Raw genomic sequence first — 144,179 nt, 5'->3', positions numbered from 1 at the left:
CAATGCCATATAGGTCAGGACTACTTTTATTGTAATAGCTATAGTAACAGAATCTTGCAAGTCTGAATGTGCTTCCCTCTCCCTCACTTGATCTTAGTGTGAAGTAGAGAGGGGCCCGCCTGAGGTATTTACTCAAAGTAGTATCTTGGAATGAGCTTGTCTGATTGTTGCCTTGGTACTGACTCTTCCTCTCTCCTTAAGGGCCATTCCCTCTGCCCTCCACACCCATGGAGCCCTCTCTTTTTTTGTATTTTGGTGTGCGTCAAACTTGCAGGTGCTACTGTGTGATTGAGAAGCTGGAAAAGGGTTTCTGCATATGTACTAAAGCTCTGTCTTTACATGTTCTGTCTAGATGACTACTTATATTGGGAGCTATTATGCCACAGAGAGAATATTATGTAACCAGTGCCAGATTTTTTCCCGACCAGACATTATTTAAATTGATTATGAAACAGAATTTGCTTAGTGAACTCAGAAGAAGAGGCAAGAGTAAACAAAAGCTATTTTGGAGGACATAAAGAGAAAAGAAGAAGAATTAAAGAAACTTCCAGAGAAAATAAGTATTTCTCAACAAATTAAGCTTTTATGATGACAGTTATCTATGTTAACAGTAAGAGAAATGGAAATAAACATGAACTATGTAAAGCAAAAAAAATTTGAGTTTGCAAAGAAACCAGGGAAATGGTTGTCATAAATTGGAACAATTGGAAATTGTTCATAAATTATGAAAAGAAAAAGAAAAGAAAATGATATTGAAACGACAAGAGGGAGACACCGTATTAACGGATAGCGGGCCATGCAAAAAGCATTTCATCAATATTATTATCAATATTATTCTAACTTATATTAAGCAAGTGACTGAAGAAAATAGATGAATACCCAAAGAAACAAAATTTACAGAGGATTACAGAGGGACAGATTATGAATGGACCTGTAATGATAAGGGAAGTTTCTGAAGCTGTAAAAAAGATTAAACCAGGAAAGGTGCCTGGACCAGATGGATTATCAGGTTCTTATTATAAATGTTTTAAGGCATGAACGTTTACAACCTTTACAGAATACGAGGAATTCTGTTTTACAGGGTGGAAAGATGCCAGAGAGTTGGAAAGTGGCCAATATAGCACTAATACCTAAAGAGGGACAAGATTTGGCTTTAACAAGAAACTATAACTATAGGCCGATATCATTATTGAATAATGACTACAAGTTATTTACATGATTCTGACTGATAGACTGAAAATAATTTTGCAAGAATTTATTCATGAGGATCAATGTTTGTTCTTACCTAAAAGACAGTTAAAGGATCATCTTAGAAATGTGTTGGAATATTTGGAGCAACATAAGCCACATTGATTTTCTTAGATGTGGTGAAGGCCTTTGACAATTTGAACTGGGCTTTCCTAGTCAATGTTTTGGAAGATATGAACTTCGGAGAGAATTTTATAAAATGGGTAAGATCAATTTATACTCCACAAAAGGCACAAACAATTGTTAATGGAGACTTAACAAAGCCTTGTGAGATACAAAAAAGAACGAGACCAAGATGCCCACTGTCTCCTCCCTTATTTATTTGGTTCTTGAAATACTGAATAGAGATATAACACAAGATGAGAGGCTTGTGGGAGTAAAGATCAAAAAAGAAACTTGTAAGTTATGGGCTTTTGTAGATGACTTAGTGTTGGTTTTGGAAGATCATTTAAAGAGAATTGAAACATTAATGGGAAAACTAAAAGAATTTGATACATTAACAGATTCTATCAACAAACAGAAGACAAAGTTGTTAACAAAAAACATGAAAATAGAAAATCAGACAGAATTTATGAATAAAACGGGTTTTAAGATTGAGAAGAAGGTAAAATATCTGGGTATCACTATGACAAATATGAACTGTGTGTTATTTCAAAATAGCTATGTTAAAACATGGAATGAAGCTGTCAACACAAGAAGCATTTTATAGATGAGAAATAATAGGCAAATACAACTGGCTAACTTATCATTTTTTATTTTTTTATTTTTTATCTGCGCTCAGTTGTTACCGACTCTGCAGTGACTGCTTTGGACAAGTCCTTTGCAGTTTTCAAGGCAAGGTGTTTCGGAAGTGGTTTGCCAGTGCCTCCTTCCTAGGGCAGGAAGCTGGAGAGCGCAGGAGGCGGGGTTTCCGTTGCTTTGCGCCCTTTTTTGGCGCGCGCTGTTTTTCACGCTTACCGGCAACTGCTCCCGACTCCTTTTTGCAAGGCGCCGCCAGCATTTTTCCTCCCACCAGAGTGAGAGTACCCATTTATCTACTCACGTGAGTTTTCGAACTGTTAGGTTGACAGGAACTGGGGAGGAAACAGGAGCTCACCCTGTTAATGCGAAGGCTGGACTCGAACCACTGAAGCGTCGACCATTTCTGGCCGGCAACATATAGAATAAAACCAAGAGAAGCACTGATGGCAGAGGGACATAGTTGCCAATGGTTTTCTTATTTACAGTTATTAGAAAGATTTAAAGTAGACAAAAGAGCTTATGGTTTTGAACATTGTAAGACTGAGTTTGAAACAGAATTATGTACAAATGATGAACATGCAATTGCTAAAATGTATAAGCTTCTATTGAAATTTGAAATAGAAGAAGAAGAAGTAAAAGAATGTATGATAATGTATGAATGTAGGATTTATGAATGTATGAATGTAGGATTTAGCTCCTAGGTTAAGATTACAGATTAGCAGCCTAGATTTATGCATCATACATTCTATTTCATTTAAACATTACTTATTCCCAGCTGTGCAAGAATAGGATTACAGGTTGCCCTGTGGCAAAAACAGAATGGCTAGGTTTTAATTAGAGATATAGGACTAGAGGTGGAAAAATATTTTGGGGAACTAATATGAAGAGAGCCAGTTTGGTGTAGTGGTTAAGGCATCAGGCTAGAAACTGGGAGTCTGTGAGTCTCTCCCACTTTAGGATGAAGCCAGCTGGGTGACTTTGGACCAGTCACTCTTTCTCAACTCTAGGAGGGAGGCAATGGCAAACCACTTCCAAAAAACCTTGCCAAGAAAACTGCAGGGACTTGTCTAGACAGTCGCCAGGAGTCAACATTGACTTGAAGGCACACAGACAACATGCAACAAATATGGAGAACTTTGTTGTTGTTGTTTATTTATTTTTATTGCATTTTAACTGATATGGATAACTTTGCTAATGCTAAATTGTTATTACTAACACAAAACTTTCCTTCCTATCCTATTTTTCTATGCCTCTCTCCTATTCACAGTGGCAATCTTCTGTATGCAAAGTTGATAGGAAGGAAAGCAAGGAAGCTGCAATGATTGATAATAATCTGTGGTCTTCGGGATATCCATTCCATTGGCTATGTTACCTAGAGCTAGAGGAATGAAGCCCATTCATTCCTCTAGGGCAGTGTTGTCCAAACTTGGCCACTTTAAGATGAGTGGACCAACTCCCAGAATGGCTGGCTGGGGAATTCTGGGAGTTGAAGTCCACTCATCTTAAAGTGGCCAAGTTTGGACAACACTGCTCTAGGGTAAATCTGGGCAGCTTACAATTAAAATCCAAAATGTTCAACGTTCTCTTTCATAATCCTGTACATGGATTATAACCATCATCTTGAATCACCCCCAGAAACAAACTGCCAAACTGGCAACCAGTACAGCTTGCAGAGCAGAGGTGTCATGTCCATCATAGTGACATGCCCATCATAGCTCACACTGCTGCATTCTGGACCAATTAAAGCTTTGAGGGCAGCCCCATGTAGATTATTTTGCAATAGTTGAGCTATGAGGTAACTAGGGCATGGGTGACTGTCTAAAGGTCCTCCCTATCTAGGATATGGCTCACCTGGTGCAACAGATGAAAGGCCCTCTTGGCCACAGCTGTCACCCGCTCAATGAGCAGGAGCTGTGAGTCCAGGAACATCCCCAAATTGCAAACCACCCTTGAATGGAGAGGTGCAATCCCAACAAAGGTCTAAGATGGAATGTCCCCAGAACCAGGTGGCCCCAATACCCATAGCCATTCAGTCTTGGTAGGATTGGCACCTGGACAGGACCTCAACAGCCTCACTTGACTAGTCTGGGGTTGAAAGATATAATTGGGTAACATCAGCATACTGATGATACTAAATAACAAATTGGCAGAGGACCTCACCCAGTGGTTTCATGTAAAGTCTGAGTGACTTAACCACTAGAATATGGTCCTGCAGATGGTCCTGTGGCCTGTCCCTACTTAATAGAGACTGGGTCACCCTAAACAGGGTGGCTGGATGGCTATCAATGAATGCAACAATTTCAGTGTCAATGTAGAACTGTTTTTAATGGTTAAGTCTGTACAGTTAGCCTTGCAGGCCCTACTTTGTAAAAAAAAAAAAAAAAAAGGGCGGGGGGAGGGGGACAACCACTTCTGAAAGTAGATTACCAAAAGAAAAAAGAAAAATCAACTTACTTACAAAAAAGGAAGGATGGATTTTGAAAAAGTAAAGATTTTGAATCCATTCTGATGGGAAGATTATAACTCTCATCACTCGCTAGAATTCATTTACTACAAGAAATGAGTTGACCCTACCTATATCCCCTAAGTATGAACTCATCTTCAGTTTGTGGAATTGTACACTGAAACATTCCTTGGCATGTTTCCATACACCATTCTCAGAACCTTCACTGATCATTTTGGGTGGTTATTTTACCAATATCAAGTCAGCAGAACCCCCAGTTTTTTGTTTTTTTAAAAAAAATCAATTCAGTTTAGATTGCTTGAGAGATTAACCTTCTAGGATAGACATTTCTCACAGTTTTGGGTCCATTTAGGTGATGATCTTTTCCTGTGGAACAAAAGATTAAAATAACAAGTACTACAGCCCCTTTTTGTCGTTCTAAACTACAATTATACATGCAAAATTTGAGCCATTTATTTCTACACCTTATATAGGGACCTCTGAACATGTCCAGGGTGGAAAATTAAATGTCAGCTTCTTTGGTTCAGTGGTATTTAAAGGAGTGGGAAATTGCTTGGCTTAAAAAATGAACATGACAGCAAAACGCTTTGAAGAATCCTAGAATTAGTCACCATTTCTTAGTTCTATGAACAAAGTTTTTCCTACTGTATTTCCCTCATTTATCCTCATGTATGCAAATTTAATGTTTGCCTATGTGATCTAAAGGGGAAATGTAAATAATTTAAACATCCACATTTAATTTTGCTTTCCAGAATGGCACTCATATAGATGAGCGCAATCTATTAGGACACACACACACACACACAAAAACACACATACAAGGTTCTTTTCAGTTTTCTCCTTTTCATTTGCTCCTGATTATCTTCCTTTTAAAAAACTCAGTGTTCTTAGGTTTTGCCCTGATGTTTTGTTTGTTCATTAAACAATAATTTAAAAAGAAGTGTCCAGAGTAACTGCACTTCACCTTCATTAATGCCACTGTTTGACCTGTCCTTGTGGGCCCAACCAACAGATGTATCTAAAATTACAGTGTCGGGGAAGTCTCTGATCGTTTTCTCCTTGTATGTACAGAAAGATCAGATAAACAGGCAGTTACAGCTAAAAGAAAGGGGAACAAGGAAGGAGGCTTTAAGAGTCAGGGGTGAGATCTTACAGGGGTGGAATCTTGGCGGATGCCTGACCCCTGATGGGATTGTAGTCTTAATTGAAAAACAGAGCAATGCTGTTTAATCTTCTGCCTTGGCTGATTTTCTTGAGATACTTCCCCATCTCTAGTGCTCTTTTCTAAGCAGCACATCCCAGTGAGCCTAGCAAGAATCATTGACATCCTATCATGGTCTATTATGGCATAAATGTATTTCTGTTTGTAAATGTTACTTGTTATATGTTTCTTCTGTGAGCCATAGAAAGAGGAGGCTTTTTTTGGTTTCCTCGTTTGTTTGGCTAGGTTTGCAAAATCTGCTTCTGTTCCCTTCATCGATTCAAAACATGCTTTTGTCAGGAATTTTGGAAATATGTATCTGTACAGGGTCAGTTAATTTCTGACAAAACTGCTTCGGTTCTTCACAAAAGTAAAGTTTACTCTTGTATCCACCTTTGAAAATGCTGGGTTTGCTATCTGCAAGTCTAGTTTGCCATGCTGAAAAATACCTTGACATTTTGGGGAAGTGGTGATTTAGTCTTTAAGAGCTATATAAGAACACTGTAAGTTTTAGGATCGGCTAGGAAGTAAAAAAAATAAAACGTTGAAGGCAATGATATACCACTTCTATATTGTTGGTAAGAAAACAACATGAGTGTGTCCATATAATTTCCAGGAATTCAGCTCAACTGGAGAGAATCTTTATCTTTTTATCGTGCTAGCATTCCTTGGTGTGGGCCAACATGAATATGTGACATTTTCTAAGAGAGCCTTTGCTAACACAGGTTGCTCCCTGAAGGAGAGCACTCTGAACAGATCTGTTCTCTGCCACAGACTCTGGAGTTATATCCTGCATTATAGACCTTGCTTTTAACAGAAGGTTGAACTAAATGACTTCCAAGATTGTTTCGAACTCAAATATCATATTATTCTTCACTGTATCATCAGAATGGACTTGAAACTTATAGCTTGATTCTGACAGAGCAGAGAAAAAAATGTAGGGGGCAGGTCAAATAATGCTAGCTAATCTCACAGCAATTGAGTTTGTGATTAAAGGGAGCATAGCAAATATCACAGGACCACTAAAACCAGAATCTATGGATGCCTATGACGGGAGCCGGTTTGGTTCTAAAGGATTTTGGGGCTCTGCATGGCCCTGAGTTCTTAGGCTTTGGAGTTTGGCTATACAGTATTACGCTGGCTATCAGTCAGTAATAAAGCATGTGTGTTGCATGGAGAAGGTGCTATTTTCATTCCTGTTATCTGCAACTTTAACATACCAGAGGAAAAGCTGGAGGAAAAGTCAGTGGACTGGTCGTTGGGACATGGGTCAATGTGTTTGTACAGACTCTATGACTCCATGAGTCTTTCCAGACTTTTCATCTGGAAGGGCCAGCCAGGATTTTGGGGTGTTGGAGAATTGGCAGTGGCTGGGTGAGGGGATAGCAGCAGAGTGGCAGTCTGCTGTGGATACTCCCCCCCTCCCCCACAGAGCCTTTCTCTCTGTTAGCTCCAAAGAGAGGGAGAGGAGTATCTTTCTCCTGACTTTGTCACCCAAGTGCTTTGTTTGCGTGTCTCCCTTCTCAGGGTGAGAGCCAGAGAAGGGAGTTGATTTGGTGGGGTGGATGAAAAGGGAACAACTACCAGAGGGTGAGAGTGGCTGGGGCGGGGGGGGGGGCTTGGGTGTTAGGTTGGGTGTTTCTGTGTATATGTGTGTGTGCTCTTGTTCCTGAGTGGGTGGAAGTGGGCGCCAAGTGCCGGTAGAGCTGAAGTACCTCAGGGTGCTTGGTTTCTCCCTCTTGGGGGATGGATGCAATTAATTGTTATGGAGCCCTCAGGCCTTTGGAAAGATGATGTGGCCACCGGGGAGATCTATGCAGGCCATAATATTATGGTGGTGGTGGGAGATGAGGAGCAGGCCACCCCCGGGGAACATGGAACCAATGTTTTATACCTGTTCCATGTCCCAGCTCCTTGGTCTCAACCCCTATACCTGGTCAGCAGACCATCAGAGGCCCTGGCTTCCGGCTGTTGCTCTTAAATGCTGGGTCAGTCTGTAATGAGGCCTCCCTCATCTGTGATTTGATCATGGATGAGAGGGCCAAAGGAATTCTGGACACGATAATCCAATATACTGGAAAGCTCTAGACTGGGGAAAGCTGATCTACCCCATAACACAATGCAATCTGTGATGGAATGGACTTATGAAGGCCAGGCCTAAGCGTGTTCTTAGCCCCCAACAGGAGCGTGGGAAGTTCAAGAAGATGAGGCTGGCACCTCCCTAAGGAATTCACGGTGTTGTGGCTGGCTGGCTTGGGAAGTAGGGTTCAGTCTGGTGAGATTTCTGTCTTGAGTTTGAAGCTAATAAACGCAGCAGAACTGTATTTGCATTGTCTCTTGGAGTTCTTTGGGCTGAACCTGACACAATCAGAGTTCTCGGGCATGTTATTACAAGCGTGTTTTTTTAGACTAGACAGACTTGCATCCAGGTTCCTCATTCAACCATGTTGTTTGTTGGAGTACCTTAAGCCTAGAAATATCTTCCAATTTACCAAGCTATGCTCAGTTTATGGCCTTAAATACAATGTAGCTTCGAAAAATCCACATGTTATTGTAACTTTCACTTGTTCAAAGAAACCTGATTGGTCACAGTTTAGTACCAGCACAGGGAGATGAAGGTAAGTATATGTATGTATGTATGTAACCACTCAATCAATTTATAAGCCACTTCAAGTGCTATAACAATTCTGAAAGGCAGTTTTTGTGTCATACAGTTCCTTTTCCCTGAACATCCATACTACTGTATTGCATTTCCCCCATACCCACAGCACCTGTTATAGGTGAAATTGCTATAACAGGAATATTCAGTAGCCCTTTGTAATTATCTGACTTTCTGACTTCACATTTGGGCCATAAGTTCAAATAATATCTCATACAACCTGTTAATTCAGTTGTCCTTCTCAATCCCCAAAGTTAAAAAGGCTAAAGTAGAAGAAGTGATTAATGCTGTATTTCCTCATTCAGTAAGTCTTAGAGGAAATATCTTCATTTCTTCTAGATTCCAACATACTGAAACATTTGTATAATTCTTGCAAACAAAAGTTAGCAATTATAACCTGTAAAGAAAGCCAACTAATTGTAAACCTTTAAAATAAAACTGCCAAGGAGTAGTTTTCAAAAGTCAAAACATTTCAAAAGATTATTTTTAAAATCCTTGGTTATAGAATTAGTTCTATAATTTCCCTGTACTCTACATGCCTTAAAATTCTTTTTTGTTGATTCTTTTAGCATTTCTTTCATTAGTTTGACTAGCAGTTGAATTTAGTCATAGGGACAGGTATAAGAGATCAGGATCAAATTTCTTTAATTTGTTTATAGATACTGTTATAGATTTTCTGCTATTATCTTCCTCAGTGGCTAAGAAATTGAGTTAATTGAAGATATATTTCAGTATAAATTTTATATAAAGATGTCATTGAGTGGTGGAGATAGCAATGAATGATCTGGCAAATTTGCAGCCTACCAGGGTCTTTGCAGGACCCAATACTGCATCAAAGCTGTTCTAGATGTTTTGTACCATGTAAATTGAAGTCACTATTTGACTTTTCCACAACGATTCAGAATGTTATACTACTAGTAGTAGTTGTAGTAGTACTGTGTAATGTTTTGAAGGTATGCTTTAATGTGATGAAGCTTCAAGCTTTATCTTCAAAACACCTAATTGGAGCATAACCCATTAAATGTTAAAAGGGGCTTCTACATGTACTTTCTATTGGGTGAACTTTCCACTGGATCAAAATAGTTGGCCAAATCAAATTGACTCATCTTAATTCATTGGACTGACTTCATTTTTCTGTGCTGAGATGATATATCAAATTGGATCACTGTAACAGTTTGATTCAAAGCAACAACTCCAATTGGAACAGAGTCACTCTGCATGAGTGCTAAACTTAACAGACCACCCCCTTATATTTTGCTATCTCACCATAGAGTTTTCAGATACACTGAAAAAATAGTATTTCCCCTGATCAAATTGCCAGAAATGTAGCATCTGCCAACTTTACCCTTTCTTTGCAATTGGTAAAGTGTAGATGGGTAGGTCAGCAGAGGAGAACACTCATCTTCAGAAGAAGTAAAGTTCAGTCTCCTCTGCTAATGTATCAAAACCCTAAACTGACAGCCTTGTTAGGGGCAACACTTAGCTCTAATTGGCCCTAGCTCATGAGAAAGTAGGACAAAGGATAGGTTCCCGGTAGGCTTTCAGCAATCTCTCAGAGGTGCATTTGCTGAAGATGTTGAAGCAGAACTAAATTAACAGCTCTCAGATAGTAAATCCCCTAATGTAACAAAGGCAACTGAATGACACATAATCCACATTGACTTCATTCTGAGATCAGCAGGGCAGCATCATCATGTGCAAACAGCTCTCAAATTGTCAGCTTGGCATCTTATGGTGTATTTGACTAGGCAATGATTCAGATGACCACTTAGGTGTTGCAAACTTTTGCCATGAAGATGCAATAACCTCCACCCCCAACAAAATCAACATTTTGCTTAACTTCCCATATGCTAATGCACATTTATAGAGAATTATATGTGGATGGAAACATAAACCATCTCATTATAGTCAGGAAGATATTGGCATGGCTTTCTGTGCGTCTGCCTGGCTTGCGATCCAGGTTAATAATTCAGAGGCAATGAGAGTTCATATCTTTAAAGTGGGAATTGTCCTAGCTGAAGGCCGCCAAGGAGTCTAGTGACCAGTAGAACATTCATCCCCACACAGCACTGGTAATGTTGGGAGGAAAACATGGCAACAGAAGGAACAGTATTCCACATGCTTCAGCAACAAGGCCACTAGTGTTGCTGTTTATGTATAATTAAAGGTGTGACAATTTCAGGGCAGTTAGTTATACCTCATGATTCTGTCCTTCCACCTCCTTCTCTTCCCAGGCAGATACATCCTAAAGATGTCCATGGTTGCTCCTGGGTTGCCAACTGGGGAGGCAGCTGCTCGGCCTCAAACCAGCCCCATTAATTAATTAATATCCTCTACTTTTCTACTTCATCCCCTGCATGTCTGACTTGTGCTATATGTAGGATATCTGTCTCCGCCCCATTGGTTCTTTTTCCCAAAGTCTTAGCACAGGAGGGCTTGTTTGAAGAATTCTTCTTCTGGCAATCCTAATTGCTACTGACTTGGTGTTTTTTCAACCTTTTAAATGCACTTCTTCCCCCAGGCAAGGCATGACAACAGTCTGCTCCAAGCTTGATATGCAAGTAGCTCAGTCCAAGGGCACAAGATCAAACTTGAGGCTTTGAAGCCAGGTTTTGGAATGAGGCCTTCAAATCCAGCCTTGTTTTAATTAATTAGGCTTTACAAGATCATAGCATCAGGATTTAGGATGGGACCACCTCTCTGGTTTAAACAAATTCTGAACTGGCAGCGCCGGTAAGCACACACATATGCATAGCTTTTCCTGCACAAGCCCATTGCCCTTCTTTTTCATAGCTGACTTTTTAGAAACAGATTGTAATGCAGCAAAAAAAAAAAAAAAAAATACTCACATAATGGGAGGTGAGATTACTGGCTGCCTGGGCAAGAGGTGACAAAGAGGGGATTAATATGTTAGTTAGCCAAAGAGTTCCTCCCCTTGCTTGAAAGTTCTTAAGAAGTTCAGGGGAGGAAGCCTTCTTTGACTTAGTCCCTCATTGCTTGCGTTTAACACCTCTGCTTTGAAAAGATGCCTGGGCGTATCAGCCTGTGGTTGTGGACCTTCCTCAATAAAAGCTTAGTAAGAAAAAAACATTGCTTTTAAAGGCTGGACCATGGGATGTCCTCAAAATGCACCAGAGGGAAAAATAATAATAAGGTGCAGCCCTTGAGCACATATCTGTCTTTCACAGTGGTACCTGAAAAGAAAATGCAGCCTGCAGCTGCTTCCCCCCACTCCATCTGGGGAAAAGTGTTACTTTCTGCTTAACAATGAGCATCAGTCAGCCTCATAGAAGACCTGCATTTGATCTTCAGTGTGATTGATAGCTCTCCTGATCAAACCAATAGATGCGCGAAAGAAGTCTTGTTTCTCAGCAATAATACAAATAGCAATAGATTCACTGAGTTCCGTGGCCAGATGGGAGGGGCACTTTTGCAGTAGGTCAATTGGAGCCAAGTGATCTCTGAAGATTGTTCCTCCATGTGACCTAGAAAGTACAGATGGAGATCTTCTGCTGCAATAGCTGAGAAAACAATGATCTCCTGGAACATCTGGGCTGGCTTCAGCCTCCATTAACAGTGGGCTGTCTATGAAATGGAGTGTTTGTTATGGGGGTCTTTGTGCTGGGGCAAGGAGTCTATGTAGGGAGTAATAGAGGCCCCAACAGATGTAAGCCTGGCAGATCTAGGGAATATTAGGAGTCTGGACAATTATTCTCAGCAAGGGAGGTATTGATCCAGCACTTGATATAATTGAAGCTTCAAGAAAACTGACATGGTTAGATGATTTTTTAGTTCCATCCTAATTGCTCTTTAACCTTTCTGAAGTCTCACACTCCTTACTGTCCGCAGGAAATGCTGGATATGAACAAAATAGGATGAAGACTGGTAACCTAGCATACACTTTCTCTATATTATTAAGAAGCATTATATGAAAGCTTTGACTGATCAGAATAATGATGTGTGGCAGAGGTCGATATCTGTGGACCCACTTGGTGACAACATAGCTTATGGAGGATTACAATTTGTAATGTAAGAGGAGTATGTGTCAAAGAACATGAGTTAACAAAAGAAATGAAAGAAAATAAAGATATATTGTATGTTTGTGAAACTAAGAGAAAGGGGGAGGATGTACTAAATCTGCATAGAAGCATTTTGATATTATGGAATGGAGCTGATGAATACATGCAGGGTAAGTTTAATTGTGAATGAAAGGGCTAAAATATATGTCAGAAAGCATGAATTAGTGTCATCAAGTTTGTTATGGTGTTTATGAAAGTAAGAATACATAGGTTGGCATTAGTTGCATATTACGCTCCAGTGAATGGTGATAATAGAAGAACCAGATAGTTTGGGAGAAAATTGTGCAATAGACTGAATGAATGTGATTTAAGAGAAAAATAATTATTCTGCTAGATGATATGAATAGATGGTTGGGAATGATGAGACACTACAGAAAAACTAATTGGGCCATTAGAATGAATGAATGAATGAATGAATGAATGAATGAATGAATGAATGAATGAATGAATATGAATGAATATGAATGAATATGAATGAATGAATATGGTAACTGGCAAAGATCTGCTTAGACAAAAATCCATTTGTCTCAGATAAGAGGTTTAAATGTAAATATATTCACACATACACATGGCAAAAGAATCTATAAGAACATACATATAAAGAACATAAATCTATAAGTATTATTGATTTAATTGTTTATGATGAAAGACTGAGAGAATTAGTGAAGGTTACAAAGACAATGAGAGGCTCTAATATGGAACAGACCATTTTTGTAGTGCCAAGTGTGGATCTTGGGGTAAATGGATAGGGAAGAAAAGAAAAGAAGTGAATGAATGTAGAATGACAGTAAGAAGAGAAGTCTTAGAATATAGATTAAACTCCCAACAGAATGAATAGATAGTTGGTTTAAAGACAGAGAATTTGAAAGCTACTTGGAACAGAATGAAAAAGAGTTATATTACAGAGTGTCACAGTGGTGTGTGAAGTTACATTAATAGTACATATAAAAAGATGCTTGGTGGAATGATGAATTGAAAGAAGCTGTGGATGAGAAAAAGCATGAGAAGATGCTTGTTGCAAAAATGATAATGAAAAAAGATGGATAATATGTATAAAGAGAAAATAATAATTTTGAAAAATGGTAAGGCTGTAGATGTAGATGGTGTCACTGAAAAAGTGTTAAAAGGTGTGTTTGCTTACGATATGGTTGTGCAACTTGTTTAACAAGTATGTGATGACTGCACCACTGCCTAATGATTGGAATAATTCTGTTGCCATTCCCCTCTATAAACTGAAAAATAGCAAGAACGAATGCAAAAACTGCAGTGGAATTAGTTGTTAAGCTTGTCTGGGAAGGTGTTTGGCAGAATTCTGACTGCAAAGGTATGAGAAGTGACAGCCTTATACTGCAGCCTTATGCTGAGCAGAGGGCATGCAGACCCAATTCTGCTCTTCAAAAGAACACTGAAAAATGTGTGAATGTGAATGAGAAAGTTGTTGTTAAATAGGTCTGAATGAAATAGGCCTGAATTTTGTAACATTTTGCATGAATATAGAATTGATGCAAAATGTTGGTGGTAAGAGTGGCATATAATGGAAGTCAAGTATACCTCAGACTAAATAGAATACTTAGTGAATGGTTGAACACTGAGCAGCAAGGAAGATAGGAATGTGTGATGTCTCCTTGGTCTTGAATGTGTTTATAGATAAAAATATAATGAATGCTTGTGGTGACATTAGAAGTGTGTTGCTCAGGGATGTGCATGAGCATGTATATTTGTATGCAGGTTGTGGCATGTTATTGGCTAAGAATCTGAATGATTTGTAGTGAATGTTAGATAAATTGTATGATGCAACAAGGCATATGGATCTGAAAATTAGGGTATCAAAGTCCAAGGCAGCCGTGCTTGACAGAGAAATGAATGGCTGCAAATTATACATAGCTGGAGCAAGTAAGTAACTTTGTGTATCTCCACAACATGGGAAAATGGATAGGAAAATTTTAAAATGTGCAAACACTGGAGGAAAGACTGGATTGTGTGTGGTCTATTGCAAGGAATGCATGTTTGTTTAAAGAAGCAAAATGGCTATATATTAGGGGAATCTTCTGCCCACTTTATCATGAAGTGAGAATTGGGTATGTCAGGAAAACAAAAAACCAGGTTGTGAGAAGGGATAGAGTCACGAATGAATGGCTGCTGAATGAATGTTGACTCAATACAAAAATAATGGACCAGTATGAAAGAAGTACTTCATAATGCCATGGTCATTATAGAGGGAATGAATAAAGATCAAATGGCAAAACAAATATATGAAGGAAGAGTAAATGGGCTGAGAAGGTGAAGAGCGAAGAAATCATGATGGAATAGAATTGGTGAGATCCTGAAAAAGAGAGAAAAATGAGAAATATAAGGTAATCATGGATGACAGGGTATATGGTTGTGACAGAAACTAGGATGACATGCCAGGTTAGAAAGGTATAAAACAGCAGAGTAAATAGTGTTGGTCTTTTATTTTTCTTATTACGTGCCTTTAATTTCTTTGGGTTATTAATTCTTACTCACTTCTGTGCTCTGAATCACTTCCTGAAAGGGAAGAATATTCTGCAGGTCTCTGCAGAATCCTGCGTGGCTAAGAAACTGCAGAGGCTATGGAAAGATCATCCTATAAATTTGAACTATCTACTAATGGGAAAAGGCAAATTTTCTCAAAGTGAGAAGGCACATAGTCTCCTATGAGGATAGTGGTAACACTGGGACAAAAGATATGCATTCATATGTCATAGATGGTAATGCCTCCACCTAATAATTCTTTAAACCTAGGGTAAGCAAACCTCTCTTGGCTTAGTACAATAGGTCCTGGTGTCCCACACAAACTGCAGATGTATGTATGTATGTATGTATGTATGTATGTATGTATGTATGTATAGAACTTGTATGGCTTATATTGAATTTATATTTTATTCTTTATAAAACTTATACAACAATCCCAAGCAGCCTACAGCAAGAGCATGTTTGGGGAGATGTAAGGGTAATTTTGCTAAATTAAGATTATCTTGCTTGATATTACTAAACTATTATGAGCCTTTTGGCAATATTAGGGTAAATGAATATCCTGCTGCTAGGAACATCATGTTGCCAATCCCTGTTTTAAGATACTGTCTGTCTCTCCTAATTGTCCGTAGATAAAGAGTAAAAACAGTTTTTAAAAACTGGGTGGATCTGGAGTTCAATGTACAGTGGTACCTCGGGTTACGAACGCCTCTGCTAACGAACTTTTCGGGTTGCGACCAGGTCCGGCCGCAAAAATTTACCTCGGGTTACGAACTGGATCCGCGGCCATTTTCCGCCGTGACACGTGGTCCACGGCCATTTTCCACCCATTCCACATGGTCCACGGCCGTTTTTCCGCCCTGCCGCGTGATCTGCGGCCATTTTTCTGCCCTGACGCGTGGTCCACGGATGCCAGAACGGATTAATGGTAATTACATTGAACCTTATGGGAAAATTTGCTTCGGGTTGCGACCAAATCGGGTTGCGACCAGAGTCACGGAACGGATTAAGATCATAACCCGAGGTACCACTGTATTTTATTTTCGAAGAATACCTCCAGGGTATACAGTAGACGAGGTCTAGAAACATTCTTGAAAATAAAGATCATGCCTAAGGCTGGTACTTTGCTTTAGCATGCTTTACTTTAAAAAGTAAACTGGAAAAAAAAATGAAATCATACTGGGAATGGATTATTGGATTATTGGGGTGGACAACAAGGGAAGTGTTTGCAGGCACATAGGGGTCTGTGGGCATCAAGCTGGGATCCAGCTACTAAAGAAGGTTGGGTATTGTAGGAATGATCGACTCAGTTATTAGTTCACACATTTCTCCACAAATGGAAATGTGCTAATCACTAGACATTTTATTCAAAGAATGGGAACAGATTGCCAAGTCACTCAGGCATCCTTTTTCTTCCTGCTTCTTCCTGTAATACACAAAGCCAGTCATGTACCATGGAACAAAAAGGTACTTCAGACCTGATGAGATTATCTCCAAAGCAGAGGCCTGCTTTACATTGCAACCTGAGAACTGAGCCATCTGAATCAATGCAACACTTACACCGATGCTCTAAATGAAACTAAGGACACCATCGCTCATGCAATTTTTTGAAAGCTTGTGATTATAGGACCTGCCAACTATTCTCCAAAGAGAGAAGGCAGGGAAGAGCCTGGAAGCCCATGTCGGTATACTTTCTCTATATTATATTGGCAAAGAATCTGTATATATTATAATTCTTTTTTTAAAGGAAGCCTTTGTCTAGTGCCAAGGGAAAGTAAACTGTAAAAAGTAGAATTTGTCCTGGCAATAATATTCACTGATGGGAAGGGGAGGGCATGTTCTATGTGCCCAGAGATGTTTTATTACTTTTTCATAAATTTGAGGGATGTTTCTTAGCAACGCACTGCAAATACAAGATGACATCCTTTTTGAGCAATGTTTCAAACTCAACTCTGTCAATCTGAATGTTAGTATTGGAGAAAGTCTTATAAGTCATTAACGGAGGAAATCAAGAACTAGAGAACCCCCCAGCAGATGGCTGTCCAGCCTCTGTTTAAGAAATCTTTGTAAAGGATAGCTCACATTCCCCTCATTAACTGTCACACTGCTTTTAATTCAGGAAATATCCCTAAAGTTTAACTACAATCCAACTTTGTGTAATTTATGCTTATTTATTAGATTTAGCCCTGCTCTTTGGGGTAGCAGAGAAGTAGGAGAGCCTCTTACAAAATGGGCAACAAAGAAGAAACACATCAGGAAAAATGAGAACAAAAGAAGTCATGGATTTGCATGTTCTTAGGAAGAATTACTGTAATTTCTGTGCAACCCATCTGTCCATGGCAAAGACTGTGACTGGATGACTGGTGTCATGCCTTCTATTTGCTGTCCAGGCCCTGAGAGATCATGGTAACTTAAAAGCTACTGCTGGTCCCTCCCTTTCTAGTATAGTTATTTGCCTTTGAATCCAATTCTTCAAACAGAAGACACCTTCAAACAGTCCTGTGTAAATAAGACTCATGGACCCGCTGAGAAAAAATGTTCTCTTTTCTGTGTGACACCCTCTCACATATCTGAAAAATAGTACCATGTGCTGCAAAGATAGGTGGTCCTCCAGATGTTCCTGAACTACAACTCACAACTTCTCATATGTTTGTCTATGCTGGCTGGGGCTAAAACTAGCTAAAGTCCTATAATATTTGAACAACCACATACTCTCTATCCCTAATACATTGGCTGAACAATGACATCTATTTTTGTGATGTCCTTTCTGTGGAGAACAAGAATCTATGGATATGTAGATTCAATCCAGTTGGTGGTTCTTTGATCCCCATATGCAAAACAAACTTTCTTAAGATCCTTTTATCCAGTTGATGCAAAAAGACCATAGTGCAAAACAGGTGTTTTAAGTTCATTGGTTTCTATGAACGTAATTGTAATTTTTTGTGTACAAGTACAGTAAGCACTCTCCTGCCCCATATAGTGCAATATAAAGGAGCAAGGGGGCTGACTTCTCAAGATTGCTTAATAGATGCTAAATACCCACAATAATACAGCTATGTGTCTCCCTTTTACCTCCTTATGTTAAGCACCTGATCTTGATGTGAAGCCATTGCCAGCTTTTTTCTCCATAAATCTAATTCTCTCTTTTAAAGATGGCTATTTTGACATCTTACAACAGTAAATTTTATGCTTTAATTATATTTCTTTTTTGCCAGTTTTCAATCTCTCACAAGTTATTCTACAAAAATCCTGCTCAGCTACAGATTCTTTATTGACAAGAAGGAGAACACAAAGTCAAGCGTCCACACTCTTAATCATTTACCTTTTTTTTTAATAAGAAATTTATTGCAAATATAGAAATTGATTTTCTCCATACAGGAATCTCCGATTCAAGGAAAAAAATGTCGTGCCATTCAGTTTAAAACATGGAGTGGCGAGAAACAAAAAAATATCAAATCAAAATTAAACCTAAAATAAAACAAATTTCAAAAATAAATCTCCATACACAACCAAGGTTCACAGGATTGTAACAGGAGGAGGGAACCCAAGTGGCTGGTGAGGACCCAAACCGGCAGCTGCCTTGAATTGTGTATTACATTCAAGGGGAGCAGAAGTGGGACTCAAGAAAGAAACTGGGGGAGGGGTTACCCCCACTCTTGTACCCCAATTCTGTGCTTGTGGGTGGCAGGGCAAAGCTGAGATTCCATCCCTTTTACAAATGTCTCTTTTTCCACATATTGTGGTATAATAGACTTTCCCAATCTGTTGTTCTCCAGATATATTGGACTCCAAATCCCTGAATTCCCAACAATTGGGAATTGTAGGAATTGCAGTCCAAGTTGGGACCAAGCTGGGGAAGGCTTTATTACAGAATTAGTTGTGTAGGAGACACCTGAAAGCAAGGCCTTATATAGGAATCAAAGGCCAAGAATGGAGGAAGTAGGGACTGGGAGAGATAAGGATCTAGGGCAATGTTTCTCAACCTTGGCAACTTTAAGATGTGTGAAAACTCCCAGAATTCCCCAGCCAGTGTGCTGGATGGGGAAATTCTTGGAGTTGAAGTCCACACATTTTCAACTTGCCAAGGTTGAGAAACACTGGTCTAGAGAAATTCATCCATCCAGATGATGAAACAAGAATGTGTATTTGTATTTGGGAAGGAAGAACATCCCATTTGCAGTCCATTTTCAAGATAGGGTTGCTGCCCTGGAGCTTGTGAAGTTAAATCTTCATTGTGAATGAGATACAACAGATAGATGCTGATTTTTTTCTCCCAGTTTGCGATAGAAAGGACTATCCATGAAGAGGCTTCAAGGTAGTTAAGATCCATTTCATGGAATAAAACATCACAAAGTACCTAAAAGCAAAGATTTTAAGAGCATGGTGGGGGGTGAAATTTTCCTCAAACTCTGGAAAAATCCCCCCACGGGAAAAAAAAAAAAAAGTCCAGTACAAAATACTTCACAGTGAAATTCATTAAAGAACAACTTCCCAATGTTGTAGTTCATACACTGTGACTCTAGGGAGGCTGTTGTCCCTGATCCTGGAAGGATTGCACTTCTATTTATGCGCAGTGTCATGGCTGTTGAACAATGGATTGTGGCCTCCATATAAACATGGGACTTTCCACATGGAAAAATGGACTTACTGTACACTATCTTTGCTACTTCTTTACATCTTAGGCCAAGGAACCTGGAGCAGATGTCACAGTTCTTGATTTACTTTCTTCTGCAGCTGCATTCTTCTCAAGTAGCTTTGGCTGAATTAATGGTGCTGAACTCAGGGAAAATTCTTCTTGCCATATTGTCTGTATACCGTACTGCATTGTGTTATGCTTTTTCCATCTATCAGGTTATATTTAAGGGGAATGCCCACAATTGGCCACTGAGTTTCAAGAACCCTCCAACTTGCTCCACATCTCTTCCCAAGGCACTTCCCTATTCATATCTGCTTTTTCATCCAGACCTCTTTTTCAGCAGTTTAGCACTCCATCTGTGCTAATTTTCCAGTGGAGCTCTCACAAAAATATTTCTTCTCACTGCTAACTTGAAACTTAATCTGATTATTTTTTCAGATATAACATTTTCCTCTTCTCCCTTCTGTATTTTTATTTTTATCCCACCCATAAACTGTTCTTTCTTTTCATCTCTTCTATTTATTTTTTTTCTTTTTTTCTGAAATCGGCCTTAGAAATTAATTATTAGGACTCATTGAAGAAGAGATGAAAATCTCTATCACTGAACTTTTGGTCTGCCTCAGGCTAAAATAAAGCCAGTGAAGATTCCCTGGTTCCTTGTGCCTATTTCACCAATCTCCACAGTCACCAAATGCTCACCCCATAATCCCCCATTATTCTTAACACATTTCTGCATTTGCTTGACTCATCTTTCAATAGCACCAAGAGCAACAATGCTTTGCAGGGGTAAGGGGGGGGGGGGAGCTGTCCCCTCTATTGCCCTGATATGCGGATTAATAAGGTATTGGGATGAAAAGCCTTCTCCCAAAGCCTGTTGCAGTTGGGACGAAGTATCAACATCTACAACAAGAAAGTTGAGAGGAGTGAGAAAGTCTCTTTTCAATCCTCTTGCCATCTGCCACACTTGAAAGTAAGCAGTGGCAAAGAGGAAGTGTGAGTGGGGGTGGGCAGTTTAGGGATGGCTTTTAAGGACAGCAAGGGCTGGCAGGCATTTATTTGAATACTTAAGATTGGCTTGGGGAAATGATGCAAAAGGTACAGTTTTTGTTTTTTGTTTTATAAGATGTGAGAATTTCTGAGTATCCAAGGGAATTGTGGCAGATCTTGAAACAATTAAGCTAGATAATTGAGGTTCTTTGCAGCTACTGCTCTCAGGACTTATTTTTTTATTTATTTAATTGTATGATAACTATTCAGGCTCATGACAGTATGCATGGAAATTTAATCACCACCACATCTGCTTTATCTTTTCTCTCTTCCTAAGATGTTTTTCTATATTTTCCAGTCAGAAATGGACAGGAATTTATCCTGGCTTCTCAGGGAATGGAGTTTATTTCTTTAAAACTGACTTTCTCCATTAACATAACTGTGTGTACTACTTTGTGCCCAGAGGTTAGGGCAAAACTCTCTAAATTCTGTTCTGGGTTTGTATTTGGCCCAGTAGCACAGAAGGTAGAATAAAAGAAATGATGAAATAGAGGGAAACAGAAATGACTCTTGGGGTGGCTTTGGATCCAGACAGAAATTTCAGGCTAGACTACAGCAGATTCTAAAACAGACATTTTCAATAGAAAAGAATATATGTAGCTCAGGGTTGAACTGTGTACACAAGTGAGAGGTGAGGCAGCTGAGATTTTTCTTTTTAGGGACAGCTTAAAATTGTTGTCAACCTGTGAAGTCCTTGGTGTTCTCTGAGCTTGGTAGTTTGCTTGCAGACATTTCATTACCCAACTAGGTAACATTATCACTAGGTTCTAAGAACTACCAAGGAGAAAACCACACCCCCACCAAAACTGGCAAGGCAAGCTACTGTATATGAATAGGGAGCAAACCCCACACTCACTGGCATTGATGTTACCTAGTTGGGTAATGAAACATCTGCAAGCAAACAACCAAGCTCAGAGAGCACCAAGGACTCCACAGACATTTTCATAGTGAAAAGATTCTGGCCTACCAATCAGCTTCTATACTGGATGGTAACTATGCCATAATTTTAGAAAAATATACTTGAATTTTGTTTCGTATTTTTCTACCATTTTTTGTATGGTAGAAGCCACCTGAACCACCTGTCTTAGTAAAGTAAATTTTGATTTACTATGACGGGCAGCCCAAAATTATGTGGATAAACAGCTGATGCCCACATCAGGATACGTGAAAGTTTTCTTGTAGTTTTGGAAAGCAGAGGGATTAACCTGGATTTGAATAGTGAAGAACATGAAGCAGCTCCACATCTACTCTTGCTCCTTTTGTCTGGAGGTTGAGTCATGGCAACTGAACTTTTTTTCTTTTTGGTTAGAGACGTTTTGCTACTTGTCCAAGCAGCTTCTTCAGTCCAAAAAAGTTGGTTAGGGGGACCCCATAAAAGTCTTCCAGGGTGGCTGCGTTTCTTACTAGCATGATAGGCTCGTTGAAGAGACAATAGGAGATGTGATTAGTAGACACAGGACCAGTAGTAGACCACATTAGTAGACCACAGGACACAACACAGGACCAGAATCAGCAGTTTACCTTCATCTAAAGGAAAAAGGACACTCATTTGAGCACAATAATGTTCACATTTTATACAGAGAAGATAGGTGGTTTGAGAGAGAAGTGAAGGAATCAATTTATGCCAAAGTGGAAAATCCTTCCCTCAATAGAGGTGGAGGCCTCAGACACAACTTGTCTCCCATTTTCCAGGCTGCCCTTTCAACAGTCAGGAAGCTGTTGAAGCCAGGAAGATTAAGAACAGTTCAAAAGTTCACCAGGAAGGCAACACTTAACATCTCCCTGGGGATGAGTGAGGGACTAGGAGTAAGACATCTATATCTCAAAGACTCTACTAATCACATCTCCTATTGTCCCTTCAATCATGCTAGTAAGAAACATAGCCACCCTGGAAGACTTTTATGGGGTCCCCCTAACCAATTTTTTTAGACTGAAGAAACTGCTTGGACAAGTAGTGAAATGCCTCTAACCAAAAAGAAAATAAGTCCAGTTGCCATGACTCAACCTCCAGACAATTCCACCTGGATGACTGAGAATCTTCATAAACATCTTGCTCCTCTTGTTGATTAAATACACACTTTTCTTTACCTATATTTAGTCCTGTCCCCAAACCCCTATGTTTCTTTGCCTCTACTTCTATTACTATTGTAGACTTTGCCCCAACCGATCTCCTTCTCCCCCACCATGTTTTTGTGGAGGGCCCTCTTTCCCATTACCTCCTATCTGCTCCATGCTGCTGTTTTTGAGAACTTCTAGTATTTTAGCTGCTCAGCATTGCAAGCACATCAATGTTGCCTCAGCCAACATTCTTTGACATAAATTTTCAATTGTCATTCATGAATATTTCACGCCCACCTCAGGAAGAATTATCTGGCAAATGAAGCTGGGAGAACACTGCAGTATTTACAAGAGTTAGGATCTAGTGTCTTCCAATTGGATCAAAACTTCAGCAGTGTCCTTTTTGCAGGCCAAGGTTCAGTGTGGAAAGACCACTTCTTTGTTGTTCCCTTATTCTTCTCCAAATCAAACACAGGAAGACAGACTGCATCCAGAATCTGTTCCATGAAACACTAGAGTTCACACTTCCAAAATGCTATATTCAGTCTTTGACTCTTCTGTTCCAGTGAAGTAAGAGGTCCTAGCAAAGGGGAGCAGAATCCAACTCTGGCCTTCCCTCTTTTTTCACCAGGATGAACAAAATGTCCATTGCCCCATAATGTTTACATTATGGACAATGAAAGCAAGCTGGAAGCCCTCAAGAAGAAATATCAAGTTTCTTCTCCAGTTTCCTCCAGGAGAAATTCTCTCCTCAGAAAGATTTCAGGACTTGAAGGGAAGAACTATACTAGTGGGAAACTAAATGAGGGATGCTCATTTAGTGCATTTCTCCACTATAAAGGGCCCATCAAGAAGGTCATGTACACCATGGCCTTATTTAGTCATATGCAAGCAGAACAGGAAGTGTAATCTACAAAGTTTACTGTGTTCAAGGGGAGACTTTCATTGTAAACAAATTGCTTTAAATTCCCAAGGTGCTCTTAAAGTTGAAGTCTTTTCATTTCCAAGGCACCCTTAAAACTTGAGTTTTTAATCTATTCCTGAACAGCAAATCTGGCTCTGCATCAGAACAGCCAACTAGTGAACTAATATTAAATGTTTGGCCAAAAACCAGGAGTCCTCTTGACCCAAAAGCCCTTGCTATACAAACATTTCTAAAGGCTCATGAAAGTTAATCATCACTGGATGAGCACCAATTATAGGATTGTGGCCATTGTTTATGCCACTGAAAATTAACCAAGCTGAAACCAACTCAGAGTTCTGCAAAGGCAGCATACCCACAGGGGTGAACTAGACTGGGAGGTGCTGTGTTTTGTTTTGGCACCAGGTTTGGGTTCTCTTTGGAGTCCACTCCCTCCCAAAGTTTTCAAATCACAATGGTGGTCAGGGAATATGGGGAAGTTAGGGGCAAGGTAAAAGGAAAGAGCAAAGGAGCATGATTAGGTTTAGTCTTGACAAACCAGCACATACACAAAAGATGTTTTTGCTCAGAAAAATACAATAAAATCATCATGCAGATATAATGCTTAAATCTCTTTTCCAACTGTGGGTGTACTTTGTAATTATTCCAAGTCTCAAAATAGTGGCAGGAAAGGGGTGGATACTAAAGCCAAGGGAAAACATTATTTCCCTATTATCTCCCCTTTCTACTCCTATCCCCTGCTGGTACAATCTCAACTTGTGCAAACTTTACCCAGAGACTAAGGCTTTCATTATAGGGCATAAAAAGGGCATGGGTCACTTGTGCCCTATAAATGTCCATCCCCTGGAAGATGCTGGGCTTGTTATGGTCCCAATACCAACTCTCATCTGAATCTTGAATTCTATTCCTTTCCAGAGAGGTGTCAGAGAAGCTGAAATCAGTAACAAATAAATCCCTGCCTCTTACAGATATTTTTATCCCACAGTAGGGATCATAGGACGACAGAAGGAGGCTGGAGTGAAGCAGTATAGGTGGAAAACAGGGTTTGTTTGCACCATTCATCCACCATCACCGCTCTTTACCCTGATTCCGAGTCAAAAGGCAAATTATCTCACTGCCCAAGGATTGCAAAAATCTATCTGGAATGGCATTTATATGCCTTTTAGTAGTTAGAGAAAATGAGATAATTTTTGGTTGTGCAGTTTCTACTCCTATCAGTGGAAGCTGCCATTTGTGGAAAAAATAGGAATATTCTCCCATCCACTCAAATATGAAACGCAACCTGCACACTATCTAAGATAGATCTGGACAATCCTATGACACTGGGATGATCCAGGAGTCATATTCTGACTCTACATGAGTCAGTGTTCCTCAGCAACCCAGAAAATCCAGCACACATCCTTTGCCACAACTGAAGTATTCTAAAAATGTCCTTGATGACCCTACTTCCACTTCCCTGCCTCTTTTTCCCTAGAGTGCTTTGTGGGAGTCATAAACTGTGCTTGGTCCTGCTCAGTGTCTATCTAGGATCAGGCAAGCATGGAAGGAATACACAGCAACAAGGAGGATGTCCCACTCACTTTAGGATGGGTTCTCCTACCAACTGATGTCCTACAATCCTCAGTGTGCTTGCCTATAGCCAACCCATCCAACATTCTGAAAAGAATCCCCTAGTCTGTGATCAATGTGTGACAAAACAGCACACAATACAAGGAACATGCTGGCATGCAAAGAGGCTGTGAAAAATGTCATCAATTTCTTAATAAATTCACTGAGACCAGGATGGATTTTAGTATCCTTCCAACTGCATACCTCCTGAATTTTCAGAGAATCCTAAAGTATTCCTTTTGTTTAGGATTCATCAAGTTTCTCTCACAGCCCACGTTTTTAGTATTTCCCCTCAAAGTATTCATGTGTGGGATCCCAGATAGACCTTAAAAGAACATGCTCCATACATTTAACCTAGTATACTACAAAGGATTTACTTTTAGAGTTCATCTCACTGACAGAGAGGATAGCTGCATCCCATATAAGCATTAGTTCCTAGAATTTGTGTTCTGAAATCCTCTACCATTATCTACTTTCACCTCATGAAATGCTTTTCTCAGGGTCTTTCACTGGATTCCTTAGAAAAGATCTGAACATCCCTATTTAATTTCTAACACAAGAATTCATTTCTAGGATCACAGTCCTCACTTGGTTTCATTGTAAATGAATCCCTGAGATTTAATACAAACCAACAAAAGGCTGGCAATTCCATTTGTGAACTACATTTTCTGTCCTGTTTGGGTAAGAAAAGTGTTCTCTTCTATGGTTGCTGGAGGAAGCACAGTGTCTATCAGAAGTGAGGCTAGGATGAGGGAAAGATATCTGCCCATGACCTCTCAGGAATAGAATAATCCCTGGCTATTCAACTTGTTGACTTTTTACAAGAAATAACTTTCCCAAGAAAGGTTGTGGATCCCTTTACCCATCTACACTAGACTGTTGGCTTCTTAGTTCACTTCTCAGAGGCCACCTGGTGTCACATATTATTCCTGCTGCTGTTTCTTTCTGCAGGAGACAAATGGGAAGAGGAAATGTTGCAAGATGCAGACAGGTTGTCAAGGCACCCATCCATTCTCAGTCTGAGTATGTAACTCTGTGGCCCCTTTAGGGAAGCATATTTCTTTTCTTGCAGTGAAAAGGTGGCGGATCAATTGGAGTCTTGAATCTCTTCTCAGAGGGCAATATTGCCAACATAAATATTTTGAGAAGAGTTTTCTCCTGTGAAGATCCTCGCCCAGTGGGGTTAATCTTTGAAAACAAATAGCTAGCATATTCCGTGGCTGTAGTAGCTTGTGCTTTGTTGGTGTGTTCTGAGATAGGCTGGCACTGGGGAGGAAGATACTCTACTAATGATGCGTTTTTGCTGCACCTATGGATCCTTGTTGCAAGGGAAAGGTGTGAGTAGTGGAAAGAGGATATGCCATATCCATTGTCATGATAAAGCTTATCAAATCACAGAGACAAAAGGTTGTAGAAACTTTTAGAAACATGGAGTCTCTTTTCTCTTCATACAAGAAAATAGATTGCCTCTAGCCTGTTAGATCATTTTGACACCATAGAAATCAGTGGGATGTGTTAGCCATGACTTAAGTCCCAGTGAATTCATTGGGAGCCAAGTGCACCTTACCTGAACTGGATTTTACTCCAATTTATTCCTAGCAAAATACCTAATAATTTCATTCTTTGTCATAAAACAGAGCTCCACAGAATGGTTCCCTCTCTGTATGAGTATGTCAGAATGTATATGTATACACACACACACACCTTTACTTATCTGTGCCAGCTCCTTAGTTAATCAAGCCTAACTAAGGTGGCTGAAGTTCACATCAGAACTGCTGAGTAACTCCACTCACTCCTTCATCACTGCCTTTGAACCATTTTCTGCTGTATCTTTCCCCTAAGATTATAAGGAAATATAATGGTCAGAACTGGAATAGCAGCAGCAGCAAATCATGGCGAAAAGATGATGGCAGCAAGATGGCAGGTCAATGGGTGAAGCTGCCCTGACAGCCAATGCAACCAACTGGTATCTATACCTTCCTCCCACCCATATGCCAATTGGATGTCTAAGTTTGTTGGCAAGTCTAAGTTAGTCTACTATACCTTGCCTTGTCTAGTTTAACCACTGAATGTTTTCTTGAAGAATTCCACTCTTTCTCCTTTTCCCCCAGGGCCATCTTTCATTGCTCTGTTGCAAGATCACCCTAAACTGTATCCTTCCAGCCTCTTTAGCATTCTATTGTTTTCCTTCTCATTGCCACATAGGTCCAGTTCTGGCATTGAGGTGTAAAATTTTCCTCATGGAATGTCATGGATCACATCCAGTTTTTTTCAGGGTAAGAGCCAAAGATGGACTCAGCCCTGTAAGGGTGCACAGTATATCCTGGGAGGGAGTTGTGTGCTATTCCCTAAGTCATTATGCTGAGGTTTCTTTGGAGTTAGAACTCCTTGAGATCTTAGAGGGTTTGTAGTTACTGTTCTCCTCTCTTGTCTCTTATTTTGGCATCCCCTCTTTGCCAGGGCCAGACTGTACAAATCACTTTTCTTGGAAGACAACTGAAATTCTACTAAAATGTGGGGAAACTCCTTGAGAACTAATGTTCTCTCCCTTCCAGACAAACAGTGCAGGGTATAGAAAATACAGAAACTCTGTAATACGTTTGCTTCATCTGATAACCCTTTCCCCAGTGAAGGAAAGAGTATGTCCTACATCAGCCTACAGTAATTGACAATCCTGAGCACGTGAGGATAGGCAAAGAAAGCTTTAGATGTTGTTCTTGCTTTTGCATGCACAAATCTCAACAAACACATGACAGAGTAGGGAGCACAGAAGATCCTGAGTGAAACCTTAATGTGTGTTACACTACATCTTTGACTTGACTTTGGGATCTTTTAAATGCTGCCATAAGTGCACAAGCATCAGTGAGTTGAATCCCAATATAGTCATGCTTCAAATATATCCACTTGGTCTGCTCCATCATGACTAAGTCTGGATTCAACCCGTTCCATGATCAGTGTTAATGCAGCTGAGATAATATTTCAGTGGCCTATCCATGTTGAGAGTATGTAGATCTTTCCCACATATCAAGTATCCCTACTCTCAGGAGAGGGCTGACCTTTACAAATGCTCCCTGACCACAAAATTAGATGACTGAAATGCTACTCCAGCTTTATGTGAACTTCTCACAGAAAAGTATCTCCCATGCACTAGAGCATTGTTTGAAAGAATCCTGGCAAGCACAGGAAAGGGAAGGATATAGAAGCAGAGTGATAACCCTCCCCCTCACTTTCATCAGGGAATGAGCAAAATCACTCCCCTTTCTGGAACAAAATAAAACTAACTGAAAAGTGATGGTTAGTGTCTTAGTCTATGCCTGGTAAGCATCCTTCCCCTCCTGCCTCTGCTACCTACAAGTCCAGTAGCTCCCTTAACAGTCATCCCCTTCTCTTCACCACAGTATAAAAGGAAAGATCTCCTCCCCACCATCTGAAGGAGTAACAATGGTCCCCATAACACAATAGAGACACTTCATTTCACTTGGGGTTTTTTCCTGTTGTTTTTTGTAAACTTTAAGAAATGGTTTCAGTTTCTTTTGTCAGATTTTTTTTCCACAGTCAGGTGGAGGGGGGGTTAATTTGTTTGCAAGGTTGGTTTATCTTCCTTTTAATAAGGGAGTCACAACTTCTGTTGGGCAGACACACCTTTCCAATAATCCAAGATATCATGCAGATCTTCATCCTTGGCAAACTGGACTTTCTTTCTCAGGGCATGACCAGCTGCCATATAAACCTCCTCTCGGTGGTGTTTCTTGTAAGGTCGGAAACGCTCCCAGATCTTATGGGTGCTCTCTGAAGAGTACTCTGGGCTGGAGGAATAGCCCGAGAAGTAATGTCTAGGTGAGAGCTGAGAATATGTAGAGTCCCGCTTGGAACGGGAGAGTGGCTTAAGAAAGGACACCCGTTGGCTTAAAGTGTCACCACTCTCTTCATAGTACAGGGCTGGGAAGGAATGCCGGTGTTCACTGCAATGGTAAGAAGGTTTCACCTCCAAGTGGTGGATGGCACCTGGGGACACAAGGGGAAGACGATCCAAGGGGCTGTTGAGTGGACTTCCTTTCTCAATGTATTTGGAATCTGCTTTGCTCAGTGGAGGATGATCGGGTACATCAAGACTGAAAACCTTAGCACTTTTGATAGAGCCACTGGATGAGACACTGCAGGTTTTCCTTGTCACAGCAGCATCTGCACTAAGCTGGCGCTGCAGGGGATGGTGGGAACTCTCCTTATAGGGTGGGGAGAGAAAACTTGGTCGCTCCAGCCCACCAGAAGAACTGGCTGGTATGGACTGGCATTCAAAAGCCATGTCAGAATCAACACCACCCCCTCCCCCCAAGAAGGAAGCTGAGTCCAGCTTGAGGGCATCAATGCAATTGTTGATTATCTGATTCACTTTGTCTACTTCCTTGGCAATTGTTGATATTTCAGCTGCTGAACCTTGGCCATTATCCAGTTCATGCAGATCATCATCCCGCTGTGACCTGTCCAGCCCATCCCCACCACCGGTCCTAACCTCAATGTAATTGCCTTTTGTGGTGACCTTGGGAGTCTCCATGCCAGCCTCCATAGATTTGGATGAAGGCATCTTCTCTCCTATCATGGATGGAAGAGAGGACATCCGTGAGACAGGGATGACTGGTGGCTCTCCTAATTTCTGTGATGGATGTACAATTGAACTGGTATCAATATCTGAGCCATAGCGCATCTCCAAAATAGTTTTCTTGACATTGAGAGATTTTTGTTTTTCCTCTTGCATCCTACGCTTCCTCAAGCAATAATAGACAATGCCAAGGATAATAACCATCCCAAAAAGGCAGCCTAAAATGGTCATGATGTAGTGGGTAGTGGTGGATGTACTGGGTATTGGCTCTTCCCTCCCTTTACTCCTTGTGGCAAAGGAGAGGCAAGTGTGGTTATAACGTTTGGAGTTGCGGATTGAAGCCACACAGAATGTATAATCTGTGTGAGCCTTCAAGTGGGTGAGAGTGACTGATTCCTTCTTCTTCTTTAGAGTCATTACATCAGATATGTAGCTATTATTGTACTGAACCAGGACATACATCTTGCTAAAAGGGAATGGGATGGTCACCACCAAAGCAGCAGAGTTGATAGACACCTGCTGGAGCTTTATGCTGGGATTGGAGGAAGAATCAGTGGTGGAAGACGCTGGAGGTTCAACAGACAGGAAGTCCCCTGGGCTAATGCCTGAGTTTTCAGCATTGTCATCTGGATCCCTTTGAGGATCTGTTATGAACTGGGTAGGTCTGATCCTGGAGATGGGTGGAAAGGTTCCATCCCCACACATTGACTTGAAAATGGTGATGGCATTGCGGCTGTGGTGTGGCCGAGGCATCAGAAGTGGATAACCAGCAAACTCTCGGGGAGTCTCACACTGCAGACGATCATAGTTTTTTGTGACATTGTTGAAGGCTACCAACCACATGAGGAAGCCATAGAGGTTGCAGTCACAGTTGAAGGGGTTCCCAGCTAGCTCACACACCATCAGGTTGTTCAGGCTGGTGAAGGTGCTTCCATCTAGCCGGCTGAGACGATTGGAAGATAAGTCGATACTGATGAGGCTAGGGCATTCCATGAAGGCATTGGGGGTAACCACCTCAATCAGATTATGCTGCACAAAGAGGAATTGGAGCCGCCCCATGCCACGCAGCATGCCCTCAGTCAGATTGGTGAGCTTATTGTAGCCCAGCTGCAGCACCTGCAGATTTGTTTGGCCCATGAAAGCTCCATCCTCAATGTAGGAGATCTCATTTTTTGTTAGATTCAGATCTGTCAAATTACCAAAGCGGTTCAGAGAGGAGTAGAGCACCACCTTGAGTTTGTTCTCATTCAGCCTCAGGTCATGCACAGTGCTGTTGATATGCTGGGGAATAGTTTCATATGGTGGTTGGTTCTGGCTGCAGATAGCAAGCCACACATAGCCTTTGTCTCCTTCGATCAGCCAGCAGTCACAGTGGACTATCTTGGGAGCAAAAATGAAGAGCAGGGTAGCCACCCAGAATCCCAGACGGAGCATGTTGGGCTACAGTGCCCCCGGTAGGCAAAAAGGAGCAAAATCACAGCCAAAATTAAGATAAAAAAATTAAGACAGCAACTAATGCCCTTGAAGTTTAACAATTGAAGGGTGTGAACACCCCAGTTCTGTTTGATGCCACCATCATCCTATGTGCCTGGTGTCATAGACAGATGTCAATGAAACTGAATGGCTCTTGCAGTCAATCAGGATGAACGCTGAACTCCGAGATGGAAAATATATTTGGGTGTGAGTATATTCTCAAAGCCAAACAAAAGCCAAATGTTCAACAACAAATCTTCTTTGTCTGATTCCTCTATACCCTCCTTTCAACAACAGCATGATGTGATTAAACATACAAGGCAGGGCTGCCCTGGTGTCAGGAACATTTCTGGCTGGACGCAGCTGCTTCCTCCACTTTCTCACAGTCCTCCTTCGAAGTGCTTCAGAACTTCACATCAAATGTGTTAAAAACATAGTAAGAACAAGAGGAGAAGAAAGTAGGGAGAGAGAGGGGGAGAGAGGGGGAGAGAGGGGAAGAAAAAGGGAGAAGGAAAGAGATAAATCCATCTGTCGCTGAAATCTGGAAAGGAAACACACAAGAAATAAGGGTTATCAGTTAGAAGGAAAGCTTTGAAATATCAAAAAAGGCACCTAGACTTAGTTCCACAGGGACAGGGAGAAGCTGAGTGGAGAGCACTGAAGGCAGGAAAGAGGGTGAATTGAATTAATATTATCTGCTATGTTGATAAGCTTTGGCAAAAGGAATCCTGGTAACATAATTATGTGTGCCACTGATAGGCAGGAGGTCCTTGGGTTCCATGGTGCAATCATTCACTGGCAGTCCAGTGAAAAGCAGAGAAGGTGGACAACAGAAAGACATGGGAAGAAAAAAAAGAGGATCCACAGTTGTATTTTGAGTGCTTGATTTGCCAACTCTGAAAAGGATTTTCAGCTGTTCCTAAAAAGAAAAATCTCAGCTGCCTCATCTCTCAGTTGTGTGCACATGCACACATACACACACACAAACATACAAAATATATAAATCAGGCTCCTATCTAAATATTTTTTTTCTTCTTTGATGCACAGAGATAAACAATTCATTTGTTGTATAACTGCTCTTGTTCCAAAAATAATTCTCTCACTTTAACAAACATCGGGGGGAGGGGAGATATGTTTCTGGTAAGTGTTGACTATAGAGAAGAAGTAGGACCTTAATTGGTAGACAGGAACATATAGCTGTGATGGTCACAGCAGGACTGGATGCACACTGAGGCTCAGAGTAGATGTGTTAACACAGACAATTAGTTATCCTTCGGGCTAACCTTCCCCTTCAAAGGAAGACTAACACTGTCATTAATGGGTGTGTGCTTTATCCATGTGAACCACAGAAGTGTTTCTGCACTCATTAGCTTTGGATTGTGTATACTTTCATACCTTTATGTACGTTCTTACTTTTGTGATAATCAGACCACAGCAGTGTAGATTGTTGGTGCTAGGTTTGACATGTGGAGGGCCTGAATATTTTTATCTAGCAAACAAACAAACAAATCTGTTTCCAGTCCACAAGATGCAGAAATAGGTTGGAAATTATGTCGATCAGAAATGGCCATTCATGAGGTTTACCGGATATATTGTATGTAGGGGTGGCGGTGATAGGACCCTGGTGACCATCAACTGGAACACAGTGGCTCAACATGGAAAATGGTTACATTGTAAAATAAGAGGAACACAAGATATCTAAGAATTTGTTTTTGATGGAAGCTCCCAAAACATTTTTTCAAAAGAAATCTACCCTTATTTTACCTTTAAATTTCTTGAACTCAGTTGCCTGGTTTCATGAAGCTGTGGAGAAGGCTTTTGGCTGTCATAACAAATTTCTGAGTCAGAGTCCCTTGCTGTGATATTACATATTACCAAAAATCTAACCAGCAAACTCACTACATTTCCATCTATCTCTGGTATAAGCATAGCATAGTAAGAATTGGAAGTAGAAATGCACGAGTTGAGCAGGATTCATTCAGAGCTTTTGCTGCTTTGCTATTCCTTGCTTCTCTGACCACAGAATTTAAGTTCCTTTGGCGTAGAACTTTGATTTCTCTTTCCATCACTGTGGAACACACATAGGCCGTGCTATTTTTGACTATAACTTTGTACGAGGCCTATAAGAGAAATGATATCAACACAAAAGCATTTCTAGACCACACGTTTGGCTGGGGGGAAGTGTTTTCACTACTTTTTGCAATTTGTAATGTTTTAAAAGGATATTCAGCTGCCATGTGTTTAAAATTCAATATTTTCTTGCATTTTAATTTATTGAATAAAACAAAAACAAAACACCATCACTACTAAATATCAGTCCAGGGAAATCAGGGAAGGGCTCTAATAGATATTTCTTTTACTTCTTTAACTGGTTCCAATCAAAATTTTCAGCAATTCTGCTCCTTCCTCATATTTTTTATCTCCTCACCAAGTTCCTGCAGCAGTGCTTGAATTCCCATTCCATTCTTTTAGATCTCCCTAAAGACTCCGAGTGGGTCAGGAGACTAACTTCCCACTTAAAACACACACACACACAAAGAGAGACAGAGTGAGAGACAGACAAAGCTGTTTTTAAAATTGTAATCTTACTGATGTTCAAATTGGATTAGACAACTAAGAAGCATATTCTTTCATTTTAGACAATGCACATGTGTGGTATTAGGCATTATCGCAAAAGAAGCATTCTTTCTGCATGAGAGAAAAGATAAATGCCCCTTTTAAGAAGGTGTTTCCTTCAGCTGTTTTCTAAGTATTTGTATTTATAAAAATAATTTTTAGAAAATATTCTGCCTGCTTAATTAGAAGCATCTTTTTAATTGATTGCATTTTTAATTTAACCAATTAACTGATGGAACATGTCAGACATGGTATTTTTAATCATTATAAGACCTAGGAACATTGGATCAGATCTACAGAATGCCTTAAAATGCATCAGGTTGGGATCATAACAAAGGGGAGGCCCAACAATCTTGAGGATAAATTGGTGAACAGTAGTAAAAGCCATCAGCCTGGGCCTGTCTCTTGAATATGAATAAATGAACAATTTTTACAAAAAAATGATATGAAAAATGGGGTTCCCCAAGTTTCCTTATTGTTTATAAATGATCAGGTATTAAAAGTGATCAGCAAGGTGCCCACTTTTGCTGAAAAAATTAAAATATTCAGTGCAGTAAAATGGATTTTTGCTGTCAGTGGGGTGAACAGGCTTTAAAATGGCAAATACGTAATAATATACACTGAATATATGCGTGTGTACATGCACGTGCACATGCCTTTGAGTCAATCTTGACTCCTGGCAACTGCCTGAACAAGTTCCTGCAGTTTTCTTGATGAGATTTCAGAAGTGGTTTTCCATTGCCTGCTTCCTAGGGCACAGAGAGATTGACTGGCCCAAGGTCACCCAGATGCCTTTATGACTAAGGTGGGACTAGAACTCACAGTCTCTCAGTTTCTAGCCTGGTGCCTTAATCAGTAACCAGACTGGTGCTGACTCTCTTTCTCTCTCTCTCTTTCTGGTCTGAATTGGTCATTACTAAAAAGGAAAGAAATCTTGCAGTTGTGGATAGCGTAATGCAAATGTCAACCCAATATGTAAGTGACGAGAAAAAAGCAACTTTAGTGCTAGATATTATTAGGAAGAAAATTAAAAATACAATAGTAATGCTCTTATATAAATGTAACATATAATATATTTAGAATACTGTACACAGTTCTGGACACTATCCCTTAAGAAGGATATTGTAGACTTAACAAAAAAATTGCAGTAAACCCACCAAAATAATTAAGGGGCCAAAAGTTTCATGGCAGAACTACACTACCATGAAAAGGGGGGAAAGATATGGCATGGAAAATGAGATCAAAGAGATGGGTTTTTTTTCCTTTCCCTCCCACAATGCTCGAATTATGGACCAGCCACTGAAAGTAAAAACAGAGAGATTCAGAACTAATAAAAGGAAGTGCAGCTTTACTACAAAGTGCATCATTAAACCATGGAATCAATTGCTAACAGAGATCTGGTTGGCCATCTATTTAAATTTAATGGCGGGTGAAGCTATCGAAGGCTTGACGGCTATATATTACCTTCATAAGCACCAAACTACTTGTTAGGAGCAACTGGAAGAGTGCCTTCACCCTCATGTCTTGTTTATGAGCTTCCTGGATGCTCCTGGTTGCCCCTGTGTGACCCAGAATGTTGAACTTGATTCGCCTTTGTGTTTGTCCAGGTGAAATTTTCTGCTGTTCTTATTTAACTACCTATTCTAAGGTCATCTTTGTCCTCGGAAAGTCACAAGGGTTTATGAATCTAATCAAATATGGGGGCATTTACAACCAATTTCCTTGTAGAATGAGCCCAAACGTGACTGCTTCCCCAGGGTTTCTATGGACATCTCTATGCTGCTAACTGTTAGAGACAGAAAAAAATGTATTGCATCATCAACAATGTGTGAGCAGCAGAATCCACAGAGTAAGGATGCCCAAGGGCACGATCAAGTTACTCTCTAAAGTGTTTCTACTAGGCCTGTGTATTTGATTTTGTAAACAGAATCACATGGTTCAGGATAATGATACAGTGCCTGCAGATTTTCTAAGGAACGATTTGAATGATGCCTAGAGGGAATGTTATTTAAAATATTCCAGAGAGGATGCAAAAATGTAATGAACATAAACAGAAAAGGGGAAATATTGTTTCAATCAAGTAAATTCATAATACAGTGTGAATAATGTTGGTTTGCCCTTGTTCATACCACACCCATGAAATATTGCTGTAATTTGTAATATGTATATGCAACATTAGTAATTAGTATATGCAACAATTAATACAGAGAAGTACACCCCTTCATTGTGTCCCATTTATCAACAGATAATGCTCCCAAAAAACCTTGTCTATGATATTTTATTTAAAACTGGCTATTTTAACGTTTTTAATTCAAAAAGAAAAGGTAGATCAAGATACAAAATTTAGGAGAAGGCGCAATGAACATTGGGCAGGAAAAGAATGAGATTTAAAATACTGTTTAACTAGATCTCTTATAGTACTGAGGTAGCTCTACTGGACAAGCAAACTCTTTGCTGATTATAGGAATATATTGTCAATCTAAACTAGGGGAAATTTATATTAAGGAAACAAATTTGTTCCTTAATATAAACCTTATGACATTTACTGGGACTCCTTTGCCTCCATTTGTTTCACAGAGGCTTGTACGAAACTTCTCATGAAATTATTTACTGCCATAGAAACAAACAAATAAATAAAACCTAACATAATTGTTCAAAAGGGTAAAAATAGGACAAAGAAAAGAGGGTCGAAAAAGAAGGATGCAAACCTTTCAGAAATTTAACTTAATCTGTGCACAGAGGGATCTGAGCTGATCTGGGTCGGTAAAATTTCTAGGGCAGCTGGATTAAAGGATCACAGATCAAGCTGGTGAAAGAGGCAGCTGAATATTCAATAACCAGGAAGAGAGTCAAGATGAGGAGGAGGGAGCAAGAGAGAATTGCAAGAGCAGAGACAAGGTGACAGAATTCTTCCACTTGCAATGGAAATGGAGATGCACATTTGCATAGCCTTTGCATATGTTAATTTAGTGCAGAGATTCAAAACAGAAATAATTACTTTAATTTCCATAGGCATATATTACGATTCAACCACATGGGAAAGATTATGACTAGATGACCTGAGTGCTTTGTTAATCTGCTGTCCCAGCGCTTGCTGTTGATGGGCAACTAGTGTACTTTAAACTGGATCTGGATGGGACAATCTTTCAGACAGAAGTGCAGTGTACATCCATCATTTTGGTCTGTAAAATGGTCCGAAGTCATGTGATTCAATTGTCTTATTGATTCTAAAAGATACGGAGGAGTTGGACCCAAAAGGTGCTCATTAGGCATATACTGAATAACTACCAGAAATGATAAATCTATTAAACAACTAATGCCAAAGCAGGGAATAGAGTTCTAAGAATAATCACCACATTTAAAAACCTTACTGGCTTTAATTTTGTTAATTTGCCCATGTAGTTCCTCTGTCAATGCACATTTTTTTCTGCTTTCGCTTGGTTTTTGTTCCCCCCCCCCTTTCTTTCTCCACTGTATTTGCAGCTGTTTTACACCCTTTTGGTTCATCGTGCACTTTGTCCAGTTTACAACCTTTCAAACCCACCAGCATTACAGAAAATAATGTACTGTGACAGCCTGGCTTCTCCCTCATTAAAACTATTCATTTTATCTCCATGGAATGAATGAATGAATGAATGAATGAATGAATGAATGAATGAATGAATGAATGAATGAATGGAATATATATATATATATATATATATATATATATATATATTTGCATTCATGACTATATGTGTTGGAGCTTTATGCAATTTTTTCCCCTTATAGTTTTCTTTTTTAGTACATATTTCATGGTATACCTTGACAATGGCTAGCCCTTGTCCTTCGCATCACATTTAAGACTTGGCTAAATTTCTCAGTGCTATCCTGTAGCTCAGGAACACAGTTGTCTGTGCTTTGAAGAGTGTGCTGCAAAGATTCCTGAACATTTTAAGGATAAGTATATATAATTATAATAGTGTAAGGGATTGTTAGACTAACTGCTTATTTTGCTTCTGTACTTCAAGCTTTTGCTGACTTTGACTGTGTGGCTAAGGGTCAGTCTAAGTGCTATTAAGGAAACTAGAAAGGCTTTTGCAAATAGGGAACTCGTGAAAGTTACAAGACACTGAGCATGTAAAAGTTATGCTGATGGTAATTTCCCTAACCACAAAGGAACCATGCTAGCTCCGAAAATAAGGAAGTGCCTCCCATGATGACCCAGAACAGGGGTCTACAGGGACTTATAAGGAATAAAAGTTAGGGGCTTTTATGGGAGGGAACTCATTTGAATTAATGTAAGCAAACGGGGAGGGGAATAATATATTCTGGAATTAATATAAACAAACAAGGGCGGAGAATAAAGTATTCTGTTCAAGTTTCTTTGATTGGCTGTAAAAACTCATCTTTATTATGCTTCCTGATAACAAAAAGGTATAAAAGCTGTTGTAAACTGTTCTGGGTACGGCTGTTCTCTGTCTTTTCTCCGCCAGCCGGACAGAGAGTGGTCCACCCTGCTTTTCTCTTGGCCAACAATAAAAGCTGAACTTTCTTTGGAAAAACCTCAGTCTAGAGTTTCATTTGAACTTATGGATTCTGGGCTAGAAAACCCTTACAATAGGATTTTTTTGGTTTGGTTGGTTCTTTTTAAGATATCTTTTTTTCTGTAATAGTGATTCTGTGAGAGTTCTTTGTTTTCCAAGGACGGGATACACCACAGTGTAGCTGATAGCTGTACACAACATTTTATTGTGGCACACACCTTCCCCAACAATAGGCTGTTGTCCTGGGTTAACTCCACTCTCTTAGGCTTTGCAAGTTGATGTAGCCATATAAATAAGTCTTTGATGGTTAGTCCTTATAACAAATAAAAGTCTTAATGTTTGTAAAGTGGCCTACAACCTTTGCCTCCCTCCAGATGTTCTCTCCCTTGCTGGGATGAGGGGCTGCCTCAGTATGGTTGCTCCTCTTCGGGTTGCTGCTGAGATCCAGGCCAAGCTCTAAGCCAAGCTCCAGGCAGGAACCACACCACAATGGGCTGCTTACTTAGCTTGTGGTCCTAGCAATGGATTGATAGCCCTCTTGCTTGCTTGTACATTCTCAGAACGTTGCTTCCTGCTTCCTTGTCTGCCTGTTGTCTTCTTCTCCTTTTCTCCTACACACCCACACTTTTGTAGACCCAGGGCCTGGGTGCGGTGGGGCTGCCTATGGATGTCAGCACATTCCTAAAAATGCCAGGATGTGGCTCAATTACCCAGACACCTGGAATGCCAGCGTGGATGCTTGTGAGTAAACTGTGACCTCGGTGGGGGTGGAGGGTGGCTGTGAGTGAATGAATGAGCCCATCTCCTTTCACGTTTCCAGGACTATAAACCTTTACTGCCCTTTGGGAGAAAAAGCATGAGCTTAGCCTTGGTGAATTGGGGGTGGGAAGCGTTTCTGCCTGGCGGCAGCTACTTTTCTAAAATACAAACAGCAACCCTAGCTTCATTCCCTCGCACATAGAGAGGTACCGTCAGTATAATCTCTGCACTGCCTAACAACGGCTCAAGTCATGAAAAGGTTCCTGGAAAATGAACTGCTTCTCAGAGACCTGCACACTGCGATGTGCATTATTTGCATGCAGCTTTCAATGTCTGCCCCACAGAAAATGTGGGCATTAGAAAGCAGGCACTTATTCTATTGCATAAATGGTGCTAAGAGCTTCCTCGTTAGGCACTGATGGTTATAAAACTTGCCTAATCTCAACAGAAGTCAAAGCCAGGGAGATTGCAAGGCTCCGTCATGTTTCCTGCTGCTCAAAAGTCATATCTGCCTTCTTTGTTAAAGGACAGCATAGCTATCTACTTTGAGCAATAATTGTCCGGAAATGCCAGGGTTTTGACTATAACTCTCAGCTTTAACTATAACAGATGGGATGGGCAGAGTGAGAATTCTAGTTTGGTGCATTTGGAAATCACCAGGCCTTGATAGGCTGCAGTGTTACAAGGGTGAGTAGTGCTCATTTCTGTTTCCGGGAGACTTTTACAGCCATGGCAAATAAGCTGATTGCCTTGCTCTGAAGAAATGGAATTCTGATCATCTAAGGCAGTGTTGTCCAAACTTGGCCACTTTAAGATGAGTGGACTTCAACTCCCAGAATTCCCCAGCCAGCCATACATGCTGGCTGGGGAATTCTGGGAGTTGAAGTCCACTCATCTTAAAGTGGCCAAGTTTGGACAACACTGATCTAAGGAACGGTGCAGACTTATTTAAAAAAAAAAAAAAACTTGAGTGCATGAAGTACCCTTTGCTTAGTCAGTGTTTGTTTCTTCCTGTTCATCACTGCACTCAGCTCAAGTGCCAACACCTATCCCCTATTGCCTTCTCTCAAAAAAGGACCTGGAGGAGAGACAACCAGGAAATCCTGTGGTTATAAGCTAGACTGAGAAGGTCAATCAATCAATCCATCAATCTCTCCCAGAGGAAAACAATGGACATCACTTCAAAGTTGTGGCCAACTGCTCATGTAGTTACCAGGAGCTCAACTTGAGGCAATTTTCTTCTTTATTCCTTCTGCAGAAGCAGTTTACTACTAAAGGACAGTGAAATGCATTTTTGAGTTCTAGTGCTTAAAGCTACAACCCTAAACACTGGTCTTTCTTTACTTAGTGGTCTTCAGATGTACTGGATGTCTACTCCTAAAATCTCCCAGACAGCATGGCTGAGACCCAGTGAGGCTTGAAACATCATGCTTCTCTGGATGGTTTCCAGCATGGGAAGTGCTGCTATATACCCTAAACAGGGATTAAGCTCTCCTGAATACAGTTTTGAGTCAACTTGCACCAAAGACCATTGGATTGGAGAGCATTCTGGGCAAAAATGTTCAGTAGAATGAGCAGCTAAGGGGCACAATGGAAGAATTGTTACAATATATTGGTTGCTATTCTAAGGAAGGGGAGAGGAGACTAAATAGCTCTTCCATGGGTTTTAATTTGGAAGAATGGTGCTGAGATTACACTTTGCTCTATGCATATTTGTATGAGGAATCTTTGAATTCAGGGGCTGCACTGTTTACAAGTTAATAAGAATAATTAAGGATTACATGGTTTACAAATTAATGAAAATACTTACGGATTTTGAGGGGCACAAAGTGCAGAAGACTTATTAAATTTAGGATAATGTGATTTTATAAAATATTTAAAAATCTACATTAATTCATTACCTTTGTATTATTTGCAATCAATGTAACTAGTAGTCCATCAAGCCAGAATTCTACCCTTTGTTTTATATCTCGGCTTCTCTTCTGTCATTTGCCAGTTCATAATGCACTTACCAGGAATTCATTATCATTCACATTGTTTATTATTAATCAATTCCCAATTTTATACGAATTGTAAATTAATTCATCATTTTTGTAATTTGCTTATCACTCTTCTACTCTTAACAAAGTAGATAGAATAAGCTATGCATAATCCTACCCATGGACAATTTTCTTTTTCTCTTTTCTCTGTTTCCCTTCTGTCAATCCCAATTACGTCATAATTCTGTTTTCTTTAAAAAAAATCATATAAACTTGATTTTTAACAGCCATTTTAGATATAGCTTTTTTATACCTACACTAAATATCTGAGATGAGAGAAATTCTGAGGTGGACACTATTTGTGGGTACTTTCATATACACAGATGGGTATGAAAACTATGAATGTGCTCCTAACCTGCAGATTATCTGACTGGGCTTAAAATGGTCCTCCCCAAAGTACCAAAGCTCTCTCAGTAGGTGTATGGGTATCATGTCTGTCCTGGAGGCTGATTTTAGCATATGAAGAATTCTATCGGGATAAGTCTATTGTTGATAATAACCCACCAAATAGGGCATCAGAAGGTGGAAAAACGATAGTCTCCCAACCCCCACTTTTTTGGACCATTGGCCATACCTGTGAGAACAATGGCTTCCATTTATAAAAATGAGACTATGGGAGATGTGATCAGTCAAATGCACATTTTTGTCAAAAGGCAAAATAGGGAAGATACTCAATATTAGTTGTTCCAGCCTCCCAGTATCTGCAATCTCCTGCTTATCTTTTATTCTCAACTACCTATGATTTGGAGCCACAGAATTGTTCTGGGAAATAACGATGAGATGGGTGACTAGAGTTTTGCTCTGCAGCACTTTAGCTTGAAAAGGTGAGGGGACTAAATTAAATGTCATACAAAGCAAGGGACTGGGAACACAAAATATGTGTTCCTAAGCAGAAATGGGAAGTCAAGTAATTTCTATTCTCCATCAAACCCTCAGGTTTGAGACTCTTCCCTATGGCAGTCTAGGTGTACAAATATTGTCCTTCCCATTAAAAACTGAACTCATGAGAAAGGCAGAGAGAGAGAGAGACAGAGAGAATCTGCTGGAGGCCTCCTCCCACTTGACCTGAGTTCCTATGAATTGAAAGACCTCTATGATGGTTCCATGAAAATCTCCCCTTCCACAGTACTTAGGACTACCTTGCCCAACATCAAGGTATATCTTAGAGAATTAAACAAAAACTATTGCCATAAAACATTAAACCAATTGAACCAGTCCATGGAAGACAACTATAACAAAGAGTATATAAATAAGAGCCATGCTTCCAGTGACCTCCTAGGAATATAACTATTGGAAGAGGAGCTGAATAATCACAGCTGATCACATCTGCTTCCAAATGTTTTGATTTTTTTGGCCCTAGTCACCCCCAGCTACAGGCCTGCTTGACAGAGAACTTGTATATTCAGCCCATTGTGGAGTGACCATGGTTTATTCTGTTAAACTATTTTATATTATGTCCTTTGTGTTATTTCTTTTTCCAGAGTCCACCCAGAGTCCTGCTGATTGGGACATCAATAAATAAACTTCAAGATCAATCTGTCTGAATTCAGCTGGTTCCAAAGAAGGAGCCAAGAACATAGACCTACCCGAATCCTCCCAGAGCAGGCCAAAAATCAAATTAGACTTATTTCAGCTACACCTACAAAGAATGCCCTCTTTCTGAGTTGATTCTGAACACCATTTCTTGACCACAGCTGGTGTAAAAAGTAGTAGGCTTATTAAATAGCCACCTGGTCATAGCTTCAAGATATTAGTTTAGAAAGATATTGCAGTTCCCAGATATTCAACAACTGAAATATAGGGTATCATCAATATAGAGATGGAGGAAAGAAAAGCACTGACACTGGTGTTTCAAGAAAATGAAATTACCACTCCAGATTCCCCTGATTACTGTTCTTTAATTGGCATTCCCATTTCTTCAAGGAATCCGATCTCCAGGTTTGAGCAGCAGGTTATGCAGGAATAGCAGCCATGACTGGAGAGCTGGGCCTCTACAACTGGACTGCCACGAACACATACATTTCTATTGCCCAGTTTTCAATGACATACATCACTAGCTGAAATGGCAGGCCAGTGCTCTTTCCAAGGGTGGGCCAATAAAAAAGAAAAGGGCCTATTCTAGGCTCAGTTGGGATCAGCAGCACTAAATCCTGCTCAGGCCATAGGCTCCTCACATTAGCCATAGTCTCCCATGCACTGGTATCAAACCTGGCAAGAAGACCAAGAATTGGTATGGCTGGGGTACATGTTCACGGTCACTCCTAGCATTAGAATTCATAGTGCATAAGCCAGGTGCTGCAGTGACTTTCACATTGTCACCTTGCTGCAAGGATAATCTTCAGAGCAGAAATGAGTGTGAGGAAAAAAAATAAAATGAAAATAAAATGACATTCAAAACATCAACATTTGCATGGTATGATGCAAGCACACACCCCCAACAAAATTTATCCTGCAGCTTCTGAATTAGCATTATATTATTTGGCACAAAATTCTAGTCCCTCTGGCATTGAGACAAAGAGTAGAAAATGGGATAGGAAGACCCATTTTTTGCCACTTGGGAAAAAACAGCTTTGCTCCTGGGGCTTTACGTCCCAGAAATATCACATCCTCCGGAAGCCTACATTCACTGAAAAGAAAATTTGACTAGGATTACCAAAACCTGGTGTCTGTGGGATTTCCTTTGGTCTTGAATTGCAAAGTGCTAATTAAGAGCGTAGTAGCATACATTTTGAAATAATAAAAAAACCCACCTAATTAAAAATGTGGTGATTTAGCCATACATACAAGGATTGTCTATCATTGCTATTCATTTAATTTCTGTTCTAAACTGAGTAAGACTTTATTCTTTTTTATATTTGCCTTTACAACAATCTTTCCATGTTATTTTGTTCCAGGTAAATAATTGGCATTGACCTGAGCGTCCCCACCAAGGGACCCATATTCTGAATTAGGGTATAGTTATTTAAACTCCTTCTGTAAATAGGAATATGAGCAGCCTTCTTCAAAGGATTATTCCAAAAGCAAATAGATTTAAAGATGCTAAAGCAAAGCACATATTAAAAAGAAGCTCTAATTGAGTAACATAGCAGGTATGATGCATATACTGATTGCTAAATTGGTACATTTTTAATTAGGCTGAATTTTGACTTCAGATCTAATAACACTTTGCCTGTAATTAATGACTAGCAAATTAAAGTCAAAAGATCACAGTTCAGGTGTACAGGTTTCACTCACACCCCCCCCCCTTATGTATTTATTGCATTTATAACCCATCTCATCTACAGTTCAAGGTGATGTGATTATTTTCCCCATCCTATTCTTCTCTTCACAATCCACCTGTGAGGTAGGTCACATTAAGAGCCACAGACTTGCCAAAAGTCATCCAGTCAGTTTCATGTTTAGTTAGCATTTGAACCGGGATCTCTCCAGTACCAGTCCAGCACAATTATACCATGTTGGCTCTCCACCCAGAAGCAATTATGGGCAGGGGCAAACAGTGGTCCAGCAATAGGAACTGCTTGCAATCCAATGCGAGAGAGAGAGAGAGGCTTGGGCCCTATATCTATCTTCTAAACAAACTTCTGATCAAATGTGTTGATGACTGAAGGAATCTTTCTCACATCATGTACACGCTCATGTGCCTGCACACCCAAGCACCTGGCCTTCCCTGGGGCATAGCAAGAAATGCTCATTCCACCATTGAGCCCTCAAGGAAATCTTTGCTAAGCCAGGGCCTTTGAAGTTGAAAGTAACCACACAGAAAACAACACAGTTGTGTAAATAAGCTCCTTGCAGTGATTAGGTCCTGAATTCATTAGACAGCAAGTGTAAGAGAAAGGAAGTGCTGGTCCAAAGCAAATAGTGGAGGTAGAACAGGAGCCATGGAACAAAGGAGAAAGCTGTAGAAGGGACGATTCTGTCCTGCTAAGCACTGGGGGGCAGGGTGGAGGGAAAGCTCTTCTTTCATGTTCCAGCCCTTCCAGGCAGGGCAGAGGAAGGCCTCCTTTTGTTTTAGAAAGCAACAGGGGAAATGCTTTAGTGTCATTATTAAAGATTAAAGGGGATTTATATTTGTCTCGGTCCAATCAGGGAGTCTGCAGAGACTACCAGCAGGGAATGCAATGGCAGAGCAGGAGAACGGGTGGAAAGGATCAGAAGGAATTACTAAATCCATCCAAAGAGTTATCAGAAATAAATGTGCATCACTTCTTCCCCAGAGGGAGCAATATATTCAGCAAGAACCTCTGTCCTCACAGCAGCCCCCACCAAGACTGGTGAAGGGATTAGTAAACTGCAAGGACAGGAGATCCTTACCGTATATACTTGCGTATAAGTCCATCCCTGGATAACCCAAACCTAGAATTTTTAACCAAAACACCATGAAAAATGCACCATCTGAGGATAAACCAAGCTGCATTTTTCATGGTTAAAAATTCGAGGATCATATTATCCATGGATGGGCTCATCTGCGAGTATATACAGGGAATACAGGTACTTTAAGAAAGTATTACAGTATATGCTCATGGATGAGCCCACCTGTGAATAAGCTGAGCCTGATTTTTTTGGGTGCATTTTGGCTCCTAAAATTCTCCACACATCCTTGAGTATATACGGTACATAGGGAAGTTAGAGGAATGAGGCAAGAGAAAAGGCTGAAATTTCAGGTGGAAAGAGTATTGGGGAGAGGAGATGTGCTTGTGTGTAAGCTTCCTATACTCTTGATATTTCATTTCGGTGCCACACTTGAAGTATAAAGGCAATATCTACCAAAGGAGTCATCCCAATTGAACTTTTGAGAAATGTGTTCCATTGCCCGTATGGAGCTCCTCCATTTTCAGAGGCTCCAATGACAGTAGAAGCTCCAGTCTACAAGCAGAAGGGCATATGCATACACGAGCTCTCTTTCCTAGTTAGAATGGGAGGCCTCAGTCATTCACAGGAGTGATGCAGTTTGGGTAGGAGGGCAGCAGAGCGGTTTGGACCCTGGATAAGTTTTATGTACCCTACAGTGATCAAGAGCAACAACAAATCAAAACTTTCCTAGTAGAAAATACTTTGAAGGAGGCTTGCAGTGAACAGGTGTAAAAAGAAGCCATAACAGTGGCCATGGAAGGCAGGAGACTAACAAGCAAAGTTGATTTATAGCCCAATCCTATGCCTGTCTCTTCAAATGAGTTGAAAGGGTTTTATCCCCAGGTAAATGAGAACATGATTGGTTCCTAAGTTAAGCAATATACATTTTGTAATTTAAAGTTTCAAATTGGAAAGCGAAGTAAAATGTTGAGAAACTTAGGTTATGACCTATTATTTATTAAATGTATGGACTGTTTTCCATTTGGAATGATCACTCAATGCATCTTACAATAAAAATAATACCAACACAAAAATGAAGTAAAAATAAACAGAATAAAATTATAAAACTGGACAGATGAAAAGAAATACTTGTGCATTTATTTATTACAATTATTTATATCCTCTTTTCAGGTTAACAAAATTCCAAAAAGCAATTTAAGCAATATAAATAATTGCAAATTAAAATACAATCAACACTATTTGTTAGAAAAAAATCTAGGATTGATACTAGGATACCTGTGGGAGGTATGAAGGGTGAGTCTAAAAGGCTCCATTCATGATTTTGTTCGGCCTCCTTCTTGTTCTCTTAAGAGAGCCTTCTCACATGGCATGAATGTTTCCATGTCTCTTTTTTGAAGGCTTTTGTTTTCGTTTTTGCATACAAGGAAAAAAAAAGTCCAAACACAGAACTGCATCTCCGCCTTGGCCAGACATAAAATGTGAAAATTAGAATCTTTTCTCTCTATGGGAGAAAAAGCGGTTGGGACTGGTTTCATTCTAAATGGATTAAAAAAAAGAAAATCTGGAAAGGAACAATTCACTTCTGGCTCTCTGACCAAATTAAAGCCACCTACAGTTACTTGACATTTTTTTAAAGCAGCCAGGGAGCCACAAAAGGAAAAAGAAAAGCAACCACTGTATGTACATACTTAAGCTTAGGTAGGGAAAGGTCTTGTAAAAGAGAGGGACTGCAGGAGACATTGGAAAACAGTCTCGTGTCAAGTGCCTTTCCAGTATATTAGGCTATAACACCCATCACAAATATCAATCATGCGACTACATGGTCTGGGAACAATGAAATTTTAGACCACAAGTCTGCTGGGCCTTTGGATGGGAAAGTCTGTTTTTATGAACTTGTCCAGCTGTTTGGATCTGCAGTGAGGTCTTTTTGAAGATGCCTGAGCTGTCAGGGCCTTCTCTTTCTGGTGTGTAGGACAGAGCCTTGCCCTATTGCTCCCAGCCTATGGAACACACACCTTTGGGTGCACTTTCTCAGTGTTTGCAAAACCTGAAAAAGAACATCTCTTTCACCAGACTTCAACTGATAAATGATTAGCTGTCAGTTTTAGTACGAATTTTAATTTATGTTTTTACCTTTTTATATTCTTTGTTCTTCAAATTTTATTAGCCTCCTTGAGTACTCACTAGAGTAGAAAGGTGGGGTGTAAATCAAATGAGAGACATACCAGAAAGGATTAGAATCTGTGAACCTGTTCTAAACTGCAGCATTCAGTCTTCCCTTGCAAGATATGACTTGGCTTTTGCTCACCTGAGTTATCTCGAACCATTTCTTCTGCATGAACCTTTCTGTGATATATTTGCAAACCAGTCACAGCTTGGTCTGGGCAGGTGAAAAATCTGCTAGAATCACCTATTCTTTCTAGTTTGATGCAAAAGAATTAAAACCCTGGGCTAAGCCCGAAAAGACAAATTGTTGCACTAATATGCACTAAGGGATGACAGTGTAGATAATTCAAGAATGCATCAATGCTCCTTTTATTTAAGCAAATTTCTCAAAAGCTGAATTTTTGGATCTCGCTTAAGAAATGACAGAAAACCACACTTTTAGCTTGAATTCCAGTTAGGGCAAACTTGTATGACAGATCCAATTTTGTCTTGCTTCTAGGGATGAACAACTTTTTACCTCATTCACCTAGAGTTATTTACACTGATCCTATGCTTACTCATTGGCAAATATTAAATTCAATGGAACTCACTCCCAAGTATCCAAAGGATCACAACAGATGGTTATGAATTGGGAGAATTCTGAGGTTGTAAGCTCTTCATCTTCATCTAGCTGGCCCACATGTTACATCTATCCAAACTTCCATCTGTGCTCCACACTAATGCTATTAATGTTTTTAGTCATAGCACATTTTCTCTGTGTTTTCCTTGTCATCTTCAACACCTGGATCACAAAAGCATATGAAACTTTCAAGGACTCCCCATTGTGCCCTCTCCCACCACCCACCAGAAAGTGAACACCTGACATATGCTTTGACATAGTCCTGCTTCCCCCCACACACCTCAACTTGCTTTACAGCCTGTTTTTCCCCCCCTTCTTTCCATTGCCAAAACACAATGACTGTTATAATTAACAGATTATCTCAGTGCGACAGCTGCAGTCCTTTGAAAATTAGGTTGAATAACAGGATCCTGGCGTATGGTAATTTCTTTTCATCTCTAGAATATTTCACTCACTAGCATTCTTTCTCTCTCCCTCTCTCTGGTTTTCCATCCTCTTCCTAATTTTTCCATCTCCTCTTTTAGTTAGTTCTTTGCAGCTACAGAGGCATTATGGGTGCTTTCTATCTTTGCTGGCATCTTCAGTTCTGTTCTCTTCTTAAAAAATAAAATCTGATTTTTCATTATGCAAAAGAGAGACGGTTGCTAATTGGAAAGTTGGCGCAGCAGTTTAACATAAGCACAAATGAAGCCAGAGTGATACTGCCAGGAGCGTCTGAATAAGCTGTATTCCAGAGTGTACAACTTCTATGGAAAGCAATAAGGGGATCCCACTTGCCACTTGGAGACATATTGTTAGTCCAGCAGAGAGACATCAATACCTGATCTCAGTCCTACATAAGCAGAGATATTATTCCATTAAAAGTTGGTGTTTTCACTCAGTCTACCTGCCCCTGAATATATTCTGGATTCCTACTGATCCAGTGCTTTGTGCATGCTGAAAGAACAGATATGCCACTTAATACCTTTATCAGTGAGGTTCCACTTCTTTCTCCTTTCCTTGCTCCCTCAGACCTTTCTGCCATGTTCCCAAACTCCATAGGGGATATACAGTCTTAGGGCAGGAGTGCCTGTGGGGGATAGGGGAGTCGAAATGACATGTACAACCATGCAATCAAAGCCCTGCCCTTTTTTTACATGCAAAGGACAGGACTTCAATCACAAGGTTGTGGCTGCCATGCTGATTTTTTTGACTCCCTGTCTGCAGACACCCGTCTTAGGACAAGCCTTTACAAGAACAGTTCTGCTAGAGCAAGAGTATACTGCTGACTTAACACATGCCAGCACAGAGGCAGAGGTGTTGGTCTGTACAGCTCCATCATTCCACAAAAGCAAAGACAAGTGGCTCCAACTCTCTAAGGCTGCTTTTTGCCACCAAGTTGCAAAACTGAGGGTCCTCCTTCTTTATTGGTGCTGATCGATATTGATACTGATTATGCTTCAACTAAACAGCTTTCTTCAATCCATGCCATTCTCTACTACTGTGTAGGAATAATTCTGCAAGTCATCAAAAGTCATTAAGGAAGCACCTTTTGTTGTGCACACTAATGAAAAAGCTTCAAAAGAACATCATTTTGCGTGTCCCAGAACATGTTTGCAGCAGTATTTGGACATCCACCTACAGACTGGACAACTTGGCCTCTGCCTGTTAAAAAAATACAAGAGTGCTGCCATCAATACTTAACGATTATCCATAGCTTTATCTAGCTCTTGTTCCATCAAACAATTTTTTCCCAATTTCTCAATTAACTGAAATGTATCAAATGCCTCATTATTCTATTTCAAGAAATTTCAGTAGTCTTCTTTTTTCATATGTTTCTTTTTAGATAGAGAGAGAGAGAGAGAGAGAGAGAGAGAGAGAGAGAGAGAGAGAGAAAGAGAGACTAAGCTTTGTCTTTGCTTGATTCAAATGATTCCAAATTTGGGTTATATTAATGTAGGATTTGTTCACCTCTCTTAAAGACAGAACACATATATAAACAACTATGTCACCTACTTTGGAGGAAATATTACTGAATTAAATATTGAATGTCTCCCCAAAAAAGACTTGCTCAAACACAAGATGGTATTCTAGGAGGAAAAAGCTAACAACTGGCTTGACAGAAGGCAGTCAACATTCCCTACTTGTCCTTGCCTGTCATCTAATGACACCTGATCAACAACACAAGAAAGGACAATAAAATGTGGAGTGTTAAGCCATAATATGATGGCCTATTTTCTAGCTAATTTGACCTTTCAGATGGTGACAGTGAGAGGATACTGCACATGAAATTCCTGTCAGTAATACCATTTACCTCAGAAATTATAAAGATGCTTGAGATCACAATATTTTACAATTTAGAAGTGAAAGGGGTGTTATGTAAAGTTATTGGTTTCTAAATTTCTGTCAAATATGAGATATTAATTACTATGTAAAAAGTATAAAATACAGAAGAATAAGTACAAGAATAGAACTTGGGAGCCTGAAAACTCAGTTTTCCTCTTAACCATAGATTGTGTCTCCCAGTTAGATTTATTAATTCTTTGATGTAGAAATGTATCAGTGATGTGACTGTATGATTTTGATGCCATCTTTAACTATGTCTTCAGTTACTCTTTTAGCCTGTATAGATTAAGGGAAGCTGGATTGGAAGATGAATGTGGTTTTAAAATTGGAGGAAGAAACATCAATAACCTGTGTCATGCTGATGACACTACTCAGGTAGCTGAAAATGCAAAGAATCTACAAGCTCTAGTAATGAAAATCATGGTGCACTGTGAAAAAATAAAACTAACATTAAATATAAAGAAGGTGAAACTAATGACAACAGGTACAACAAACAGCCTTAGAATTGACAGTGAAGATAATGAAGCAGTGGATGGCTTCTGCCTTTTAGGATCAACCATCAACACTAAAGGAATAGGCAGTCAAGAAATATGCTGTAGACTAGTATTGGTAGAGCAGCCATGAAGGCCTTGGAAAAGATATTCAAATGCCATACTGTGTCTATACCTACAAGGATCAGAATTGTGCAAGCCATGCTATTCCCTGTGACAATCTATGGAAGTGAAACTTTGAGGAACAGACTTTGAGGAAGCAGGACAGGAAAAATATTGACATTTTTTTAACTCTGGTGTGGGAGAAGACTTCTGAGAATACTGTGGACAGCCAAGAAAACAAACCAACGAATTATCGAACAAATCAACCCAGAGTTCTCATTTGAGGCACAAATGACCAGGCTCAAATTATCCCACTTTGGACACATTATGCAAAGATCTAGCTTTCTGGAGAAGTTTCTAATGCTGGGAAAGGTGGAAGAAAAAAGAAGAGGATGACCAGCAGCAAGGTGGATGGACTCAGTTACAGATTGATAGGTGCACCGTTAGAAGACATGAAAGACCAGGTTAGGGATAGATCATCATGGAGAAAATCTATGGGGTCATTAGAAGTTGACAATGACTTGATAGCACATAATCAATCAATCAATCAATCAGAAAATTTAATTTAATGTATTCAGTTCAGGCACTGCCCAACTCTGAACTAACTCTGGGCGATGTACAATAAAATCAAACAGAATGAAAATGCAATACAATAATTATGAAAGAAATTAAAACAAAAAAACAAAAACAAGAACTGATGGAAGTTCTGGCTAACCACACCCACACACAATCTGGCGGGGGTCCCAACCACCCTAACCCAAGGCCTGGGAGAACAGCCAGGTCTTTAAGTCTTTCCAGAATCCCAGCAGGGTGGAATCCACATGGATATCAGGGAGAATCTCGTTCCAGAGGGTAGGCACTGCCACAGAGAAGACATACCTCCTGGGTCCCAATAGATGACATTGTGTAATTTAAGGGACGCAGAGTGCGTCAATCGTGTCAGATTGAATCAGTTGGGCTGATACCACAGGAGATAAGTCGTCCCTCAAGTAACCAGGCCCTATGCCATGAAGGACTTTATGGATCACAACCGGCATCTTGAATCCCACCTAAAAGGATACCAGTAACCAGTGCAGCTTGCTTTGCTTAGCTCTCATTTCTATCCAGGTTTTACAGAACGATCTTTTAATCTTTTTCATGATCCCAGGAACCTATGGCTAACTAAATATATTACAGCAATTCCCCCGACTTCCCTCCTTCCTGCATTCAACTGGGATACCAGTATAATATTGCTGCAGTAACAACTATCATACCCAAGTTTGCAAAAACTCAGCAGCTTTTCTGTCAAGATATCTTATCTCTTGACCCATTTATGTGCTGGCTCAGCATCTGCCTGTTCCTTCAGTTCTGTTGTGTGCTAGTAGCTGCAGGGAAGGCCTTGCCTGATTTGGCAAACTCAGTCCAACCAATCTGCTATGCTCAAAGCCAGATACTTATTGGGGTATCTTGCTTTACCAGCTACAATGCCTCAGGCATGCCACTTTTCCCTGTTACTTTGGACCCATTCTATTTCAAGGGGGATCAAACTGTTTAGTTTAGTGTTGTTGGGGTGTTGTTGCAGGTATTCTCTCTCTCCCCTCAATTATACAACTCCTTTAATTCAGCAAAGTTCTCAATTCAGGATTTTTTGCTATCCTTCTCATTCATCTAGTTAACACTAATTTCCTCAGGAATGATTCATACAGTACACCATTCTCCAGCACCGGGAAGTTTCTTTTATTCACCAAAACATAGGCTTATTCATTTCTTCCTCCTCCTTACAATAAAGTCTCTCTAGCTGTTGAGCTGCATTACCTTCTGCAGGCCTCTGACTTTATTCTTCTGATTCTCTAGGACGCTATGTTCTAAAAGGAGAGTATGTAAGAAAACTGGGAAACTGAACATATGCTTAATATCTGAACACCCTTGGTCTATCTAACCCAGACCACATTCCTTAATCTGACTGATAGCAGCACTTCAGGATTTCAAACAGAGGTTTCCAATTGCTAGCCTCTGAGGTCTTTTTAACAGAGACCCCAATGATTAAACTCAAGACCTCTGATTCATGAAACAAGAGATCTCCCATATCTGGCAATATGCTACTTACAGGTAATCAAATCTCTGGCAACAGAAACCTGACCTTCTCCTAACAGCCCACTGGGCATGGAGGAAAGAGAGCAAAAGAGAGGGAGAGAAAGTGTGGTCAAACCTCATTTTTTATACTGAACCCACCCACCAACAGCATGCAGCCCAACATTTTTATATAAACCACTGACTCGTCTTGTTGCTAACAAAAGAGGACAACTGGTACCACCAGACTACCATTCTGAGAAGGGAAATTAACTTGTTTAGTCTAGGTTGCTTGCTCTTCTCCAACCATGTGGTTTGCTTTCCTGATAGGCTTACAGATTATACAGTGATGGATATCTCAAGAGATTGTCAGTGAACATACCAGAAAGCCAATCTTTTTGAGTGGAAATTGTACATGTACCCAAACTGCTATGGGAAAGCTGTTCTTCTCTAGATAGATTGGCTTTATAATCTTACTTTTGTAATCCTAAAGCAGAATGCTGAAGGATACCACATTGGAGAAGGCTGGTGTGAAGTCTTCTAGTAGTAAATCTCTTACAGCTTACAGCTGTTAGGCCTTCTGAAATATTGGAAGAATGAAAGGGATGGGACTGAGATAGCTGTATTCCTAGACTTTTTCTCCACAGCTGCTCTTTCTGTATTGTTGTTACTGTGCTGGCAGTGACGTCAGCCTGATTCCTGAGGATATTTGTGCTGGGTTATTAATTTAGAGTAGGCTGCCATTTCTTGCAGAATGCAAACAAGAGCATAGAATGGAAATGGCAGTTTAAACTTATTTGTAATGTAACAATAAATGAACATGTATGCATGTAAAGTGCATCTTTTACATAGAACATGACAGTAAGCCTCTCAACTCATAGCTTGTCCTTCTCTCTCAATGATGCTTTTCTTTAACCCCCACCCCCCAAAAGCCAGGTGGCAATTAACAGAGATTGCTGTCAGAGAAGGAAAAATAAACCTCTTCCCTCCATACCACATTTTCTATGATGTCCCACATTAGTAATCTCTAACGAAGTCTGAATATGTGTGTATGTGAATCAATGAGCACTTTTGCTATGTCTGAGAATGAAAATATACCTTTTGTGCTGATGTACATGAATTAGTGTGGCGTGTGCACTCTTGTTCTGTGCATAAATCTGTGGATGTGGATATGGTGTTAGGTTAACAAGTATGTGTGGATGCCTACCAGAGATACAAAAAATTTTGAGGCCATACTTGGTCTTTCATACTTGCTCTTTCAAAGGTACATTGGAGGGGTCAGAAACTCAAATGTCTATGGAAAATGATTCAATCTTATTTGCATTTAAATTAAGCCAATTCATGATTACTCCCAGTGAATATAATTGTTTTTTTCCTTCTGCCATTTTAGAGGTTACAATTCAGTGGCATCTGTTGGAAGGCTCTATAAGCCACATCCAAGGCTATCAGGGAATTGCTCAGGGCCCTCAGTTTAAGTCCATGATTGAAAGTCACAGACATTCACCTGAAGGCCCAATCGGAATACTGAAAATCTCTATACAATGGGCTTGCAGATGAGTTGTGGGTTTCAATTTACATCATTTTGAACTGGCTATAGTATAAATCTAGTATTATGTGTATTGAAAGAGAAGCATAACCACAGACTCTCATGTAGCCCCTAAAGGGCTAAGTAGGAGAGAAGGGGAGATCTCTGCTACTGGACGTTCCCCAGGAACAATCTCTGTGCTCTGGAATCTTTGATACTCTTTCATCCAAATCAGTATTCTCTTTCTGCACTGTAGCTCAGTCTAAACTTTTACATGAAGGCCAGATCCAGATCACATCCACTTTAAAGAAGGGAAGTTCTTTATGTGCATCCCCACAATCTTCAAAACTGTTTATGCATTTCATCTCTTTTGACCGCAGTTATAAGATCTGAAAAACTGTTTCTAGGAGCAAAAAAACACCACCATGAGAACTCTGTGTTTCATTTTTAATAGCATTTTAAAGTTCCTTCTTTTCCTCTGATGAAGAAATCTGAAGGGTTGGTCTAGTTAAAATATAGTCCTCATGTGGATTGTGGAAGTTTTAATATAGCAATTGTGGCTACTTTTGAATATAGAGGGTGTGTGTGTGTGTGTGTGCGTGCGTGTTTTGCTACTTAGTCCATTCAACAAGCTGTTAACAACTCCATACTTCTGTTGAAAAAGACTGGGCTATATTTCCATCTTCCTGCTCTTAAGGTCCTGAGATCTATGAAATATTGATGTTTCCATTCCCTTGGTTATACTGAAAATACAGACTGTTCTCTCAAAATGGGCTGCTGTGTCAAGACAACATTGCCCATGGTGCTGCAACACAGTAGTGCTATATGAAGTCTACTAGTGTTCAGGTCTCCAGGGGTGTAAGGTACACTCAGTAATAGCCAGAAACATGAATCACCACTAAGAATGACAACTTCTTCTCTTTGATGTTTATTCCCTTAGCAGCCTTTTCTGGTATCAATGCTGTGTTACAAGTCAAAATGAGATTTTACTTTCTATCCCAGCTACCAGCATGGCTGCCTGAAAACTGAAATTTACACATCACCAGCAACAATACAGAGTGGGATAGTCCTGCTGCTTTTGCAAAAAGGCAAAACAGAGGGGTGCACATGTTTACTTTCACTGTGAGGTTACTTATGCAGGGCTGAGAAAAGAATAGGATTTATTTTAAAATGTGTTGATCTTGAATGTAATCCAAGCAGGTGGCATTTGGGAGGCCAAGTATAGAAAAGCAATAAATGGGATAAATATTCATGGCTTTGTTGGACAGCTTGACCTCAGCTAGAAGAGAAAATTTCTTCCATAACAGCTCAGTATGGTTGGGAAACACAGTATGTGTAAAAGATGTGGGGAAAGGAAGTTGTTTAAAAACCCTTCACTGGTTGAATGCATTTATCCCCATCTCCCTAGATAGTTATCTTAATGTTTTTCTTCTTCTGCCTCTCTCTCTCTCTTTTCCTCATTCCTTCTCTGTATTCAAAAGCAATCTAAGTGGTAGATAAACAACCTGGCTGTTCAACTGAAGATTTGTTTCTTGCCTCACTGGGCTACCTGTAGTATGGAAAATGCATAATTGAAAATTGGTAGTGTTGTGTATACATTACTAAGCTGAATACCTGTAGAATCTGGTACCTGTAGAATCAGAAGAGAGAGAGACAGAGTGGAAGAAAGGGTAGAGAAAGGGAGCGTCATTCCTCATACAACATCTATAACCAGCAGAATCAAGGAAAAAATGGCAGGTTGGAGAAACAAGGGAGCTACATTCATAAAAATCAAAATGTATCCTCAACATAGCACATTCTATCAATATAAGAATTCCTAGTGCTGTTAACGAATCAGAAGTCATTTTGCAGCTACTGTATTCTGCCTTTCCCTTGATTTGGGGTGGTGGTGGTGGTGGTGGTGGTGGTGGTGGTGGTGGTAGTGGTGATAAGCAACAATGGAGGAAGCAGTGGGAAAATAAAGAAAAGTTACAAAAGGAAGATGTCATCATCTGATCCAATTGAACGCTGTGTCTGAGGCAGGAAGATTCCATGCACATACATATTCATACAAAAGCTCACCTGAAAGCACCCAACATAATTCTAGGTGTAGATAAAATAATAAAATATAGTTAACCTAAACTGGAAGCTACACCTTCCAAGTTTCTTTTCTTAACCATGCAGGAGGAAAATTATGAAAGGAGAGCACATGAAACTAGGAGGAGCTCAAGCTCAATCACATCTCACAAAGCCATAACTCAAAATGACATCCAGTCTTTGCCACTATTTAGTAACACACTATCTAAAGCAGAGGTGCACAATGGGAGTTCCCAGGGTCCATGCAAACTCTGAAAAGCTTTAAGAGACTGGTTGCCTCCAAAGGCCTCCAGAAGCAGTTATTAAATTCTAATTTTGGCAGTGTGCATTCAGTCACAGCTTCCTGATGGCTATTCATCCATCCACACAAATAGCTAAACAAATACTTTGTTGTACTGAGTAGGTAAGTTGAAACTGAGACTAGAACAGAGAGCTTTATTTCTCATAGGAAAATGTTCCCATAGGAAAAAGAGGGGCTAATGAGTTGGTATCATATATGTAGTCTTAAGAAAGTCAGAGAAGAATTTGGGAAGAAGAACTGGAAGGAGGACTTTGATGGAGGGTGCATAAGTGTCAGCACAAATTAAGATGGATCTAGACAGGGTCACACTGTTGAAATGTTGTGGTTAGTTTCAGTAAAGACCAATGTTGGTTGGTGGACCTAAATAGGACTTCTGAAAGTTTGTTTGTTTGAGAGCAATTCCAGAGAAGATTGCTGAAAAGAAATGTTGGGTGAGATCTGGAAAAAGATAATTGAAAACAAGGAGAAGGATGTGCTGCAGGACCTTCTCTGTCCTTCAGAGATGATCCCTCTGGGACTGAAGATGACGAAAGATAAGACATTTTATCAGACAGAGCTGAGGGAGGCAGCCTACAGCAATCCGAGAGAGAAAAACTGTCACCAGTATATTTGGTTCTTCTTTGTGTCTAAAGGACAGTGTTACTAATTAGGAATACTCATATGTACATTTTATTTTTCATTCTTTTTGTTCAACTTATAGGACTGCCCGCTTACCAAGTGACTCTTGCCACTGAACAAGAGATAAGTGTTATATATATGCTAGAGCAATATTACAGCTTTAAAACGTATGAAGTTAGAGCACATTTAGGGGGAAAAGGTTATGTTGCAGTATCATTTTAATTTCAAGCCTTTGCAGATGAGAAGAAAAAGAAGAAGGAGAAGCAGAGAGGGTGGAGATGGCCTCACTTTGTCTAGCAGTAAATAATTCTTGGTAACTCTTGCTAAGGAATGTGGTGAAATCAAAAATAGCTTGCTTACTCTGATGTATTTTCTTAATAGAGAAGGATCTAAATGAGATGTTTTTGTACTGTTTTCTTCCTTAAATCCTATGAACCCACAGGTAGCCCCAGTTATGGTAATGTTTAATGTGACAGAATATGAAAATTATATATATACCTAGAGAATAATCATATCAAGTACATTTAATTCTCATTAAATATGCTTATGAATGAGATGAAATCAAATGCTTTTGTTGTGGCTCCATTCACTGTTGTTGTTGTTGCTGGGGTGGGGGGGAACAGAGCTCACAACACTTTATATTTTTAAATGTAATCTTAAGACAGTGAAAAGTTACACTTTCCTAACCTAGAGACATTCACAGCTACAATAGTCTCACCCGAGAGTTTTCAGGAGTATAGCCTACAGATACAGCCTTGAATTTTACTGATCAGTTATCCAAACAGCACAGCAAGCTACAGTTCTTAGCTGTCGTCTGAGTCATCTGAGTCACAAAACAATATTGCTTGGCCCAAGAAATTATTTATTTGCTCCTGAGCTCAGATGCCCCAGACCCTGAGGCAGAGAGATTTGTAACTCCACTCAGTGGTGGCCTTTTTTTTTTTTTTAAATTGCTTCCCAATGAGTCCTGTTCCCCAATCTGTTTCTTATCATACTGTTATTTCTGTTTTTAATCTTTTTTCTTTTTCCTTTTGTATGTTGCCTCTACTTACTTCAATAATTGAGGCAGCAAATACATTGGAAGAAAGGCAGGAAGGCAGGTCTTCAAGCAACTATCTTATTAAGAGTGGTATTTTCCATTGATGCACATTCACTGACCACTTGGACTGGTGGCTTTTTGCAGGTAAAATGACACTGTGCGTTGTGATTGAAAGATTTGGTTAAATGGATTACAGCATTTATACAGACATGTTGTATCAATATTAAATTGAAATATCCCCACCCCCACCCCAAATAATGAAAACTTTCAGGGACATGCAGCCTAGCTTCGGCTTGCTTTGAGCAGAAACTGCTGGAGGCATCTTCTCCCAACTCTTGATTATTTACAGATATACAAATAAAGCATAATTACACAGGCTACGTAGGCACAGGCCATGTTTCCTTACATCAGAAGGGGACACCTTGTTTCCAGATTACTGCTAAGCCACTGTTCTCCCTTTTGCATCTGTGTATGGATTATAATTGCTCCTTTTGTCCCTTCACACACATATACACCCACCCACCCACACACCTTTTATTCAATCTTATCTCAGGGAGCGCTGGGGGGGAAGAGGATTGTATCACCTTCCATGCTGAAATAAGTCCTCCATTCAAACACTCAGGAGAGATTGCCAATTATTTCTTAACCATATACCCCCACTGAGAAAATATCCACCAACCAGTCTATTAGCCAGTAATCAGACTGTTACAAATAACTAGATCCATCATTGTCATTCAGTGAGATCACATTAAACGTTTTCTGTATCTCTTTGCTTCCATCTAATGGTCATCCAGGTTTTAACAGGCCAGATATTGTATTCCTAACTATATTAACAGTTCAGTAAGAAAGTATTCATCTTTTTTTTTAATTTTTTGAATGTTTGCATATCTCTGCTACTGGATGTTTTCAGAACTTCATGTGGGTCCTACTGACCTATAAAGAGAGTCTGAGTGAAAACACCAGAGTTTGGTGCTGTTACATTTATTTCATAAACAATCATGCAACCTGAAATATGCCAATGTAAAATTGTCCTCTAAGAGTCAGTTACTGGTTTTAACACCTTTAAAGGTAATAACTACAACCAAATGCTCCCTGTAATTGGTCACCACTCTCTCACTTCACAGTGCTGGCAGTTGAGTCCATTTCAATTTAGTGAATTCCTTCAGTACAGTAAGATCTGAAGGCTTTTTAGCATGAATTGTTGGTTTCAAGTCCTGCCACATTTTCATGGGGCTTATGTCTAGGCTTTGACTTGGCCATTCCAAAACACTGAATTTGTTCCTAGACATTCTCTTGTAGACTTGCTTTTATCTCAGAGCTAATTGTCTTGCTGCATGATCTACTTGTACTTCAGCTGACCAACAGATTGCCTGATACCCTTCTGAAAAAACTTCTGATACAAAGCAAAATTCATGCTTCCTGCAATGATGGCAAGCCCTGAGATAGCAAAGTATCCCTGAACTATGATACCCACATCTTGATGCTTGATGCTTGATATGAGGTTCTTATTGTGGCATGTAATTCCTGGTGTCCATCAGACATAACAGCACACATATAAACCACATGAAGCTCTGATACCATTCAGGGACAATTTTAAATAATCATATAGCCCTTATTCATGCCTGGTTCCACACCTTTTGTGTAACTACCATAGGCAGTTATCAACATGAGATCCTGCCATCAGTTAAGCTTTAAATATCCTTATGTGTAGATGTCTAGATCCAAGCTTGCATTGTCATCTTCTGGCATGGAGGAAATGCAATAAGCCTCTATCTTATCATTGTATTTGGCAGTTAAGAGTTAAGTGGCTGCAGACCATCCAAACCGTCAGACTGTCATGCTGAGATACATTATGTATGTGTGTGTATTGCACACACACATAAACACACATACTGCAAGTGTTAATTAATACCAGGGAAAAAGGGAAACACACACACATTTGCAAAAAATCCACAGAAACTATAAACCAGTGGCAGTGAAAAGAAACTTAATATATGCAAATTAATGGCATAAATTTAGGTTTTATTTTGCAAATGCTAACAAGCTCAATAAAACTGATTCTTTCTGCAGTTGCTGTATGATTCTTTTTTGCCAAAATAATTGCATTTTTAAATATTTTTGTTGCTAAATTAATTTTTGCTCCTTCTTTCACACATACTTTTTTCACTTTATTTCTTCCCAGGGAAATTCAAGTCATATTGTTTTATATTTTGTGAACAGATTTCATTTCAGGGGACAGTGAAGCTGCACTGAAAATTCTCATCGACAAATATTTACATTTAGAAAAATGTTTCTGAAGGGACCTTCTTGGCTGCATATAGATCAGGAGTGACTCAGTACTGCAGACCAAACTGGAATCTTTGCCATCACTGCAAGAATAAAGGGTAGAAATTATTTGAAAGGGGACACCTTGCATTCTTAACATTCTAAAATAGAACCAGGGTCATTGATGCAGCTCTATAACTTGCAGAGTGCATTGCAGTCTTTCTTTTATGTGCCCTCACAATAACACTGACCAGCTGAAACAGAGATGTCACTAAGGAAATGTGTTGTTCAAGATTGTAGCCATACTGTTTAATGCATTGGTTATTGCCAGATGGTAGACTGATAACACTTACCATGGAAGAACTGTAATCTAGTAGAAGAGCATATGCTTTGTGTGTAGATGGTCCAAGCTATATCCTGTAGTGCCACCAAGTTGACTGCAAAAGCTCTTGCTGAAATCCCCAGAGAACTGTTGCCATTAGATGCCGATGTCAGATTCAATAGAAATGCTATATTTCTATCTTCTCACCTGGCATTTACTCAGACTTAAGCTATGTATAATACATGTAGGAGTTTTATAAGTGATTGATAATTGAGTTCAAAAACTGTAGGTGTCATTTCGGTGGGTCATAGGTTTAAAACAAGTTATATTACAATGTAACGGGAAAAGTCAAAGTTAAATTGGTAACCATTTTTGAATGTTGGTTCCTCTAGATAAATGAGATTCACCAGTAGGTTCTCTTTTAATTTGTTCTAATATCAAGTGTACAGTTTTGTGAAACAGAAAAGTTACGTTTTCTAGGATAGACTACCGCAAAGTGCTTCATATGGAGTTGCCTTTGGAGACTACTTGGAAACTGCAGATAGTGCAAAATGCAATGGCCTATGCTTGTTGGCAGGTAAGAGCTAGTACAGCCTTGTAACCCTTGTGTTAAGGGCACGGTGGAGATGCCCCAGGAACCTTCTGTTTATGGGATTAGGGGAAGAGGGTTAAGTTAGTGGAAAACATGTTTTCTATTGATGTCCCACTCCTTCAGAATAGTTTCCTCCTAGAAATCCAGATGGTGTTTTCCTTGCTTGCATTTAAGAAGGCTAATGCAATGGCATCGCAAAGCATTTGCTGTGTAAGAGACGTTGCCAATAATTACAAACACGAGCTTGGCTTTCTTGATTTGATTGTTTTAAGTCATTATACTGTAAACCATCATGGGTCACCTAAAGGATGGCAGTATATAAAAATTATACTATATATATATATATATATATATACACACACACACACACACACACACACACACACACACATTAGCCCCTTTAAAAATATTTTGCATTTATTTGCCTGTGAATCTTATCAGAGCTTCATGTTGGTCCTGCTGATTTATAAAGGAAGTCTGAATAAAAAACAATCAGAATTTTTTATTTACTGATCTTACCAATAAAGTAATCTCAGACATGATCTTCTAGTATGAAAAATAATCCCCCCTCACTCCATTTATTCAATTTGGTTAAAGGAATATCTAGGACAAGTTATATCAGTAATTTATTAAACCATCAGATCTGACTTGGGTTAGACTTCCCCAATAAAAATCTGACAAACTCTGGTTCAATCATCATGATGACATTCTCACAACACAAATTCCAATGGTACATCATATCCCCCTCAAAATACATTTCAGAAGACCTTTTTAAAAGAGTCATTAATATCTACCAGTCTTGAAAAGGTTACAAACCCATTTCTAAAGCTCTGGGGCTCCATTGATCCATGGAGTAGTCAGAGACATAGTCTTGAAATGGGGAAATTTGGGACAAGAGTGAATTTTCCCAGATTGGCTGTCCTGTCAAAATCACACCCAGTGCACAGGATAAAATTGCTCAACAAGCATAAAGGGACCCTGAACAACACACAGGGGCCATTTGATGGATTTAAAGAACACACAACCATATGTGTATGTATATGTGCATAATACACACACACACAAATACACACACATGTACACACACATTTAATTACATAAATCATCAAATGACCCCTACCCATGTTTGGTACCACACCTTTGTATAACCATCATAGACAGGGAACTCTTGTTAAGGTGAGATCCTGCCATGAGCTAAGCCTTAACTGTGCATCTGTGTGGATGTCTAGGCCCAATCTGGCACACAGGAAATGCAATCAGACTTTGTCCTATCATTATATTTGGCAATGAAGAGTTAAGCAGCTGCAGACCATCCAGACTGTCAGACAGCCATGCTGAGATACACTGTGTTTACACGTAAGCAGCCACTGGAAAGCCAAGAATTGGATTCCTGGCTGAAAGCCAAGCAAAGATATTCTGAATTCTGATACCAGGCCTGCAGCTGGAATTTGGATTGTAGTAACTTTAAAGTGGGAAAAAAATCATTTTTAAACAGGCTTAGAAATACATAGATAGCATATGAGGAATATAAACCTGGGCCTGAGGGGCTGTGAAAAAGGAGTTTTCTCAAGCTTGACTTTCATCTATGCAATTACTGTATCTTGACAATATTATGCAGGTGGTTTGTTATGGCCTTTCTTCAGTATGTCTCTCCCCCTCCCCTCAAATTCCCAGTCTAGTCTACAGCCCTGAATTTTTGTGATGGTTTCTCACACAAATTCTAACCAAGACCAATCCTACTTTGCTTCCTCTAGTTAAACTCTACATCACCAGCGTGTCTCTTGTGGCCCTTGGAGCCAAGAAAAAAAGAGGAAGATGCAGCCCTCAGTTGCAACAAAATTGAAGTATGGGAACCCAAGGCCCTTTAAGAAACAAAGAGAGCTTTTATGTACCTTCCTACTATCAATAATATACATGTTCAAATTCTTGCCTCCAGCCACCTGCCAAGGAAGAAATGCGCATCTCAGCCATTAAGTTGCTGAACAGGGAGCCATTATAGGTCTTCTCCCAACTGCCAGCATCAGAATTAACAACATAGTTTGCTGCCAAAGCAATGCATTTTAGGAATAAAAGGAATGAAATGAGAAGCAGTTCCAGTGGATTAATTTTGCCACTCCTTTTTTTCTCATGCAAGGCAGCACTGCTGGCCACAGGGGGCAAGAGTTGTGGCAGATGTATATCCTATTTTCTAGCTGCTGTTCACAGACCTCTCACAATTATGAGTTGTTAATTTAAAACTTAATTCAAAACTAGATGTTTTAAAACCAGGTTCCACCAGTAAATCAGGACATGCAGCATTTCTAGCCCACTGTTAGCAAAGAGTAGCCTATCCCAGCTCTACAAAGATGAGGGAAGTCAGAATATTGATTTCCCAAAAGCTCCAGAAAAGGGCCCTGTTTGTTGTTGTTTAAAAGTGAGGCACAGGAATCAAAGGCTGTGATTTTTAGGTGTTTACTCTGTAATGAGGAAATGACATCCTGCAGATGCTTCAAGGGACCGTTTGCTTATATTATTATGTTAACATGTTTCAAGTCAGAAGAGTTCTGAGGCTCTGCAGCCTAGCTGGTTGATGGCATAGAAAAGGGTGGGACATTTTTTCTGGCTGTTTTTCAGAATTTCAGGGTGGAATTAAGAGTGAGAATGAAAAGAGTCTGCCTCCTGTTTCCATTCCAACTCTTAATGTTACAAAGAGAAATGAAAAAAAAATGTATCATTGAAAATTAGGGGTGTGATCTTGGAATGCTGAATGGCTGCCTGTGCCTGTATGCATGAGTGACCTACTACTTACTTAGTTACTTGTTGGTAATGGAGTGAATGTCCTGACTTTTATTGTACAATCATCTCCCAAATGATCTGGAGCTTCCCTTGTTTCCCACAATTCAACTGCGATAGAAGCCTTCCTTATGGGATTTTTCAGTTTAAGAAAGGTAGTTAACCAGGAAGGTATGAAAGTCATGAAAAGAGATATCATATAAAACAACATCTCTGTTTCATAAACAATAAAGTAGATGCAAAAGCACCACCAGAAGAAATTATTGAGAATAAGTCACTTTCATAGGAGAAGAAAACTTCTGAAAAATTGCAAGGTAGATTTAAGGTCAACATTAGTACCCACATCATCCTGGGGTCACTCCAAGTTGCAAGCCCTATACATGATCTCAATTGTCCACCCCAAATACCTGCACTGCAGCTTCCAAAATAAGCATTTTATAGTTCAAATTAAAAAAAAAATAAACCTGTCCCCTGGGGTTCCCCCCCCCCAAAAAAAAACCCTGCTTCCATCATCATCAGAACTTAAAAAATAAAAACAGGTCTGACTTCTGGGTCTTTAAAAACCATTAGACTTGTAAAAATCATCTAAATGAAACCTTTTTATCACAACATTACAAAGGGATGAAAAACATTGTACCAGCTCAGTTTGGAAATGCTAGTTAAACTGAGAACAAGACTCAATTCTGGTATCAAAGTCATGGCATGTAAACGTGTGACTGAGCCTTAACCATTCATGTTAAAAAGAATTAGCACTCTGACGTTCTGTGTGTTGGTCAAGTGAAATTATAGTTGCCCTATTAGTGAACTCAAATCAACATTTTATCCCCACTACTGCAGTCTAACTCTCTGCTTTTTATTAATCTGTTAGATAGTTTAACTTAATTGGAAGCGGTGGAGTAAGTTAGATGGTTGTCATTCTTATTCTTATTGATTTGAGTGTGTTGCTTAGGCTCATCAATTGCTATCATTTTTCTTTACTTGCTGGTTTGTCCATCCCCTTTGCAATATGCACAATAAATTTAGATGAAGACCCATCTCTGGAGTTATATACATTGGAGGTTGGAGTTCTTACATTCATAGTTTGGTGACACAAGGAAAGCAATCAGTATTCAGTGTCTAAACTATGGAATTTGCTATCACAAGATTAGATGTGGCTTTAATTCAAGTGACTTTAAAGGGATATTAAAGAGATATTAAAGGGATATTATCAAGAATGAGAAGGCTATAAGCAGCTACTAATCATGATGATTATATGCTATCTCAAGATTTAGAGGTCAGATTTCTCTGTGTGTAAGTTATTGGGGTTCAACGCTGAGAGAAAGCCATTGTCTCCAATCTCCTGCTTGTGGACTTTCAAAGGCAACTGGCTGACCACAACAGAAAACAGAATGCTGGACTACCCAGCCTTTGGTGAGTTTTGCTTATATTCTTATCAATATGAACAGGAAATTATACAAGAACCTAGAAAGCAGTTGCTTTATACCGAGACAGACCATTTGTCCATCAAACTCAGTGTTGCCTAAACAAATCTTCTGCAACTTGTTACTTTCCAAATATATTGGATTAAACTCCCATATATGCTTGCTAGACATAGGAGAAGTTGTAGTCCCAAAACATCTGCAGAGCATCATCATGGGAAAGTTATTTTACACTGATTGGCAGCAGTATTCTCTGGACAAAAACATGGGATACAAATCAAATAAACAATATTTTAATAATAACTTCAGACAGGATTTTTTCCCAGTTCTACAGTGAACAGCTAGAAATTAAATCTAAAATCTTTTGCATGCATCACAGATGCTCCACCACTGAGCTATGGCTTTCCTCCTAAATTTATGTGTGTTGTTTGATCAATATGCATAACCTCCAAATACTGATGGAGGATGTGAGAACTTCACACGTTCAATATGCAACAGATCTAACTGCACACATTCCGCAACATTGGTTGAAGAATACCCATAAGGAGCAGAATCCCATTCATTGTGTTCATTTGTGCCCAATGTCCAATAGCCATGTTATCCCCCATTCTTCATTCATGTTATATGAGTACAATATATGCACACATATGGGGTCATCTTCCCACCCCATTACACACATATTATATATCATGCCAATTGCACAGTTGTTATCCACATGCTGCATAGGATTTACCTGCCATTCCTCAAAGCATGCTTCTATTGTGACAGCAACACATTTCTCTAACATTCACATTCTCAATTACCGTGATTCATAAAATGGTATAACTCAAGCTGCCCAAGTAGGCAGCATACAAATAATTGTAATAAGTAAATAAAAAACCACTGTATTGCAATCCCAGATGCCACAAGTATTGTGACTGAGGACCATGTGGAACATGAGCAACCCTTGGATAGTCCCTGAGGCAAAGCACCACTGTTCTTTTAGATAGAATTTAGGGGACTTTCAAAAAGTTGCATTTAGCACTTCCCACTTTTTCAGCTTAAGCAGAGGAATGCTCTCATCATTCTTCAAAGAGAAAAAAGCATTTCAGCAATTTTACTTCTTCCTTTACTTATGTGCCATCATGTAATTGACCTTTCTGTTTTGCTTCATAATTTAATGAGATACTATAAATATTATGTTATTGTTTTCCCTCTCCAGTACTAGAACATATATCAATTATGCTTTCAAAAAACAAAAACAAGAATATTGCTCTTATATTACCTACCACAAGGAAACTTCCCCAGCTTTCTGTTTTTAGGAGGAACTGCAATATTAGCTGATGATGTGAGCTGAGCATTAGCATGAGGGTTCCCAGATGGTTGAATGAACAGTGATGAACTTTGATTCAAATTCAAGCTTTGCAATGGGCCAAATGAATTGCTTTGGACAAGTCATCCTTTTAATTTTAGCTCTCCATCTGCACAATGTAATAATAATGGCCAACCTCACTAGGGAATTGCATGGATGGCCCTAAGAAATGGAAAAGACTTAACAACTACGTGCTGGGTCTTGCCATGATTTATATTCTTCTTTCTCAGTTATTCTTTCTTTTTCTGCACATAAGCAATGCCAAGTCCCTACGGTGTAGCTTATCCAGAGGGCATCCCCATTGTTCTGCCAGAAACAGTGCCCGGTGTATGCCAAAAGAGCTGACGATAGTGTGCTTCACACACAAATCCTTGATACTGACTCTCAAAGGAGATAAAGAAACCTGCAGCTTAGCCCCCCCTTTCTCCTGTTTTAGGCAGATGGTGCCACAGCAGCACCTTCAGGACCTGCAAATATTAAGTTAGCTTGTTTGAGTGGCAGGTCTTCTCTCAAAATGCTCAGCCTATGTGCGTAAAAAGAAACCCTCAGTTGCCCTAGAAGTGATTTCAGAGAAGCTACACAAAAATATTAAATTTGATGACTGACCTTTCCTCTAGTTGCACAGCAAAGCAAGGTAGTTAAATAGCAATTAGAAAAGGAGAATTTTCAATAACGTTTCAAGGGTATTTAAAAAGTTGAGTGGTGATGGTGATCTGTCATTATACTGAATGGTGCAAACAGTGCACTATTTATATTTGTTCAAAATACGTCTTGCTGTATTTTATCAGCATACCTCTGTATGTTGAGTCCCAACTTTCAAAGTTTCCTCCAAGTATCAATAGCATGGTTTATCACCATTTTGAGGCATAAAAATAAAGACTTGTCCATAAAAAAAAAAAAATGGAAATAAACAGAAAAATATCTGGCCTCTTTGCCACACCTACTACAGTCTAATTCTCCTCAATAAAACAATAAATAAGGAACTCAATCAACTAAAAATTGCATACCCGTGCCCTGTGTTGTTAATTCTATTGTCTTCATGTACTAAAGCTTGAATCTTATTTTGATTACTTAACTACAGTATCCTGAAACCAAAGCCACAGAGCAACAAAAATGATTAGGTGAATCCTCCCACAAATGCACATGGAAAGAGACAAGCAAAAAAAATATTTTTTTTTGCCAATGTACCGTGTCAAATGTATAATAAAGAAAATTTAAAATGTTGCAATGTTTGATCTTGAGAAATTAATCCACATTTCTAGCTGACCAGCTGGATTAATTTATTTAAAGTAAGACTGTTATGAATCAAACTCTGAAATGAAATTTTACCTGATGCAAATCCTGAGGAAATAAAATAGAATTTGAAACATTTGCCAATTGTGCTTTAAACAAGATGACACTGATATTGATTAGTCTTAAGGTAATATTGTTACAGTTTCTAGAACTGAACATTTTGCATAATGCTTTACCCCAAATTCAAACATTTATGGGGAGGGGACTGATCTCAGTGGTGAAACACTTGTTTTTATGTAGAAAGTGCCAGGTTCTCTGTTTTAAAAATTGGGCAGAAACAGACAACCTGGTCCCTTCTGAATGTTTGGATTTCAGTTCCCATCGATCGTTGCCAACATAGCCAATGTCAAGGATTGTGGGATGTGATCCAATAATCCAGAGGGCACCACGTTGCCTATCCTTAAAGGCAGAAGGTGACTTAAGACTATTTCCATGAGTCCTGGAGAACTGCTGTCAATCAACATGGATAGTACTGAAATTAATGGAGAACTAGTCTAACCCAGGATAAGACAGCTTCCTTATTTTTTTGGGGGGGGGTTCTATACAGCATTGTCTCTTGTCATGTAAACTTCCTTTGCCAACCATCCCCAAAGTTGGAAGTTATTTTGATGGTAACTGACCTAGTCAGCAATATTACTTCCCCCCCCCCCCCCCGCCAAAAAGACCAAAATGGAATTTTGCCATTTTTGTTCTTCGCTGATTGTTGATTTTGCAACAAGAGGAGCATTCAAAGATGGGATTTCTCACCCCCCCCATCCAGAACAGCACTCTCCTGTGTATTGCTCATTCTGCCACATGGAAAGGCATCCTACATATCTGAGCAGATCCCTGCCCTATACCTAAGCCTGCAAGAGATTGCTGCAACCAGAATCATGTATCTTCCCAGGAATGTGTTCTGTGTAGACACAGGAGAACTCCAGTTTGCAGCTCTCTGTCTGCTGCCTGACTTGCACCAAAAGGCCGAAAGGATTTTCCATTCCCAATTAGGTTTTTGGCTGCCTGTCATCCCAAGACTCCAGAGTCTCCATCTGCTCAATTATGAATACCAGAAGAAGAGAAAACAAACATTTAATGTCTAATCTAATCAGCCCTCCTCTCATTAATTAATACCCTCTGAGTGCACATGCAGGCTTCCAGAGGTATTGGTGGGGATGGTAATGACCCCCAACCTGTGAGCACATATGCTCCAAGATTAGGAAGGGAGAAAAACTGTCTCCCCAAATATTCTACGCTACAGTGAAAGTGAAAGGAGCAAAGAGGCAGCATCATTTCCAAGGTATTGATCATTTCTTGAGTTTGTCTTTCTGAAATTATGTTCTTTCTTTCCTTGCCAGAAAATGGAATTGTGGGGCAAAGTTTTTTTGTGGCAGGATCCCCACCCCTGCCATGAAGAGGAGAGGGCCTGCCACCAATCTTACCCTGAAACACCGGCTACATATGCGCCTACTGAGCATTCCTGCATCATAATAAAGGGCTCTATTCAGGGCACGTGAGAGGTTAATTAGGGGTCTTCAAAGCCAGCATTCTGTAGTCTGCCTTCTTAGAGGGAGGTCTGGGGAGAAGAAGTCAAGAGGAGGTATTCTTTCTTCAACTGAGAGCTGGGGTTTCTATCACCACCACGGCTGCAAAGGTTCTTCCTCCCTCCCCTCCTAGTTCTCCCATGGCAACTCTAATAAGGTTTCAAAAAAGTCCCAGGCATTTGGCAGTATTGCAGATCCCTCTCCTCTAGCCCAGAGTGTGAAGCAAGGGGTGGTACTTTGATCTCAGGAGTTGACAGATCTGGTTGTGATTATAGGGCCAAGGAGATGGACAATAGAGGACAGGGAGGTTGCTGAAGGGGCTCACTGAAAATGGCTGAGGAGCTGAGGGTGCAAGGTTGGATCAAGGAGTCTTGGTACCTTAATGTGCATTTCTGCTTGCTTCTTCTGCACTCTGGATTTGGAGGTGGCAGAGAAAACCATGGTGGGTTTTCAGAGCTAGGCACTTCAGAGCTAGGCACACAAATGGTCTTTCAATTTTTTCTACCCCATTTTGGGGAAGAGAAATTGGGAAGGTGTTTTCTTTCAACTTCTCCAGGGGAAGGAGAAAATTTTACATAATTCAACCAGGGCAGTTTCTCCACCCATAATAATGCATTTCTGAAAAAGCCTAAAAAGAGGAGGTCTCTCATGATGTGTTCTGTTGGGATTTAACAGAAGCATGGAAAGTCAGGGAGGATGCAGATTATTGGGGAGATGATTGTACAATGATGGACAGGAGATACACCCACACACACACGAAATGTTGTTGCTAAATAAATGCAACATCACCATAGTCAAGCCATGAGAATTTCACCAAACCTCTTTTCGCCTTTGGAAACATTGATAAAGGAAATTCTCTTCCATCAAACTGATAGAGAACTGGAATAATAATATTAAAAAAAAAAAACACGGAGGAGAATTTCTCTGCCTTGTTCAGGTATTAATCTGAACAATGGAGCAGAAAGTGCAAAGTCCCCTACCACAACCAGTCTAAAACTTTTGTGCAATGTTGTATCTTTCATTTTCTTCTTCTAAATAAAAACGGAGGAATGGTGGAGATACCTGGACAAGTTTCAAATATAAGATGATAACATCTGCCCCCTCACAACATTCTGTGAATGAGGAAAGGTAATTGTACAATTCAAGGCTTCCCCAAAGCATGCAGAGATATAGCTAATACTTGGTGTGGTCATAAATTGGACCTGAGGAAACTTCAAATATAGTTGCTTCACAATATGGTTTTCTCAATCCCAGCTTGTTGGGGAGGGAACTGTCTCACAGGACAAAATATATAAGAATGCACAACAGAGTTTCAGTTGAGAGATATTTGGCAACACGGATTGAATGTTTTTCTGCATGGTATTGCAGTGAAAGCTCTTTGGCTACCAGCAAGTAACCATGGGGTAAAGTGACTCACGTTTAATCAAAATTAATCAAAATTTTAGAAGTATGTTAACACAAGGTAGCAAATGTGTTAGTGGCTTACTTCTGATCTAAACCTCAAGTGTCCCATGGGAATTGCCCCCTTACCAGTGCAATCTCCTGATTATGACCAAGGTATTCTACAAAGGATTTAGGGGGAAGATTTTTAATAGATCAGAAGGATCTATCAAAGAACAGAAGGATCTTACCAACAAGTCTCTTGGGACTATTCATCACTTTGGTGTTTCTTCACAATGCAGACCTTGCTTCTGGAGCATTCATTTGGAAGAACACTGTGTACATGGTGTGCTGAGATGTGACTAAGCCTCCTCATCCCTAATCATGAAACCCAGTGAACACAGGCATAGCGTTCCTTGGGAAGAGATCAAATATATAAATTAGACACAGGACCTCTAAGCAAAAGCCATGCCAAGCCTAGGGATGAGAGCTATTGAGCCGAGAGGAAGTACACCCTGGTCTTGATCTCTAGTGACCAGAGGACAATAAGAACTCCTGGGAGAGAGAAAGAATGTTGATCGTGCCGGATTGGTTGATTGGTTGTTTAAAATTTATCTCTGCAGCCGGGCATTCTCAAGTTTACTTCACCATTCTGCTTCCCTTGTACATCTAGCAAGTCTGTAAGTTTGGAGGCAGACCTTGCATTATATTTTGTTTTATGTACCATACTTACTTGCCACCCAGAAGGGTGGCAGCACCTTAGCTAAACTTCAGTTAGTCTCAAAAAACTAAACAGGGTCAAGTCTAGTTAGTCCTTAAAAGAAAATCTACCCCAGGGCTGGACTGCAGAGAGTAAAGAAGATTACCTTAATGGAAATATGCAGGAACCGCTACATAGGCCAAGGGGGCTGAAATATTGTTAAGCCCCAAGAAACAAGTTATTAGAATCAGCTCTGGCAAACCCCTCCCTGAGTCACTGGGATATAAGAAGGCTGGGGAGGGGAGGAGTTGCAGCACAGTCAGACCTGCAATATTCTACTACTATAGCCAATCTCAGTAAAGATAGTTCTAATCTTCCAGTGGTGTTGATTTCCTGGTCTGATCTACTTAGTGGGGCTGACGCAGCCTGGGAATGAAAAACAAAAAACACCTCAGAGGTAGGCAATGGCAAACCATTAGCAGGAAATAAGCTTGATCTGAAGGAAACCAGCAGCATCTATGGACTTGGATTAGGGTCAAAGAAGTCAAGAAAGCAGTAGGGACAATGCAGTGAAACCCCCCCCCCCTTTCCTACTTCTGTCAACATCACAAGCATGAACAAAGGTGCAGGTCTTTAATCGTGCTTCTGTGACTTTCATCTTGACTCTTCTAACCATCCCTACCCTATCTTAAGACATGGGAGGAGATCTTTTTCTGCAGCTTAACTGCTGCTGTTGATGCTCTTCAGGAGCCTACAGGTGTAAATACATTACGCCACAGAAAAGAAGCACTGTAACAGTTAGGATATGCAAAGGCTGGTGTATTTCATGACTTCCAGCATCTGAAGGACTGTCATGAATTAAATGGAACATACTTGTTTTCTACTGTTCCAGATGGCTAGGTTAGAGCCAAATGGATGGAAGTGTCAACCAGGCAGATTTCAACTAAACATTAAGCTAAGCTCCTGAGTGGTAATTGATATTCAAAAGTAGAATGAGCTGCCTCAGGAGATGGTGGTCTCTCTTTAGCTGAAGATATTTAAGCAGAGGATAGACAGCCATCTGGCAAGCACGCTGTAAGTGCAAGACTAGTGAACTGAGCAGGTGGTCTAGATGACCTCCAAATTCTGTTTCAATCCTAAAACAGCATGATTCAAGTGAAATATTTGCATTTGTGAAACATACAGATTTCTAGAATATGTGGTTTTGAGTTGCTGGATTTCACAAGTTAATTCAAACAACCCTGTTACCCAAAGGTGAGTCTGCAACTGTTATCTCCTCAAGAGATTTCCTTCATAAACCTGGGTTTCTTTAAAGTTATGGCATCATCTTTTACAAATCTGCCACAGATAGTTGTTCAAAGATACAGCAACACTGATCACATACTGCTCTTAAGTTCCTTTGTTGGATGATACTGAAATGTTTTGATTCCGACAAAATAAACCATATGTCAAACATCATACTCTTTAGAATGAAATTTTAGTGTGTGCCCATGTGTGTGCTTCGAGAGGAAGTCTGTGAATCTTTTGGAATTTACAGATTTTTTAAAAAAATCTGATACTAGTAGCCCATAACATGAACTGGTAAATAATGAAGACTACAAGGAGAACAGTCAAAGAATGAGAAATAAGTACAGGTATCCAAGAATCCCAGTGAAAGGCAGCTATTTATTTTCTAAATAAATATTTATTTAAGTTCTTTATTTTATGGAGGAAAGCTACAAAATTGTAAAGTGGTACAGTAATCAGGAAGTATGTAACTTCACATGGAATATATTTTCATGAAGGAGATGAGGTTCTCTAGAAGACTGGTAAACTACTGACAAGCTGGATACCAGACCATAGAGGGGAAAAAAATCAAGTTTCAAAGAATATCTGAAACATGTAAGTTCCTGGGCAACTCCAAGGTTCAGGGGGTTGAGGGGAATGACTAAGCAAATTCTCAGCACAGTGTGAAGCAGCAGGAAAAAAAAAAACCCAATTAATTAGACAAAAGGAATCAAAAGAGGTGAAAAGAATGTTATATTTCACAAAGAAGCAAAACAGAATCTAAAGAGCAGTGAGCTGGTGAACCAGCCAACAAAGAAAATGAATAACGAGAAAAGACAGAAATAAAAAGGTAATTGATTTTCACAAAATACAACAGTTTTGGTCACTATATGAACAAGAGATGTTTGAATTCACCCAAAATATATATGGCTAGGGCCCCAGGTTTTTCCCCACCCTTTTACTAGTGTCAAGATTGCATTGCACAGCCTTCTCCAATCTGGCACACCCCAATTGTTTTTGACTAAAACATCCATCATCCCTACTCAACATGGTGATGCTGGCTGCTATATTTATGGCCATATAAAGACTTTAATGTTCTCTGGGCTTATTTATTTATTTTATTTTTATCTTGTCTTTATTTTTCATGGACTCCAGGGAGTGTCCGCACCTAATGCTTCTGCCTCCAATTTTCCCCACAAGAATAACATGGTGAGGTGAGGTGAGGTGAGGTGAGGTAATCCCCACTCATCTGTTCTTGTTCTCTAGTCGATAATTCACTTCAAATTTTGCAATTTCTTTTTCCACACTAATCCCAGATTCTTCTGGAAAGTATGGAAAGTATATACAATGGAATGGAAGGTATATACAATGCATGTACAAGAGTCACTACTGTTACTATCCTTACCATTAGCAGAAAATGCTACATGTGGCATGAGTACTGCATTATACAAGATTGTGACTTGGCATGGAAGAGGAGTAAATGGTACAGTGTGAATTAACAAATTAAATGAATGAAAAAAAAATAGATACATCGTGAGTAGATCTAGTTGTGAATGAAAGAGCTAGATTATATGTCAGAAAGTATGAACTGATATAATCCAAGTTTTTATGAGTACATAAGAAAGTAGGAATTCATACCATGATGATAGTTGCACATTCATGTTACATTCCAGTGATGGTGATAAAGGAAGAATCTGGGATTAGTGTGGGAAAAGAAATTGCAAAATTTGAAGTGAATTATCGACTAGAGAACAAGAACAGATGAGTGGGGATTAAATGAAATAGCCCAAGGGGGAAAAATGGGTCACTCAGAGACCCAAGAATGAATGAAACTGGTGACCAGGGAGCATCTGTTTCAAATATGTAATTTAGCAGTAGGTCTGTTCATGCATGCACATGGAAAATGAATTAATCCAAAAATGATTATTATTTTGGTTGTTTATTATGAAAAATCAAAAGAATAATGAAGGATACAGAGTGAAGAGAAAATCTGAAGGGGCAGAACATTTCTTGGTAATGTCAAGAGTAGACCTTGGAGAAAAATGGACATGGAAGAAAAGGAATATGTAGAGTGAAAGTTGAAGAGAAAGTACTAGTCATGCATGAAAAAAGTATTAATAGGATTATATTGATCTTCCAACAGAATGAATGGAAAATGGATGTGAGAAAGGATGTAAGAAAGAAAATTCCTTAGAAAAGACTGAAAAAAAATATGCTACAGAAGACCACAGAAGTGTGTGAAATCATGCTAATGCAAGAGGATGCCTAGTGGAATGATGAAGTGAACAAAGCTGTGGATGAGAAAGAAACGCATAAAAGAATAATTGCTACAAAAATGGGGATAAGAAAAAGCTATTATTCAACAGCAAAAGAAAAGATAATTGCAAAGAATGCAACAAAACAGAACAACAAACAAATAAAATTAAAAGAGGCACAGAATATGAAGAATAATTTTGTTGGAAATTAAAAAATATATATTTGGGAAGTACAGTAGAGTCTCATTTATCCGACATAAACGGGCCGGCAGAACGTCGGATAAGCGAAAATGTCGGATAACACACAGTAACGATTGAGTGCGGTTAAAAAAAAAAACAAACCGATCCGCTGCGCCTGTTGCAATCGATTTTTGCGTTGCGGCGCTGCACCGTCAGGAGCAACAAGAAAGAGTACACTCACGCTCGCAAACAAGCGGCACACTTTTCTTGTCGCCGATTTATGCACGTTCTTGTGTTTTTTTTAGGGGCGTCAGATAAGACGGAATGTCGGATAAGTGAAGGTCCGTTAAACGAGACTCTACTGTAAGTGAAAAAAGTCTAAACAAGGAACCTCCAACAAAATGAATGGTATTTGGAATAAAAGTGATAAACTATTTTGGATGAAACTAAGGTGAGGATATGTTGGAAGAAGTATTTTAGAGATGTTTATGACAATGATATGTACAAAAGTGGAACTGAAACAAATGCAATCTTTGTGTCACCCCCACTCAAAATAGCTCCTGAAAAAGAAGTCACAAATGCAAAGCAAATATTGAAAATCAAAAGGCTGCAGATGTTGATGGCATAACTGGAAAAATGTTAAAATATGGACATGGTTTGTTTATGGAGTGGCTGAGCAACTTGTTTAACAGGAGTATGACATACAGGGAGATGTATTTGTTCATCATACTAAGGAAGAAGCAGACAGCCAGTCTGGTGTAGTGGTTAAGGCACCAGGCTAGAAATCAGGAGACTGTGAATTCTAGGCCCACCTCAGGCACAAAGCTAACTGAGTGATCTTGGGCAAGCATGAAAGGGTATGAGAAGAACTGGGAAGTTCAGTGGGAACTTCAGTACTATGTAGATCAGATTTTTATTTTTTAGCTGGTCATTGAAAAATGTATTAGTGTGATAAGGAAAGTTTATTGTACGCTGAATAGGCTTGAATTATGGAACATTTTGTATAAATATTTATATAGAAATTTATATTACTACCCATCTTGAGTACATAATTCTGAGCAGTGAATAATACATGCAAAGACAATATAAAAACCTATAACCCATTAAAATAAAAACCATCCCAGGAAAAAAACTGTCATAACAATTCCATAAGGCATACCCAGAGATAATGGGCTCCGCTAATATCCTGGTCCTAGAGCTTGGGAGAAAAGCCCAAGTATAACAGCCTTCCAGAAGGCCAAGAAGGTCAAGGCCATCCAAATTTCAGGGGGGAGGGTCTTCCATAGGGCAGGTGCTGTGACAGAGAAGGCATACCTTCTTGATCCTGCAAAATGGTAAATCAATTTCAAATATGGAATTGAAGGTTGATTGCTGAATGAGACAAGAGTGGTACATAATGGAAGTCAAGCATGCATCAGAATGGAACACTTAGTGAATAGTTGAATGGTGAAAAGGATGAGTGAAGTTGCCTTGGATGTTTAATGTATTTAGGGATAAATGTGTAAGAAATACTTTGGTGAAATTAAATGGCGTAGGGACTGGTTACTTGAACGACAGTCTGTCTCCCATAATATCTGCCTGACTGATTCAGTCCTACAGGGTTGCTGCATTCTGGGTTCTTAGATTAAACAATGTCATCCTTCAGGACCCCGGAAGTACACCTTCTCTGTAGCCAGCACCTACCCTCTGGAACAAAGTTCCCCGTGAGATCTGGATGGCCCCCAATCTGCTGCTGTTTAGAAGAACCACAAAAACCTGGCTCTTCACCCAGGCTTTTGGTGAGGGAGAGTGAGACCCCTTGCTTCATCGTGCTTGCCATCTTTTTGTCTTTACTTTTTATGTTTTATTGTAATTTCTTTGTTCGACTGTTGTGAGCCACCCACAGTTGTTGAGAGTTGGGCAGCATGCAAGCCGACGACGATGATGATAGAAATAGGTTGATCAGGGACATAAATGTGTCTGTACTTTTGTATTTGGAAATGCCATATCATTGGCTGAGAACCCAAATTATTTTCTATGAATGTTAGATTGTAATGGCAAAATGAAGAGCATGGATCTGTACTGAAATGTACTGAATGTATTGAAAACCAAGGTAGTTATGTTTGACAGGAAAAAAGGAATGAACGATTACTAGCCTTCTGAAAAGCCTTAAAGATCTGACTTTTCCAGTAAGTGAGTCTGGAGCCCAGTACAGGTAGTCCTTGACTTACAACCATTCATTCAGTGACCATTCAAAGTTGTGACAGCACTGAATGAGGGGGACGTACGACAGGTCCTTGGAGTTCCAGCCATCACAGTGTCCCTGTGATCACATGATTGTGATTTCTGACGTCTCTGCCAGCTTTCCACAAGTAAAATCAATGGGAAAGCTGGAAGGAAGTTGGAAGTCATGATCATGTGAGATCCTGGCTTAACAACCTGCATGGTCCTAGCTTAAGGACGGCAACTGGGATTGCCAGAATTGCCACTGCTAAGCAGCATGGTCATATGATATTGCATTTTACAATTGTTGCTTAGTGACAGCAATTCCAGTCCTAATCACTGTTGTAAGCTGAGGACTAACTGTAAAGTTCTTTGTGAATGTTGTTTTTGGGGGTGCCAACAGTTTCTGTGTTGGTTTTTATGCTTTTATGGTTGTTTGTGAGCTGTTCAGGGTTATGTTGTATAAGATGGGCAGCTATATAAATCTTTTCAATATGTACATACTTACATAGTTACATACATAACAGTAAAAAATTTAAGCAAGTAGATGAATATGTGTACATTGATAGAATGTTTACTAAAGAGGAAAATGTGAAGCAATATTAAGCAAATGTTGGTAAAAAAAATCAGGGTGAGGTATATGGTCTGTTATGAGAAATAAATGTCTGTAAAAAGAAGAAAAAATGGCTGACTATAGGAGTATGCTTCTGCTCATATCGTTATATGAAGTTGGGTATGTCAGGAGAAATACAAAAGTAAGTTGAATGCACTGGGAATGTGTGCCTGTATAACAAGAAGAAATAGGGTCAAGAATGAACGTGGACTGAATATAAACATGAGTGACCAGTACAATAGAGGTATGTCAAAGTTATTAAATCATGTAGTAAGAAAGAATGAGGATTGCATTGTAAAAGAAATATATGAAGGAAGGACGAAGTCTGAGAAAGTCATGGTTGGATGGAGTTGATGAGATCCTGAAAAAGAGTGATACGAAAAATTTAAAGAAGAAAAGCAAGGATGGTCTGCAAGGACAGAAAGATAAGATGTACACTGAATGGGGTTACCATAAACTAAATCTATCTAGATCTCCTTTTCTTTTTCTTATCTCATACATTTACTTACTCCTTTCTGTGCTTTTCATAATACTGTTCATCTCAAAAGGGAACTGCACGATAGACATACATGTATGCCACATCAATAGGAAACCAAATGCAGCAAATGGAATGTGGCATTCATTTCCTATCTTGAATTAGCAGGACCCAGTTATGATAAGTTGTGTTTTGCTGGGCAAAGCAATCCTAAGACCAACCCAAGTCCAAGTAAGGGATTCATGTAGTGGATGTACAATTCTGCCACTCTGCAAAATCTCTGATACTTCCATGGACATCTTATAGGAACGAGTGGTATGAAAGCTTCTGATTATGGCAGGAACTGAAATGGATTTGCAGGATCCCAAACTTGTTCATTTCTCTAGCACCAACACCGTACAGTATCATGGAGTTGGTATAGTTATTATCCCTCCCTTTGGTGTGAATGGGAGGGAAAATAGAAAATGAAAAATTAATGGAGAAGAGAACTAAAAGTGAATGCCTCCTCCCCAACTGTTTTATGACCACCTTCTGGCCCATCTTAAGAGAGCTAACACCACAGCATGTGAGACAGGTACTACAGATAAATATATGCCAGCTTTCAAGCACATTCTAATTATGACTTATTAAAATTGATCAATAGGTATGAAATGCCAAAACTTTTATGGATATGCCAATGCAGGTAAACAGAGGAGAATTTTAGGTAACCAGTTGCTTTTACCTCTTCAATACCTGTGCATAAAGCAAACTGTTTGTAAAATCAAGATCACTCACTAGAATAATGCTATAAATGGGGCTCACTTGGGGAGGGCATAACACTGCCTTTGTCCACTTGTCTTGATTACATCTGGAAGGAACCGTGACACTTTGTGAGCATCAGTGAAAGGAAGGCAGAACTCAGATGGAAACTACAGAATGAAAAGAGTTCTCTGCTCTAGAAAAATCTTTCTTTTTAGGTTGAATCTTCCAGCATGAAGAAGGGCTAAAACAACTGAAAAGGGATTTGAACTACTTGTCCCTTTGAGGTCACCCCGCTTAAAGCAAAGCTTGAGTTTATTATGCTGCAGCATCTCTGCGCAGTACAGAGCAATGGCAACAGGACAGGTGGAGAAATGAGAGCTGAAAGTAGGAAAATGGTACCAATACCGATGCTCTTTCAACAAGGAGCAGCTCTTTCAAACCTGAAGAAAGTCACAGAAGAAATCTTCATTTGCTCCTCCATTTAACAGTCAGCAATGAAGTACTGATACCTTTACTATATACAATGGTGGCGCCCTATTTATTTTATTTATTATTTATTTATTTATTAAATTTGTATACCGCCCATCTCCCCTAGCATAGCAAAGGAAACCCTAGACCACCTGAGCTACACTTTCAAAGCCTGTATCTTGAAAATGGGCCAGCCCTTTCCTTCTGGGTTGGAGAGCTTTTAGAAAGGATGTTAACTAAGCAGACATACAAACCACATTTAAAATGCAAGTATGCCTGCTCATGATTTATTGGCCCAAACATATTTCACATCCCATCATATAATCATAACTTCCAAGCTTCTAGTGAAAACCATCTGATCCCTCTTATTCAAGACTAAAAATTCACAGTAGTGCATCTAAGTGTTGGTGGCTGCCTAGATCAAAAAGAATAACATTGAATATGTGAGTAACAACTAATGCATGTATAAATGCATACAATTATTTTAGACTGAGCCATCCACACTGATCCTGCTAGTCTCCAATCTTCTAAGTGGAAGTTCTTTGGTAAAACAAGAATTGTGGGTACAGGTAGGGGCCATCCTCCAATCCAATAAAGTCCTACATCCAGAAACAGCACTAGATCAGTTTTGTAACATACACAGAGAAAGAATCTGTACAAGCATTGCCTATGATCTGTTGGGAACAATAAACCTGTAATTCTAATGTGTTGTAAAGGTGCGTTTCAGATCATTAAGCAGAGACTGGGGGGGACGGGACTCTAAATTGAGGGGTTTCTGCCTTCATGTACGTGTTGCACAGCTTTCTTCAACCTATCACACTCCATGTAGATTGACAACAACTCCCAGAATTCCCAGCTAAGGTGGGTGGGAATTTTAGGACTTTTTGTCCAACATACTAGAAGACTGACAGCATATAGATTTATACGTATATATATGTGTGTGTATGGATGATAGAGAGAGAGAAAGAGAGATAATTGATAGATATTGCATGTCCTGCCACATCTCATGGCTCTTAGCAGTTCACACCAGAATTAAACAAGAATAAACTTCTGTGATAAATACAATTTAAAAATAGATTAAATTAAAAATCAAATCAAAGGACACCATCCTGAGTGTGTCAAATTCTCCCCAGGGCCCTCCAAAATAGCTCAGTCTTATTAAGCTTCTGGAAGGCTACTGTCGACAATCATAATCTCTTTTCTGGAGAAGGCTATTTCAGAGGATCTGGGCCAGCACCGAGAAAGAACACCTCCAGGGTCAGTCCTCCTCACTTCCCCGAAATGGAGCACCAGCACCACCAGTTTCTCCCAGGAGAGATGCCTTAGACAAGTCAAATCTGATTGGAGGAGTGGTAGCAAAGATACCCAGGAACCAAGCCATAAAGGGTTGCATAGGTTAAACAGTATATGAATATGTGTCTCTTTAATGAAAGGTGAGGTGAATGGAGAGATAGCTTCACAGGCAAATACTGTGTGCATTTGTGCATGAATCTGGACTTTACCTACCTACAAAAGTACAGTCTATCCAGAATCAACACAGTATAAAACAGCATAAAAAACTACAAACCAAATGAAATATAAATTTAAAAAAACCCTTAACTAAAACAAAACAAACAACAGTTAAAAATAAATAGCAGTTCTAAAGCAGATCAGATAATAAAAATAACAAAAGCATTGAACCATTAAGTTCCTTAACTAAAATCTCTTTTTACCCATAATTTTAATCCTGTATCTGAGGCTGCTTCCATAGTTAAGAGGCTACCTGGTAAACATTAACCATAGTTAAACATGGGAATAAGGACTATCTACACGATTTCTGTCCTCTGTCTGCAATCACATAACCATCATTAAGATACCAAAACTGCTACTCTATTTGTATTATTATTTATTATATAAATTTACTCAGTATATGTATTGGTTAACCAAAAATGCTGCCATTAAAGAAATTTTCAACTGCCTGCATGGAGAAATCAGCACAGATGTGCATTCACGTGCAAGCATGTCTGAAATCGTGGGATCACTAGGGATCACATGGATACAGTACTGAACTAGAATATTATGAGATATTCCAAGGAATCTCTGAACAACTGATCCCTTGAGTCTCTCAGACACCATTTTTTTCTTCCCATTTCTAATCTCTGTGATGTAAATCCATTTGCAGAGAGTGCCTAGGGACTTTTAATTCCATGGGCATTAAATGCATTAAACCTCTATTATCAAAAGCTTTTCGGATTTTCTCTGGAATCTACAATCAGGTTTGTAACATGGCAAACTCCAGTTCATGCGTGCTTACAAAAATCCTTTGGATTTCTTCTATTCCAGAATGGGATCCCCACTTTTCACCAAAAGCTCCCTCCATTACTGTAACTGAAAGAGGTCTTGTAGGCATTGCCTGCAGATGCTACACCACAATTCTGTTGCCAGCCTCTGTGCCAGCAGTTTGCTGAGGCTGAAGCACAGGACAACAGATGTGGTGCCATCATATATGGGAGCTGGAGATTCCCAAATGCCATAATGTAGCGGAAATGATGCACTGCACCGTTCCATGCCAGAGATTTCTGTTAGACTTGTTTCTAGCAGAAGCAGATAGGATGACATTATTGCGTCACAACCTTTCAGTATTGCAGACATAAATTTATGGGAAGGGTGATGCAGCCTTGTCCTGCCACTGCAGATTTTCAGCTATGGTAACAGCGCAGAGACTCCGGGCAGAGCCCTTTGTTAAGGAAGATTCCTAGACAGTGTCGGATACAAAGGAAGTAGAAGGGGGAAATAAAGACAGATTACCAATTAGTGTATTAATTCAGAAATGATGCAGATGTACCTTCACCCTGGAGGAGACAAGTGTTGTAACCTACAGGAAGCAATGCAGTTGCATTTCTGCTCCAGCTGCTTCTAAGTGCTGCAATATAAATTACCGAAGGCTGCAATCTACAAATTACAGAGGCAGTCCTGTGGCTTTCAATGTAGTTCTTTATCAAGAAGTGATTTGTGGTTCACAATTAAGGACGTTATTCTCAAAAAAAGAAAGAAAGATCACACTAGAACATGTACCCCTCCCAAACCAACAGAAGGTTCAAGAAAGCTGCAGAAGAAAAGTACTATTTTTAAGGGCTCATCCAGGAAACAGGAAAGGCTGAAAATAGGACCTACCAGCTTCAAAACAGCAATGCCATCATGCTTAGTACAAGATAAATCTCCTTTATACTGCTGGAGTGGCAAGAGAAGCTACAACTGACAAAATGGTCTCCTTCATCCAACCACTGAATGTAGGAGAATCTTCTTGCATGGCATCAACAGACTGAAGATCAATGCCACCTGATGTGATAACCTGGAAATGTTTTCAAATGGTGTGGGTGCTAGGCAGGGGTATGACTCCCTGATCCCATAGACACTGGCTCTTGTTCATGGCAAGAATGGATATTCAAAAGCTGGGTGGTTTCAGAGAGTAGAAAGTGTCCTTCAAAAAACTGTTGTTGCTTTTTAAAAACAGATACTAATCAGTGTCCCAAATGGAACACAGAATTTCGCAAATGAAATTAAAAAAGAAAAAATAGGGGGTGCCAAAAGGATTGAAGGAACATACTGCCATCTGCAATAGGACCACCAATAAAAATAAAAATTTAAATACTCCAGAAGCAGAAAATACAATAGAGAGGTAATAAGGAGGATTAGAAACTAAATTTCTTTGTGTCCATCTTAACAAATACTCATGCCTGAACTTTTTGCATTCAGGAATGATGAAAAGAGGTGAAGTCCCAGAAATGTACTGACAAACCAAGCCAGCAGAAACTCCAAGCAGAGATCTCATATATCAATTCTGTGGGCCTTCAGACTGCTTTGCTTCTAGTTCTTATGCACACTAAACATTAGATGTCCATGACCCAGTCCACCTAGCCCTCATAAAAGAAAAAAGTTACTACCAGTGAGGAAGAGAAGCAGCAGCCAGTATTTCTCTATCCACATAATATAAGAAAATGCATTTTCATCACCATGGTCATGTCAGTGGGTAAAATGTTGCCAGGATTGTTCTCAATCACAGAGTGTAAAATAACATGTCTCTTCCTTCACTAAAAATGGAAGTGGGGGGGGGGGGAAGAACCTTAAGACTCATAGCTACCTTATTAAAAAGAAGTTGCCAAGAAAGGCCTGTGCTTGACATCTGTAGGGCAACTGACTCTAGTCTTAAGCCTTGGAGAAAGCCCAGCAAAAGTTAAATGTGACTAAGTTTCATGGACAATAACAGAATGAGACTCTGTCTCAACTCATTAAGTTCTATTGATTTCCAATACCTTAGCCATGATTAATCTCTGCTAGTTTATATCCACTGTGCTATAACAAACAATTTGAATAACCTGTTTTTAATATGTGATTGTTGCTAGTGTACTGGTGCTCTTATTGGGTATGTAGCAACTTTTGCAACTGTCATATTTATTTTGAAGCAGCAAATTTAAAGATAAATGTAAATATTATGAACAGTGACCATCAGCCTCTTTGATGCAACAATGGTGTGTGAATGTGTGAGTGTGTGAGGGAGGGAGGGAGGGCGAGCAATTGACATCAGAATAGCATTATGACAATGTAATGACAAACTCCCCTCCATTGCTGTAGCCTTTTTCTAGGATGAAATTTCAAGGCCGGAGCCCTTCCAATACACTCAGAACTGTCACTTCAAAAGTCAGAGCAGCCGTTCCAAGACCCTCTAATTTTATATGAAGGCAAACATTTATAATAATTACAGTTACAAGTATAATTGTTAAAAAAATGGGTCCAATATCTTTGACCATACTACTTGCTTACTCCTGACCAAGCTGCTAACTTCTTCCTGGACAACTTTATGATGGCCCTTTCTTGCTATTACATTGGTTTTGGGCTTGACAGTCCTCCAAACAGTCTTTCAAATGTAGAAATGCATTCTATGAAGTTAGAAACGTGATCTACGTTAGATATGGCTTTAGTGCATCTCTAATATCTACAGTAGGCCCATATCTGTTCCCAATTTCAATTCCAGAATGGTTGTGCTAGTTGGGAATTATCCCCAAACTTCCAGATATTGAGGAAGCCTGATACAAGTTCTGCATACAGGATGAAAAAATATCCTTTTTAAATGGCATCATCCATACAACCTTGCTATTCTACATACAAGGATTCCCTTCTCAGAACACCTACACATGATATTTATCTCTGTTCCTGAAATATTTCCTGAAAATCCTTCCCCCGCCCCCACCCCAACCTTATGTCTTACAACTTCTGAGAGTCCAATTATTCAGGAACCTTAAAATATCTTCATGCAAATTTGAAGGATGCAAATTATATCAGCTGGGAGTTGGCTGATTTTAAAAAATGGGATCAGAGCAAGAATAGAGCATATCCCTTTCATCACATATGTGGCCATCAGAGGCAAGCCCACTGAAGGACCAACACTCACTCACAAGACAGAATCTGCTTCTTTCCCAACTTATGGACAGTTAACTAGAAAAGGCTCATGGACGACAGGTTCTATACATGGTAACTGCAGCAAGGCTATTATATGCACAAAGATGGAAGAATACAGAAGCACCCATAATGGAGGAATGGATTGTGAAGACGGCTGAGTTTGCAGAAATAGCTAAATTGACTTGCTTGATTAAGGAGGAACTATAATTACTTTGATAAAAGACTGGAAACCCTTTATGGTCTTTTTGCTGAAAACAGATGAACTGGTGATTTCAGGAGTTATTGATTAAAAAGGTCTGTTTATGGGAAGAAGGGAACCATGATGTATAATTTGGGAGGGTGAAGATGGCAATTATTAGATTTGTAACTTCTGCAAAGAAGATTGGAAGTCACTTTAGATATCTGTCTTTTCTTTTTCTTTTTCTCTTGTTACCATTCACTTTTTCTTTTCTTTTCTTTTCCTACTTTTTCTTTTATGTTTCTGCAGTTTTTTTTTAAACTTATGTAAAATCTTATAAAAATTACTTTTAAAAAAGAGAATCTGCTTCTGTTCCCTCCCTACATAATTCAAACCTCATGGGATATTCCTGTCAGGAAATCAAATCTGCTTTGAGGAAAGGATAATTAAAGAGCGACTGAAGAACCTTTTGTGCATTTATTTCCAATCTGTTATTTCTCTTTTATGTATCCCCACTGCTTTCTTCCTAGTTTCTACCCACTCTGATCAGGTGGAGACCAGGTGCAAAGTTCTTCTTGGGAAGGGAGGTGTGGTGATACACATTAGATTGTAAACTCCTGAGGCAGAGACCTGAAGGCAGGAGCTTATATTGAATACCAAATACATGGATTATGTGCATACAACAGAGTTTTACCATATGGGTTAGGATTAATATATCATAAAACTGGGAATCCTGGAGCTGTGATCCAGCACATTTGGAGAGCTACATGCAAGGGTAAAAGGAAAAAAAAAAAAATCAAGATGGCAGCTCTAATGGTACAGTTGAAGCTCTGCCAATTTTTACCCTCATTGTGACACAGATTAAAAACAGGCAGGGCTTTGATTGCATCATTGTGGCCTCCATTTTCTTTTTTTGACCACCCACTGTAGACACCCCTAGTTACATGTTAGGGATGCAAAAGAGACATAGAGGCAGTCAGAGAGGCAGTCAGAGAATCACTGCAGGTTCTGAGCCTGAATCTGAGGGAATCTGAAGTGAAAAAGGGGAAAAGCTGACATTTTTTGCTGTTCAATGATTTTATTTTTCAGGAGGAAAGCAACACATTTTGTGGGTAGTTTGTACTTCTGTGAGCTCTTTGATGCTTGCAACCACTGTTAGTTTTTCCTTCAAATGTCTTAGAAGATGCTACATCATAATTTAGCAGCATCAGTGGTACTTGTAGAATGAGGGGGGTGCCCTGAAGAATACAATCATCCCCCACCCATTATTTGGGATATTATGATGTGATTACAAATTTTGGAAGGGGGACAAAGGGAACAGGAGTAACAGTGTCTTGTGAACAGTTATTCCCCCTCAAAATTCTGCATGCATGCATGTATGCATCTCTCTGTGTGTATATGCAATGGGAATGGTATGTGCAGCCTAGGCAACGGTTCTTTGTCCTGTCTCTCAAGGTCATTCCCACATACCATTACAGTGTAAATAATGTCAAGTATCTGTTGGTTTGGTCTTTCACTCAGTTACACAAAATAATGGAAGAAACAATGAAGCCTACAAACTTTTCTCTAAGCATGAAATAATATGTACAAAATGACCAGATGATTCAAGAGCAGGAACAGATATCCAAGCTCCCTGTTATCTTTGCTCACCCATCATTGTCCATCCACGCTCTGGTTATGAAGAACCCTTAATGGCTCCATAGTGCCTTGGAGCAGTGATCAGACCTAAAAAACACCCACAAAATTATCATGGAACAGGTCTAACATGTGTGTGAAATCCAGAATTTTCAACAGCTTCTCCAGTTTTGGTTTTTTATCTTTCCTTCCTTTTATATTTTTTTCTGGCACTATGAGGTAGTAGTGCTAGGATACATTTCACGAACAGTAGCTCTTCCACTCCGCAGAGTACAAGCTTGTCTCCAGAGAGAAATTTTAGAAGCCATACAAAAAGTTAACAAGTAACCTCTGGACTCTGATGTCCAGCTCAGGTGCTAGTTCCTGCAGAGTAGAAAATGTACATGCAAATCCAATTTATTTTCAATAATCATATAATTAAATTTGCAGGCCTTTAAACCTCAGCAGGTATAAAATTAGCACTAACTTCCCCCAACAGAAAATGTGCTCCTTGACATTTTTTGCTGTTCAATGACTAATATTGAAGGAGGAAGAAAGATGTCCGCACTAAAAATTTCCATATTCTGCAGCCAAAAATCAAAAGTTCTTCGTGCTCACATTTTGGGTTTTTTTTTTCCCACCCTAATTTATTCTACTTGCAAAATCAACTGGAACAGAAGGAGATGCAGTTTGAGTGTTGGGGGGGATGGCGGAAGAAATATGCATTCATGCCTAAGAGAAATAATGAAATGAACATACAGAGGGAGAAAGAGCAATGTAGGTGGCTTGTCATTGTGATTATAGGTAACCTTGTAAAGCTTTCCCATTTCTAAGCTTTGTCAAGCAGTAGCCTCAAGCTCTCTAGATTTTCTCACTTGGAAATATGAACTTGGAGCACAGTAATGATTAGAGTGGATCAAGCTGAACACCATAGACTCATTTTTGATCTTCCCGAAATGAAGATTGATTGATTGATTGATTGATTGATTGATTATACCTATTGCAGAAGAGTATGTGCTAGATGGCAAATCAGATGTAACTAAAGGTTCAGGCTCTTCTGTTGCTGTATGTTTTCATTGGCATAATCTTTAAACAATGGGAAAGGGGGGGAAGGTTGAATTTTTTACTTCTGAAATATACAGCCTGAGGCAAGTCACCACGAGCCTTCAGCCTTGGGTTCCTCTATCATAAAATGGTGATAATATGATTCATGCTGAAGGCAATAATGCATTTTCACACTCCTAAATGCATAATAGAGGGGACATGGCTCTATACTGGAGATTAAACATTTTAATTGAGGATAATTCTAGCCCTGTTTATTAGGTACATGAGTTTAGCATTAGTTGCTGGGGTAGGTTTATCTTGTTTCTCTCTCACTCAGACTCTGCCTGTGAGCCTTACAGAAGTCTAACTGGCAGCTGCTGGACTAAATGGACTTTTAGCCTGACCTAGTACGGAAATGTGTATTATTTTTTTCTCATGCTACTCCCGTGATTTTGATTTTAATTTTTAATGATTTTTTGTGGTTTTGCACTGAGAAAACAAAGATTGTGATAAGCAGCTCACTGAATAATGCACCAGTACTCAGCCTCAATTGGGAACAACGTGAGCCAAACTAGATGTTATGGAGGCAGCCAGTCTGTTTGCTCAGTCTAAAACTGGAGTGAAAACACTATTTTCACAGCAAAAAGATTGCACAGGTAAGAAGAGGTGATTCTCCTTCACACTTTACCTTCCCACACTCCTTCATTTCTGGCATATTTCTCTCCATCTTGCATCAGAGTAGAATAGGGAAGACAGAGAAAACACACACACACACACACACAGATACAGTTTAGATATGAGTGGAGCAAACATTGGGCTAATGTATACATTTGTGAGAGCAAAGTTAAAATGTTTTGCCTCTGACTCTCAATATTTATCAGTATTTTACCCCTAGTTAGCACTGAGCATTGATGTTGTTGAGTGACTGAACTAGCTAGCTTTGAGGCTATGCCACAATGAATCCAAGCCAAAAGCAGAACAAAAACTGTCCTATTGGCAACAAATTATAAACACTCTGTGTGTGGGCATGTGGACATATCAGCTGGGATGAAGGAATCTCTTTGTTTTGCTTTCTGTAATATTTACCTTTTATTTCAAACTCACTTCCATGCCATCCAATATCCACCCCATTTTGAATACTTTTACTTCATCAACTCTGCATGATTTTCACATGGTTTGTGTGTATGTGTGTATAAGTGTGTGTGTCTATTTCATCAATCCTATGTACACATTTTCATATTCATTTTCTGAATGCTTTTCCTCTAATAGACCCAATTTTTTCAAGCCATTTTTTCTTATATGCCTTTTCATATTCAAGTTCCCTTAACCTATGCCTCATTGCACTCAGTTTTCTTGAATGTATCCTTCTTTTTAAATCTGAGAACTGCATAGCACAATTCAAATACTAAACAATAATTGTCTTCCAATTCATATATGAATGTAGGAAGTGCAACTTAGATAAGATGGGGGCAGTAGATCATGTTCATGATCATGTAGAAAAGCCCACCATACATATACACCCACACATGTATCTATTTTAAGTTCACAGCCTACAAACTTGACTCTTCCTTGCAACTCAGTAAGAACCAGCATAAAGTTGCAACCCTACCTTTCAATCTGCACATTAAAGTTGACTAAAAGAGATCAGAGAATCAAGCCAATTAGACCTGGAACTCGGCTTGTCCAGCTTCAGCTTTAATCCACAGAAACAATATATCATGTATCTTCTGCTTCACTGTCAAAATCATGCTCCTCCTCAAGATTGCTTTTCAATAGCTTTGGGTGAAGGTGGGGTTCGGTGTCTCTAGGATAACAGTTACTTGACCTCTACTCTGTGCCTGGAATATTTAGAGGAAATTGGCAGGAGGGTTGATGCTTATATATACTTCACTGACCTGAATTTTACAGGCTGTGGTGAACAGTGAAAATGAAAATGAGTAAATCTGAGCTTTGGGGTGAACAATGTGGAGCCATTACCTCCACTGATTGTCTTTCAGCGCTGAATCAGTGGCAGATATAAAGTGGGAAGAAAACTCTCAGGAATTCTAGCATATAGTTCCTTTCAAAAACAAGCAATGGATCTTTCAGTCCCCTTTGTGACACTGTCAGAATTAAGATCAGGCCTGCAAAGGCGGGCAAAGTCATTCATATATTAAGCAGGCCAAAACCAAACCATGATTTAAAAACTAGGGTTAAAGCAGGGTTAAAGCAAACAAACAAAATGCCTCCATGTGTTGGACTGGGGGTTCAAAGGCAAAGATTATTTATTGCTTGTTTGATTTAGATCTTGCCTTTCCTCCAAGGGTTCCTAGAAGCTTACATGAAGATTCCCCTCCCCCCTTCATTTTGTCCCCACAAGAGCAGGGCTGTTGAAATAGGTTGGGCCATGAAAAAGTGGTCACCCAGTGAGTTTCCATGGCTGAGGATGAACTTGAACCTGGGCTTCCCTGACACTAATTTTGCCTAATAAAAAGATATTATTTTAGTGGATTTTTTAAATGGAAGTGAATGTTAAACATACTTACTATTTCATCAGTTACTATCCTACTTGGTTATTATGCAACTTCCATTTCTTTCTGAAATTGCCCTTTTTTTTTTTTTTTTTGTCTTTCAGCATAATGTCTTTCAGATTCTAAGTTATTCTGGCAATGTTACATTATAGTATTGTATAACAGTGTTAGCTGAATTTTAATCAGGATGTAGCTGTTTTCTAATCTTAGAGAATTTTTACTCTCTCTCCTTACTTGCCCTCATGCCTTCTATTCAACACTCCCGGCACCTAGAACATTTTTCTTCTCTGTCATCCATTCCCCTGACAACTTTAAAGGCATAATTAAAACCTCTATTTCCCATGAAGTCTTTCCTAAATTTGCAATACTGGATTTCCGTATCAAGGTGAGATACAGAGATATAGATATAGATGGATATAGATAGATAATAGATAAATAGACACATACACAAAGTAACTTCATTAGTTGAGAGCTAACAAGGAATGTAACTACCAATTTGGAGTCCCAGATTTAACATCAACTGTCATACGCAGCAGCTGTCACACAGCTCTTGAAGATTCTGTTTCTCGAAAATAAAAACTACGCTACTAATAACATCAGAAAATCAACAAAGCCTCATCCTACTGTGCATCCTGCTGCCAGCAAACCTTCCATTCCACATCTTCACTTGCTTTATTATTCTCTTTTCTATCCTGCTGAGATCTGGCTCATGACATTTTCCCACCTGAGGCACAGAAGCATATGGCATCTTCTACCCAAAAGTCAAAGTGTGTAATACCCAAACCAGTTAAGTTATTTTGGGACCTGAGGCAGAAAACTTCACAAGCACTCTTCTCCTTCCTTGATAGTAGAAATACAATAACAATATGTTAAATAACCCAAAAATTCCTCCTCTTTCATAATACCCCCGAACAGCTGCCTGAGGCTCTTGTCTCATTCTGTCTATTGCTAAGACTGAAACTCTATCCTGTGTTTCTACTCTACATTACAATCACAGATAGCTCATATGTCTGGGCTGCTGGTATTTTCAACCATGAACATTGCTTTATGACCCCCAGATTTATTTATTCCATCTGAATCTCTCTCTTTCTCAAGGAGTTAATTTCTGTCTCAAACAAAACTGAAGGAAAGGGGGAAGAGAAAAGCAAAACTTCCTATCTGAGGAGGAACTACCTTCTTGGATTCCTACATCTCATCCCTGTTTTCACTCACTGACTCTCTTCCTGGCTAGCCTGGAATTTGACCCTCCTGGGTATCATTAATGCCATCTTCCTAAAAGCTGTTCATGCTTGAATCTAGATAATTGATCTATGATAAATATAACCAGTTCCAACCATCCTGGCAATTCAGGATGGTTGCACAACTGAAACACAATAAAAGGACCCAAAATAAATAAATATTTCCTGTTTTTCCCTTATCAACAATCAGTGGCTATTGAGCATTCGTGAGTGGGAATCGCCTTCTTCTTTTTTTTTTTTTGTCTGCGCTCAGTCATTGCTAACCCTGCAGTGACTGCTTGGACGAGTCCTTGCAGTTTTCAAGGCAACTGTTTTTCGGAAGTGGTTTGCCAGAGCCTCCTTCCTAGGCCAAAGCCCAGCTGGCGAGCGCAGGAGGCGGGGTTTCCATTGCTTCGCGCCCTTTTCGGGCGCGCGCAGTTTTTCGCGCTTACCGGCAACTGCTCCCAACTCCTTTTTTGCAAGGCGCCGCCAGCATTTTTCCTCCCACTGGAGTGAGAGTCCCCATTTATCTACTCACGTAAGTTTTCGACCTGTTGGGTTGACAGGAACTGGGGAGGAAACAGGAGCTCACCCTGTTTAATGTGAAGGCTGGACTCGAACCGCTGAAGTGTCAACCATTTCTGGCCGGCAACTTTCAGTGTCACTAAGCCGCTGCGCCACCGCGTCCCCCTAATCGCCTTCTACTGTTTGACTTATAACGGTCAGCAAAACATAGACATTCCCCAACACTGCTGATATTTTCCTCTTCTGCATGGGTGCTGCTGCTTGGTACATTTAAACCCACACTTGAAAACAAGTCTTGCTGTTAGTGTATGGGATGAAAGCTCTACCCCTGTGATGTACTCTCTTATTTTAGGAGTAAGCAGAATTTAGGCGTCTGAACTGTTTATTAGTTTTAGTTGGTTGTTTTAGTAGAATCTTAAGATATTCTGCCTGGAACTGGGTCCAAAATACATTTCTTAGAACTAGGGAATTCTGAACCAAGGAATCTATTTTCACTATCAGACGTGAGCAGAGTTCACTATACTTTTACATGAATATCTACTTCTGGTTGCCTCAAACCAATGATCAAAACAATGGTGTAATGGACAGTAACTTGCCCACAGACAACTCCCTTAGTGTCCATCACAATTTCAGTGTGCTGAGCATTTATTTACAAGTATTTTTATACCACCCAGCTCAATAAGTTGAGCACTGTTGGATGTTCAAAATACACAAATACCCAACTTCCTTCTGGCGCATGATTGCCATTCTGAAAGGGTGTAATGAAACTAGAACTGCGGAGTTTAAATATCATCATCATCACCATCACCACCTTCATCATCAATATTACTCATCCACTTAACACTATTACATTAGTGGAATCATCTGAAGACAAGGAGGCTGGCAACATCTATATAGGATTATTGTGGAAAAATCAGGCTGTCCTAGGACTTGATAGTTACCACCAGGTAGCAGACAGTGCTGAGTCAGAATTTCACAGTGACAGTTGGCCAGAATTGAAAATCTGATGCAAGATTTTATGATGTCTCCAGTTTTGAGATAAGATATCATTTTTGGAGACTGCTGATAGGTGAAAGGGAAGGGTTTTTTTTTCTCAGAACTGGACCCAAACTGTTTTTCAGAGGGTAGAAGGTAATTGAGTTATCTTTTATTCCGTGGCTATCTCTAAAGAAGCAGATTTTTTTTCCAGTTTTCTTTTATTACTGGTTTGTTTGAAGCACTGTACTGAGGCTCTTATCTCAGGGATGGACAGAGGTAAACCCCAGGGTGTTAAGTAGACTGGCAAAGCTTTTTGATGCCCAGTTAGTTTAACAATGGCAATAGCATCATTACTGCCACCTGCAAATTTATACTGGAGAAATAAATACACAGATGGAGGTTGTATAGAAGGACTACAAAATCAATATCGGTACTTGAATCAAGTCCACATGCTCTGAATTTTTAATTCTGAATATATAGAATCTCATGGATCTCACGATTTTAGTAAAACACAAAATAAACATAAGCTCCCTCCCTCTGAGATCCTCCAGAGAAAAAAGGGGTGCCAGAACGGAATGCAGCTTTGCTGCATGCCATAGCTAATTCTTGTAAAGTTAAAAGAAATGTAAAATGCTGGTGCCAATATCTGGTCAAAGGGGGAGTGGGGGAGAGAAAAAATGGAAAAAGAAACAAAAAGGGAGTGAGTATAAGGGGGAGAAAGAGAAATAAGAAGGGAGAAAGAATTGGAGGAAATGGCTAAGAAATGGGGGAGGGTAGAACACTCAGGAATATGTGGTACCCCTAAAGTGTGTCTGTTCTTCCTTCCTCCCTCCCTCCCTCTTGTTCATCCTGTCAATTCCACTAGGAAGGCACATTACTGCCTCTTAATGTACCCGCTTTCGTCCCATTATTAAATGGCTGTGCAGATAGTTCTGCCTTGCTCCTTTCCTCTGCTAAGTTCACCACAAAGACATGGGGCTGGGAATGGTGCTGGGCTTCCCTTTGCACTTCTGGCATGCCTATTCCATGGCTGCTCTGTTGAGGAACATCTAAGAATCCCTCCCCGTCCTTCCTACTGAATCCTCACTCTGTTTTTAGAATGGAAAACCACAAGCTCCCTTTCTCTTTGCAAACAAACAGTGTCTTGAGGCAGAACAGTTGCCTCAGTCCTGGCACGCAGAAGCCTTACTGAGCCATGGCCCTCCTGCTATTCATATTATTTACAAGGCTTGCTATATCACTAGCTAACCCAGGCATCAACATCACACAAGTCAATCCCGAGCCACTTCAGCTCCTGCTAAAACAAGTGACCCATCCGAGACAGAAACAGCTTTATAGATTTAGGTTTATTCTGGTCATGTATATATAGCAAAAGACAGCATTAAATTCTATCCAGGAATATAAAAGAAATATCCTGAAAATCTCTCTCTTTTTCCTTTACATTAAGAATGTTTCTAGGGCTTATTGGTTATGAAGCTAAAAGAGTTAGGGAGAAAGCTTTTAGCTGTCAAGTGGTGAGGCTTCTGTTCTGTAGAGCTACCTTCTCCAACCTGGCCCTGTTCAAATATGATATATGGTATATGGTAACTTTCATAATATTAACATGCTAGGTGGTGGACTTGTATCAAAAATTTCTGGTGGCACCATTTAGGGAAGATTGCCATACCACTTTTTACCTTCTGCCCTAACAGAAGTAAAATGAGGGGTTTTTTACAGAAAAATATCCAAGGGACTGTTTTGCTAAGGTTGTGGAAGATCTTCATATGCCCTCAGCAACAAACTATGACAGCTTTTATCCTACTCCCCATCCTCTTCAATATCTGTGTGAAGCCACTGGAGGCAATTGTCAGGAAATGCAGAGCTGGGTTCCATCTATAGGTGGATGATCTAGTTCTCTTTTCCATCTGTGACATTGGCCTCTGTGGACAAAACCAGCTTGGACAAGCTTGTAGATGAGATATAACAAACTAAACTGAATCCAGAAAAGTCTAAGGATTTGGTTGTTATCAATAACTCTACCTATTTGAAGGGGTGGGTCTTTTCCTGTTCTGGTTAGCGTTGCACTCCTCCTGAAAGAGCAGGTTCATAGCTGGCAGGTACTTTTCAGTCCCCTGCTGTCCCTAAATTCTGAGGTGAGCATTGTGGTGAGAAGTGCCTTCTTTCAGTTGCACATGTTTTACCAACTTTGCCCCTTCCTAGACAGAATTTACTTGGCTTCTGTGCTCCATGGGTTGGTTACCTCCTGAACAGATTATTATAATGCACTTTACATGGGGATGCCTTTGAAGAAAACCCAGAAAGTGCAACAGATCCAGAATGTGATGTCTATGTCCTGTCTGGTATTTCCCACTGGGAGCACATGACACCTGGCCTGGCCTGGTTGCTCCTTGCCTTTCGTACACCAAATTCAGATGGCTTGTTTTAACATATAAATCCCTTTATTGCTTAGCTCTTGCCTACCTAAAGATGGGACTCCACCATTATGTGATCAACTGGGATTTCTCCTCCTCCTCTGTAGGTATATTATAGGCACAGCCTATAAAGGAAGCCCAGGTAGAAACAACCAGGACCAGGGCATTCTAAGCAGAGCTACCAACTCTGTGGAATTCCCTTCCCTTGAGAAATGGACATTGTTCCTACTGAGTGATTTTAAGAGAACCCTAAAGTCCTCTTGAATAAGGAAGCATCCCCTTCCTAATTTTACACTTGTATAACTTTGTACGATGGCTGGTTTGGATTTTATGTCTATTTTAGTGGCATAATTTATTGTTTTATTATTGTATTAATGCTGTTTTAACGGATGTAACTTGTTGTGACTTAACAGTATTTATTGCTGTATGGTAAAGCACCACAGGCTAGCTTGCCAGGAGTGTGAGAGTATAAATTTAATGATAAATAAATAAATGCTACCCTGGAAGAAGAGTGGAAAACCAGTGTGAGAAATATATTCACAGTTCAGAATTGTGTGAGAGCATTTATTGTTAATAGAGAACATGGAACATTCCATCTGAGTATATTTTTTATTTCATTCTATCATCTGCCTGGCTGTCTGTCTGTCTATCTATCTATCTACAAACATTTGTAAGCCACCTATTCTCATGACTCTGTGGTATATGACATTTTGACAGTTTGCTTTAATATTCTGATTAGAGGGGTCCTGAGAACCAGGGAGTGAATGAAGGAGCACGGGAGACAGGAAAGGAAAACTACAGTACTAACAGGAATATGAAGGGATTTATATGTGGAGGAAAGGGGATTAAAAGGGATGTAGAGGAAGACAGAAAACTGGGGTGGGGGTTGATATAGGGAGATACAGGAAGGGAAAGAGAGACAAAAAGAGAAAAAGGCAGAGCAAATGAGCCTATGAGTGGGAGGGGTGTGGCGGGGAGTGAGAACACAGAAGCAAACAAGCTGCAGGAAATTCTAAGGAAGTGAGAAAATAATTGCTACCCATTGTTATCTGTTAAGTTATTTCACTGTTTTTATTCACCACAGGAGTTGGGGCTGGGGGAGGGGGGGGGCGACAGAATTTTCTATGCCATTGGCAGAATTTCAAACAACCAAAATCTTTAACAGGCCTCAATACTCTCCTGGCCTTTTAAAGAAATAATTGCTATGAAGGGTCTTCTTATTACTCAATACTCAAGCTTGGTCAAAAAGGCATCACTTGCTGGTTTATTTCCTTGGACAATCTGGGATAGGAGGTGCTTCAGACAATGAAACACAGTTTCTACCCTGCCCCCCCCCCCCGCCTTTAGAAAAATTATCAAAATATTTCAGCAGCTTATATGAGATTTGCCTTAATCTTCCATTTGGAGACTCATTTGGTTCATACATATTTAATTTCATCAGTGCCATAGCACTGAATGTTCCCAGATGATTCGTCGAGCTGGGGGTATGGTTTGGGTAGATACAACTAGTGCTGGTGAAACAATTATGAGAAAGCAGTATCATCTACATGGCAAAGGGAGTTCATGTAGAAAAGCTCCAAAGGTGAGAAACATTTCAAAGATTATTTTAGATTGGTGAGACACTACACAGCAAAGTGAAATGAAATAACAAGTGACAACAGTGTTAGTGCAGCAACAGCAGCTTAAAAAATCATGAGTATAAATACTTCTAACCTTTCTAGAACACACAGCTTACATCAGGGATGGACAAATCTGTCCTGTTCAATTTCACCTAGTTATTAAAATTGGTATGAAGGATCTTCCTCTTACGCAACTCTATAATATTCATAATATTTGCATGAAGATTTGCATACTTTCCTTTCAACTTCAATTTCAAATACCTTTCATAGGTATTTCTGTAAGTTGTTTTCTAAGCAATTTCCCCCAATAGATTGAATTTTGCTCTATACTTTCCCCAAATATATACATGTTATTGGACACTATTACCTAACGTTCCTATTTTTTTGCACTTCTTTTCAGCTTTGAACCGTAATGTGTTGATTTAAGTGAGCAAGAGCAATGTAGTTGAAATCAGGCTGAAATTGCGTACATTCACATAAATATTTGGAGTAAATAATTTTTTCCTGCTTAATTTCAAAAGCTATAGCAAGATGCCCTTTAGCACCTGTGTAGTTCTCAGATCCTGAGAACAGCTTCCTTTAAGTTTTGAAGCACTGCATCACCTATGGTTTTCCTGCATTTCTGGATGATTATTTATTTATTTGTCTAATTTATATCGCTGCCCATCTCACAAAGCCAGTGGTGGCGTACAACAGAACTAAAACAATTAATAAATGCCTAAAGCCATTATCATTATTAATTATTGAAAACATTTAAAAGTATAAAAACAGAGCTAATACAAAAAAAATAGATGGGGAGATGTTAATAATAACTTGCTTGCAAAGTTCCTACACATAAATATATCCCCTGAATGTGTGTACTTGGTTTCCTGTATGTGATTGAGTTGGCAATGAATTTTTTCTTCTATCGCTCTCCTATATGTTGCCTTCAGTTTTTTTTATTCTTTTTAACCCAATGGAATGAGGACAGAAAATGTGGAATATATGGACTCAGGACTGTTCATTTGTCAATCTATTCATATATCAGCAATATAACCCTAAAAACAGGACAGGAATCTGGGTTGGTGGGAGAAGCCAACACAAGAAAGACTGGGTGTGAAAATGGGCCAGATCCAGGCTGGGGCTGTGGAGAAAAAACAATATGGAAAAAAATCCCCCAGTGCATTAGGATGCTGTTGATTCCATTCTTAAATTGCCCTCCCTCCCTCCTATATGACCCAGAGTGGAGCTGCTACTAAGGGGTTAGGAAAAAATCCAGAAACCAGGCTCTGCACACTTTTCCTACCTTGGTATTCTTTCCAACTCAGTCAAGTAAAGGGGGGGTGTAGAATGACCATCTGTCCAGCAGTATAGTAACTGGAAAGAATGGGACCAAATTTAGTGGGGGGTGGAAGCTGGCAAAAGAAACAGTGAGTTCAAAAATAGGCCAGAGCTGGCTGAGAGCTACAGAGAAACAATTTTCCCCCAAATTCCCCCAATGCCTCTCTCAGAAAAGCAGTAGGACAGAGGTTCAGAATGTTGGCACTTGCTCTAGTCTAAGCCCTTTCTCCTTCTTTTCCAGTCCCTTGACTCAGAGCATATGCAGCCTATGCTTTTCTACTGTATGCTTTCCGGTGCATACATACATACATAGACAGCTGCAACATAAGAGGAGAGAAGAAAGACACACACATACAAATGCACACACAGATGCAACACATTACTTCATTGCACAGATGCTTCTATGGCTACTGCTGGTAAGGGGGTTGGAAAGAATTCCAGAAGCTACGATCTGCGTGCTTTCTCTACCTTGTTTTCATAAATTTTTGGCAAACTCATGCATTCTCTGTAGCAAGTGCACCTGCTTCTTTTGTATTCTATTTTATTCCCCATCATAAAGACAATAGGAGCTGTAATTTGAACAGTTGAACAACCTATAATCAAGAAGAAAAACAACCCAAACCATCACAAATCTCATCTTTAGAAGAAGGAAGAACAGATATGGTGTGATCTTACTGTCAGATTTAGGTCACAATCCTGTGTACATATTCTTCAGAAGTCAGATTGAGTTAACAAGGGCTTTCTTCAGAATAAATTTATACAACACTGAGTTCTTTGGGATTTTTGTTCTCCCTCCCTCCCTCCCTCCCTTCCTCCCTCCCTCCCCTCCCCTCCCCTCCCCTTCCCTCCCTTCCTGAATGGCATACTTAACTAAAAAAAAAAACCCTGTCATTTTTACATATAATCAAATAATAATTAAAAAAATAGTAGAAATTAAAGAACCATATAACAAGTTAAAAAGCACCATGAAGGAAGTGGTTTGTGACATGGGGTTTTTCCAGGACTCAAAACTCCTGCTAAAGGAGGTGGAAGTCATGGTTACAGGGACCTTTGCCCAGCTTCAGTTGGTGCATCAATTATGATCCAACTTGGACCAGTGTGCCTTAATTTCAGTAAGTCATACCCTGATTGCCACCAGATTGGACTACTATCATATGCTTTAAGCGGAGATGATCAAGGATTTGCAGCTAGTACAAAGTGTGATGGCAGGGACTTGAGGCAATGGTGGACTAAGATGTCTATGAGAAGCAGAGACAACGCTGCGGTGAAGACCAATGGCCAGGCGACAAGCCCAGACCAACAGAGCCTCTTTGGACAAGAAAGGCCGAGAGATTGCCTACTTGTGCTACAGACGGCTACTCCTCACAAGGACACTGCAGGATTGTGGTTGACTCATTGAGCCTGAGTGCTGGGAGATTCAGGAACGACAACAAGCTCACGGCCACAGTGGAACCTGTAAGGACACTGATTTCATTAAGCCTCACTTTTGGATTACAACCACTCTAATGCTAAAAGAGATCTTGTGACCAGCAGGTCAGAATAAAATCACCTGGTGAGTTCATTCCAGAACAAAGAAAAGAGTTAAATAACAATTTAAAGAATTTAAGCAACTTAAAATTAACAGCAAAAAGCTTGCTAAGAATTCAATCTAAGAAAATTTTAAACAGAGTGAGAGACCAGTCAAATTTGAAATCTTATGACTTTTGCTACAGTATTTTTAAATTTAAATAAATAAAATAATACCTTTGTGTGAATTCAGACTGCTTAGACTTTCAAAGAAGAAACAATTGCTGGATTTTGCAAATAAAGAGATAAAGGAAATTTGAGACAGATCATGTGATCATAGAAATATGGAGTACTAGAGGGGACCAAAGACTTACAGACTAGACAAGGGCTGAAAGAAAAAATCTTTCCTTTTACTTTTGTGCTTGATGAAATACCGTCACTAGAAAAGCAGTGAAACTTACAAAAATGGCAGACAAAGGTATTACATTTGAAACATTTCAAAGGAACTTCAAGGAACTGGAAAAGAAATTCACAGCTACACTAACAGCATCAATATCTGCTTATGTGAATGTATCATATAAAAGGGATCTCAAAGAAGAGACAAAAGATGAGATGGAAAATAATTTGGAAGAATCTGTAGGATGACTGAATGGAGTGGTAAACCAAATTAAAGTTAAGGTAGAAGTCTTGGAAAACAAAATAGAGGTTGTGGAAAGCAAAATAGAGATAAAAAATAGAGAGGTAATACAAATATTAAGTCAAGAGATGAAAAATGACCTAGGCAATGGCCTACTATTGGACTTACAAGAGAGGGCTATTAAGCTTTTAAAAAAAATTCTAGGATGGGAGGAAGAAGTTATGGATGGAGACTAGGTCCTATGATAGAATCTTAATGTCAAATTAAGGATTGAGAATGTCAGAATATTGTGCAAAAGAAAAAAATATAATTGACTTGTTTGATCAGGGATAAGATAATAAACATTCTTATAAAATACTGGAAACTATGAACATTTTGCTGAAATTGGATAGGACTGTTAATGATTTTTGGATTTGCTGATGGAAAAAGGTTGAGATAAGGGAAGAACTGATCTATGTAATGCAACTTCAAAGGGGGAGAAGAGATATTAAGCTTACTCGTAACTGCTGTAAAGAAGATCAGAAGTAACTTCTTTAAATATCTTTTTCTTTCTGTTTTTTCTCTCTTTCTGTCTCTTTTCTTTTTATTTTCTGTACTTTCTATCCCTTCTGTTTCTACTTTTCCTTTCTTTTCTAATTTCATTTTGTATTATCTTTTATTACTATTAAAATTTTCAATAAAGGTATTGCCAGAAAAAAAAAAAAGTATGGTGGCAAGAATTTTGGGAAGAAAACCGGCTGGCAAATTCTGGGAGTTGAAGTCCACACATCTTAAAGTTGCCAAGTTTGAAAAACAGTGATCTAAAGGGAGCTTACTGAAAGTTTCCTCTCTTCACAAAGTACATGCGACATGGAAAAGATGGCAGGTGTTCTCTGTAGTAGTTCCCACTTTGTAGAATACCCTCCCTCCAAAAGTTTGTATGGCTGCCACCTTATTGAATTTCTGTATACAAGTTAAATTTATTTCAGAGTTATTGAAATTCATTCATTCATTCATTCATTTGTTGTGGCTGCCTCTTCTGGGCTCTGAGTTTGACTTTGATGTTCAATATTGCTTTAATGCATGATTTTTATTTTGTTTTCATGTGGCGCACCAGCTAGATTCCTTTCAAATTGGGGTAGATTATGAGCCCTATAAAATAAATAAGGAAGGGAGGAACAATAGGAATTCGGAAGTACAGTATGTAAAATTATTGTACTGTGTAGAGAAAGTATTTTTCATTGTCTCCTAATACTAAAAGTTGGGGTCACCCAGTGAACTTGGATGGTGGGAGAATCAGGACAGATGAAGGGAAATATTTCTTCACATTGCACAAAATTAAGCTATAGAATTTGTGACAAGAACCAGTGATGGTCACCAACTTGCCTTTGGAAAACTTGCATTGTTGATTTTCTTGGAAGGTTCCAGAGATCAAATCTTCCAGAATGAAGATTTTCAAAGATTTTCAGTTTGCATGATTTTCAACCATTGCTGTATCTGCAGCCCTTAGACTGACATACTTGGGGTAAATCTCAATTAGCCCTTACTTCTGAGTAACCATGCATACAACTAGGCTGTTAGTCATAATGATTTAACAGCATGACCCACAGCTGCACTTGATTTAAAAGTACCAACTTGAAATCCTTCATTTAAATCATCAGTTTTCATCTGTTCTCTTATTGTTACTATGTGGTTATATATTTTTCAAAATAATCACATTTATGGTTGTCAATACTTTTTATGACTAATAAGACACCTTTGATAAAAGCGTTGCTCTGTGTATATAGCCTAATATTTTTATATTGTTATTATTTTGGCATTTTAGTGTAGTTATTAAAAGATAAAAAGCTGTTACTTGAAACATCAGAACTATTCTGAGCAGAGATTAAATGGGTAGGCCACTGGTTTTATGACTCAGAAAATTGTTTCCTTTATCATAATAAATGGTAAACCATAAAATGTTTACAATGATCCAAACATTATTGGGCATTTTTGACTATGCCAATCCTTTCCACCAGCTGAACAGCCATTTGCTACTCCACAATAGCATTATTAATGAAAATATATGATCAGTTTTGAGTTCTGAATTCATCTGCTTATATGTATATAAAAGTAGCCTTTAATTCTACCCTTTGGTACCATTATATCAGAACCTAGAGCTTGATAATCATCTCTAAAGAGTTGAGAGTGGCACTGTAATGCCACTGTTGCCTGATGTAGATACATTCGCCCCACAATTAACTTTGGTCAAATGGCATCAGCTCTATTAAAAATTGCTATTTCTCCAGTCTTGGTGAACATCAAGTAGTCAAAGACATCCATCACTGAAAGCACTACATGATCCAACTCTCTCATACCCTAGCTCTCTCAGCCTATCTTATGTCACAAGGCTCCTGTGAGGATAACATGGAAGATGAGAAGTTCTAAATCCAGATACAAGACTTGAAGAAACTATTAATCAGGGACCTTCATATAAATCAACTATTGAGCTTATTTTCCCTAAGTGAATGGAGCCACGTGCTCCCTTATTTGTTCATCAGCACTAGCAATCAGGGAATGATAAGAGATTAATGGTAGGATCGTGGCCAGGAAGAGTGAAAGAAGGAGCCTGGGCTGAGAGTAAAGAGCTTCAATTGAACATCAAGCCTTATTGGAACAAACTATACATTTACTTCTCTTGAAAGTCTTGCAACTGTTGACTGTACTTTTACCACCCCCAGGAAGCCAGATGGGCCTGCTCAAGGCCTCAACAAAGCCAGATGTGGAAGGCAATGTTCAAAGAAACCTGCCAAACACTGAAGCAAATAGAGCAGGTCATAATGCATCAGAAGCAGAAAGTGACAAATACACTACTGAAAGGTGCCTGTAATCTCTCCAGAAGACTTATTTGGACAGGAAAGCAAAACCACAGAAAAGTTTTATACAATTTTTGAACAAAAAGTATCTTCTAATACAAGTGGAGGAGAATTATCTAACATTTCTTCTGCATTCTATAAACTTACTGACTAATAAGTGAAGTGAAAAAAAGGACTGAGTAAGAGGAAGATAGTTATAAACATAGGAAGCAGAGGGAAGGGTGATTCAAGCATATTGATTAGCTACAAGAAGGCAATATATGTGTGTGAAGATGAAGTTGGCCCAAGCTGTAACTCCTAATTATAGAAAAAGATGTGTCAGTGATGAGCAGTTTCTAGACATTAAGGAAGGACAAAATACTAAAATCTGTTTTGCTTCATTTCTCAGTTTTCAAGCCTTATATTTGTTTTGCACATTACTTTGTGAATATTGTTATTATGCTATTTTTAATAATATTAATAATGTTAATACGATTGTTAATAATACTATTATGGCTGAGGCATTAATGGTTGCCAGATTGCAACCCAGAGAATTACGCTCCATCTCCTGACCTAGCAGGCATTAACTCCCATCTTTTCATCCATCCTCCTGCCTTGTCTGTTTAAATAAGCAGGATTCCCAGTTTGGAAGAAGAGACTCACATGAGCTATGAAATTAGTTGCTTCATTTCGTACATGAAGTCACTAGACTTGGGGTTGGACTCAGGGATCTCCAAGATCCCTTCCACCCTTTACATTACATTCTTTGAAAATGATTGCATCCAATACCAGAGCAGATAGGCTGTAGGTAAGGTAGAGGAACCATACCAAATGACAGAGTGAGGGTGAACAACCTGGATCTTCTCCTTTCCATCCTCACTACCTATTGCTACAAGCACTGGAATATATGCCTATAGATGTGTCTCCTTAGGGTCTCCATTGCCTCTATGTTTTATGGCATGTGGATTCCCAAGCCAATCTGATCACTGATGGCAGCTTTTCAAGTGTATGTCAAAAGCCCATCCAGGCTGACTTCAGCACAAAGCTTTGATGACTATGCAAGCTGATACTTCGCAGACTGCCTGAAAGCTGAGGTTGCCACAGGCTAAACTGGCCTTGAGAACAAGCTTTTACCTGGCATCTAAAGGGATCTGCTTATGGCCTCACTGGCCACAACATTTAACCTGAGTTATTCAAAATAGATGACAATTGGAAAGGTCAACAGCATGCAAGTGGAGCCTACTGCTGAGAAGCAAGCCCAGCATGAATGGTCTCCAGGAGAACTCAGTCGTGTTCTGCCATTATCTGCCAAATCGTTATTATTTATACCATCCGCGTGCTTGGTGATTTGTCAGATAACAAGAAGAAAGGAGGTCCCTGCTTGAAGCAGCTGAAATTCAAGCTTCAAAGCTAGGGAGACAGGAGAATAAGAAGACAGGAGACAAGGATGACAGCCACGAATATGTATGTCCTTAGGCTTAGGAAGTTATCTCAAGCCAGAGATCCTTTTCACATCATGAAGGGGAAAAGTTCAATGAATGCAAAATAGTAATCCCAGCCTGAGCAGGGTCCTGAACAATAATAATAAAAAAGCAGCTGCGCTGCACTCCGGCAGCACTGTATTTAGTCTTGCTTCAAAACAAGCATCTCCTGCTACCCTTTTCCTGCTGAGAGAACATGATCCAGGAAGTAGGATAAGGAGACCATAACCCTACTCATACGTTATATTTTACTAGGATAGAGGGTCACGCATAAGGAAGATGGGGCTATATCTCAACCTCTCCGAGCTGACTAGAGAGATCTGTAGGGGACTCACTTTTTTACTCATGATCATCTGACATCTAAAAACAATCCAAGTTCCCTGCATGCTTAGGAATCCTGACAGCACAGAATTCCCAGGCATGTGATTTCTCTTCTGTTTCAAGCAAACACAAGTGGAAGTCTACTGAAGATTTTTCTCAACATGTCTGGGTCAGTGACTTCAGCATCAGGATCAGTGCATGAAGGATACTGGTCCTGGATAGACCATACTCTGACAGCTATTCCTGATTTTTTCTCAGACATAGTGCCTGAACAGAAATAAGAACTGAACAATCTACTCTATTGCTACAACCCAGTCGAGCCTTGAAATATTCACTACGCCTTTATTTATTGATTTTGAAGTTCTACAGCCCCCACTCTAAGCATTAGTCACAGTGCATATACCAGAAAAGAACTTGGGAGCAATTATTTTGAAAATACTGAATGGATGGTCCTCATGGATAGTGACAAATTTTCACTCTCCAACAGTTTAAAAGTGTGAGTAGGAATATTTTGAATAGGTATGGGACAGATTCAAGGCTTACAAGTTCTATTTTATTTTTTTACCTGAACACCCTTCCCCATCTTGATGAAAAAAGTAGTGGGTGGGTGGGTGGGTGGGGGAACCTAAAGCATCAGTCTACTGGGTAACAGGCAGATGAATGTAGAACTTTCTGCTTGGCAGTCATCCTCTGCCAATTAGGCAATGTCTTTATTAATTGATTGTAGGCTAGTAACTTTTGTAAGCTTATTTACAAGAGTTCTTGAAACAACTGCCTATCTTACTCCATGAGCCCCAAATCCTGGGAAGTTCAGACAGTCACATGAGTTACTGGAGGGATTTCAACAAACTTTGGAGAGGTGGGGGGAATGTTACATTGTTGCTGTTGATTAACCCAGCCTTTCTAACCTGGTGCCCCGTCACCATGGGGCTGAAGCCAGTAGTGAATACACTTTTTCTTTTCTTTCTATCAATCTCTTTCTCCCCATCCAGGTTAGAGACAAATTGCTCCTGTGCCAAGCTGCACTGATTGCATGTAGAGAGGCTTTGAAATTAGGCTGAGAACGGCATATATGGAACTGCTTCAGCTGAAGAATGTTCTTCTTATAAATATCCTACAATTGCATCAAACTGAGTCGCACAAATTTTGGATACGTGCCCATACCCTGAGTATATACTTGAGTCAGACTGGACCATGTGATCATTAAATCACACAATAAGGTCTTGAGATCCTAGATAACAAGACTGCAGAGCAAGAAATGAAATAAAAACTTGGAAAACTACTAGGGTAGGTAGACTTAGGGAGTGATCCATTATAAGGCAGCATCATTTGACTTTCACTGCATAGGTAAATCATAATTATTTCTAAAGATATTAAGATCTCGCTGTACCACTGCTAGCTAACCAAGAATATTGGAAGCATCATGTAAAATGTTGATTTGCATTGAAACATCAGGAATTTGATATACTATAAGGCTATTTACTACATGATCACTACACAGTGTACTTATTTGTGCTTATTTGGCATATAAACATATCATTCATCTCTAGGGAAACTGAAAGACATTAAATTTACATAAGCACATGAATTTTATATACATTTTACACGTTAAATATACATTAACATCACTGAGCTGTGATTCCTATAAAGTAGCCATTTCCCAGAGGTCCAAATGGACCCACCCCTGCTATCCTTTAAATCAGGGTTCCTCAACCTTGGCAACTTTAAGACGGGTGGACTTTAAGGCTGGCTGGGGAATTCTGGGAGTTGAAGTCCACCCGTCTTAAAGTTGCCAAGGTTGAGGAACCCTGATTTAAATGAGCCTTGAAAATCTAGCTCTGAGTTAGGCCAGGCTGTGTGTCCACCTGGACTGGATTACATTTAGTATGTTTCTGGTATGTCTGTTCCTCCTGGCAACGGCCATTTTTTATTTATTTTTAATTAATCTAATGTATCAGTCTTTGTTTTTAATCTACATTCCACCCAGAGTCAATGTGAATTGGGTAGCCTTATAAATTTAAATTACAAATCATTATAAACTTTCCTTCCAATGCCAGCAAATAGTGTGTCAAACTAGTGTGTCAACAAGATCAACAACAAAGCACTGCTATGGCAACAATCTCAGTTGTATATTTCTAAGTGCACCTAACAACTCTGAATCTCATATTAACCTGAGTGGTAGAGCATATCCAGATAGCTGGGTCTTGTGGTCTCCAGCCTTGTCGTTGAAAGGTGATTCCCAAGCACATATTCAACTTCTGATAAATTTTACGCCCAGATGCACTGATGGGACATCACTGATGAACTGTCAAGGCCTGCACTGAATAAAGGGTACTTTAAGTGGCCTGCTGTACTTCTCCAAATGCATTGCAGACTTAGACAGCATAATGGAGCACTTGCCATCTCTTTACTTATCGAACAAAAAACAAAATGCTGCTTGCTTGACAGAAAAAGTGAGAGGTGGTATGCTCTGCAGGGGTAAGAAGTGGGGCATGGAAGGCCAGAAGTAGACAAGTGGGGAGGGAGAGAGGGAGAGAAAAGATAAACATGTAGACTGTATATCCTCCCCACTATACATCCCAGTTCCATGCTGAGCTGCTGAGGAAGGCTGGGAAGCAACCCCTGAACTAGGCATACTTTCAGTGGACAGTAAAGAGCAAGATCTCCCTCCAATGCACCTTTGTACAGAAAGCAAACAGGAAAAGGAGAGGAGAGGGAAAAATCCAGAGGAGAAGATTCTCTTACCTCAAATGCGGTGCTTTGAACATCAAATTGTGAAAAGGCTGCGCCAGGTAAATCCGTGTTCCTTCTGAGCTTTGGAAGAGAAGGATATTTAATCACATTTAGGTACGATCTGTGACTCGTTGATCTGGCTCTTTGATGGATCGGTGCTCCAATGGATTCATTGCTAAGCTCGTCGTCTTCTGCAAGGGAGAGAGGAAAGGGGGAAGAAAAAGCCTGAGAGTTGGAGGGTATATTCACTTCTTTCTTAGGTTTCCAATGGCAACAGGATATGCCACAAATGAATAGTGAGTGCATTTGAATGCATGTATGTGTGTGTGAGAGAAAAGAGGGGGAGAATGAGAGAGGGGCACACAGCTGCTGAATCCACAGGCAGTGTAACCTAGCAGGGTATCAAGGAAAAAGACAGGGGAATGTAGGAAACAGAAAGACCTATGGAAGCCGTAAAGCTGAAGTATATCAAACCACATAAAGAGTGCACAGCAGAGAAGAGTACATTTTGAAAAATTATTATTCTCTACCTTGCATTCCCTCTGGTAGGAGGGCATCTAGTCAATCTCCATTCCTTATATCCATACTCAGCCATGATAAATTATTCCTAGCCACTTCCTCAGCTGTGGAAGCAGGGCTTAAAATTGTCCGGTTGGCTTTACATCAGATAGTAGGCCAATGTGCAAACTGGGCCAAACTATCTATTCAGGAGAGTTTATTCCCTTAAAATCAAGAACTACAGTATTATATGGTTCTTTTTCTCAGTATTCCTGGTACTTGACTGGACCCTGAGCGAGCCTTCTCTCTTGGCTAGTATCAAATCAAGGATAGCAGGTCTTCCTGTGCTTTCCTTCATCCTCTGAAGAAAAAAGTTGTCAGCAAAACTAATCAAGAAGTTCCTGGAAAGATCCTGTTTAACAGAGTTTGTCTCCTAATATATGGTGGGTTAATTAAACCCCTCCATCACCATTACTTAATCTTTCTTTGAAAGATCAGAAGTTTGCTTTTGGAAGGCATCATCCACATATTCTCCTTTGCTGTGGAAACAATCATAGACACCAACAATATATTGCCTTTATTTGTTCCTCCACTTATTTTAACACAGATGGCCTCTACATGATTGCTGAGTTCCTTCACTTGAAACTCTGTGCAGGTATGGTTACCGTTAGTACAAAGTGAAACTTCACCTCCCTTTCTATTGCATTTATTTCTTTTGAACAAATTGTATTTTTCAATTGCTTTATCCCACTGACAGGGATCATCCCATGCTATTATATTAAATTTCCATTATTGTACTAAGAATTCAAGTTTATTTCCCACATTCTGAGTATTAGATGATAGATAACAAAAACCATGATCTTTCTGAGCTAGTGTTTTTAGTTTATTTTTTAATTTATTAGATTTATTCTCCCTTTTCTTCAGGAGCTCAAGATGGCATATACAATACTCCCTTCTCCAATGTTCTCTGCAAGAACAACCCTGTAAGGTAGGTTGGGCTAAGAGAGATTGACTGGCCCAAAGTTACCCCATGAGCTTCTATAGATGGGGATGGATCATGGTGTCTGGGTCTCCCAGGGCCTCTTCATTTTTTTTATAGAGTATATTAATAGACTGTATTACAGCAACACTCCCCATTCATTCATTCATTCATTCATTCATTCACTGTTAGCCACTGCAACCAAACAATTCTTGGCAGCTTACATAATCACTGAATACATTAAAATGTCCACAGTATAATATTAATAATATAAAAATAAAACTGTAAAAAATAGACATCAACAAAATCCAGTACAAATAATTGTTGCAAGGTCTTCATGTATCAGTTAAGGCTGCAATTGGTATACCAGTTAAAGCTGGATAAAGCCCCTCTGGCCTAAGCCTCCACCTGTCCATCAGTTGTGCATCCAGGAGGATCTCCAAGTCATGAACCTGCTCCTTCAGGGACAATACCTCACCCCCCCCCCCAGAAAAAAACAAACCCTGGAGATAACAGAAACCCATGAAGGACATACAGTAACTGCATCTTGCTTGGATTCAGCTTTAGCCTGTTTACAATGCCCAATGAAATCCTTATCTCAGTTTTCATTCCCAACCTCAGAAAATTCAGTTTAAAGTTCTCCTGATCAAACTCACTATGCTTCAGCAAAATACATCGTTACCAATTCTGCTGAGCTGAAATCCATTACATGCCCAGGATTTATTTAGAAAATTTACACAGCTCCCCATCAACTCTGGGAGGCAAACAGTCCATACAAAAGCAATATAAAAACTCATAACCAATTAAAATAATCTAATACAAGAAACAACCAAGGTACTACCGAACAATTCCATAAAAACAGACACATTTATATTGGGCTCCCCTAACACCCTGACTCTACCCATGAAGAAAAAAGCCAGGTTTTAACAGCTTCCCGGAAGGCCGAGAGGGTTAGGGGAGGGGCTGTTCCATAGGGCAGACATTACAACAGAGAAGGCACATCTTGGTCCCATAAGATGGTATTCTTTGATAGAAGGACCTGGAGCATGCCTACCTTGTTGGATTTGGTGGATACAGCAGAAACCCACAGAAACAAACAGTCCCACAAGTACCTGGGCCCCATGCCCTGTAGACTTCAAAGATGATAACCAACATCTTGAATTGCATCTAGAGCAATGCAGCTCGCATTGGAAGTGTTTTGCATGGGTGAACAGTACTTCAGTTAGGTAACTCTTTTTTTTAATAAAGTAATGTTTATTATAAGAAGATTTTATATAGATTTTAAAAACTACAGAAACATAAAAGAAAAAGTAGGAAAAAGAAGATAAAAAAGAGTAAAAGAAAAAGTGAAAGATAAAAAAAAAAGAAAGAAGATAAAGAAGCAACTTCTGATGTTTTTTGTAGCAGTTACAAACAGTAATTACTATCTCCATCCTCCCATATTACATATCATGGTTCCCTTCTTCCCATAAACAAACTTTTTCAATCAATAAATCCCAAAATCACCAGTTCAGTTTTATCCATTTTTAACAAAAACATCATAAAGGGTTTCCAGTCTTTTATAAAAGTAATTGTAGTTCCCTCCTTAATCAAACAAGTCAATTTAGCCATTTCTGCAAACTCAGTCATCTTCACGATCCATTCCTCCATTGTGGATGTTTCTGTAGACTTCCATCTTGGTAACTCTGATCATCTAGATAACTCAGACCATGGTCCCAGAAACCAAATCAATGCTATCTGCATAGTCAATAATAAACTTGCAGCATTCTTTCCCTTTCCAATCCTCTTCCATGGACTGGAAGGATGCATGAGAACATTAATGTTCTTAAGCTTCCTTCCTAGATCTTCAAAGTCCAGAGTGATATGGTTCTATCTATTCTTTGCAGTATCTTTGTCCCCACATAGCATAACAGGAAGGGACAATTATCACTGGAACTGCTCTGTCATATCCCTGATCTGTGCTCCTGGAAAGCAGCATACTTCATGAGCCGACAGGCCCAGAAAGCAAATATTTGTTTCAGTGCCTCATAACAGTGTATCACAGATACCACAATTTTTATCTTTGTCTTCTTGCAAGGCGCAGCTTTATTCCCTCTGCCATTTACTGTATATAGCAACCATCTACCTCCTCTTCAATCTATCCTTTTGTTCCCCTGAAGGGTTGTTTCATTAGCAAAGGCCAGAAAACTGTTTCTAAGTTCCAGCAGGCAGAATATCTTCTATAGCTCTTCCTTCTGACTGTCACTCTCATCCTCTGAGCTTTCTCCTTTAATTCTCTTCCTTAAGAGAAATGCTTCCTCTGTCAGCTCCTTTTGTAGTGTCTCCTTCACTTGAGCTGGTAAATCTTCATCTTCTCTCACCTGAAGTGTGGTTACTTGCTACTCCAATCTTCTGAATTTTTTCTTCAAGAACCACTACTACTTGCTGAAAATATATGTCAGATTGTTCTCTGGCAGGAAAATAAACATACCACAAACATTACAAGTCACAACTGTAGATGCTGTCCATCTTCACTTGTGTTTCTTAAGGTACCAACAGATTCTTAGGATAGGCAAGTACACACTATTCACTTAGAGCAAAAATGTGCTTGGGCTTCTCTCTTAAACTCCCTTGCCAATCTTATTGGAAAACTGCTTTCTGCTCAACCTGAAGACCCATCCAAACTTTCAAAGGGGTGCTGTATTTTGATAAAGGTTTATGAGAAGCATCCCTTCAAAGCTACTTCATACACAGCCCTAATTATGAAATGAAGCAACCACATTGTTTCAGTTTTTCCTCACTTCAGAAGCTTCCTTCCAGTGAATGGAAGAGTGTTTCAGTTAACTACTGGAAATGCCAGCAGAGGCTTCTGAGTATATGCAATTCGTGCAGAGAAGCTACTCCTTGTCATTGGCCAAGCATGGCCTCAGGGCAGACAAAATGCCATGTCAAGGCAACTTGTATTGCCTTTTCTCCTGGACAAGGCAAATCACCTCACCTCTGCCCCCAAAATGCATTGGCTTGCATTGGAGGAACACTAGCTCTTTAATTAACTCCATCCTAAAGGCTGCTCTGAACTTTACAATGTTTTGAAATCTCTCTAAAAAAGGGGGGGATGAACAAATAAAATAGAGCAACACAATGTACAAATGAAATTGAGCAAAGCAGAGGGCAGCAACACATGGAGCCCATAGACTAAAAATCATTATGAGGAGTTCCAGGATCACACAAGTATAACAAGCATAAAACCAGAGCAAATCAGACCCTGACACTACCTTGTTTGGCCTTTCCTCCCTAAATTACATTCCCAATTTGGCTGAAGATTTGCACAGCCTCAATATTCTAGTCAAAGCCATGAGGCCAAAAATGCTGTTGGGAGGTAGGTGAAACTGGCACCTCTCCTTTGTTCTCTAAAAGGAGACTGGCAGGCAGGCCTGGGAAGGCTTGTAAGTTATGAGCCCTTCCTTCAATTACTGTACCTTTGCTTAGCAAAATCCTGAAAACATTATAAGAATATTATGCTAAAAGGGAAACAAAGATGACCAGCCCAAGCAGGCATCAACCAAGGATGAGCTCACATCCTCTCAACCTCCCCATTCGCATGGGTGACTTTGGGATCTTAGCAAGGCAATGACAGACCTAGAAGAAATATATTTGCATCAGGTATGACTCGCAAGAGCTTTTGAGAGTTGTATGGCAAATATTAACATTTATTGGCTATATCCTTTGCTCATGCCTGGAGCAAAAGTCATTAACCAAACCAGACAATGAACTCTATTACATAATATTAATAATTGCTTTTGTCATTTTAGTTTTGTACTGGTTTATTTTCCGGTATGGTATCCCCCCCCCCCCGCTTTTAATACCCTGTATATTATTTATTCTCTCTCTTTCTTTCTCTCTCTCCTTAAAAATCTCATCATGCATTCTTCTTTGCATGCAAGAGCAAGAATGCAAGAGCATTCTTCAGCAAGAGCTACTTAAACGAGAATTAGAAATTGGAGCAATACTGGAAATTGATCAGGCTGATCAAATATTAGACTCATCAATTTTTAGTCAGAGTAGAAAGAGCTGCTGATCTTTGGTGGAAAATATTTCTTGATTGGAGCCTGTCTTTCTCTATAGAACCTTATCTTATTGTGGTAATATTGGTCATGCAAGTAATTATTGGAGGAATGGGACAGCTTTACACAACTGGCTATGTTCCCCACCCAAATAACAAAACAATTACACATATTTTCTTGAAGATAGCCTGCAGCTGAAAGAAGAGGATCCATTCTAGATAAGAAGGCTCTGTTAAAATTTAGGCAATAAGTGAGTTTCTACAAACATTCTGCCCACCATTCTTGGTGAAATATCTTAATATTTTCCAAATTCTGGTATCACTTTAAAAATGCAGACATTGTCTAAGGACAAGAGATAAAGAAGTAATAACCAAACATAATATATGCTGATTTGTATCTTTCTATTTAAGCCAAAGGGAAGAATAAGTTATATCCCACTAATTTTCCCACTATTTCCCCATTAATGACTTAGCATCTTCATAACATTATTCAATCATTGACGAAGCATGGTATCAAAGATGTGTAAAGTCTTTATTCCCCTCTAGTTTGCACTGATAAGACCACACTTGGAGTACTATGTACAATTCTGGGCACTACATTTCCAAAAGGATATTGACAGTTCAGATACAGGGACTTAAGGCTGAAGGAACTTGGGTTGTTCAAGCTCGAGCAACAATTGAAGGGAGACATGGTAATAGTGTTCAGGTACATTAAATGGTGTCACGGGGAAAATGGTAAGGAATTATTTCCTATGGCCACAAAAACTAGGACCAGAAATAATGGATATTAGTTGCACTACCTAGGTTTTATTTAAATATAAGAAAAAACTTCCTGGCAGTAAAATTTTGCAACTTTGGGACATTCTACCTATGGAGGTTTGGATTCTCTCTCTCTGGAGCAGCCACTTCTCAAGGATGGTTGAACTAGTTTTTCTGCACATTGCAAAGGGTTGGACTAGTTGAGCCTCGGAGCATCTTCCAATTCCACAATTCTTATGATTTTATGAAGTGGCATAAATCACATCCTCATTACTTTTATTTTGGCACAGTGATGGTTGGATGACTCTAGAAGACACTACCTATTGCTAGAGATGGAAATGACTTATACATGTATAAGATCCAATTTCTATATTTTTAAAATTTTTCTAATGCTGAATGTGAAAGAAACTGACTAATCTTGAGACACTGGAATAATCTGTAACTTCAGTGCTCAAATTATAATATGATGCCATTCTTGCCAAATTAAATCACCCAGGGAAGAGGAGGGAAAAACTTTTTTTTCTCTTTTCCTCTTACAATCCAACACCTTATTAACGGGTGTCCAAACACTGAAGCAAGTATTTGATGTGTGTGAGTGTGTGTGTGTGTGTGTGTGTGTGTAATATTTAAGTTTGCTAAATTCCCCAAGGAAAGTTTAAAAAATGGCCCACTTGATCCAGCTAGTCAGAAATGAACAAGAATTCCTGCACAAGAGAGCAACTATTCTCTCTTGCTTTGCCTTTTTTTTTTTTAATCCCAAAGGAACCTCAGTCAGCTTCCATCACATCCAGAGGAGATTTAGGAAATCTCAACGAAGTAGCCCTTTCTTTCTCTCACTCCCCTTTTCTTCATTCAAATGAAGCTTCCAACACGTACAAACCAGCAGACAAAGACAGGTAACTCCTGTTCTAATTGATCCAGAAACTAAGAATTGCCTTTTCCGTATGTCCTTTTCTTAATTTTTCCTCCTCCACAAAGAAACTCTGTCCAGTGTTCAATCCAATGGCATCTGTAACAAGCCACAACATTAAATGACATGTGCATCATGACATCATCACACAAATGGCATAATCACATAATGATATCTAATGCAAGGATATGCATCACATCATCTGCATGATGACAAGAAGATTCACATGTCATCATTTACCTCTCTGCCCTGTCGCCCACAGATACCTATGGCTTGATCCCAACAGAATTGGAGGTGTGGGAGGCCCTAGTTCATTACACCAACATACAAAAAACATTATTTGAAATAGTCTGGAGGCGTATTCAATAAACTACCTACTTACTTACAAGAGATATTAGTGCAAACACTGAACATGGAGACAGAAAATACAGAAGCTGACTATTTTCAATCTCTTTGGAAAATGTTGTACACAAAGAACAATCATCAACAATTCATTATTGTTGAAATGGCAACAGCAGCCAGATCAACATTACACTGAGACTAAAAGGGATTAATTTGTGTTCGTGAGCAGGGAGGAAAAGAGAGAGTTAGTCTGCTGCTATTCTCTAATGAACATGTCTGTTCTAACATGATGGAAGTTTCTCCTTCATAGCTCTCTATAATCCAACTTCATTAGGGATGCAGATTGGAATAATTTCTTGTACATAACCTATGTAATGATTCTGAACCAAATATTTTCCTTTTAAACCTGAATAATCTCTAAAAGCAGCTAGGTGTTACTGATAAGCACTCTGTGCTGTGCTGCATACTCAAAGTTCTACTAATGACCAGTCTTTTTAAAATTTTATATGACCCAGCAATGCTCTGTAGATGCATCCCCAGTAGGCCAGTCCTACACTCGTGCTTTCCCCTATCTGCCCAGCATTTCCTGCCCCACAATAATTTGTGGACTGTGCATCTGAAAAAGAAGCATTCTCCACTGAAACAAATCCTCCTCTTTCTCCTCTAGTCTTCTTCTTTTGGCAATAGATATGCATAATTTACCGGCAAAGAAGAATCTGAGGTTCCACCAAATCAGAGCGATGTGAAGTTGGCTGATGGCTGCATCCAGGATGTGATTGCAAATCCTTAACACAATGAAGAAAGGAATAAATTCTTTGATATTAGGCAGGTGGTTGGGAGGGAGAACCCACAGGAGTTCATGTATTAAAAGGGATACAGAGGAATAGAGCTTGATGGGAGAATGTAAGAAAAGCAAAGGGAGACTTATGCCAAGTGACCTTATGCAAAGCTTTCTTAACAAGAATCTGCACAAAGACCATATTTGCATATATGTGTAGCAGAGAGTGACTGCATGAGCAAATAAACACATACGTGAAAGCTCTCCATTTCAATTCCCCAAAGGGGTTGCATAAGTACAGGTAGATCTCAATTAGGGTGGTTAATGAATCCCACAAAATGGTCGTATTATTCAAATTCACAGTATTTGAAGTGATATTTCTATGGAAAATATGGTAATTGGTTCCAGCTCAACAGAAATAGGCAATGAAAAATGTAAATCATAATTTTTTATATCTACAGTACATTAATGAAATATTACAGTAAAAGATAAAAAGAATATACTTATAATTTAAATGTATGGTTCACAAAGTCACAGCATAATTAGAGAAAGGAAAATAAAACTAAAAACTTCTAAATATCATTCCTAAAGGTAGGCTTACACTGACAAAAGCATCTTTTATAAAACTTGTACTGTTTTCCTCTGACAGAATTTTTCTCTTCTCCATTTTGCCCATGCAGAGATTAGCAGCGCCTAAAACTCCGACCGCAACTGCACGCGCGGTAGCCTTGCATTAATTGAATTTTGGGCTGCATTAAATGCAACCTGGTATCAATTTACAGTTCGCACTACATCGAATCTTGTATTATTTGAACACGCGCTAGTCACGACTACCTGGTCAACAGGAACATTAGATGCAGTTTTGAATTCTGTGTGAGATTGTCTAGCAGATCCTAAATTAAGACACTGCACGCCTCTCTACGCGAGGATATGTTAGAAAGAGCGTGGTAACTTCGGTTGGTACACCAGGCAGGGATATATCTAGCCTCCGCTGACTACGTCGCTCCTAGATTCAATTTAAAGTAGGCCAACGGCGGCCATTAAAACTAACTCCTTCCTTACCGAGAAGGGGTGTAAACCTTTTAAAGGCCAAGGGTCGCTCCAGACTTTGAGTGGTATATGAAGACCAAAAAGTAAGCAGTACCAGAACAAACATTAAATTTAATTTCGATTAAATACTGTTAATGTTGGACAGTGACTGCGGGTAATTTCTACTTTCGTTTGCCCCCAGCGCTCTCCCGGTCGGTCTCTGTATTCCAGTACAGGAAGCTCATCCACCGCTCGGGTTCAGTTAGCGAAAAATATTGTTTGATACTTATTAAACTTCAGCAAACATCAGAACCAATTACAGCTCCCTGGCAAAATGGGAGAAAAGGCAGGCAAAAGTAGGGAGACGGGGACAATCAGAGGTCTTGGCACTTTGTGATCACTTCACTGGCATCATCCGTTCATCACCCTCCTGTCCCTTGTGGGGTTAAACTCAATGGTCAGCTAGGCCTTTCTACGTCAGTCTTTGGAGTGGTGAGGTATAAGTGACCACTTTATCAGAAAGCAAGCAAGGGGAGTGGGCTGAGGAAGCCCCCTAAATTTCCAGTTTATAGCAACATTTAAAGAAACTCTCTTTGTATCTAAAGAAACCCTCTAGATTTCCCCAAAGGCCAACCTCCTGATTTCAAGAAGCAGTTTGTTGATGGGAAGTAGCTGAGGAGGACTTGGCTTTATCTTCAAAACACCCTTCTTCACATCCCTCAAAAATACATCTTTTGCATTATTCTTGATAACTAATGCAGGCTAGTGAAAAGGAAGCATACCTTGGAACAGTATAATCCATGGCACCCCAACCAGCACTCGGCTGTTCCTGCCATCTTGTGTGGCTGTTTCAAAGCTATGACATCACTGAGAGCTATCTAATTAGTCCTGTGTCAGGAAGGTGCTTGATAAGGCCTCAGAATGTAATGTTTCTTTCAGTCTTCTCTTTGATACACACAAGATACCTGGGAATTGGCTCCCTATACTCCACTTTTGAACTTCTCTTCATTTGCTGCTGTATTTTACAGACACACCAAAGGAACTGGGGTCTGTTATGAACAAAGAATGAGATGAATGTAGTGTGTCTTAGGAATGACTGTCTAAATCCACTGGTATGAAATCTGCAGTCTGCTCAGAGATGGGATTGCTTGTATATGTGTCTGAAAGAAAGAGAGAACAAGAACATTGACACAGAAAAGGATCATCACCACCCTTTGCTAGTGGCTCATCCACTATCCATTTTACCAGGCCATAACCACTACAGCCTATATACTGTTTTGAGATACCTCTGAGCATCTCCATGTGTATATCCATATAATGGGGGAGATGCGAGTATCTGTATGTCTATAGTACAACATGATACAAAAGTGTATAATTTAAATAAATAGCATTTTTAATAGTTTGGAAGCTTCCCCGGGTAGTGCCAGAAGGGTAGATATAAATATTTTCATAAAATAACATTAATAAATGTGCTTTTTGTACCAGGAGAGAGAAACAGAAACTTCTGATCTATATCTAGACAACCAATGTACAACCTCTAAATGTTGCACATACCGTCAAAGACTTGCTAATATCTTTCATGAAGAGATCCACCCCAGTTACTGCTCCCTAGATAGCCCCTTCCACTGGTACCCATTGCTGCTCCCATGTAGGGTACACAACTAGACCAGAGGCGTAACATTATGTATAGAGCCAGAAGTTCAGCTGCATTTTTTGTTTTGACCATCTGACTGCTATACATTGGAATAACGCAGGAACAAACCTCCAAGCTTAAGCGAATGGTTGTTCAGCTTTCACAATGAGCAAATAGACTCTGAGAAAATACTTCTCCTGTAGAAGAACGTTGGCCTAATTCAAGAAAAGGCAGAAAAACCTGGTTTCTTGCAGCATCTGGCCAAGTTGCAGGAGCAAAATCAAAACTAAAAAAAATGAGGCTTGGATCTGTTTAATTGCTGTTGTTCCACTGTGTTGTTGTATTTTGTTTACAACAAAAATGCCCCACATGGTCATAGCAGTGTGGGACTTTTCACAGAAGCTGTTTCTCATTACTTCCTGCAGTGAACACGAGGCCATCTAACAAAGCATCACTTTGTACAATCTCAAAATTAAAAATTCAGACATAAGTTTCTGGAATGGAAATCAGAGATAACGTTGATCTACACAGCTCCAGGAAAGGCAGAAGTGCATTGTCTCTTGCCTCTGCCGCCGCCATCTCCTCCTCCTCCTCTTCCTCTTCTTCATCTTTTGCAGGCAAAAGCATATTGTATAAGACATATGTTGGTTATCAATTTAAATACCTTTAAAAGAAAACTGGACAAATTTATGAAGGATAAAGCTATCAGTGGCTACATATCATATGTCCAATTCCAGAAACAACTGTACAGGTACATAAGGGGGAGCGGGGGTTTGCATTTATGTTCTGCTAGTAGGCTTCCCCTGTATTTGTTAACAAAACCCAAGACTGGTAGATGGGTCTTTTGAAATGTAAATGAGCTAATTATTTAACCATAGACTCACCTGACCTTTGTGGAAGTTGTAAAATAGGTGGTAGGCCCACCCATTCAATTCCACTAGATTATATAGGGCAGAAAATGATAATGATACAGAGCCAAATACATACAGTGCAGCACTTGAACAAACAGTCTCTAAATGCAGCTTCCTTTGAAGACTGTTTGGAAAATTCAGCCAGTCCTAAATGTAGCAGCCCCAAAGTATACTGCTGGGATTCTACCAAAGAAGACAGGCCTTATAAGTAGCAACACCTTTCTTATCATCATCCTTACCAAAGAATTTCAGCAGATCCTTTGGAACAGCCTTCCCCAGTCTAGGGAATGTTTATTGGATTTCAATTTCCATAATGTCCAGGACAGCATTGCTCTGGATATCAGGTTTGGGAAAGCTGTCCTATATAAACAAGACTATAAAAAGCAAGATGGCGGTGGGTGGGTGGTGGTGGTAATAATTAGAGATCCAGGGTAAATCCCATCAGATGTCTTTCCTTTCTCACAGCCATAGAAATGACAACAGAAAACTATAGCTTCTTCAATTTTCCTTACAGTTTGGGAAACAACTTTATCACAAGTGAATCTACTCTGATGGAAGATACTTTCCAGGGTTTCAGGCAGAGATCCTTCCTGCTTCTCGATCCTTTAAATAAAGATGGCAAGGACTGAACATGGGACCTTTTATATCACATGCATAACATGTTCTCTACAGTTGTGCTATGTTTTATTTCTCAAAGTTCAATGTGGGTGAGACTAATATGCTTGGTTAGTACTCACAATGAGATAAATGTGTCTCAAGGAAACATGGTAACATGAAAATGTTATCCTTAAATGTACAATTTAAGTACAAATGTGACTGAAGGATATTTTCCCATTAACTAGGGAAATGTATTTAGCATTACAAAGGGTTTTGAAATAGCTTATGCTGAACTGAGGATCCCAAGAAGCATTTAACAATGTATGCCTTTTATAACTTAGAAGCAATAATATACAGGTGTTTATAGATTTGTCACAGATGCAGATAAATGATTGAAAAGGTAAGAACAATAGCTCAATTACATATTGTGCGATCATTACATAGCTGTTGCAACAAATTTAGCAGAGCATCAATTCACAAAAAATCTTCCTTGTACAAAATCACCTACTAAATATATAAATAAATAAATCAGGCAAAACAATTTTCCTATGGAAACAACTATCCGTTCAATTTTCTATAAAAGCAGAGAAAATGGAAATGTTCACTGTACTAACAAAATACTTAATATTTATTAGGAAAACTGTAACGGATATTAATCATTCTGTATTGGTTGCAACTGAAAACCACAAGGTTTAAAGAGTGTAAAGAACTCTTTTCATTAAGGAATCAGACTGTATCAATTCATGTTTATTCAAGTGTCTATTTTGAAAAGCAAGTTAAAATTCAGAAAAAGGATGAAAACCAAATGCATTTCAATCATTTCAATTTCAGTATGTTTTAATCAGCACAAAAAGTTCTGGATCAGATACATTCATTTCAGAATGAAGACCACATGAACACCCAACCATTTCTTCAGCCGTAATCTCTGCTAGGTCATCATCTACAACCTGAAATCCTCCAGATGTGTTAGGACTTCAATTCTCAGAATCCCTTCAGAGATAATGGCTATGCATTCTGAGAGTTGCCATCTCAATGCATCTGGAGCTGCCAGACTGGCTCAGACTGCTACTGGCCAGGCCTTTTCTGCTCAAAATGTCCCTGTGTACATGACCAACACATTCTTCCCAAACCTGATGCCCTGTAAATGGGATAAAGTACAACTCCTAAAATGCCTAGTTTACATGTCCAACATATATATTGTGGGATTAAATACTGAAGGCTAATTTATATGGAATGCACCATTGCAGAAGGCTGGACTAGCCTTTGAACTATAGTTTTGTCATAGTTTTGTATCCCACAACAGATTTATCAACAAGGAGCTCTTCCAGGTATACTTCCCAATTTCCCACCCTTAATTCTATGGCTGTTTGTTTGTTTGTTTATACAATTTATATAGCTGCCATTGCATAAAGGTGACTCTGGGTGGGGTACAAGGATTAAAAACAACAATTTAACAAAACAACTATATTGCACCATGCTGACTCATAAAAAGATAGCATTAACCTAAACATCCAGCCCAAACATTGGGGGGAGCAGCCAGGTCTTTAATGCTTTACAAAACGCTAACAAGACCAGAGCCATCTGGATCTCCTTGGCCTAGGCTGCCAGCACTTTTTAAGAGCAATGTGGCATACAAAAATCAACCTAGAGAAGCTTTTCACTGTATGCTGCCTCTCTGCCAAGAAAAGTGTTTTTTTCCTGCTAGTCTTCTTACATGTAAAAGAAAAGGCGAAGTAAACAAGGATATAAATACTTGCACCTTTGATTAGCTTTGTCTTGCTGGTGGTTTTGTCTGCTGTACTCCTTTTTGACAAGTTCCCCTTCTGAATCTTTTGAATGTACTTGGTTACAATAAGTACAGATTTTCTTGTAACAGTGCTGTATATTCAGATAACAAACTTGATTTGAATCAGAAAGTCACATCAAATTGACAAAATTGTTTTTCCCCAAACCAATTTGTAAAGTCCAATAAAATATTCCAATTTAACATTTGGAATAAAAGTGCCAAATAAAAATAGTTTGACGAATCACTTCAAACTTTCAAATTGGATTAAATCAATTCTCTGAGTTGACTCAACCATTCATATTGGATTGGAGCCTTTCTTTGTTCATTCCCATCCTAATATTTTTCTTTATATATTTGGTGGCATTATTTTTTTTAATTGTCACAAAATGTTTCCATATCCAGGATATTTAAATTCATTTTATTTCATTCTGAATACCCTAGCATCCCTTTCACCATCATTCTAAAATGATCTATAGTAAACATGCTGAATATCTTTGATTGCAGATATTATTTAAGTGCAATCACAATTCACTGTGAAATTAAACACTCTGCTAAATATTGTTATATTTTTAAAGTATTTAAAAAGAGGGCCAAAAAGCATGGTATAACTATTCCTCTAAATAGCAGCTGTTACCATTATTTTAATTAAACATATGATTACAAAAACAAGGCAAAACAGACTATTGTGAAGTTATTTTTAAAGACTAAAATTTAAAACTTGCAGAGTTAGTCACATTTCTTCATGAAGAAATATGTTGAGAATATAGTAGTGAGTTCCCCTTCTAATTCTTTCCAGATAAGAAAGATGCATTTCTCTTTCTTCATAAATGGAATGTATGCTATGCTGAGTAAAAAGATATATACATGTAACAGTAATTGCAGCAGGAAAAACAAGAAGGGAAAAGTCAAATAATCCAAGTGGCCATAAGGATTTACAGGAATGCACCTTTGAAGAAATCTACATGTTAGGAAAATAACTTCAAATGCACAGTATGCTTTAAGAGCTAGATAAAATATGGATGTCTGCATATACAAATCTCTACCCCCCCCCCACACACACATTTTAGATAGTATTATAAACTCTTTCTGCATTAGGAAAGAAGAGAAACTTCTACACACATACACACCAAAAATAGAAAAGCGGGGGGGGGGGGAGAGAGATATTATTAGATTTAAATAGATTTCAATCCACAATCTCCATGTAGTTGAGAAGACTATGGAGAGATGACCTGAGCGCTGTCCAGGGTGCTGACTATCTTTGGGCAAGTACAAGGCTCCTGCCTTCCCTTTTTAAGTTTCTTGATTTTAAAAGTAGGCTAGGACTCAACTTGAGGATGCTGTAAAGTAGAGGGCAGCCCTAGGTAAAATAGGCCAGACAGCCACTCTAGGTCTTCATTTCAGATGTTCACATTCTGACCATCTGCTTTCTTTACTCAGGATGACAACCTGAAGCACAGGTTTTCACCAACTTCCTATAAAAGAGATGACTGCTACATGACAGCATAATTCAAATATGTACATACACCTGATACTAGAAATAAAGTGGTCAAATAACGTATCCCTGTGGCATTTTGATGAAGATGGATAACAGCAAAAATCCCATACATGCATTCCCCCAACTCCACCCCCAAATTACACCCACTGGTCTATCATTAATTAAGAGGATAGCATTCTGGGTAGGAGAGGCAATCCATTAGTTGAGAACTCATCTTCCCTTCATGCTGTGTGATAGTCCAGAAGTCATCTGTTTAGATAAAGACTACATTTATGGATCTGATGTGATGTAAAAAATATAACTATTTCCCCAAGCATAAGGTAATATTTCTAGTCTCTTGACTCTAACCCACTTCACATGCAGTCTTGGATTTATTCCCAGTACTGGCTGGGACACTTTCTGTGTGATAGTCATTTTTTTTTTTTTTTTAAGAAATGCCCACAAATTTCAAATCAATTTCAGTAATGCTACTAACTAAATTATTTTCCTGGACCCTGCAAGAGTAACTGAAATCTAACCATGCTGCCATTCATCAGAGAGCCCATAAATTGGATGGAGAGGCATTTATAAACCAGTTCACAGAAGATACCTAAAGCTTATTTATTTGTTCTTAACTATTATTCTGAGCTCCACCACAGTATCACAGTTGCAACTGAATACATCTGATCAAATTAAGAGTTCTTCTGCAGACATATAGATATCCGCAGATTTAGGAATCTTTCTCTGATCTCAAACTTGTAATAGGAATCTGCAATCTTAATTTTATAACCAAATATTCAATTTTGCAAGATATAAGGCATGCAAGATAATCTTCCTATTTTTCCACAATGTGAACCCAAATTTTACTCGAGAGGACCAGAATTCTCTTCTTCTTTTCCTAATGTTATCAGATCAACATTTGAAAGATCTTGAGTAATGATACCTAAGATCAGTAATACCAGAGTCATTCCAAAACATGGGCAATTCATTTTAAACAAAAGGTACCAGACAAATTCACCTCTAGCACAGAAGCAGGACAGACAGAAGACTTAAGACAGTAGGTATAAAAACCAGAGTATTTCAGTAGCTGATTCTTTTAATAGTACAGGATGAAAGGACAATAGTTTCTGTCATTCTTTGGCACTAGTTGAAGTTAAAGAGGGTTTCCACCTAGTTGGATTTTTTCTTGGCCGATGTTTGTCCTATCTTTAGTGGAAGAACAATAGTATGGAAGCCAAGAGAAGGAGCATGTGTTAATATTTTTGCTATTTTTGTACATTCTAGGAGGAGCATGTTTTGCAACACCAATCTTACAATGTGTTAAAGGCATTTCCATTTTTCTCAGTGGGATTCTTCCCTCCCTCCCTTCCATATTCAGTCAGTTACTTCTGCCTTAATTCAAACCAGAGGTCTGCTGTTGCATTTGAACTAGTATTGATGCATTTAGGGATGGACCTCATTGCCAAAGTCCGACAAGAGTAACAGTGGTCAACAGCTTTGGGTGGCATATTGTATTTGTTTACAGCTGGTTCTGGTATCTGCAGAATCCATAAAACACACACACACACACACAACACACAACACACATTTTATACCCAAAGCGTAATGGCAGTTGGAATGAACAGATGCTCATTTTATTCTTATTTTCAATATATATTATTTTTTCTTCAGCTGATTAATAGTATTATTCCAAAGGAAACGTGATAAGCACCAGGGAAACAGAAGCGAAATTCATTTTATTCCTGCAACCATAATAGTGCTTTGATGTAATCAATTTTAAAGTGTAAAATGGTGTGAGCTCAGAGTATTTATTTTTATTACTTTTGTTTATCTTTTGCACTAACATATGGGGAATGTAGAAGCATCTGTAAAGCATGACATGTGGGGAAGGAAAACAACATTAATTGTGTGTTTCACAGATAAACTAATATACATGACAATCAGGACGTGGGGGTTATAAACCCATGAAATCCAGGATCGAATATTATTAATTAATATTATTCAACTGCACAACTGTAACCAAAATTGTGAAATGCTCCAGGTTTACAGTCCTGGACTGGAAGACAAGTGCAAACCAGCATTCCTAGTTCAGGTAAAGCAGCCATCTGGCTTGTACTAAAGCCGAAGTAATTACTTGAAGTGGAATCTGTGAGGGAAGCATTCCAGTGCATGACTTGCTCCCACAACCTCAAATAATGGTGTCATGCTTTGCCTGAACCAAGCTATTATTTAAAGCAAAGGAGCCCCTGGAGCTTTGCTTCCTTTCAAAGTCCCTGCTGATAGAATCTATCACAAGAGTCTCACTTGAGCTCCTTTTGTCTTTTCCTTCGATTGAAGCACCAAACTAAGAACATGTTATCCATTTCAACAGACTGAAATGACCATAGGGGTGGCAATGAGCAACTTCTTAAGGTTAATGTTTAAACACAGGACTCACTCAGTAATTTTCCCTAGGGCTTTCCCTTTAGAGATGTTCAACTCCAAAAAGTAGGTGGAGCCAAGAAATAACTAAACTTGATTTCATTTCATTTCAATTTAATTTTAACAACATTAAAATGAACTCCCTCAATATTTAATCATTTCCTTTTTCCACTGCATGAAAATTACAACTCTGTAACACCTTTTTTTAAGGAGGTCTAGAGGATACACCAAGACTTCAAGACACACAACTATCACCACAGTTTGTGCAGCTCAGAAGGATCAAAAAGGGATTTTGCCCAAACTTGAAATCTGCAATCCTTGGATGGAGATACTTGGTCTGGAGATCAAGACTCACCCATGCATGCATGGTCATGTGTTTCCATCCTTGAGCTGGGAGGAAAGCATGATGGTATTAAAAGCACTGCCTCATAGGCTAGCTTTACTGTGCCTCAGCCACAGGGTTGGCCAGTGTGGTATGCTGCAATTCAAGGTAGTTTCAATACAACAATTGGTGGAATTCTTGCCATGCCTCCCCACCCCACCCAGCAGCATCAACCCATGGGAAAGCTACTGCCAATCATTACCCTGAATGTAACGGAAGTTGGGAAAGTACCGTACTCAAAAGAAGAGTTTTGATAACTAGAAGATACCCTGATGTTTGATCTTTCATTTGAGGGACAAAAAATCTGCTTGATTTTTTAAAAGAAATCAGCACAAGGCTAAGGGAGAGAACACATATAGCTATTTAATCCAACTTGGAATCCTGCATCTCTTCTTCTGGAGGCTGGACATCATTCTTGATATTCCTATGGATAAAACTGTTTAAAAAAACATTCCAGCCCCTTGAAAAAAAAAGATGTTTCAATTAAAATAAGCATTTAAAAATAAAAACACATTGCCTACAATAGCTTGCTACAGTTCCAGCAAAAGCATGTCCAATTACTTTCATAGCCAATTCATATACTATAATTAATTTTCTTCTAGTATAAGAATTATTCTGCTTTGCTCTTTTTATAGCAATATGAATGATAGGATCTCTGTACACAATTTCATACTGGACTGAAATCTCTAGCGTTTATAGTATTTCCATATTACACCAGTGAAAATATTGATTTCCTGGAAGACCTGCATTTGGGCTTACATGAGGTCGATATTTCCATCTCTGAAGACATCGTCCCAAAAGAAAACAGCTGCTTAAGCTCTCTAGACTTTGGCAGCCGTGGAACAAATAACTATGGATGTGCAAAATCCAACAGCCAGATGAGCAGTCCTACAATGAGCTAACTGGGCCCAGCTGATCACCAACCCTAGTGGCTTCTCCTGTATGCACCATGGATTGTCCTACTGGAAGGTCTCATGCCAACATCACATTACTTCCATGCTAGAACACTGTAGCCCAATTTTAGCCTGCCTTATCAGTGGGCTGGCCATGAGATGGAGGCTCCATTATGAGGACATGTCCTCAGCAAATAGTTATCTTCACACTGCCATCTTCCTCCATACATTCCTGCTTGAGATCTGCCACAAAGATCTGCCTCCCTTCCACTTCAAGCAACTTCCACAACATAGGTATTGAGAGGCAGCACTTAACAAGTTCACCAGGAGGCAGAACTTCACAAGTTCACCAGGGAGGCAGCACTTAACAAGTTCACCAGGAGGCAGAACTTCACAAGTTCACCAGGGAGGCAGCACTTAACGAGTTCACCAGGGAGGCAGCACTTAACAACCCACTTGGGGATGAGTGAGGGATTAGGAGCAAGACATCTACATCCCAAAGATTCTACTAATCACATCTCCTATTGTCCCTTCAACCAGCCCATCATGTTAGTGAGAAACGCAGCCAACCTGGAAGACATTTATGGGGTCCCCCCAACCAACTTTCTAGACTGAAGAAGCTGCTTGGACAAGCAGCAAAACATATCAATCCAAAAGAAAAGAAGTCCACTTGCCATGACTCAACCTCCAGATATTTAAAATAAAGTATAGGCTCTACCAACCGACTAATAATTATGAAGTTCAATTTTTAAAATTTTGTACGAATTAGTTTTATGATCATTTATAGTTATAAAAGTTAAAATACATTATTTCATTAATTGATTGATTGAATTAAATGTGTAGAACTATCTTTATTACATTATCTTAAGAAATAACTAGAAATCTCTATAAAAATATAAATATAATAATTAATATCGATACTACCACTATTTGTCTTTGTTCCAAAGATAGATGCACATAACATATAAAGGGAAAAGAAAAAGTTGGAAAAAGGGGAACAAGAAAGAAAGAAAAAAAATTAAAAAATTAAAAAGCTGCTAGAAATGCAGTGAATTGTGGGGTTTTTTTAAAAAAATCTCTGATTACTGACATAATTTCATTGTTTCCTCACTATTAACAATATATTTTGTTATTTTATTATTATATCTATCTTGTTTTATTCTGCTTTAAGCATTGCTTTTTGGTAGATAGAAAGACAGTATTAAAATATTCAAAATAAAATTTCATTATAACATACTTAATTACCTGTGGCCAGAAAAGTAGCAAAACAATAAAATTACCATTATGATAAATTTGGGACTGGGTTAAATAATCTGAGATTCCTTTTAATCTATTTTTTAAAAATGGCTGCAGGGGTTAAATGATTACCCAAGTCTCCCAATTTGTTCATGTTAAAAAGATATTCAAATAAAACTGTTCTCTGAATCCATCTATAGGAGGAAGATAGAGGTTGCTGGAGGTTGGGCAGCATAGAAATTTAATAAATTATTTACTATTATTATTATTGTTGGTCGCACAGTCATCCAAATGTTTAGACTGGATTTGGCATTTTTATCCACCCATTGAGTCTTTCGCAAGGACCTGGGATAGGTAGATGTTGCTCTTTGACAGTGTTAAAGGCTTTGTCACAGGATGTAAGCTGTTCCAAGCAATTGACCGATGGTGATTTTGTCAATACTGATGGTCTTCAATGGTGCTGCAGAGGTAAGGGTGGCACATTTGTCCAGTCCAAATTCCATTGCAATACCTTGGCTGTATATTAGGACAACGCTGAGCAGTGATTCTATTTCAGATGGTCTTTTTCCATACAGCTTCAGGTAGTCCATATAAAGGAGGTGGGATAGCCTGGTAGATGTTTTTGGTAGATTGAACCTAAGGCGCCTATAACTATTGGTATTATCTTTGCTTTCTTTTGCCTTAGTCGTTCTACTTCTATTTGCAGGTCTTTATACTTTGTGATTTTCTCCAGTTCTTTCTCTTCTATTCTGCTGTTTCCAGGTATTACAACGTCCACTATCCAGACATTCTTATCAACAATTGTTAAGTCTGGGGTGTTGTGTGGCAGGTGCTTGCCTGTTTGAATTCTAAAGTCCCAGAGCACTTTAGCATCTTCATTTTCTATTACTCTGTCTGTTTTGTGGTCCCACCAGTTCTTGCTTTCAGGCAAATGGTATTTCTTGCAGATATTCCGATGGACCATTGTTGCTACTTTGTCATGCTGTTGCTTGTACTCAGTCTGTGAGATCTTCTTGCAGCAGCTGATTAGGTGGTCCACCGTTTCTTCAGCTTCTTTGCAGAGGCAGTATTTGCTGTCTGTTTCTGTCTTCTCAATTCTGGCTTTGTTCTTAAGGTTTGGTTTTGTGCAGCCAGAATTAGCCCCTCTGTCTCTTTCTTCAACTTTCCTGCTCTTAGCCATTGCCAGGTCTTGTTATCTGCTTTGCCTGCCAGTTTTGTGTGTGTGTGTGTGTGTGTGTGTGTGTGTGTGTACTGGCCATGTAATACTTTGCCTTGCCGTGACTCTTTTCTTTTCTTCATTTGTGTTGGAGGCCAATTTGGTTTCTTCAGTTTCAGTAGGCCTTCATGCTGTACTAGCTTCAGTGCATCTTCTTCGCTGTCTTTCAGATATTCTTCCAATGCCCTTTTTTCTTATTCAACTGTTTGATGTACTTGCAACATTCCACTCCCACCTATGCTTCTTGCTAAGTAAAGTCTGTCAACGTCACTGTGTGGATGAAGGGCATGATTCATTGTCATTATTTTTCTGGTGTTCCTATCCAGGGCTTTTAGTTCTGCTTGAGTCCAGTCCACTATTCCAGCTGTGTATCTAATGACTGGAATTCCCCAGGTGTTAATTGCCTTGATGGTATTTCCTCTACTGAGTTTGGATGTTAAGATCTTCTTCACTCTCATGATGTTATTGATGCCTAACCTTTTTCTTGACTTCAATGTGCTTGATGTTGTTTGCTTGAAGAATGCCCAGGTATTTGTAGTGATCTTCTTCATCCAAACTCTTGATGTTATTTCTATAGGGCATCTTGATTCCTTCAGTTTTCACTATTTTTCCCCTGTTGATGGTAAGGGTGGCACATTTGTCCAGTCCAAATTCCATTGCAATATCTTGGCTGTATATTAGGACAACGCTGAGCAGTGATTCTATTTCAGATGGTCTTTTTCCATACAGCTTCAGATAGTCCATATAAAGGAGGTGGGATAGTTTGGTAGATGTTTTTGATGTTTGGTAGCCATGTCCTGACTTGTTCAGTATTGTTGACAGAGGAATCAGTGCAATGATAAACAGTAGTGGTGATAGTGAGTCTCCTTGAAAGATTCCTTTCTTGGTATTAACATCTCCCAGTCTATCACCATTGACCAGCAATTTGTCTTCCATTGTGCCATTTATCATTGCACAAAGCTTCTGATGTTTCTACTGACTCCTGTTATTTCTAGGCACTTGATTATCTAATCACATGCTTATTATTGTTGGTCGCACAATCTATTATTGTTGTTGTTGTTGTTGTTGACCTCAACTATGGTAGTACCCAAGCAGTTTGGAATGCCTTTCCAAGAAAGGTTCAACTGGTTATGGCATAGGGAACTTTTCACTATATGGACAAGTTTTTATTTCTCCAGGCATTATATACTTGCTTCTTTGTTGTCTGTTTCATTATGTTGGGGGACTGAAGATGTAGTTTATAAGTTTGTTTGTCTGTTTTAAATAAAAAGACTACAGGATAGGATCTTGGCATCAAGACAATCTCCATTCACTCTTCATTCAATGGGCTGTTACATCCCATTTCTTCTTGTCTGTTTTTTTTTAATAACTTTATTACATTTTTTAAAAAGAACAGTAAAAACTAACAAGAACTAATATTCTGATCATGTGTTGCCTCTTATCCTAAGCTCTCTCTTCTTTAATTAACCCAAATCCCTAGACCAGCTCTGTCACACACATTTGGGCCTTCTCCTTCTGCCCTTTCCAGCCAAAGTTTCCAGCCACAATTCTGCCAGTGTGCTTCAAACTGCTTGCCTGGCTATTTCATGCTTCCTCTTAAATCGGAGCAAGTCTCTGATTGCCATTCAAGATGGATTCTTATTACTCCCAAGTCTCTCTAGGAGACACATTAAATAGTGCATGGGGTTAACTCAATCCAGCTGATTCTATGTAGTTGTTCCCCAAATTCCCGATTAAATTAACATCCTTGAATCTTAATTAGCATACGAGGTGGAGGTTGCCTTAATAATGGTTATAATAATGCACAATGTTAAAAATAATCATGCTGTGCCCTTCCTGCATGACACATACAAATTCCCTTCAGAGAGAAAGAGAGAAAGAGAAGTGGCAAAGGGCAGCCTCCACTGAGAAAAGGAGGGTGCTTTGGGCAAAGGGAACACAAAGGATTATGTAGCCAATTACAAAACGATGCAGGGAAGCGTTGCCATCTCAGCACTTATTGCCACCCACAGAGGTGCTGCATTCATAGGGTTACAACTTATGTTCTCAGAATGAGTGTTTTCAACATCTTTGTGGGAATCACAAATTCTCCTTTGAGGATTAAGAAGAAGGGGTGAAAAGGCAGGCAAGTTTTTTATTCATTTATTCCATTGATATCCCACCTTCTTCTCAAAGAAGCCCTCAAGACAGCTAAAAATGATTGCAATTTTAAAACTTCTAAGAATTATAATTTACTTTCAAGAACAAAATTAATCCATAGTTAAAAGTCTGGCAAAAGAAACTTGTGTTTAGAGATATTATTATTATGGTTGGTTGCACAGTCAGCCAGTTGTTTAGACTGGATTTGGCATTTTTGTCCACCTATCAAGTCCTTCCCAAGGACCTGTGATAGGTAGATGTTGTTCTTTGACAGAGTTAAAGGCATTTTCACAGGATGTCAACTGTTCCAAGTAAAGCTGCCTTTTGCAATTGACTGATGGTGATTTTGTCAATGCTGATGGTGTTCAAGTGGTGCTCCAGATGTTTTGGGATTGCACCCAAGGCACCTATAACTGTTGGTAGTATCTTTGCTTTCTTTTGCCATAGTCTTTCTACTTCTGTTTGCAGGTCTTTATATTTTGTGATTTTCTCCAGTTCTTTCTCTTCTATTCTGCTGTCTCCAGGTGTTGCAATGTCCACTATCCAGACGTTCTTGTCTTTCTTATCAACAATTGTTAAGTGGTAGGTGCTTGTCTGTTTGAATTCTAAAGTCCCAGAGCACTTCAGCCTCTTCATTTTCTCTTATTTCATCTGTTTTGTGGTCCCACCAGTTCTTGCTTGCAGGCAAATGGTATTTCTTGCTGCTTTTGTTGTTGTTGTTGTTGTTGTTATTATTACTACTACTACTACCACTACTACTACTATTACTATTACTATTCTAAATTTATATGCTGCCTGACTCCCAGCAACTCTGGGCATTATTATTATTATTATTATTATTACTACTACTACTACCACTACTACTACTATTACTATTACTATTCTAAATTTATATGCTGCCTGACTCCCAGCAACTCTGGGCATTATTATTATTATTATTATTATTATTATTATTATTATTACTACTACTACTACTACTACTACTACTACTACTATTACTATTCTAAATTTATATGCTGCCTGACTCCCAGCAACTCTGGGCAGTTTTAAAACATACAGAGGATGGGAGCTAAATCCAGTTCTTAAGAAAATGAATTCCCTAGCTTGGAAAGTTATATAGGAGATGGATTATTAGATAGAAGAGTGACAGGGAGGGTCAAAGATGAGATGGAGACTACAAAAAAAATGGATTCTTTGCATCTATCTTTACTAAAGAAGATTTGGACTGCAACTGAAGCCTGTAGTACTTTCTCAGAGAAGGTTCTGAAACATCTAAGCAAACTGAGGCAACACAAGAATCTACTCTAGTAACAAATCATGGGTCCTGGTGATAACCAAAAGATCTTAAAGCACTCAGATGTGGAACTTCTGACCTTCTAATGAAAATGCACAACTTGCCCTTCAAATCAGGCTCATTGCCCAATAACTGGAAGTTAGGTTATATGACTCAAATCTTTAAAAAGCAGCCCAGGGGAGAACTGGGACACCATAGGCCAGGCAGCTTAATGTCCATTCTGAGCAAACTAATAGAAATAGGAACTTGACTTAGGGTTAAGTGCTGAACTGGCCAAGTTTACAGGTGATACTGAACTTTTCATAATGGTGAAAACCCTGGAATTTCAAAAATACCTCTTTAAATTGGATGAATGGCAAATCATATGGCAACTGCAGTTCAATATAAGCAATGCATACTGGGCCAGTTTGGTATAGTGGTTAAAGCACCAGACTAGAAACCAGGAGACCATGAATTTTCATCCCACCTTTGACATGAAGCCAGCTGGGTGATCTTGTGCCAGTCACTCTCTGAGCCCTAGGAAGCAGGCAATAGCAAACCACTTCTGAAATCTTGCCAAAACAATTGCAGGGACTAGTCCAGGCAGTCACCAGGAATCAACACTGACTCAAAGACATCAAAAATAAATAAGTACTGGGCCAACACCCCCACCCTCTACACATACACACACACACACAGACAATTTCATGTGTCTGGAGAAGTTTTAGCTGTATTTAATTAATCAGGAAAAAGATCTTGGGATCATAATGAATAGCTCAATAAAGATGTGAACTCAGTGTGTGGCAGCTGCAAAAAAGGCAAATTCCATGCCAGGGATCATTAAGAAAGGGACTGGAAAATGTTATGCTCTTATATATATCTGCCTGCATTTGGAGTACTGTGTACAATTCTGGTTGTCACATTTGAAAAAAGACATACTAGACCTGGAAAACATGCAGAAGAGGACAACCAAAATAATGAGGGGCTTCAGATACTTCCCCTACAAGAACAGATAGTACATTTGGGATTATTTAATTGAGAAAAAAGACATATGAGCAGGGACATGATCATGGTATATGAAACCATGCATGGCATGAAGAGAGCAGATCAAACACATACAGACATACAACAGCTTCTAAGCTTTCTTCACTGCTGTAAAATCACCATATAACAATAGGAGAGCTACAGTTGCCAGAATACCCGCTATCAAAATTAAGACAGACTTAGTTTTATTTTTCTTTTATTCATTTCTTTTTTGATTTATATCAGCAACCTAGTCATGTGGGCCTTAGCTTTCCCTCTCTAGTTCATTAGCTGTACTTCAGCCTAAGTTCTCAAAGCAGCTTAGAAAATAAAACAAAAATGGCACAACATGGAACACCTTAAACTCAAATAAAATCTCTGCCTCACTCTCTATCATCTCCATCTCCATTAGCTTTGGGGGGAGGGAATTAACCTTTTATTGAATACCAGACAGCGCCAGACTAACCTCCATAGCAGTGTTTCTCAGCCTTGGCAACTTTAAACTGTATGGACTTCAACTCCCAGAATTCCCCAGCCAGCATGGGTGAGCTTACTTCCCAACCCATGCTGGTTAGGGAATTCTGGGAGTTGAAGTCCATACAGCTTAAAGTTGCCAAGGTTGAGAAACACTGCTCCATACGGTCAGTATTTCAAAGAAGGACATTGCAAATGAAAAGCTCCTTACCTATTTCCTTGTTGTCAATAATAGATAGTTCCATCTTCCACTTCCATGATCCCATCATACTTTCTCTGCCACTTCTTCTCTTTTAGCTCAGGTACCATTTTTTAGCCCATTTCTTATTTCCTAGCCCATGCCAGCTCTCTGATATCATCCTCTGCAATCCTTTCTAAACTTCCTGAGCACTCCTCTCTGTGAGATAGGGAGGTAGATAGAATTTTTCCAATCTGATTTAAGTCTCAAAAAATACTGCCAGCTCTCCAAAATGAAAACATACTTGCCTTGATGGTCAGTCATGGGGATGGATTTTTTACTCCAAACACGTATTTAATTTAATCTAATCTAATCTAATTTAATTTAATTTAATTTATTCAATTTAGGCACTAAGTGGTATACAATAAAACCAAACACAGAAAATATAATACAATGATTATGAAAAGAAATAAGAAAGGAATATAGAACAAGAACCAAGGGTGAGTCTGGCTAATGCCCATACCCTCAACAAATCCAGCAGGGGCCCAACCACCCAAACCCAAGCCCTGGGAGAACAGCCAGGTCTTTAAGGCTTTCTGGAATGCATTAGGGTGGAACTACACAGATATCAGGGAGATATCAGTGTTGTGTTGTTTCCAGGATTCAATCTACGGAATAGCCACTGAGTCAAACAACAAAGAGACACCATTGTTGCACTGCTAGGAGCTGCTCCTGGGAAAACAGGGGATGAAAGTGAAAAGTCCACTTCTTGCTCAGGATGTTGAGTTGAGAGTCTCTACCATGTGATTGTTTTGGTACATGGCACAACAATATTTTGCTCCAAGCTTTATTAAGGGACACAGCCATCTTTCCCCATGAGAAGAACATCTTGGAGACATCCTGGGATTCATATTATCTTGCACAGTTAACTTTGTCTTTGATATATAAAACCATTTTTTTTTGGATGCACTTCTTTAAAAAAAGAAATGAAATGGAAAGTGTTCTCCAGCTCAAGCTTTAATCTGATATTTAATTTAAACTGGAGAAGAATGTGTAGACTTTTATAGCTTGCCTCGGGGTTGTACTGAGCCCGCAAAATTGGTTTCTGAGCCTAAGCTTGGCAAACTCTGCCAGGATTTCAACTAAGTAACCTTCTCTTGCCTCAATTTCTTCTCATCTCATGCCTTGTGGTCTATTTCATCTTCCTTCCTGTTTCTCTTTTTGGTCTATTTTCTATTCTGGGGCTTTCTTTAAATCTCCTTATGTCTAGGTTCTTTTACCTTTTTTCTCCCTGTCACCCTGGACATATTTCTGGCACTCAGCTGAGTTAATTTGGATAAATGGACAACATTTCCACTCATCAAAGAAACTGGATTGAATTTTACCATGAAGTGTTGAACCTTCTGAATCATCATGCAAGTTCAGCCAGTTAAACTTCAAAATCACAAGTATCAAACATTGTTGGGCTTTTTAGATCCATGTTGAGTAATCAAGGCCATTTCTCATACGGATATAAAATTTGGACCTAATGGTCAGTTATGTTTTTTGTGGTGTTCTCCCCACCCCACCCCCAATTCCTAACAGATGCAACTGCTTTTCACAAACCTTGAGATTTAAATTCAGCACTGACCAGGGAATGGTATAGCTTTCTTTTAAGAGAATAGAGAATGGCTTTGATGAACGCAGGAAGATCCATTACCAAAGCAGCAAATCAGATAAACATGGCTTGAGCCCATACTAAGAAAAAGATCTACAAAAGCATCTGAGATAGCCACTCCATCCCCACCCCCTAAGTTCACATGAAGATAAAAGAGGGAGGAGGAGAAGCACATTCAGACTTGTAAGATTCTGTTACTATAGCTGTTCTAATAGACGTAGGTTTAGGCCCATACAGTATCTGTTTCTTAGTCTGGTCTACCTTATAGGCTGACATTTTCTACTATGATATTCATTGAAAGGATGCCTTGCCTTAAAATATAAGAGGTACATCATTAATATTATTCCTTATTAATACAGAACTTTCAGTTTCATCTTTAATATGTTCCTTTTGCCAATATCCCTATTATACTAGTCCATTCATTATTTATACCTATTTTGTCAGACTAGGCCCTAGAAATTTAACTATCTGTACAACCAATGGTATCAGTAGTCCAATAAGTATGGGAAAGAAAAAAAAATAGAATTAATTGAACCACAATATCTCTCTGAGCAACTTTCCTCAACTTGGTGATAGCATGGAATCTCTGGGGACTAATTCCAGGCTGGAGAAACTGCTGCAAAATTTGAGTCTAAATACAAGAACCTGAAGTTTTCGCAATTGCAGAGTATCTTCTGGGCAAATGAGGAGAGAGATTTTGGGTAGGATTGCCATTTTGCAACACAGGCATTAAATGTGGTACTTTGTAAAGTAGAAAAAGAGTCACTCCACAGTGAGATGAGTGGTGACAAATTTGAAATATAAATAAATAAATAAATAAATGTATGTATGTATGTATGTATGTATGTATGTATGTTAACCACAGCTGACTCTGCTATCTTAAAGCTTCTTTTTCAACATCTTCTATTAATAATTACCTCTGTTTCCCCAGAATAATGCTATATTGTTGCAGTGCCTTGTGGGAAATAATGGCAACCACCCAGCATTCATTGAAGAAGCACTCATCTATCTCTTCCTTGGCTGGAAAAATGATATGCAGCCACATCCAGGCAGCAAAAAAATAGGAAAAAGAGGAAAGAAGACTAACTTACTAACTTGGGATCTACCTATTAGAGGGGACTTTATCAAAGGCCCATTGAGTTTGAAACCAATCCTATTTCTCACCCATTCCCTACATGGCCCTGCCTTTCATCCCTACTTCATTTGCCATGATAAACTGCTCTTCAGTTGTATAGTCAGTATAAGGACAAAAATCTTAGCTCATTCAGGTAAAAGGTGGAAAGAGTCATCTTTGCCTTCTCTCTGACAAGCAGGAAATTTAAATGACTGTAACTCCTGGTAGAGACAATGATTGCAAATTAAGATTCTGGTTTAAACTCAGGAGAAAAAGTGTTTCACTGCCTGACAAATGAAAGCTTCAGCACACAGATGCTCTGGAAAACAAGATGATCCAGAAAGGTCAATGGTTCATATTTGCCTGGGAGAATGGAATGATTTGGCATTCAGACACCCTCTGAACAAGGAGAAGTCATACATACATACATGCATACCTACATACATATAAAGCAGGCAAGCAAGCAAACAAGTAAGTAGCACTCAAGATATTGCAGAATGGGATACTTTGGGCATCAAATGTAGCAACTCCAGACCAAAATGATGGAGGAGGAGGAGGAGGAGGAGGAGGAGGAGGAGGAGGAGGAGGAGGAGGAGGAGGAGGAGGAGGAGGAGATGATGATGATGATGATGATGATGATGGAGGAAATATGTGTACCAATTGTCCACCACTGCTATTCTGCTTATAAAGCAGCTACAGAGGTAAGGGTATCCACTTTGATTTATCAGTAGAACCAGAAAACATGGGGCTAACTGAGTATATTTTCCCCCTTCCTAGCATGCAGGGTAAAAGTGGAAAAAAACCATGAATCTCGTATGTTCTAAGAGAAATAAGCTTCATTAGCCTCTACTTGCCTCACTAGTCTTCCAACACACTTATTCCAGCCTCCATCTAGGCTAAAATTGCCAAAGGACTTGTAGATCATGCTGAGGAAGGGGAAAAAAGGGTTTAGAAAGAAAACAGCACCATATACAGTGACTGCACACTTTGTATCTGTATCCAGAACAATGATCTCAGTGTTTTGCTTTCATGCGCATCACTTCTTTGTTCCTAATAAGAAGAAAAGAATACATAATCAGACACTGTCAATAAGTCCTGGAATATTTGTGAAGCATACGGAGATGAAACTGTATCTTTGGCACCTCTGGAGTGTTGCCTCACACTTAGGCCTGTGCCAACAGAGCTTTGCTGCTCTCAGGAACACACGAGGAAGCTTGCTGAAGGTGACAAAGCACGCAGGGCAGGGCAGGGCCGGGCCGGGCCAGGCCGGGCTGGGCTGGGAGAGATGCTTGGTTCATTAATATGAGCTGAAACAGTGAAACCCTCCTCATCTACAGTATACAAGAATTATTCTGTCTTTGACCATGATCATCTTTTCTAGCCATCCATGAGTACTTATGGTTGTCCATTTGGCAACATCAATCTGAAAGATCTTAAGGTCAACATAAGGAGCTGAGACCTAGGGCACAATACTTCTTGACTGTCTTGGGATGAACTAATAAGACAAGGGCTAGAAACTAACTCTAAATTCCCAGATTCTTGAAGAAATGAAGAAATAGCTGCTTCAGAATCAACTATAATCCTACTGATATTCATCATTTCTTGTAAGATCATGTTCCCTAAAGCTTAAAAAAGAACTCTAAACAAATCAGTTCTATGGTTCCCCTACACAATAGGAACATGAACATCTCAGTGATATAACTGAAGGGCATTATTTTGATACACAATTTTATATTCTATATATACACGAAAATTGGAAATGATTAAAAATATAATCCAAAAGTAAATCCTGGCCCATAATGGATTTATACTGCTTACCTTAAGAAGCTCAATGCTTGTTTGAAAAGAAAGGTGCACAGTTTGAACAAAGGAGGGAGTAATTCTGGGGTCTATTTTCAGGGTTGCTATAAGGAATATGCTGAGCATCTGGCGGATAAAGTCACTTGGATTTGCTCTGTGTTGAACTCCAGTCTTGATGCAGGGCCAGCAGAGGTTATGGAGGCTTAGTCTTGCATGGTTAACTGGGAGGAGTTCAAGCCCATTGAAACTGAGGAAGTGGACAGGGTTCTTGTAGCTGTTCATTTGGCCATTTCTGTGCTAGATCCATGCTCCTCCTGGCTGGTCAAGGCTGCCCAGGAGAGGACACGTGATTGGGTCTGGGCAGTGGTTTCTTCCTCTTTGAGGGAGGGGGTGGTCCCTCTAGCTCTTAAGGAATTGGTGGTGTGCCCCCTCCTCAAGGAGCCATTGCTCGACCCAAGTAATCTGGACAGTTTTTGTCCAGTCTCCAACCTCCCCCTTTTAGGGAAAGTTGTAGAGAAAATGGTCGCACAGCAGCTTCAAAGAGCTCTGGAGGAGACGGATTATCTGGACCCCTTTCAGTCAGGATTCAAGCCAGGACATGGGACTGAGACAGCACTGATCGCACTTTTGGATGACCTCTGGCAGGAGCGGGATGGAGGTAGTGCATCCAGCCTTGCTCTTCTTGACCTCTCAGTGGCCTTCAATACCATCAATGATGGTATCCTTCCGGACTGGCTTTGGGAGTTGGGGGTGGGTGTTGTGCTGGTTCTTCTCCTTCCTCCAGGGCTGGTTCCAGTCAGTGTTGATAGGAGGGGAGAGGTCAAGTCCATGGCCTCTACTTTTTGGGGTGCTGCAGGGCTCAGTTCTCTCTCCCCTCTTATTTAACATCTACATGAGGCCATTGGGTGAGGTGATCCGACAGCTTGGGGTGAAGTATCATCAGTATGCTGATGATACCCACCCTGGGCTGCCTGAGTGATGCTGTGGATGTCTTGTCCCAGTGCCTGAAGGCTGTAGGGTTCTGGATGGGGTGCACTGGGCTTCAACTCAACCCAAGCAAGACTGAGTGGGTTTGGACGCTTGGGCCTTCTGGTACCAAAGACTGGTAGGCTCTGCTCATTGTCATTCATGCCCTCATGACTTCCATTTGGACTACTGCAACAAGCTCTAGAATGCCCTTGAAAAACATTCAGAAGCTTCAGCTGATACAGAATGCAGCTGCACAGGTTGTAAACAGTGTCAGCTATTCAGCACATGTAACACCACTGCTTTGGGGGCTGCAGTGATTGCCAGTGCATTTCCGGGCACAATTCAAGGTGCTGATTGTTACCTTTAAAGCCCTTCATGGCTTGGGACCAGGTTACCCGAGTGACTGTCTTCTCCCACTTGTTTCTACCCATCCAATTCTGTCTGGCAGGATGGACATGCTCCAGGTCCTGTCAGCCAAGAACTGTCAGCTGGCGGGGACCAGGAAACATGCCTTTTCTGCCATAGTGCCTGCCCTCTGGAACATCCTCCTTCCTGAGATTAGGGTGGCCCCAAACCTGCTGGCCTTTTGGAAGGCCTTGAAGACCTGGCTATGTGCCCAGGCCTGGGGTTCTGAGTGTGTAAAGGGTCCTGTTTACTGGTTATATTGACACCAACAGATTATAATATCTCTTGGCTGCTATCTGTATTTTTTGTATTGTGTTTTAACTGTTTTCATTGCTTTTATGATTGTTTGCCACCCACAGTCATTTGCTTGAGATGGGCAGCTATACAAATTGAAATAAATAAATAAATAATATAAAATCAGATCCATTAAAAACGCTATTACAAAAGTAAACAACATGTTTTTAAAAAGTCATAACGAGCTCTATATCAATCACTGATTCTGTCCAACCTACATCTTTCAGTTCTCTGAAATACTACAAAACCAATAGAATACCTTCCAAATGGTGAAAAGTATTTGAAAATACAGGCTTTAAAATAGATTTTAGTGGAACAGACACACAAGTGAAATTACACATTCCTTTCTGTTTCTCAAATAAGTTCCCATTACTTTCATTTCTTCTTCTGCCAGTCCCTTCTTAAACATTCCATCCCACCTCTTCTCACATCACTAAGAGGGGAAAAAAAGATAATCCAGATTTAACTGATCTAAATATTTAGGTATGATAGATGATGATAGATAAATGATGATAGATAGATAGATAGATAGATAGATAGATAGATAGATAGATAGATAGATAGATAGACAGACAGACAGACAGACAGACAGACAGACAGATAGATAGATAGACAGATGATAGATATAGAACATCACAGCACAGAACGAAGACTGCAGACTAGATGACTTCTGTGCTTCCACAATCTCTTGTCCAAATGGTCTTTATGGATGGACAACTTCAAAACCTTTGATTTCTCCCCTTTATGAGATTTTTTAATGTTTAAATTACTACAAAGCAGAGAAAATAAAGTGACTTGAATTTTCTCCAACCAATTCTTACAGCTAGACTGCCTTTTTTAAAATATATTTTATTAAAGTTTTGCATAGATAAAAGCTAATACAGAACTAAAAAAGATATACAAACACAAAAGAAAGAGAGAAAGACATATAAAAGTGACTCCCCCTCCCTCCAAACAAGTATAAACATTTGTAGTAACTTAACACCTTCTCTAGTATTACAGGAAAAAAAATTCTTCTTCCCGTTTCTCATCCCTAAACAATAGCCAAATTATATATAAAAAAATCATCATTCAATCTTACTCATTAAGTAAGCATTAAGAGTACCAGTAATAGTAATCTATAAGTTTAACCTTAGGCAAATAGGTTTTGCATTTTGCATTTTGACTTATAACTTTCTCTATTAAGTAAAACATAGAAGATTTATCCCCATAATCAACTTATACAATTTAACCCTGATCATAAGTCCACTTTGAATTCCTTTTTCTTCTTCTTAAGAGGCTTGATCTTCAGTCACTTCTTCAAACAAAGTCCCACATGGTGAATCTCCTGTCATTTTCTCCTTGTCTATTTTGTGGAACAACTTCAGAAATTCAATACTTCCCTTCCGTGGATTCAAAATAAGAAAACTCTCAAAATCACTATTCTAATTTATAATCTGAATGTCCCCTTTAATTGTTAAAACATCAACCAGCATGTGTATATCCAATACAGCTTCTTTCTCTGTATCACTGTTGTAGTCAAATATTTTACAGCCCATTTTCAAATCTACATTTTTTTTCCATGTCTTCCATATCTCTTTTATAGTCTGGCAATTTTTTAAAGTCCATTTTAAAATCCCTATTCAAATCATCCTCAGCCTCCGTTTTATCTAATAAAATCTTTTCTTCTTTTATAACCTCTGTTAGATCCACTTTAAACTTATCAGAAAATTTTAAAAGCCCTGAACGCATGGTTCCCAAAGAGATTTAAATTCTTCTATAATAAAATAATATTCCTCCATTATGTTAATAAGTATCTTCTCCTTTAATTGCTGTCTGGTTCCCTTTAGTTATCCCTCAAAGCCCAGTCTTACCTTTTGTTTATTTTCAAATCCAAAACGTTCCCACAGTAAAGTTTCCTACAGTTAATTCCAAAATCATCAGCTGTATTTTTATAAAATTTAAAACAATCCATAAAAAGTATTCTTTCAGATCCACTTGGCCCCTTAACTGTCCATAGTCAACGTTCTAAACTCACTTT

At 39.3% G+C, this 144,179-nt stretch overlaps 1 protein-coding gene across 1 annotated transcript; it reads right to left on the bottom strand.

Moving 5' to 3' along the window:
- Positions 1 to 26,815: 26,815 nt before the first annotated feature.
- ELFN2 (extracellular leucine rich repeat and fibronectin type III domain containing 2) lies at positions 26,816 to 119,283 on the bottom strand. Its single transcript, XM_088141551.1, has 3 exons — positions 119,067 to 119,283; positions 108,960 to 109,138; positions 26,816 to 31,767 (listed from the first exon to the last, which is right to left on the bottom strand). The coding sequence occupies exon 3, from the start codon at positions 31,185 to 31,187 to the stop codon at positions 28,773 to 28,775; it is 2,415 nt and encodes an 804-aa protein (XP_087997677.1). The 5' UTR covers positions 31,188 to 31,767; positions 108,960 to 109,138; positions 119,067 to 119,283; the 3' UTR covers positions 26,816 to 28,772.
- Between the last annotated feature and the right edge of the window lie 24,896 nt (positions 119,284 to 144,179).

This window comes from Python bivittatus, unplaced genomic scaffold (genome assembly GCF_059951505.1).
Source record: "Python bivittatus isolate LINGU-HERP-01145 unplaced genomic scaffold, Pbiv_v1 ctg000330_np1212, whole genome shotgun sequence".
Classification (NCBI taxonomy): domain Eukaryota; kingdom Metazoa; phylum Chordata; class Lepidosauria; order Squamata; family Pythonidae; genus Python; species Python bivittatus.
The sequence above is the reverse complement of the archived record's forward strand: the minus strand, read 5'-3'. Positions and strand labels throughout refer to the sequence as shown.

What these genes read in the sequence shown, in the direction of transcription:
- ELFN2 (XM_088141551.1), bottom strand. Translation starts at nt 31,187, where the DNA reads ATGCTCCGTCTGGGATTCTGGGTGGCTACCCTGCTCTTCATTTTTGCT.